Source organism: Myodes glareolus, chromosome 14 (genome assembly GCF_982192425.1).
Source record: "Myodes glareolus chromosome 14, mMyoGla1.1, whole genome shotgun sequence".
Taxonomy (NCBI): Eukaryota; Metazoa; Chordata; class Mammalia; order Rodentia; family Cricetidae; genus Myodes; species Myodes glareolus.
The window spans coordinates 1,868,437-2,012,615 of record NC_142039.1 but is presented as its reverse complement, the minus strand read 5'-3'; the positions used below and the strand labels follow the sequence as shown (position 1 = coordinate 2,012,615).

Genomic DNA, 144,179 nt, shown 5'->3' with positions numbered 1-144,179 from the left:
TATTGGATAACTCTCACATGTTGATTCAACCCATTTCTAATAATCTGTATGTCACCATGAGCCCGTGGCTTACTGGCATGAGTCTAGCCAGTGTCTGTCTTGGGAAGTGGAATCATGGCATCTTCCTGACTCTGATTTCTTTCTCCCAGCATCCTGTTCTGTCTACTCCACCCACCTAAGGGCTGGCCTATCAAAAGGCCAAGGCAGCTTCTTTATTTAATCAATGAAAGTAACACATAGACAGAAGGCCCACCTACTCCAGGGATCCGCAGCATTTTTAATTAATCCATGTCCATGGAAACTCTTATAAAGGAAGACATTTCATTGTGGTGGCTCTCTTATATAGTTCACAGATTCAGTTCATTATCATCATGACAGGAAGCAAGGCAGCATGCAGGCAGACATGTGCTTGAGAGTTCTTACATCTTGATCCAAGCTCACTGGGTGTAGCTTGAGCATAGGAAACCTCAAAGCCCACTCCCACAGTGACACACCTCCTCCAACACAGTCATATTTATTCTCATTAGTGCCACTCCCTGTGGGCCATTTTCTTTCAAGCCACCACATGTATGAGAATTCAGTACATCCACTAAATATATGTGAAGCACACTCAAAAAAGTAAATAAAAATAATTTCCCTGTAAAGAGGGTGCCATTGTTATAATTATTTTATTTTATGGCAAACTTGCATGTAGAACTTCAGTGAGATTGACAGCATTAGAACTGGTTATGCTTTCTATCAACTAGCTGTTTGACTTGAGGTGAGTGTATTTCACATCTTAGCTTCTTCTTTTTTAAAATTTACTTATTTATTTATTTATAAAAATTTCCACTTCCTCCCCTCCTACCAATACCCTCCCACTCCCCCCACTCCCTCTCCTCCTCCCTCTCCAGTCCTAAGAGCAGTCAGAGTTTCCTGCCCTGTGGGAAGTTCAAATTCCTCCCCCCTCCCTCCAGGTCTAGGGAGGTGAGCATCCAAACAGACTACGATCCCAAAAAGCTAGTACACGCAGACGAAACAAGACCCAGTGCCATTGTCAATGGCTTCTCAGACAGCCCCCATGTCAGCCACATTCAGAGAATCCGGTTTGATCACATGCTCGTTCAGTCCCAGTCCAGCTAGCCTTGGTGAGTTCTCATTAGATCAGACCCCTTGTATCGGAGGGTGAACGCACCCCTCGCAGTCCTGACTTCCTTTTTCATGTTCTCCCTCCTTCTGCTCCTCATTTGGACCTTGGGGGCTCAGTCCAGTGCTCCAATGTGGGTCTCTGTCTCTACCTCCATCCATCGTCAGATGAAGGTTCCCTCTGATCCTGACTTCCTTGCTCACGTTCTCCCTCCTTCTGCTTCTCATTTGGACCTAGGGAGTTAAGTCCAGTGTTCCGATGTGGGTCTCTGTCTCTATCTCCATCCATCGCCAGATGAAGGTTCTGGTGGCTGGCTCCATGGCCACATCTCAGCTTCTTTATACTTAATGTGGAGGTAACTGCTTCCCTTTCTGCAGATTCTGTAGGGTGATTTATTGATCTAATGGGGTTTCAACACCTACCACAAGGAATATAATACATGTACTATTTATTATTTAGTTTTGCCACTGAAGGGAAGGTTTATTTTTGGCTCACAGTTCTGGGGACATCAACAGGGATGGTGTGGTGGCAGGAGCAGGCGGCTACGGATCAGGTTGTGTCCATAGTCTGGGAGTAGAGGGCATGAAATGCCCGTGCTCAGCTTTCTGCTTTCTGTTATGTCCAGGGACCCTGCCATGGAACGGTACCCATCCTCGTTAGGACAACTCTTCCCACCTCACTGAATCTAACCTACAGAGGACCTTGAAGGTCTGCCTAGAGATTTGTCTCCATGGTAATTCTGAGTCCCATCAAGTTGACAGTCAAAATCTATTAAGTTGGCAACCAAGAACCATTGAGCAGGCAAGATGGCTCAGTAGGGAAAGATGCTGCTAAGCCCGGTAACCTGACGTCAGTTCTGTTAGATCTCAAACCCAGGACAAATGGCTGATGTGATGATACTTAACATGTCAGAGTTAACATATCAAAGACTGGCCACCAGAGTCCCTTTGTTCCTACCCATTACAGAGTCCTGGCTCCTCAGCCCTTCTCACTCTGACCCCTACCTGCAACCCCTCCGTCCCTGAACTTCCCCGCCCTGACCTCAAGGACTCTTCCCAATATAAGCTCAGCCATTTTGGCTCCCAGCCTCTAGCCCTCTCAGTGCTCTTGGTGTGGAAGGAGAGAACCAGTCCCTTAAGTGGTCTTCTGAGTTCCATACATGTGCATAAATGCACATGTCACACACAAACACATGGTAATAAGAAAGAAACACCACAGTGCATATATATTCTCTGGCTTCTACGGTATTTCTCTTCAGACCATTTATCCTCAATATATAATTAATTACTTGGAGAGTTGACTTACTTATGTCTATTCCCTCCAAATAGAAAATATAGGAGTTGGGCATGTGGCACATGCCTATAATCCCAGTACTCAGGAGGCAGAGGCAGGCGGTTCTCTGTGAGTTCTATTCAGGACAAGGTTTCAGGATAAGCAGAGCTATGTGGAAGGACCCTTTCTCAAAACCAAAAAAAAGCAGGGACAGCAGGCTGCAAATGGAGTCACGTCTGCCAAATTTCACTTCACCAAAGTTGTTCCGTGTAAGCTGTGATTTGCAATGAGAAGGGAGATGCTAGACAAATCTCATTAGCCAAGATTTCAGGAGGAGGAAGCAAACTCGAAATGATGGAGCCACAGTTAATTCCCTGTTCCCGCTTTTCTCCCCCTTTCTGCCTGTGAAACTGTCCACCCTGTTCAGCTCAAGAGAGTTTGGCTGTTATAGACTAGGTGGTCCTATTTGCTTCTTTGTTGACATATTCCAACTAGAACTTCTGGAAGCAATGGTAATCCCCACACAGCACACATTGGCAATGAGGGTGGATGGGAATAAGAGGCAGTAGATGGAGGGAGAGGAAGAGGACAGACGAATGGAATAAATGATAGGGGATGGAGAGTTTCCAAATAGCTCTCATTGGAAAGCGCAGGCCCTGTCAGCTCTGTGTCTGCTTAGAATGGTGGCCAGCGTTCAGAGGGCAAGAACACACTTCCCTGTGACAAACAACAATGCCCCAGAGAGCCCTGAACAGGGCAAGCATCTTCTTTTCGCCTGATGTTTTCAGTTCAACATTTTCTCATCTTCAGAGCAGAAAGATCAAAGAGAGAAGAGACCCTTCAAGTTGCCTACAGGCTTAGGTTCAAGGCTTAGATAGGTACAAAATGTACTTTCATGATTCGTTATCTCTTAGTGTGCTTGACTTGTGATTGGGTCACAGTAAAATGATGTCTGTTTGCCCATCATTGTCCTCTGAGCATGTTCTTCTCTTCCTGCTGTAGGTGAGAGTAGCCTGACAAGGCCATGGTCAAGGTCCTGGCCTCCCGGATGAATGCACTCTTGGCATAATCCCATTGCGGTCCTGGGCCAGCATCTTACAGGCTCCGGCTGTCGACTGGTCTCGTAATCCACTCTGGAGGAAAATGTGCTATCCTGCAAACTTTTAGAGATTTCCACAAAGGCCAGAAATTTTTGTATAGAAAATTCACAGCACTTCTTTATAAAAAGACCTGTAGTTAAGGTAACTTATTTAGAATTACTTAACCCAGTCTGTAAAAATATTCCAACTATGCGAATCTGTTCTGCCTCAATAACCTAATTTGACCTTGGTGGTGTCCTTCCCAGTGTCTGTGGAGTGCCAGGGGAGCTCTGGACTTAGCAGTGCATCCAAGCGCAGGACCCAGTCACTGACGTCAAGGTAATGAGGCAGGTTCAGTCTTCAGTGGGAGAAGGCCCACGACAGGAAGGAGGAATCCCTGCCTGTGTTTTATGTTTTGGTAGATGCATGCATACTCCCGCAGCACCACAAACAACCAAAATAAGTGTTAGTTAATGGCATTTTGAACTTTTCCACACAGTTTTGGGTTTTATGGTCCAGACTCCTGGATCTTGGTCTACGCTGGAAATAAAGGTCAGCTCTCGATGTGGTTGTGTGTGATTATCTTAGTGTTTGCTGCACAGCAGAGATAATTAAAATTGGGATTGCATTCAACGTTTTAGGAATAGTTCACCAAGTGGACTATGCAATCCATTAAGTAGCCTTACATTTGTCACTATCTTATATGTGTATATACAAATTACAAATGCATACACACAAGTCAGAAGCACATATATGTGTCTTTTCTTTTTCTTTTCTTTCTCTTCTTCTTTCTTTCTTTCTTTCTTTTTTTGAGATAAGGTCTTACTGTGCAACCCTGGCTAGCTTGGAACTCCCTATGTAGACCAGACTAGGTTGAATTTACAAAGGTCAGTTTGCCTCTGCCTTCCAAGTTCTGGGATTAAAGGGATGAGTTACCATACTTGTGGAATACTGTCTTTTTTTATTTTTGTAATATTTATTTATTATGTATACAATATTCTGTCTATGTGTATGCCTGCAGGCCATAAGAGGGCACCAAACCTCATTACAGATGGTTGTGAGCCACCATGTGGTTGCTGGGAATTGAACTCAGGACCTTTGGAAGAGCAGGCAATGCTCTTAACCGCTGAGCCATCTCTCCAGCTCCCTTTTTTTTAATCGATTAAGTAATTAATTATATGTTTGTGAGTGTTTGGCAGCATATATGTATGTGTAACACATGCATGCCTCGTGTCCACAGAAGCCAAAAAAGAGGGCATGAGTTTCCCTGGAACTGGAATTATGTACAGTTTTGAACCACTGTGTGGGTGCTAGGACTGAACCTTGGTCCTCTCCAAGAGCAACAAGTACTCTAACTACCCCGCCTTCTCCCCAGGCTCTATTTTGTATTTTATGTGTATGAACGTCTCACCTCCTGGCACCCACGGAGGCCAGAGGAGCATAGCAGGCGCCTTGGCTGAAGTTACAGATGTTTGTGAATGGCCATGACAGTGCTGGAATTGAGCAGCTAGTGCCCTAACCACTGGGCCGTCTCTCCAGCCCTGATATTCCTATTTTCTTATCTCAGCATCTTTCAGGCTTTGCCTTGTGTAGCCATGTTGGCTCTGAATGTCAGGAAAGCTCTGAGACCTTTGCTCTGGCAAAATGTAATTTCCCTGAGTGTGACTTCCTTTCTGTCATGCTTGAAAGGATTTGTGATTAAAAGCTAGTGTCCTACTCAAAATCGGTTCTAGATGTCCCGCAGCCTGAAGAAATTAGGCCGAGCCTTGCAGCACTCTCTCTCTCTCTCTCTCTCTCTCTCTCTCTCTCTCTCTCTCTCTCTCTCTCACACACACACACACACACACACATACAGATGTCACATTTTATTTGCAATTTCTATAACTTTTATTTAAATTCTCTTTCAAGGTTGCTTCTGAGCCTGAAGAAATAACATGCATACTAAATATATATGAAAGCAAGGCAGTGAGATGGTCCACAGGCTAAAGGTGCTGTTACCAAGCCTGGTGACTTGAGTTTGACGCCTGGGACCCACATGGTGCCCTGCAGTTCTGACACACCTCCGACGTTGTGGGATCTTCACTGAAGCTTGGGGTTCATCTTCACAGTTTTAAACATGGCCTCCGAGGGCCTTCTTACAGGAACTCAGCGATGGCAATCTCAATTGTCAGCTTGAGACCTATTAACAGAATTACCTGGAAGACAAGACTCTGGGCATGACGATGAGGGCTTATTCTAATAAGGTTGAAGTGAGAAAAACTGACTCACAGTAAGTAACGCCATTGCCTGGACTGAAATCTTGGTCGTTAGAAAAAGGAGAAAGAGAGCTGAGTGCAAGCATTCTCTCTCTGCTTGCTGACTGCAGGGGCAATGTGACTGCCTCAAGATGCAGTCACCGTGACTCCCTCACCACGGTGTCGGAGCCGGGTGGCGGGAGCGCAGCCTGCTCCTTTTGTACTACAACAGCGGACTGTGTCCTCAAGTTGAGCCAAAGGAAACTCTCTGACCCTGAAGTCATTCTTGTCGCAGAAACAGGAAACATTGCTAAGAGAGGCTGTAACTGAGTTTGTTTGAGAGAATGCCTTCCCAACCCCGTCGGTTCACATATTTGAATGCTTAGTCACCAGTTGGTAGAATTGTTTGAGAAGAATTAGGGGGTGTATCCTTATTGGAATAGGTGTGATCTTGTTGAAGGAGATATGTCACTGGGAGTGGACTTTGAAGTTTCAAAAGCTCACACCAGGACCAGTCTCTCTCTTTTTCTGCCTGCAGATCATGATGTAAAACTCTCAGCTACTGCTTCAGCACAAGCCTATCTGCTTCCAGCCGTAATGATCTTGGGCTAATCCTCTAAAAACGCAAGCAAGTCCCCTATTAAATGATCTCTTTTGTAAGAGTTGCCTTGATTGTGGTGTCTCTTGACAGCAATAGAACAGTAACTAAGACAGCAACCTTGCCAGACTGCCTGGTGTTGGATAATGCTCTTGTACACTGTAAAGATTTGTCATTCATACTGACTTAATGAAATGCTGATTGGCCAGCGGTCAAGCAGGAAGTACAGATGTGGCAACCAGACTAGGAGGATTCTGGGAAGAGGAAACGCTGAGGCACAGTCACCAGTCAGATGCCATGTAGCCACCCAAGAAGCAAGATGTGAGGTAAGAAACCTTATGGTAAAGCATAAAGTAATAGAAATGGGTTAACTTAAGATGTAAGAACTAGTTAGGAATACACATGAGTGTGAGGCTCTGTCCTCCCTGTTCCTTGAGGCCAAAACACAGGATGCAAGTAAAGTTTATGCTAACCAGCTAAGCTTCCTGCTAAGTTCCATCCTTGCTTCTGTTACAGCCTGGTGCAATAGCCTGAGGGATCTATTTTACTTTAAAATGGTAATTTCTCAACCTGCCTGAAAGAAGCTCAGGTGCTAAGGCCCATCTACCCTGTCTGACACTGCCTTGCACCCTCGACCTGGCCAGTTTCCCCAGGCCCCTCTGGGTGGGAGGAGTTTTCCTTTACTGGGGCCAAAAGTATTTAACCCTGGATTAAGTTGAATAAATGGGGCATTCTCTTCTTGAGGATGACTGGAACTCTGTATCTGTGTGTGTGTGCGTCTTGTGTTTTAACCCCTAGGACAATATGGAACTCATGGGAGGTGGGTGGCGTGGAACGGCGACCCCCACACATGAGTCATTGGCCAACTGGTGTTGTAATTAGTACAGTTTTTTGTGTTTCTTTGAGATTGAATAGCTGCGGGACTGGGTGGGATAGAAGCTTCCATTGACAGCCCAGCATTAGTAGCCTGGATCTGTGGTGCAAGACTCCATGCTTGAAAATCAATAACACATGAGTGACGAATTCTGCTATCTCAGGGTGTGGTCCCCTTAGACCACAGCTGCAGCAGCCTCTGTGTGCTGAGACCAGGCAAACACTTTCCTAAGTCATTGCTTTCCAGGGCAGGGAAATGCTCCTTTAGCATTCTCTCTATCAGAATATATTTGGATTTTCATAAGCTGGAGTCTTGGATGGGTGAAACCTTGCCTTCAAAGCCTCTTTCCTATCGTCCCAGCACAAAGCAGGCAGCTTTCTTAATGGTTCAGCTTCTTACCGTCTATGTCTTGGTGGTGATTTTAAACTTCCTTGGACTCTTTTCCTTAGGAAATTGTACACATTTTATATTTTTCTGCCTGTGGTGGTTTGTGTGAGAGACATTTTCCATAAGTTTGTGTGTTTGAATATTTGACCCCTGATGGGTGCAGTGTTTGGGAACTAAAAATTCTTTAGGAAGTGGAGCCTGGCTGGAGGAAGCATGTCATTGGAGGTAGGCTTTAAGAATAAACAAACAAACAAAACAAAAACCAAAAAAGTAAGTTCACTCTTTGTCTCGTGTTAGTGGTTGATGTGACCTCTGGGCTCCCTGCTCCAGCCCCCTGCTGCAGCAGCTTCTCTCCCATTGAGAACCACTCCTCTGAAATTAACTCTTTCTTCTATACTGTGCTTTTGTCATAGTATTTCATTCCAACAACAGAAAAGCAACTAATACATGCCGTCCGTGTTCCTTTTCACTGTAGCGCTAGATGAGGTGATGAGCAATGACCATGCCACAGGCTGAGTGTAGTCCTACCTCAGAATCTTCTTCTGCTGAATATACTAGTCTAGCACTTAAAAACTTATTACATTTTATTTACTCATGTGTGGGGTGTGGGTGGAGTTGTGGATGTTGGTATCAGGGTCATAGTGTGTATCTGTGTATCAGGGGACAACTTGAGTTGTTGGTGACCTCCTTCCACCTTGTGAGTCCCAGAGACTGAACTCAGGCCATCAGGATTGGTGTCAAGCATCCTTAGGCACTGAGCCGTCTTGCAGGCCCAGTCTATCATTCCTAAACTACGCCTCACTGAAGTTCTCAGGACACAGGCAGAATTTATCCAGATTTAGCCAGAAAACAAAGACTTGTAATTGTGTCCATACTGCTGAAAGACCCCCGGAATTGAGAGACTCTCTCTCACTCAAGTCTTGGGATAACATGACCCCCCAAGAACTCACCAGAGACCGTCCTTGCTGTAATTACATGAGGTTTATTGACAGGAACCAGTGTGCTGGGGCCAAGACTCAAATCCCACACAGAGGTACAGGAGTTCGACCCCAGGTAGCTGAGTGAAGAGGTATTTAAGGGAAGAAACCACAACCCAAAGTGGGTAGGGATGGCATCATTGGAAAATTCTGAAAATACCAGTGATAATCACAAGGGGGTAACTCCCCGTTTCTCAAGATTGTTCTCAAGATTATAATCTAACTTTGTGGTCAGCCAGTTCCTGGAACAAAGTCACTGAACCGGCTAACCGAGATTTTTGGCTCTACTCTTCCTGCTAGGGGGTCTGGATTTATCCTGGTCTTTCACTGCCTTTCCTTGCAGCAATTTGCATATTGTTGAATTGTATTGTGTTGGAATATTTGGGGTTTTTATTATAACTTATTTTAATTTTATGTTTATTTGTGCTTTGCCTGCTTGTATGCCTGTGTAAAGGCATCAGATTACGGAACTGGAGTTACAGACTGCTGTGAGCTGCTGTGTGGGTGCTCAGAATTGAACCCGGGTCCTCTGCAAGAGCAGCTGGTGCTCTTACCTCTGAGCTGGGTCTCCAGCCCATCTTTCTTTGTTTTTTAATTGCTGCTTGTGTAGACTTGATTATCATCTTTTAAAAAAGTCATTGAATGAATTTTAGTTTACAATTATGACAGAATTTCCAATGATTTATGAAATTACCTTTTTCATAAATTTGTTCTTTAAAAAAACATGCTTTTGTTCTTTAAAAAAAAAAATGTAAAGCCACTGTTTTATCTTGTGTAGATGAGGTGGGGGTGTTGCCATGACAGTCACATGGAGGTCAGAGGATAACTTCCGGAAATCTGCTCTCCAGGATCGAGCTCAGGTTGCTCTTCCTACCGACCGGGAGCCGACCCCAGCCCCTTCACTCTGTCACTTGCCTTTGTCTTGCTCTGGGTTTTAGACTAAAATCTTCCCTGAAAAATGTGGCATCCTGGTAAAACCCAATGTTTTGGTTAAATCAAACAGAACTTCATGCCACACAGAAATGCAAACATCTCAGCAGCTGCAGTATGGAGCATGAGAATGCAGGCAGCTGTGGGGGCTGCTGGGTGGGTCTGGAAAAGCCACCCCAGCCTGCCCTGCTTCTCCCACACTGCCTACTTCTGATGTCTCTAGCAGGAAAATGTGGGGGACCAGGGTGGAGAGATAAGAGATACAAAGGAAGAATTAGGGTCTGGCAAATTAAACAAAAAGCCTCTGGGAACCCCAAGTTCCACACACGGCTTCTTCAGCCTCTGTGCCTTCAGCCATCCTGAGCTTCTTAAAAGGCAGGGTCCGAATATGAGTCTCAGGGGAGCTCTGGACCCTGCGTTTTTTATATTTTATTTTTATTTATTCATCTGTTTATTTTGAGACAGAGTCTCAGGTAGCCTGTGCTGGCCAAGCTGACCTTGAACTTCTGATCATTTGCCTCCCCAGTGCTGTGATTGTAGACCTGTGCCAAAACAGTATTGGTTTATAGGGCATTGGGAATTCGTGCATGCTAGACAGAGCTAGACGCAGCTCTACCGGCAACGCTCTAGACAGGCGAGCGTACAGTATTTGGCAAGTGCTCTGAATGGTTGGTCCAAGGGCCACAGCTCGGTGCCGGACTGTGAACAGGAAGGATGGCTGCGGTTAGGTTGCCCTCTAGTGGTGAGTGCGTAGAAATCCAAGGGGTTTCAATACAGCAGACACCCCAGTTGAGACCTTCCCAAACTTTAAAATTATTATTATCAAATTAATGAGAAAATTACAGGGGGTTGGCAATATGGCTCAGTGGTTAAGAGCACTGTCTGCTTTTCCAGAGGACCCCAAGTTTGTTTCTCAGCACCAGCCTGGTGACTCATAACCGTTTATAACTTTTGCAACTCAAGTCTCGAGAGTTCTGACACCCTCTTCTGGCCTCAAAGGGCACCAGGCACATACATATATGTAGGCACAACACTCATATACATAAACAGCAATCTATTATTTATATCACTTCCCACTCTTTTATTATGTAAACTTTATTGCTTTACTTTCAGTGCTGGGCTGGAAGCAGAGGCTCTCCTCAGCTGCAGTGTGGGGTTTTACAATCTGACACCCAAGATCTTCCACAGTGCAGCTCTAACCCTTCCTGTTGTGACTGCATACACACATACACACATACGTGATAATCAAGTGTGAAAAGCAGAGTGCATTGCTTTCACGGTTTACTGACGACGAAGTCTGCCATGTGCTTTTAGTCCTGTGGGAGTTGACATTTTCATTATGCCCTTGCCCCCTTTTTGAGACAGGGTCTCACTATGTAGCCTTGGCTATCCGGAAACTTGATATGTCTACATAAGTTGGCCTCCAACTTATAGATCCACCCACCTGCCTCTGCATCCCAAGTGCTGAGCCACAATGCCTAGTTTATGCGCTTCAAACACAGACAAACAAATAAAAACCCACATAGCACTGTTTCCAGCTAGCTGTGGTAGTATAATCCAGTAATCCCTACTATTTGGGAAACTGCGGAAAGTGGATCAAATTTGATGCAAATTGGGCCAATTGGGAGAGATGCTCTCTCTCTCTCTCTCTCTCTCTCTCTCTCTCTCTCTCTCTCTCTCACACACACACACACACACACACACACACACACACACACACACACAAGAGCTGGGAGTATAGCTGCTCTGGATTCAGTTTTCAGTACTACAAAAAAATAATGGAGAAAGCAAGAAAGGGAGAGAGGTAGAGAGGCAGATAGACAGACAGAAACAGAGAGAAACAGAGAGACAGATACCGAGGGCCTGAGAGAAAAAGAAAGAATTCCCAGGTGTTAAGATCCACTATGTAACTCAGTGATTTTTATTACACAGTGAGGTCTACATGCATCCACGGCTGAAGGGAGAGGGGAAGAGTGAGGATAATCCTTCTTCCAGGCTATGTCCTGTGATTACATTGTGCTGGGTTTCATATCTGTTGTTTACTGACAGATTTCTCACTTATAGACTCAAAATATTGCAAGTGTGTTACTTTCTCCACTATGGGACAAAATACCCAGTTAAAGCAACTTCAGGAAGGAAGAGATTATCCCAACTCACAGTTTTGTGATGGGACAAGTCAGTGCAGAGGTTGATGGAGAAGGGTTATCTGTCTATGTGTTACTTTCATTGGTTAATAAAGAAACTGCCTTGGCCTTTTGTTAGGAGAAAATTAGGTAGGTGGAGTAAACAGTACAGAATGCTGGGAGAAAGAAAGCAGAGGCAGGCAGTAGCCATGACTCGACTCTCCTCTCCGAGACAGCTGCAGGTTAAAATCCTCCTGGTAAGCCAGGAGGTGCTACACAGATTATTAGAAATGGGTTAGATCAATATGTAAGTGTTAGCTAATAAGAGGCTACAGATAATGGGCCAAGTAATGTTTAAAAGAATACAGTTTCCGTGTAATTATTTCAGGGGTAAAGCTAGCTGGGAGGCGGGCAGCAGGAAGCAGCCCACTGCTCCTTCTATAAGAGGTTCCTTCTGTTAGGAATTTTCCTAATGTGAGCTCTCTGCTGATGCAAAAATCCCAATCAAGCCAAATCAGAACAAGCCAAATTAAGAAATATCCAGGTTTAATGGGATTCCTGCACTCTGGGGGAGAAGGCTGAGGGGGAACCGGAAGGAAACAAACGTGACCTGGGTAGGAGGAGGAAAGAGACCACAAGGAAACTTTCCAGGGAAGCAGTTTAAATAGACTGAGGGCCAAAGACCAGGGCTTACACCTTCATTTTGTATTCTTGTTCAGGCCGTTTGTAGAATTAGAGTTTAGAGTTAAATTTATTTAACTGAATTTGACCTCCTTGATGGAGACTCAAATGGAAAATTACTCATTTTAGGAATCTAAGGTCAAGATGCCCCAGCTAACTTAGCCTCTGTTAAACATCAGCTTGTGCGGCCTCCCTTCCAACTAATTGCTTATCTTAGTTTCTGTTCAAATGCTTGCTTGCACAAAACTTACCTCCCCACCCCACAATGCAGAGAAAAATACTAGGTTTTGTTTTTTGGGTTAGTTTATTTTGTTTTGCTTTGTTTTTTGTTTTGTTTTTTTTTTGGTTTTTTGTTTGTTTGTTTGCCTTTAAAAGTCCCTTACCCTAAACACTTTGGTTCTGAATATCTGAATGTAGTCCCAGCTGGCTGGAATAAAAACCTTCAATTGTTCTATAAACTGTGTCTGAGTGGTCATCTCTGTTCACAGTTTGAGGGTGCCGTCAATCACGGTAGGGACATCACTGTGGCAGTCTCCTGCAGAGGCTGGCCACTTTACATCCACAGCCAGGAAGCAGACAGAGATGAGTCCAGGATCCCAACCCAAGGAATAGTGCTACCCATAGTTACAGTGGCTCTTCCACCCCAATTACCCTAATCTAGATAGACTCGTCTTCCGGGTGGTTCTAGATCCTATAGAGCTGACAGTCTATATCAACTATCACTCCAGCTTATCCATAACACATTTTTTTGCTAGCTTTTGTGTAGTATTTTTTGCTTTGTTGGGCCTTATAAACTTATAATGCTTTTGCTACTTTGGCATCTGCATTTGTGGGTTACCACCAAGCCATCAGGGCCTTTGTGCAAACAGAAAGCAGCCAGGACAGCCACGCTTAGGTGGTGAAGGAAACCATTGAAAAAAGAAAGCTGGTGAAGACATAATTGAAAAGGGACCAAAATTCCAGCCCAGCAAGCAGCAGAACTTGGCAGCTTCGGCCACTTGGTTCTGGAGTTAAGAATATAAGAAAGAGACTATGGAATCTTCCTCTGCACCCAAGGAAAGCCACTGAGGCTAGGCATGTGTTAGGGGTGTCCCTGAATGGAGGCCTAACAAGGCCATTGTATGAAGTTGTGAAATTGAAGCCTGCATGGTCTTGGAGACCCCAGAGCTGTTGGAGAGGCCAGAGCTATGGGATTCCTGCTGAGGAAGGCAGCTAACAGGGAGTGGAAACAGCCCAAGAGAAAGAAGTACATTTCTTTGTTTGTAGTCAACAGAGCTGAAAGGAGTTGGAGATTTGAAGAGCATTTGACATCATACATGAAGATGCAGAGCTTGGAGTTTTCCCTGCTGATTTTTGGTCTTGCTTTGGTCCAGTATTTCCTCACTATGCTCCCTTCCCTACATTTTGGATGACATTTTGTATTCTGTGCCATTATGTATTGGAAGTATGTGATCTGCTTTTTGATTTTGATTTTGTAAGAAATTACAATTAAGAGATTGCAGGCTGGAGAGATGGCTCAGTGGTTAAGAGCACTGGCTGCTCTTCCAGAGGTCCTGAGTTCAATTCCCAGCAACCACATGGTGGCTCACAGCCATCTATAATGAGATCTGGTGCCCTCTTCTGGCCTGCAGGCGTACATGGAAGGAATGTTGTATACATAATAAATAAATGAATAAATCTTTAAAAAAATAATTAAGAGATTGCATGAATCTCAGAAGAGACTTTGAATTTTGCACATTTAAATTTGAGACTGCTATAGACTACGGAGACTTTTGAAGTTGGACTGAATGCATTTTTGCTTTATGATAAGGGTACGAGTCTATGGGGGTCAAGGAGTGGAATGTTGTGGTTGAAAGAAAATGGCCCCCAACGGGAGTTGCACTATTAGGAGGTGTGACCTTGTTAGAGTGGATGTAACCTTGTTGGAGGAAGTGTATCACTGTAGAGGTGGGCTTTGAGTGTGAAACAGTTCACTTCCTGTTGACTGTAAGATGTAGGACTCTCAGCTACTTCTCCAGCACAATATCTGCCTGCATGCTGCCATGCTCCCCATCATGATGATAATAGACTGAACCTCTGAAACTGTAGGTGAGCCACCCCAATTAGATGTTTTCCTTTATAAGAGTTGCCATAGTCATGGTGTCTCTTCACAGCAATAGAAACCCTAACTGATATACCCCCAAACTCTAATAAGATTGCCTTCAGACTTATTACCAAGGTCATTTCTGAATTCATTTATTAATGGACCCATAAAAGGGGAGCCCTACTTTTCCTTGTAACAATAGTGTCCCTGTGACTGTTCTATTGCTGTGAAGAGACACCATGAGCAAGGCAATTCTTTTTTTGTTTATTTGTTTTGTTTTGTTTTTTGAGACAGGGTTTCTCTGTGAAACAGTTCTGGCTGTCCTGGAATTCACTCTGTAGAACAGGTTGGCCTCAAATTCATAGAGATCGGCCTGCCTCTGCCTTCCAAATGCTGCGATTAGAGGCATGCATCACCACCACCCAGCAGAGCAAGGCAACTCATAAAAGAAAGCCTTTCATTGGCTTGCTTATAGGCAGAGAGCTGGAGCAGTAGCTGAGAGTCACAACCTTGTTGCAGGCAGAGCGAGACTCTTTGAAACCTCAAAGTCCACCCCTAGTGACACACCTCCTCCAACAAGGCCACACCTCCTAATCCTTCTCAAATAGTGCCACTTCTTGGTGACTAAACATCAAATATATGAGCATTCTTATTCAAACCACTACATACAGTAAATATTCAATAAATGACATTATTTAGAATTACCTGTGAGAGCAAAGAAATGGAGAAGGGCTATAGAGGATGGATCAGTTGTGTATCCCTGGGGAACAACTCACACTTATGGTGAATGGGACAGATGATCTGATACTGGCTTCTGGAAATCAGGGAAAATGTTACCTATTGCAATAGGGAAGCATGGGCTGAAGATAGAAGTTTCAAGATTAACATATGAAAGAGACCTGTTGTCTGAGAAAGACACAGACTCCTCTCACCTGGGATTCACACAATAGATCATGTTCAAGAAATGTCTTTGGTATACAAAAGTGGTCATTCATTGTCTGGTCCCAAAGAAACTCAGCACAGACAGCTATCTGTGGTACTTATTATCATACTAAAGCCCATGTTGACCTCCAGGGTCCCTCAGTATAACAAGAACCTGTGGCTCCTCTCAGTCTTTCTCACTTTGCCCTCTACCCTAAACTTCTCGAGCTCATGGACTTCCTTTCCCCTCAGCCCCTCGTTCCCTTGTAACGCTGTGGTTTCAGGCTCTCTTTGTTCTTTCTCACTTGGTCCCTGCCTCTTTCTCTTTTACCACCTCTTCCCTCCTCATGGCCAAGTCCAGCCTACTACATTCTCTTTCTGCTCTGTACTCTCCGTCTCCCTCACATCAAAATAAAAAAATCTTTCCCTTTCCAGGTGGTGGTGGTGCAAGCCTTTAATCCCAGCACTTGGGAGGCAGAGGCAAGTGGATCTCTGTGAGTTTGAGGGCAGCCTGGTCTACAAATCTAGTTCCAGGACAGGTAGGGTTGTTAAACAGAGAATCTTGTCTCGAAAAACCCAAAAAAGAAAAAGAAAAAAAAAAAGAAAAAAAAAGAAGAAAGAAAGAAAGAAAGAAAGAAAGAAAGAAAGAATCTTTTGATGTGGGATTCCCCTTTGTATGTTGTGAATACCATTGATTAATAAAGAAACTGCTTTCAATAGAAAGCAGAACTTAGGTAGATGGGGTAAACTAAACTGAATGCTGGGAGAAAAAAAGGCGGAGTCAGGGAGAAGCCATGGAGCTGCTACCAGAGACAGATGTGCTGAAACTTTGCTGGTAGGCCACAACCTCACGGTGATGCAGAGATTAGTGGAGATGGATTAAATTAAGATGTAAGAGTTAGCAAATAAGAAGCTAGAGCTAATGGGCCAAACAGTGATTTAAATAATATAGTTTCTGTGTGATTATTTCAGGGCTCAGCAGCTGGGAACTAACAAGCAGCCCTTCAAACAACAATCTTGCTCTTAGCCATACTTTGGAATGGTCACGTTGACAGTTTATACAGGTGTGTACTATGTAAATATCCTATAGCTTTCTCTTCCTAATAAACTGTCTCTGTTTCTGTTTCTAATCTTATATCACTGGTTGAATTCTTTGCCCTGGGACATAAGAACCTAGAATCTTTAGTGAGGGCCCTAGAACTCAAATACAGGCTGATTCCACTTGTTCTTAGTCAGCCAACTGACTTGAGCTGACAGCAGTGTAGTTCTTTATATGGTCTGTGTGAGTGAGGGGTAAGGTGTAATAAAGAAACCACTGACTGGGCCGATTCATGGTTGGGGGAAGGTTTTTATTGTAGATAGATAGAGAGAGAAGAGTCAGAGGCATCTGGGGGGGGGGTCTGCCTTGGCTACTACCTCTTGGAGACAGAGAGAAAAGACAGGAAAAGGAACAGGCTGGCAACTGCCAGGCCTATGATAACACAGAAGAGAGCAAAAATGGTAGAAGAGGCTGGGTGGTGGTGGTATATACCGTTAATTCTAGCACTCAGAAGGCAGAGGCAGGTAGATCTCTGTGAGTTCAAGGCCAGTATAGTGAACAGAGCTAGTTGCAGGACAGCCAGGGCTACACAGAAAAACCCTGTTTGAAAAATGAAAAAGAAAGAAAAAGGAAGGAAGGAAGGAAGGAAGGAAGGAAGGAAGGAAGGAAGGAAGAAATGGTAGAAGATTCCTGCCAATTATGAGAGACTATTCTGTGGTGGGAGGAGGGCAGGTTAGCTGGAACAGCCTGGGAACCAGGGTGTGTTTCGGATTTTTGTTATGCCCAAATCTGTGGGTCTCCACAAAAGCCAACTAAGGAGGCCGAGTCCCATATGTAAAAGCAAAGAACCTTTATTTTAATCAAGTTTGCAAACTCAGTCTCTCTGCATGTCCAATGTATTGGAATATCCAGAGAGCCCCGAACTCAATTAGAATTGGGTTTTTATAGTAGTAAAGGTGGGGGTGAGGGGCCTCTGAGGTTCAGGATCCCTGAACATTTGTCTAGGGGTGTCCTGTTGAGGTACTATGGCAGGTGTCTCTATCTACAGCTCTTGGAATGTCAGGCATTTCCTTTGAATGGTCTGCTCTTGGGTGGGGGGGTCAGGCAATCTCAGCCTGTGGTTCCTCTTGCAGCCAGGCATTGTCTCAGGGTAAACTATTGAGACTCCAGACTTCACTTAAATTCATCGATGGCTAGAGTCCCAGGTGATAATGGTTGAAAGTAAAGGACTTCCTTTGGGTGACCTGCCCGACTTAGCTTTCATGGCTGGCCCCCACAATCTTGTTAATAGAGAATCAGATGCCTTTTTGAGGTTGGGGGCTGCAGGAGCTAATAAGACAGTATTGGGTTTTCCTGGCAAACAGAAACCCTGTTTACAAGGTTTCCGAGGAATTCTGAACGTTTCCAGGTCAGAGTCCTGCCTGAGCTGAGCCCAGGCTGCCATCTTGGGGCAGGGGTAGGGGATTGAAGTGTTGTGGGCGTTGGGACCTAACAGTCTTATTGCTACTTTTATAGTCAGAGGGTAGGTCTTTACAGTGTACATTTGGGGAAAGTTGATTTAATCTGTGAATTATCTTGTGTAAGAAGACGAAAATAGGGGACTATATCTGCCACTTGTCCCTGCTTCTGTCCTCCGTGGGCAGAGCCACTGTCGTACTCACTAGTTAGACCAGAGTTTAATGAAATGGTGTCTTATTCCAGGTGTTTCATGTTTTGGTAGCTATAGGAGGAGGATGAGGGCAAACGGTTCAAACAGTGTCAGTGAAGAGGACAGGTGTATATGGCAGAAGCCTGTAATGGGAAGTTCCAACCTCTAACCAGAGTATCCTTGCTGCTCAGAGCAATCTGTCCATGTCTGCTCCAGTGACGTCATTAGCAGCATTTGCAGGGTTGTGAATGGAATACTGATTTCCAAAGACAAGGCAATCACAGTTGCTTGACTGGGAAACCGAATGGCTTCTGTCAATTTGATGACAGTGTTAAAAGTGTGTGGTGGCCAAGAATGCTGCTCTGGATGAAGGGAAAGAAAGCGGAACCTGAAGGAGCCTCTAGAGTTCTGGGGGTAGTAATGGCAAGGGCCTTCTATCATGCATGTGATGTCCTACAGCCTGCCACACAGCCATTGCCTTACCTTCTGACAGCTCTGCCCCAGCTGTGACATGACTGTGCCCCAGCTGCCTGCTGCTCTCCCTGTCTCTGGCCTGGGTCACGGCTTCCATCTGCATGACTGTTGTAATGTGTTTTACTTCCCAGATCAAAATTTTACATGATTCCCAGGTAACCACGGGATAAAACCCAAACATTCTTCCTTCACCACTATCTCCTTCCTTATTTATGCTCTCTTCCTCCCCCTCCCCGTGTGTGTGTGTGTGTGTGTGTGTGTGTGTGTGTGTGTGTGTGTGTATGTGTACGTGCACGCATGCTCAGAGTTCATGGGAAAAGTTGTAGGAGTTGTTGATTCTCTACTTCCATCATTTGCAAACTTAAATCATCCGTTTTCTCAGCAAAGCCTTTCCCTGTTGAGCCTTCTTGCAGGTCCCCATTGTTATTTCCATCCCATCTGGAGTCCCATGGCCACCAGCATTCAGGCAAACCACCAGTCACCCTAGTGCCTTACACCCTATGTAATCTATGTGTGACATGGCTGCATAAGCCCTTATGCGCATGCTGTAGATGGCCTTTAAAAAGTGGACACACCTGTTTGACACTCTCCCACCATGATGCTTTCAAACAGGCCTATGCACTCTCCCCATCCCCTTCTCTCTGTTAATAAAGTTCTTAAAGTGGGTTTCATTGTGTATCTTGTGGTCCATTCTCATGCCTGGTAATATCATTGGTCCCAAGACTCCACAGACTCTCCCATTCCCCGCCCAGGGGCCAGGACCCTTGACCAGTTTCATGCATACCTGCCCATATTCCACCTGCCAGGCTGATGGATCGCTGTGTACAATACTGGCTACTTCAACGGGTGAGTTTTCCCCTTCCGGTTGGCGTCAATATTTCCCTGAACCCGTGAACAGTTGAGCGTCTGGCACTGCTCTGGTGTGCACCCAACCACAGCCCTCAAGGCCAAGGCTGACCTCTTCACCTGCAATCATCTCCTGCAGTTCCCCACGGCTGAAGACCGAGGAGGCCTCGTTTTTTATCTCGGATTTGTCTCTCATTTATGGTCACTCAGACGTTTGTCCCTCGGCCCCCACTCTCTGTCTGACAGAACTTGGAGTGGTTTGTGCCAGTTCGCTCGATCCTCGCTTGATCTCAGGGATCCTGCAATTAAAAAAGCCGTTGGATCTCATTTATTTTTTTCCCTAACTCAACCATGGGAAATAAGCCCTCCAATAATATAAGTCTGACTTCTCCTCTGGGATGTCTTTTGAAACCCTCAAACCTCTGAGCTTAGAGACTCCTTAGTCTTAAGGACTAAGTCCTACTTAAGTAGGACTTAAACCTACTTAGAGACTCCTAAGTTTATCTGCCTTTGCACTAAGAAATGGCCTAGTTGCCCCTTCCATAACAACCTAGATTTGTCGGCAGCAGCTTCTCTCCTCCTCCTCCTCCTTCTAGTCTCCACCCCTACCAATCCCAATGTGTCACTTCCTTTGCCAGCCTTTCAGGTGGACCCCCAAGTCTGGGATACCCAAAGCCCTTCTCTTGCTAGATACCATTCCCCACTATCATCCAATTACAGGATCCTACCAGGTAAATTACTCAAACTCAGTACCCCTGTCACCCCAGAGCCTATCGTCTCTGACGTTCTAAGAAAAAAAGCTACTTTGCCCCACGTCTTCTCCTTTCAATACTCCTACACTTGCAGTTAAGAAATCTAACAAAACCTACTGTCTGGTTCAAGACCTCTGGCTCATTAATTCTGCAGTGGTCTCTCTCTGTCCTGTGATTCCTAACCCTCACACACTTCTTTCCAATATCCCTTCAGGAACCTCCCATTTCTCAGTTCTGGATCTCAAGATGACTTTTTCTCTATCCCTCTCAGCTCTCAGCCTCAAAATATCTTTGCTTTCACCTGGACCGACCCTCTCTGACACAGCTCACCTGGACAGTCCTACCCCAGATTGGTGCCCACGTAGCCAACTAAAATCCGCTTAAAAATCTGAAAGGACTTGCAAAGGAATTCTAGACACTAAACAACAAAGTTTAGCCACATTTTTTCCCTGAATGGGCTTGCTTGCTGGTGGCATACTACAGTTCCTTTAAGAGAGGTTTTTCTGACTCAGCGGGAGCAGAAAGAAAGCTGCGGTTTTCAAATGTCGGCTTTCTGGACCATGCTGCAAGTGCAAACTCTTTCTCAGGAGGTCCAACTATGGAGCATTTAAACGGGGTTTGTGGGGGATGGAGAGATGGCTCAGAGATTAAGAGCACTGGGTGCTCTTCCAGAGGTCCTGAGTTCAATTTCCAGCAACCACATAGTAGCTCACAACCATCTATGATGAAATCTAGTGTCCTCTTCTGGCCTGCAGGCATACATGCAGGCAGAATGCCGTATTCATAATAAATAAATAAATTTAAAAAAACAAATGGGGTTTGTGAGCAGACCGCTACAACTTGCTAAATGAAGACATAGACTGGCTGTGTGCCTAGAAATGAGGCTGTGAGCATGGCTCTCAGAGGCAGCAAACAGCTCCACCATGCTAGACTGGGCAGGGCAAGCAGGCAGTGCCATAGTTCCCCTAGTGATGGTGCCACTTCAATTCATAAGACGTGCTTAGCATTTTAAGAAGCAGTTCTGGCCAGAAAATAATTATAAATACACAATAAAGACAAATTCAGATGGAAAAGACCTCTAAATGGATCACAGTGTTGGATACATAACATAGGCTTGGAAGAGAGAAGAAAAAGAATATAGACAGTTATAAAAAGAAGTAAAAACTAATAAATTTAAAACAAATAAACCACAAAAAGATGGAAAATACACAGAGAGTCTGGATTATGTATATATATATATATATATATATATATATGTGTGTGTGTGTGTGTGTGTGTGTGTGTATGTGTGTGTGTATGTGTGTGTGTATGTGTGTGTGTGTGTATGTGTGTGTGTGTGTGTATGTGTGTGTGTGTGTATTTACTGTGAATGAGCTAAGTACAGAGAGACATTTCATTGTACAGGCTGCTAAGCTAAACCAACCTATATATCTTAAAGGTGTCTTGACTTCAAAATATGGGTCTAAGGATATGTTGCTTTGGAAAAGACATTGTTCTTTTGTTTTCACAGAAGATGAGAACCTGTGAATTCATTCCAGACTAAAGTGGTTTGATGGGTCAAGATCCCCTGAAAGGTCACCATGAACATGCTAAAAATTACTTCACCTAACTGCTGACTGAGATAGCACACATGATATACCAAGAAAGACCTGATTAATAGCACCCCCAGTCAGCAGGAAGTAGTCTAAAAAACTATGCCCATATTTAAAGGGGGATATGTTATAAAGGGGTATGGATGGATCTTGCTTTATTGATACAAATTTAAGGTCAATTTAGTTATATGCATATTTCTGCTCTCAATTAAGGTATTGTGTTTGTACAGCTCATTTAAAAATGTAACATATAATTAAGAAATATAGCTTAATAGATAATCATCTATAATAGTCAAGCTTGTAGTCATGTTAGTTAGATTTTCTAGACGTACAGAGATGTATTTCAGATGGATAGGCATTCTTCAAACCTTTCAAAGGCTACAGAATATGGCATTTAAAATGTTTTAAGAACTTAGGGCTTTTTATGACAATGAGACACATCTGCTCCTGGCAGCACCAATCTACTTACAGAGGAAGATGGGGATTGAAGAGGCTCCTTATGGAGTTTTTTTAGCCATTTGGGCAAGAAGCTGCTCTTGCCTGGACTGCTTGACATGCAGAATCTACAGAAAAATGACTGCTGAACTTGAGTTTTGGAAGTTTCTTACAATGAACTTCCTGTTTACTTAGGTAATATTATATCCTTCTGGAGTCTTTGATGGAGTTAGAGAATTGATAGTTATAGTTTTCCTTAGTTACGATAAAACATAAAATAGATATAAATAAATAGTGTAATTATAATTCTTGCTTGATACCTGTTTTGTTATATGTAATTTTACTATGTTAAAGATAAAGCCTTCCTTTTTATTTAAACAGAAAAGGGGAGGTGATATGGGCTTTCACTCTGTATGCTGTGAATATTTTTGGTTAATCAATAAGGAAAACTGCCTTGGCCTGTTGATAGGGCAGAACTTAGGTAGGCAGGGAAAACTAAACTGAATGCTGGGAGAAAGAAGGGCGGAGTGAGAGAGAAGCCATGTAGCCCTGCTGGAGCCAGATGGAATTTTACCCAGTAAGCCACAGCCATGTGGTGATATACAGATTACTAGAAATGGGTTAAATTAATATGTAAGAGTTATTCGATAAAAAGCTAGAGCTAATGAGCCAAGCAGCGTTTTAAATAATATAGTTTCTGTGTGATTATTTGGGGGCTGAGCAGCTGGGAACCAACAAGCAGCCTCCTTCAACACCTACATCAGTTTGGTCAGGCTCTAGCTTCTGATCTACTAAATCTAAACTCATACAGTATATAGATAATATTTTACTTTGCAGTCTGTCCCTAGAAATTAGCCAAATGAATACCTCCACTCTTCTAAATTTCTTGTCCATCAGGGGCTATAGAGTCTCAGCTTCCAAGGCCAACTGTCTACTCCCCAGGCCACCTACTTGGGACTAACCATCATCTCAACTCACAAGGCTATTACGTTAGACAGAAAGAACCTAATTCAGACTCTTACAGTCCCTTCTACTAAGGAGGAGATTTTTATTATTCCTAGGAATAGCTGACTTCCTGTATATACAGTCTACCTGTACCTTACCGCCTGTCTACCGTGTGACAGTTTGCAAGTCGGGCAAGGGGCTGGAGATTGAAACACACCACACACACACAAGAGAGGGGGGTCACTCTTGAAACAAGAATACCTCTTTGCCTCTTCTGCTGTGTTCCAGGGCACTTTCTATAGGGGTCTCTTTGACTAATGGCTATGTCCTAGCTCTCAGGATTTTTCAACTGCAAGTCCACCAGAAACCATTCCCCTGCCAGCAGGAACTCATGAAGGTCTTGTGCCCAGAGCAGCTGCAAGCACAGGAAAACAAGTTGTTTACTCCAGCAGGCAGGGGTCACAGGAAATTCAGGGTCTGAAGGTCTGCAGTCCCTAACACCTGTGTTTCCGGATCCCCTCTTTTTCTCTACTTGCTTGCCCCTTATATGAGGCAGTGCTCAGCTCTCTGCCTGAGCCCCTCCTCCACCCCTTTACTAAGCCCTTCCAGAGGCTCCAACAGGCCTCCAGGTTCCAGCTTCATCTCTCAGACCTAACTCGTCCTTTTTCTCTCTATGTAACAGCAAAAGAGGGTTATGCCCTTGGGGCCCTAGGTCATCAGCTGGGACCTTCTTTTGCACCTGTAGCATACCTGTCAAAGAAACTAGATCTGTTCACTCAGGGTTGGGCACCCTGCATACATGCTCTAACAGCTGCTGAATTCCTTATTCATGAATTGAAGAAACTGAGCTTTGAGTCACCAACCACTGTCTTCTCCCACCACCACCTGTCCCACCTCTTAACTTAAAAAAGGCTCACAAATTCTCCCTCCTTTCTGAGTTCTTTCTCTCCAAGTGACGCTAGTAGAAGATGTCACACTTACTTTGCAATCTTGCCAACCCCTCAGTATCTCAAATCTTCTCCCCCAACCTAGTGTTGACTCTTCCCCATCTTATTCCTGCATTGAAATCCTAGAAGAACTACTTCCCCACCCCCTCACACACAGAAAGGCACATTGCCTCAGGTCACCTATACCTGGCACACAGATGGCAGCTCCTTTTTATATAAGGGGACCCATATGTTGTATTGTTAGATACTGGGGTGACAGAGGCACAAGTACTCCCTGTCCACACTACTAACCAGCAGGCTAAACTAATAGCTCTCACCCGTGCCTTCCAGTTGGCACAGGGACGATACCTAAATGTTTCCACAGACTCCAACTGTGCCTTTCATATCTTCCCGTCCCACCTGCTCTCTGAAGAAAGCGTGAACTTACATCAAAAGGAGGATCCATAACCAACTCAGGTCACATTACAGCCATGTTAAAAGCCTTCCATCTCCCCAATGCCAGAATTATTCACTGCCAGTCTCATCAGACCAACAGCTCCATCATATCTAAGGGAAAAAACCAAGCTGACCAGACAGCCAGAGCAACAGCACTCCAGGACTCCAGACTCACCTCACCCACCTCAGGGAGTCTGTATACTATAACCCACATCCTCACAGTTACCCCCGACACTTGGCAAATTCTGTCCTACCTACACCAGCTCTTTCATCTTAATATCCAGGCTCTGTCTCACTTTGTCATGGCTCACCTCCAGCTCACTCCTGAGGACTTAACGTTCTTAAAAACTACCTCTTGTAAAATCTATCAAAAGTCAGATCCCAATTCCAAATATTGCAGCTTCCCTTTTCCTACCCACCAAGGCCAGGGGCTTCCTTCTAGGGACTTACTGGCAACTTGATCTTACTCAAATGCCCACAGTCAGATGGGTTAAATATCTTCTGGTCTTAGTAGATACCCTATCTGGGTGGGTAGAAGCTTTTCCAGCCTCTAACAAGAGGGGCCAGACAGTTTCTGACATCCCTCTCTGGAAAATTATTCCCCAGTTTGGAATTCCAACCTCTCTTCAGACAGACAATGGTCCTGAGTTCACCTCTCAGATCTCTCAAACTTTATCTAAATCTCTCAACATCCCTTGGCGTTTTCATATCTCATACCACCCACAGTCCTCAGGGAAGGTAGAAAGAACTAACCACTCCTTAAAAAAAATATTCTTGTTAAAAAGGTCACAGAAACTTCACCTTGACTGGGTAAAGCTCTTGCTTTTGGCTCTTTCCAGGCTCAGGGTTCTCCTCAAATGACCCCTTTCCATCTCACCATTTGAATTCATGTATGGGTGGCCAGTTCTGACTCCTAGTGTCTCATCTAAACCCTCACCCCTCACTGATCACCCACTTACCCCATTATTGTACCACCTCTCTTCCCTCCTATGGAACTTCACTGACTACTCTCTACCTCAACCATGGCCAACCCCTGCCATCTCCAATCAACCTCTGGGACCAGGTCCTTGCTGTGGGACAATGGTCTTGTACTCTGTAAAGGTTTGTCAGTTGTAATGGTTCAATAAAATGCTTATTGGCCAGTAGCCAGGCAGGAAGTATAGGCATGGTGATCAGGTAGGAAGTATAGGTGAGGTGACCAGAACAGGAGAATTCTGGGAAGAGAAAAGACTCAATCTACAGTCACCACCCAGACACAGAGGAAGCAAGATGAGACTGCATCACTGATAAAAGGTACCAAGCCACGTGGCTAACACAGACAAGAATTATGGGTTAATTTATGATGTAAGAGTTAAGAAGCCTAAGCTATTAGACCAACCAGTTTATAATTAATGTAGAGTTCCATGTGTGTCTTTGGGACTGCAAGACAGGATGGGACAGAAATCTCTGTCAGTAGGGTCATTCTCTCTCTTCCAGACCAATATCTTCTACCCCTTCCACTTAAATGGCAGGGCCCCTTTAAGGTAATTCTTGTAACTCCTACAGTTGCTAAGTTGGAGAGCCTACCTCATTGGATTCACCTATCTCTCCTCATACACAGCAACTCAAACAGGGCCCTGTTCCCTTAAGTTCCAGAGGACACTGAGATCAACTGTTTCATCTTCAATTCCAGAAGGATGAAGTCTCACCCCACAACTTCCTGGATTGTGAACCCTAGATGTTTTCCTTCTTGATCATCTCTCCTTTTTCTCCTGTCTCTACTGAACACACCCCGCTTCACCAATTTCCCTGAGCCTCCAATGACATATTCAAATATCGGGGTAACTACTCAGCTGTTGTTACAGGCACCACCGTCAGCCAGAGCCAGAGCCGCAAAGACTCTCAGAGATGCCCAGGTGGTAAGGAACAGTAACACTCCAGAGACATTCACACCCCCAAACTCAAAAGAGAGACTCACAAAACAGATTTTAATATAAAAGACTTATTATTGACTGTCCTCAGCTAGTAGCCATTTGTGTCTCCTGGATGTACAATGGTGTTGAGAAAAACAGGTGCCATAAGGTTTGTTTCAGGTAAAAATTTAAAAGTTTAATTGATAATTTCCCCCTCTCTCTGTGACTGTCCACAGAGACCTCAACATTAACCAATAAAATTCTGATAGCACAACTGTTATTACTCATGGTGGGGCAAGCCTGGCAGGTCCCCTGGCAGGAGACAGACAGACGCCATGTGGAGAGAGCTTGAGCATAAGGTTTATTGAGTGGGCATTGAGAACAGAATAAGAGTAAGGGGTTATGGAGGGGAGGAAGAAAGGGAGAGAGAGAAGGGAGAGAGGCAGTAGTTACCCCTTCAGAAGAGGGATGGGGCAGGGAAAGAGAGAGAGAGAGAGAGAGAGAGAGAGAGAGAGAGAGAGAGAGAGAGAGAGAAGCCTGGAGAGGAGTGGGAGATCTGCTTACCTTGCAGGGGGGTCATTGGGTGTGGGTGGGGCTTTTCTCTTAAAGGGACAGAGTATCCAAGTGACAGGTCAGCAGATTACAACAACCACTCTAGCAGAATACTAAACATTAACCACAAGCTCAGAATTTTAAATTTCCATTGGTTGATTTTTAATGTGTCTAAAATTTATCTTTTTCATAAACTTAAAAATTCGTATAAGCTCCAGGAAGCCAAATTGGACCCACCTGAACAGATCAGATTCACACAAGATAAGTATCATTCAACTTTTCCCAGGTCTTGGTGTTATGATCTGTTGGTCTGGTTTGTCACCTGGATATCCTGTCCCTTTAAGAGAAAAGCCCTGCTCACTCCCAACCCTCCCCTTTTGCTGAGGCAGTTGGATCTCCCACCTCCTCAGCCTGTGCTCTCTCTGTTATGAAAAATCTTTTAATAATTAAACATTTAAATGCCATATTCCCCAGATCTCCAAGGAGTTGAGGGCTGTTTACTGGGTACAGATGAGTTATAACTACAGCATAGAATCTGCCTGAAGAGCTGGGTCCAAGCTTGACTGTACTGGCTCTCAACTTAACAGGTAAAATATTTATACTTGGGAAAGACAAAGAAGGAACAAAACTGCTTACAATAAAAGCTTAACAGTGGAACTGACAATAGTGGAGAATGGCTTAATATATTTTAAAGCAGGGTTGGATTACATATACGTATTTTTTGTAGGAGACTTAAAGGTACATACCAATTTAAAATATGAGATTTATTGTTTTTGTAGTCTGGAATGAGATATAATTAACAGACAATTATCTAACATTTAACAGTAAATATATGTGCATTTACACCCAGTTGAATTTAAGTTTTATACACTTATTGAAATGAATTTGCTGCAAGCTGCCAGGGTCCCGAAAGCAGCCAGTCCCAAGCAGGGACAGTATATGAGACCACGTGGGCAGCCAGCTGGTCTCCGACAAGCCATGCTGCAGATCCCCAAGTAGCTTGCTGTAGGATCCCTGGCAGGCAGGGGACAGTGAGTCCTGAGAGCAGCTAGTCCCAGGCAGGGCTGGGGCATGAGACCATGAGGCATGTCTCCAAAGGTGGCTGGTCGCTGGTAGCTAGTCATGTGGGCATGTGGGCGGCAGGCAGGAGAGACGGATAGGCACACCATGCAGAGTGAAGTTGGGTATTTATTCAGGGGGTTATGGAGGTGGAAGGGAGAAGGGGTGAAGAGCAGAGAGGGAGAGAGAGAGAGAGAGGAGAGAGACAGAAGCGGGGGAAGGGGAGAAGTGGGGAGAGAGGCAGAAGCTGCCTCTCCGAGAAGAAGACAGAAAGAGAGAGAGCTCAGGCCGGAAGCTGAAGATCAGCCTGCCTCAGCGGATCAGGGAAGGAGTAGGTGTGGCTTGTCTCTTAAAGAAACAGAACAATCATTACATTCCACTCTCTCCCCCATTCGCTGAGGCAGGCTGATCTTCAGCTTCTGGCCTGAGCTCTCTCTCTTTCCATCTTCCTCTTGGAGAGGCAGCTTCTGCCTCTCTCCCCACTTCTCCCCTTCTTCTGCTTCTGTCTCTCTCTTCTCTCTCCCTCTTCTCTCTCCCCCCTCTCTCTACTCTTCTCCCCTTCTCCCTTCCCTCTCCACAACCCCCGAATAAATATCCAACCTCACTCTGCATGGCGTGTCTATCCATGTCTCTGTCTCTTGCCCACCTGCCATGTGTCTCCCTGCCTGGGACCAGCTACTGCTCGGGGACCAGCAGCCTTCTCTGCCTGGGACTGGCTGCTCCCAGAGCCCACTGCCTGCCACCCATGGCCCGCTACCACTGCTTGGAGATCTGCAGTATTTCTGCTGCCTACTGTCACCGGGGATCCTGCAACATTTTTAATTTTTTAATTACACATATAGTTAAATGAAAAGTGAGTGAAAGGAAGCTGGCTGGGGCAGGACCCCATGTGGAGAGCCTACTGCTGGAGGTGCTCTTGGCTGGGGCGGAACCTCAAAGAAAATGGCGGCAGCCATGGTTGTCCACGTGGTGTGACTACTTAAATTTAGCCATCTGCTGGTAGAGTTAGCAATGTGGTTGGTTTTCCATAGCTGAAAGTGTGAGAACAGTGAAAACTGCGCAAACCCCAGGGCAACTAGCCGGACGTCTCCAGGCTAGCACAGGGGTTGCTAACAAAGCCAAGCTGATTCCTGGCCCATAGGCTCAGGAACCAGGGGCCAGGACTGCTCTGAGCAGTCCTTACAGCAACAAGGACCACTTATGAGAGGTCCGAAAAGGAAAACCAAAACCAAAACAAAACAAAAAGCAAAAAGTCAGAACAGCACGAGGAGCACTCCAAGTGGGAAGCAATGGGGAAGAATAACGTCTGAGGGGCCTGGGCCCCAAAAACGAATGCACTCGGTGAGTGCAGTGCTGGGGAGGACCAGGGTTTGATTCCCAGCACTTACACAATGAATGAGTGAGTCTCAACCTTCTCTAACTCTAGTTGGAGGGGATTTGGTGCCCTCTTCTGGCTTCTGAGGGCACTGCATGTATATGGGACAATACATGCAGATAAAACATCCCCACACATAAAATTTTAAAAAATGTAAAAACCCAGTATTTTAAAGTAAAAATGTAGCTCACTGATGTGTGGGGGATACTAATGGCACCTGCTAAAAACAAATAAAATAAAGTATGTGATGTAAGTGACTGAGTAGTTCGTCAATTTACTTGACTGTTCTCCAACAGGAATGAGTCAGGAAATAAAGCTTCCAGCTTAATCTCTGCAGGCAGAAAAGGTTGCAAGGATGTGCTCACAGTGGGAGGGACTGCTTTCTGTAAACTTGTACCAGTAGTTCTGATTCACACACATTCACAGTTTCGGTGGTAATTATATGTAATGTACTCTTGACATTTATAACCAAAATGCTTGGAGAGACTTTGTTCAGCAAGTTTCAGTTAAAAGAGATGTCTGAATTGATTGCTAGAGTTTGTGCTTCTGTCAAATTATTTAATAACAGTAAAGTGATGGAGAAATATTCTTGACTTATGCGAGTCTGCCAACAGGTTTGAAAAACATGAATTTTTTTAAAACCACATTTGGCTATGTAGCTCTGACTAGCCTTGAATGCATTCACTATGTAAGTGAAGCTGGCCTCCATGGGCAGTGGTGGTGCATGCCTGTAATACCAGCACTCTGTAAGTTCAAGGCCAGCCTGGTCCACAGAGTGAGTTCCAGGACAGGCTCCAAAGCTACAGAGAAACCCTGTCTCAAAACAAACAAAAACAAAAACAAAAACAAGAAACAACAAGACAAAACAAAACAAAACAATGAAGCTGGCCTCAAACTCATGGAGATCGCCATATCTACTCTTGAGTGCTAAGATTTAAACAATGCTTATATAGTTTATTTTTTAAAAGAAATTCTTTGAGTTAGTTTTTGGTTTTGTTTTGTTTTAGTTTCTCCAGACTAGATAGGGTTCCCTGGCTGTCCTAGAACTCACTCTGTAAATCAGACTGACCTCAAACTCACAGTTTCCCAAAAAGGTTCTGCTGAGACTTTACAATCAATTTGTTCACCTAACTAAAGGAACCAAAGGGCCCAAACCCTCACCCAGCCTCCTGCTTTGGCAGCCATGACAAGCTGTAGAAAAGACCCAGCAAGATGTCAGCCCCTGACTCAGCAGGACATGCTGAGACCCTGACCTTGCCCTAATTACTGGGAAGAAACTGCCAGGCATCCTTCATGTGGTAAGGAGCCAATCAAAAGTTAGCTGGCAGATTCTGGCTGTGCTTTATTGGCAGTAATGGACTGCAGTCTGTAGCAATGGCTCTCAGATGGCCTCCAGGTTCCCCCAGCCCGGAGGTGCACCAATCCTGAGACCCCCAAATCTCCCCTTGCTCTATCCCCAATGTCCGTCCTTCCCTACAGCAGCTCCGGATCTTTTCTCCTCCACCCGCTGTGTCAGATGGATGGAGGACACAAGTAAACTTGTAATTAAAAAGACTCTTTGCTTTTGCATCTGGTCTCTTGGTGGTCTTGCGGGACCCGGACTCTGGGCACAACACATTCCGCAGATAAGAAGTGGGTGTCCCTTGTCTGTGTTGTGAATGGTGCTGGGGAAACGCTGCAGTGTGGGAATGGAGTCAGGCTGCTAGTGAGCACATGTGCATGCAGGGATGGTAATTTGCAAAGTCCTGCAGCTGTGACAGAATTAAGGCGGAAGGACTTTCTCCTGATTTGGATGAGCATCTGGGAAACCAACTGGCCTCAGTGCCTGAAGATGAGAACAGATTTGATCATTAACACCATTTTACTAAATACCTACACACCCTTCTGGGTCTTTAGGCATTTGGGGGTTTCTGAACCATTGATACGGGCTGCACTTGGGATGAAACATGGACAGAGCATGTCCTTGTGGTTCTTGCCCCAAATGTGCTCAGCATGTGACCACTGACCGATCATATCAGTTCACGCATGTGCTGGGTGCCCTGTGCCACACTCTCATACTGGTAAAGAATTGCAGGGCAGGTCTGTTATGGAAGGTTTAAAACATATAACCACTCTTTTTTGTTTTGTTTTTGAGACAGGTTTTTAATAGATTTTCTGTATCATAATAACAGGTTTCTTTGCCAATGCAGTAAGATCAAGCCAAATTGAAAAAGTAAAAGAACGGGTTTATTTTAGCAAAGCAACTCCCGAGTGAGCTCTCCATCCATGGAGATGGAGACAGGAGAAGTCACATTCCCAAACTAAAGCAGGGAGCTTCTACAGCTTGTAGCGAGGGATGATGGCCTGTCTGTCACAAGCTACCACAGCCACCAAGGACGCGAAACTGAGCTTTTTGGTGCCTTTCCTTTGTTAAGAGATTCTGAGAGACACAGAGAGAGAGAGAGAGAGAGAGAGAGAGATGGGACTTTCCAGATCAAGCAGGAATGAGTTGGAGGTTCCAACCAAACAGTTTTCTCTTTGTAACCACACTGACTGTCCTGGAACTCACTCAGGAGACCAGGTTAGACTCAAACTCATAGAGATCCATCTGCCTCTGCCTCTGTCTCCTGAATGCTGGTATTAAAAGTGTGTGATGTAGGATTTCCCTCTGTATGCTGTGAATATTTTTTTTAATCATTGATTGATAAAGAAGCTCTTTTGGCCTATAACAGGGCAGAATAGAACTAGGTGGGAAAACTAAAATGAATGCAGGGAGAAAGAAGGCGGAGTCAGGGAGACTCTGAAGCCGCTGAAGAAAGAACCTTCTCCATTCAAACATGAGAGCAGTCCAGGTATATTAACATAGACATAAATATTTAGAAGGCAATTTGGCAACATAACCATTTCACAAAGTAACAATAGCAGGCTCTGTTCTAGGACCTAGGACCTTCCCAGTTATCATCTTTTGGCCAGGATTATAGCACTAAACCCTTCTGAGAGGCAGGCTTCAAATGAAATCAGAAAGCAGCACAGCCTCTACTGCAGCAGTGGACACATCTTGCTGGGAAGAGTCCAGTATCGGATAGGACAACAGATGTGTTTCACTCCAGCAGATTCTGTAGTTCTATACAATACTATTAAAGCTAGCTAGAGGGGAAGAAATTCCCGAAACAAGGTGAGGTTGATTTTTCCAAGTTCTACAGCCCAAATATATGGTGTCTTAAGCAGCTTACTGTCAATTCTAGAAGTTTGGAAGTTGCTTACAATGCACTTCCTGCTTACATAGGAAATATTATATCCTTCAGGATTTTTTTTTAAATATTTATTTATTTATCTATTTATTATGCATACAATATTCTGTCTGTGTGTATGTCTGCAGGCCAGAAGAGGGCACCAGACCTCATTACAGATGGTTGTGAGCCACCATGTGGTTGCCGGGAATTGAACTCAGGACCTTTGGAAGAGCAGGCAATGCTCTTAACCACTGAGCCATCTCTCCAGCCCCCCTTCAGGATTTTTTTGATGAAGTTGAAGACAATTATAGTTTTCCTTAATTATGATAAAAGATAAATTAGATATGAAACTTTAGACTCACAAAGAAATATTGTAACTGTAATTCTTGTTTGATACCTGTTTTGTTATATGTAATTTTACTATGTTAAAGTTAAAACCTGGGGGCTGGCGAGATGGCTCAGCGGTTAAGAGCATTGCCTGCTCTTCCAAAGGTCCTGAGTTCAATTCCCAACAACCACATGATGGCTCACAACCATCTCTAATGAGGTCTGGTGCCCTCTTCTGGCCTTCAGGCACACTCAGACAGAATATTGTATACATAATAAATAAATAAATAAATATTAAAAATAAAGTTAAAACCTTCCTTTTTATTTAGACAGTAAAGGGGAGAGGATGTGGGATTCCCCTCTGTATGCTGTGAAGATATTTTTATTACCATTGGTTAATGAAGAAACTGCTTTGGCCTATGGCAGGGCAGAATAGAACTAGGTGAGAAAGCTAAACTGAATACAAAGTGAAAGAAGGCAGAGTCAGGGAGATTCCATGTAGCTGCTGAAGGAGAAAGACGCTGGAACCGTAGTGGTAGACCACAGCCTTGTGGTGATACACAGATTAATAGAAATGGGTTAAGTTAAGATGTAAGAGATAGCTAGGAATATGCCTAAGCTATTGGCCAAACAGTGTTGTAATTAATATAGTAATTAATATTTGGGTCTGAGCAGTTTGGAAATGAGCGAGCATTCTCTGTTTACAAGTGTGCACCACCACGTGGCTGCATAACTGATCTTAAGGGAGGAATAGGGCGGAAGGTAGCTGTGGTGTAGCCACAGTCATTGCCTTAGGAGGTGGAGACATAACTTCCTGCTGGGAAGACTCCAAACCCCTGTGGGTGAGCACAGTGTAAAGAGGACAGAACCAAGAATGCTTAAGGAAAGCACTGGTTGACAAAATGCCTGGCAGAAACAGCCTAAGGGAGGAGAGAGGCTTGTTTTGGCTCACAGTGACAGTCTATCATGGTGAGGGAGGCGAGGGGGAGCGGGTGTGTTTGTCCGCTGGTGCGGCAACACCTGCTCACCTGGTGCAGCCCAGGAGACAAGACAGAAGAGTCTAGAGGCAGATGACCTACTTCTATTAGCCAGGTCCTATCTCATAAAGATGAAAATATTACAAATATTTAGTACAACCTAAAAATTAAAATAAAATCAAAAAGAAGAACATGCAAAGAAAGGTCTTTCTGAAACCCTGGTCCTGTGTGACCACTTAGGCCAACATATCACTTTGTCCATCTCCTGGCCTCATGATGGTGATGTCCCTCTAGGCCAAAGCCTGTTGTCTGCGCACAGTTTAGCAGATAACAATTTGGAGGACATTTTAGTTCATATTAGATGAGATCTTCATCTCTGCTGTTGATGCGTTTAAAACTCTTTCCCAAAAGGGGAAAAATGAGAAGAAGAAAAACGCCTGCAGCTGGAGCCTGAATTTGCAGTTTTGTCTCAAGAGACGGGAAAACACCTGGTCCCAGCAGACTTTCTATTGAATTTTATACGGCTTTCAAAAATAGACAAAATCTTAGCTGACTGCAAGGCTGGGGTACGTGTGCTTGTCCTTCCCCCACCCCCAGCTTACCCAGGCTCAGTCACATGAGATTTTACTCTTGTCTTTACCAGCAGGGAGAGAGATACACAGAGTTAGGTCCCATCAGGAGGTGAGAGAGGTGACTTCAGAGGAGGGAGGGCTAGAGGCACTCCCCAGCAACCCCAGCACTGGGTAAGTGGAGGCAGGAGGATCAGGAGGCTTAAGGATAGCACCAGAATTTTCACATTCCCCTAAGGCTTGTGAGCTGCCGGTTTGGTCTCCAGCTGGCTATGCCAGGGAGTCATTGCATCCTGAGAGGTGACTTAGCCTCGGACAAATGGCTGATGAGCCTATTTAACAAAATGGTGCCTATTGATCAAAGTGAACCTGACTGCTAGGTTCTCCCAGCATCCCTATCTGTTACAGAGTATGGCTGACATACCCATTCCCGTCCCCAAACCTGCCCCAAGGGCTGAGCTGCCCTTCCCCTACAGGCTCTTCCCGATATCATATAGCCATTTTGGATACACACCTCTTTTTTGTACCTTTGCCATCCTGGCTGCTGCACCTGGTTCCCCTTCCTTCTCTCCTCACATGGTTCAGGGTCATGTCCACTCTGACTCTGGCTATGTTCTTTTATCCACAGTAACTTTCTCCTCCACCATTCTTAGGAGCAGTTCCGTCCTTTTCTTTTTATTTCTTTTCCATCCAGTTACTTCCTCAATGGATTTCACTCATTGACGAGTTCTTGCTGAGCTGCGGTGGCCTTAGAGAAAGTAGACACCGGGGACGTGCCTTGGAAGGTGGGTCTTTTTGTTGTTCTTATTTTTTTTTCCAAGACAAGGTTTCTTTGTGTCACCCTGACTGTCCTGGAGCTCACTCTGTAGACCAGGCTGGTCTTTAACTCAGAGATCCACCTGCGTCTGCCTCCCAAATGCTGGGATTAAAGGTGTGCGCCACCACACCCAGCTGGAAGGAACCATTGGGTGACATCGTCTTGTGCAGGGACAGGTTGCTTTGATTTCTTCCTCTTTTGTTTTTACAAGGCAGAATCTTGTCACGTATCCCACCTACCTGTTCTTGACCCTCCTGAATCAGTCCCAAAGTGCTGGGATTCCAGATGCGTGCGGCTACGCCTATCTTCTAGTCTGTAAAAACACGTTTTAAAGTATCAGGTTCACAGGGTAATGATCTACGGCTATTCCACGTAGGCCCCGCCCACTTCGTTACACACAAGACGCCTCTGCTTTTGCTTTTTTTCCCACTTTTCTCGGCAGCCCCGTGGTTTCGCTCTATCCCCAAGATTGCCACCAGGGGACACCCGTGTCTACCTACCGCTGACGGAGGGCTGGAGAGGCTGAACCTGACAGCAGAAGGCTGCTGACTTAGAGCAATAGCGGAGAGTGTCTCATCAACCAGCTCTTGCCAGCGGCTCCAGAGATCTTGTTGCTTCTGATTGGAATGGATTCCAGAAATTTCACCTTTGGGTTATCTCTGTATTGCTAGTAAGTAAAGAGGCATGTTTGCCTTTGATGTGCGGTATGCAAGAACAAGACCAGACATCTGCCTGAGGGCTCACAAAGGTGCCCAGGTGCAAAGCATCCATTTTAAGGGCTTTATGTTACTTCATTTTAAATTTTAAGATTTATTTATTTTACTTTGTGTGTATGAATGTTTTGCCTGAGCACTTGTCTGCTGTCTGAGCACCACATAAATGCCTGTTGGATCCCTGGATCTGGAGTGACGGATAGTGATAAGCCACTCTGTGGACACTAGGAACTAGATCTGAGTTTTCTGCAAGGTAACAAGTGCTCTTCACCACTGAACCATCCCTCTAACCCTTCTATTTTATTTATTTATTTATTTATTTTTTCGAGACAGGGTTTCTCTGTGTAACAGCCCTGGTTGTCTTGGACTCCCTCTGTAGACCAGGCTGACCTTGAACTCACAGAGATCTGCCTACCTTTGCCTCCCAAGTTCTGGGACTAAGGTGTGTGCCACTACCACCCAGCTCTCCTATTTTTAGAGATTTATTTTTGCTTATTTTAAAGTGTGTGTGTGTGTTTGAGTATGTGCATATGAGTGCATGCACTGAGGAGGCGGAGACATCAGGTCCCTTGAAGCTCTATTTCCAGTTGACAGAACTCAGGTCCTCTGCGGGAACAGTGTGTCCTCTTAGCTCTTCAGCACCGAGACATCTCTCCAGTATCTCTCTAGCCCTGCACAGGTAGAAAGTACAGCCGTGAGTGATGCAGCAGCTAAGCTGAGGTCAGGGACAGAAATAACCTTACCTATACCAATCTCCCCAATCCCCAGAGCCATTGAAAGTGCCTGTGAAGGAGACACCTCCTACATCCCTGCTTAGTTTATTGTACCCCAGAGGGGTCCCGACTTTAGTCTGTGTGGTATGTTGATAAATGTTTTACGACCAGCTCTGTCTTTGCTGTTTCTGATTCTGTGGGATGAGTCACACTGCCAGAGCTGATCCCACGGAACCCTGAGCTGGGAATGGCTGTCAGCAGCCGGTGTGGACAAAGTAGGATCAAAACATGGGTGTGGCCTCAGAAACCCTGCTCATAATAAATGCAATGAGATGACTAGAAAATGATGAGTTTTGATTGCTCAGGGTCACTGCTTTTAAATTTTTTAACTGTGATAAAATAATATGACAAAGTTTACCATCTTAACTATTTTTAATTGCTTAATTTAGTTTATTAACATTGTCATAGGACTACTGACCAGAACTCTGGTTTTTCCCTCCACCCACGCTGTGGTGACGCCCCTCCCCCCAAGTGAGACGAATGCTGTAGATAGTGTATATCTACACATTGTTTCACTCAGTATAATGTGCTCAGAGCTGCTCTAGGTTACAGTCTCAGAACTGCCTTCAGTCTCTCGGCTGAGTAATATTCCCGGGTGTGTATGCAAATTCCACCTTTGCTTTGTGGAGGGGCATCTGCCTGCTCACACCTCTTGACCGTTATGAATAATGCTGCTATAAAGACATGCATATAAACATTTTTTTGAAATCATGCCTCCAGTTCTTTTAGACAATGATGATACTCTGTTGCATTGGGTGACAAAATATAGGCATCTATATTTCTGGACTGTATGGATGTCCATAAAGACTGTTTTCTGTAGTCACAGAACTGTTCTGCTTGGTCCGGTCCTCTCAGAAACAGCCCTGAGGGCTCCACTGGCTCCTAGTACGTGGACAGCTGCAGGACACTGTCTATATCAATATTTAGTACTTGCCACCTCCATTTCATTATCTTGATGGGGGAAAAGACTTTTTATTATTGCAATAACTCCATGTGGCCTAGTTGTATGCTGTGGGGTTTTGGCATTTTTATAGGTGAGTATTTTTAATGGTTTTATGACTTCCAAAGGTCTTTCCGATCTGTAGTACATGCACGTGAGTGTGTGGGAACATGGACCAGTGCTTACAGAGGTCAGAGCAGGGCAGTGAGTTTCCTCTTGTATCTTGAAACAAAGCCTCTCCCCCTGAACTAGAAGCTGGCCATTTCAGCTGAACTGGCAGATCAATAACCTCTTGAGGGCTCCCTCTTTTCCCTCCATTAAACAAAGCCGTTTGCATGGTGCTGGGAATTTAAACTCAGGCCCTCATGCTGCAAACAAGACTTCTTATCAAGTCACCTTCCAGCTATGAGGTTTTCCTAGTAAAAGAAAGAAGCAGCAATAGCTTGCAAAAGTCTGACCAGAGGCTCGGTAAGACACTCAGCCTGGGTGAGCCAGGTGCTCAAAGAGATTGTAAAAAGTCCTCACTCTGAGAGGAGTAAAAAGCAGTAACCATGGAAACATAGCATCAGGGATGCTTTTGCTCCTTCTTGTAGCATACCACTGAGGATATTGTTTACTATGTAGCCATTCTACATCAGGAAGAAATAATGAGCTTCTTTTGTCTCCGTTTGGTTGTTTACCTTTTAGCCCTCCTGCTTTAAGAAGGCCACCACCAGTTGGGAAACACCTTGACCACCTATAAGTCCCCCTTGATCATCAGCTCTTTCTAACCCCTCGCAAGGGCTTTAGATAATTTCCATTTCTGCTTTTTTCTGCCTCAACATTCTCAGCTTGGATTGGTTTACTGTGGGGCAAGCAGCCAGACCTGGATTCATAGGACACACTCTGTATTCTTTAATTAGCACAAGACAAGCAGAAACAGATGCAAGATAGTGCACGGTTGCTTTTGCTTTTGTTTTTAAAGTCAAGTGCCAATATGCCAGGCAATGTATTGAGATGTTAGGAGGCTAGAAACATGCCAATGGGGGCCCTTATTCCAGAAGAAATGGATTGACATGGCCACTGATGGAGAGTCTCTGTCTGGAGAGTAATCAGACAAATTTCATTCCCTGCAGAGGGAACCGACACCAGAACCTACAGATCTAAGTCTACTGGTGTGTGGTTTTTGGAAGGATGGAGCAATGCAGATCCCACCATCACATGTGAAATGGCTGTGCCAGGCTGTCCAATGCACTCTCGGATGCTGGAGCCTTGCCTGAGTGTAGACACCGTCAGTGTGTGGGTGGCTTCTTTGGAAGGGAGAGGACAGCCTGGCACGAACTCTTTCTGCCCATTCCTTCTCCATCCGTTCTCCACTTTAAAGGAGTAGCTTGCTGCGGCTCTCGACATGGTTCCACCCACCACCCTTTGCCTTATGCACTTCCTTTGGTTCCTGTTTCTGTTTAAAGAAGTAGCTTGCTGCGGCTCTCTCTGCTACCCACCACCCTTTGCCTCATGCACTTCCTTTGGTTAGCTGTTTCTGTGTCCCATTTTTCATGAGAAACTGGCAAATAGTTAGTAAACTAATTTGTTATATATGCATCATATGTAACTCATGTATCTATCTAGTTAGCTGTTTACATAAATGGTTTTCATGTAACTTTTACTAACAATTCTTACATTCACTGACCTAGAGCCCCATTGCGTGGTGGATTTTATGGAGGTTTACTAAGTAGATACAAACAATTAAGTCATTGGCCATTGGTGACTGAGATGATCTCCAGGATCAATTTCCTCCCTTAAGGTCTGGGAGCTGGGCCGGAAGTTCCAAATGCTTAGACACATGGTTAGTAATTAGCCTTTTTTTGTGCATACTGTTACAATTGTTAAAGCTTTTGGTATTTGTGTGTGTGTGCCCATGTGCACATGGATGCTATGATACTTATGGACACATTTTCTGTAATTTGTTTTGTTGGCTTTTGAGACATCTATCATGAAGCCCTGGCTGTCCTGGAACTCACTCTGTAGTCCAGGCTGGCCTCGACCTCAGAGGCCCGCTGGCCTCTGCCTCCGAGTGCTGGGATTAAGGGCATGCGCTGCCCCATTCAGTTTTTTTTCTTGTAATCATTTTGTTTTATTTTGTTTAGTACAGCATCTTGCTATGTAGTCCAGGTTGCCTTTGAACTCAGGGTCCTCTGGCCTCCTGTTCCCAAGTGCTGGGATCACTCTCACACACACACACACACACACACACACACACACACACACACACACACACAGAGCACAGGCTGGCTGACCTTTCTTTCCTTTGTGGTTTGTATGTATGCAGCTGCACACATGTGGACAACCTCGGTGTCTGTTTGCGCTTTCCACCTTGCTAAAGGCGAGTGTCGTGTCTGGCTGCTGCACACACCAAGATGGATGGTCCACAAGTTTCCTGGGATTCTCCTGACTGTAGAGGAACAGTAGGATGCTGGGTTACCACATCTGTCTTTATGCAGGGACTGAGGAGTTGAACTCAGGCTCTCATACTTATGCGCCAACAACTTTACCTGCTGAGTCATCTCACTAGCTTGCACACAGCATTTAAAAGAAAATTCTGGTTACTAAAAACAACAACAACAACAAAAAACTGGAAAGAGTTGTATCAATTTGTGTCTTTGAAGGAAATCCTGTTTGTTTAAGCTGTGAGATTTATTGGGATATATTTTTAGTATTTTTTTCTCATTTCATTTCAGTTGCATTTGTAATACTGTGTCCTCCAATCCTCCAGAAGGCCTGTGTTTTCTTTTATTCCGATCAGTCTGGTTATAGCTTTCTCTACCTTACAGACCTACTTAAAGACTTAGCTTTGGGCCTCTGTTTCTCATGCCTTCTGTGTTATTCCTGGCTTCCAGGCTCCTGCCCTGCCATGATGAACTGTCAGCTGGAAGATGAATTAACCCTTTCCTCCCCAAGTTGTTTTTGTCAGGGTTTCCTCACGGCGAAGGAAAGCAAACTGGCAGTCCTCATGGTGGAAGCCATCTTTGCTGTTATAAACTGACCTAGCTCCCAAGGCATGTTTTTTACTTTGTAATCTTTGTCTGATATTAATGCATCCTGTACTCTAGACTTCTTGGCTTTAGCTTGGGTCAAGTTGACATAAAACTAGCCAGCATGCTGGTGATGGTGGCGCACACCTTTAATCCCGGCACTCGAGAGACAGCGGCGGGTGGAGCTCTGTGAGTTTGATGCCAGTCTGGCCAACAAGGCAAGTTCCAGGACAGGCTCCAAAGCTACTCAGAGAAACCCTGTCTCAAAAAACGAAAACAAAACAAACAAAAACAAACAAACACAACTAGCCAGCTGATTGACCCCTCGTCAACTTGACACTCCAACATGGAGATGGCTGTTTTAGCCACGTCAGTGCCGCTATAACAAAATACCTGAGACCTTTACAGCTCAGTCTTCCCTTTTATAAAAAATATTTTTATGTGCAATGGTGTTTTGTCTGCATGTATGTCTGTGTGATGGTGTCAGGTCCCCCAGAAGAGCAGCAGCTGGTGGTCTTAACTATTTAACTATGTGTGTGTGTGGGATGTGGGTATGTGCGCAGGTGCCTTTGAAGTCAGTAAGAGGGTGCCAACCAGAGCCTCTGGAACTGGATGTGACTGGGTGGAGAGAGGAGAAGCAGTCTGTCCTTAGCTACTTCAGAGGTGTGGGACTGCAGTTACCTTGATTTCAAACACAGTGAAATAAATGTATTTGCACTTAGAGCTTCTTCCAGAACTGAGAGAAAACACATTTTTGCAAGGCATGTCCAACCTTTGAGGTCCTGACACAATGCTGCCACTCATAAAACTCATGGTGTAATCAAGTTACCAAAAAATTGTTTTGTGTTGTGTTGTCTTCAGTTTTCCTTGGCTGGGGAATCCTGGAAGCTATCAAATGTGTAGCCATGTTACTACAGGTGGAGATAAAGGTGTCAGCATGCTGGACGGCTGTCGGGAGTGTCTTCTGGGCAGGCATGAGGGGCAGAGACAAGAACCTGGAGCTCACCAGCCTTGCCAACCCATGAGTTTTTGGCTCAATGAGAGACCCAGTCCTCAAGTTGTTCTCTGACCTTTACACATATGCTACGGCACGTGCACCCCTCCCCCCCCCAATGAAGTAATATTAGATACTGGAGAGGACACAGAACTCTGGCTTCCATGTGCATATGTACATTGCCACTCCACACATATGCACACCATGCCCACCCCCTACACCTGTAGCATGAATTCTAATTATTTACCCCCCACACCTGTAGCATGAATTCTAATTATTTTTAATAAAAACCCGGAGTCAGATATTGGGGGTGAAAGCTGAGAGATTAGAGAAGCAGAGCCGCCAGCCACTAGAGCCCCTTTACCTCTACCTATGCTCAGACCAAAGGGGCGATCTGCCCCCAGGCTGCATCTCCTCTCTCCACCCAGTCACATCACTCCTGTCTCCATGTCCCTAGTGCTGGGTAATCCTAAGTATTAGGATTAAAGGTGTGTGCTACCACTGCCTGGACTCTAGTGGCTTAGTTCTGCACTCTGATCTTCAGGTAAGCTTTATTTGTTAAAACACAAACAAAATACCGCTACACATGCCCACATATACACACCCATACACATGTAGCCACACTCATACATAACCCCACCACATGTACACCTGCCCACACACAGAAAAGCAAGACAGCCTTCTGTAACATCAGAGTTCTGCGATATTAGAGGTCCTACCTACTCTTTTATAGAATTACAGATGTAGACCATCCACCACTTTCAGTTTTTGTACTTATTCAGAATATTCTGGAATTATCACCTGTTTTATTCAGCCATGTAGTCCATAATTACAGAGAGGCTGGGCATTGCATTTACCTGGAAAATTTTAAGAAAGTGATAGTGTTCAAATATTCTGATTAAGTTAGTAATGTTAATATAATGGCGCTTTACTTGACCTTGCCTAATCCGTCATAGAGCCTACCAGGATGTAGGCAGCGTGGGAGCTGGGGCTGACTCCTGTCTCAGCATCTGCAGGAGCACCTGACACAGTTACTATGCAATTGCTGGGCTGATGTGATGTTTGTCTTGTTCTCTGTTGCTGTTATTTTTGAATTAACCCTCCTCATAAAAAAAACAAAACAAACCCTCACAAACAACAAAACCTCAAACCCTTATAATTTGGAGTTTAAAAAAGAACAAAATTACTTTACTTGGGTAAAAGCCAATGTCTGTGAGGTATCTGGGAATCTTGTTCATGAATTGGACCAAAGCTTAGTGATAGTGTCCTCTGTGGTTACCTTGGTAACCATGGTAAGGATGGTCACCAGGGAAACTGCATCTGTCTAACCACAGAACAGCTGTAGACAAACACTGCCACCTTTGGGGTCTGGCGGGAGTGAGTTCCAGCCTGGGACCATGGGTCACTGTGACCTTTCCTGGCTCTCCCCAGGGCCTCCTGCTTAAGCTGCTCTTTTATCACCTTATCATTTATTTCATGCTCTTACAACATGGTGGCAGAAGTGCTGGAAAGTGTAGCGTCTTCCAAACTTGTTTTGAAGGTATCTCCTTTTAAAAAAAATGTGCATATTAGTTTGTATGTTCCCTGAATCTCAGTTGTGATGCACAAAACAGATGCTGTGTGGACCACAACCACTACCTGTCAAGCGGCAGCCCAACCCAGCTGCACTTCAACCTCTCCAAGAGCCAGGATTCATTTCCTCGTTCCCCAGACCACTTACAAATTTGCCTGTGGACATAGCAGGCAGGCTTCTGAGGACCTTGGCTTCATCATATCTGCAGGGTGCACTTGAGAAATACTGATCCTGACCTCCATTATTCTGCATCACATTTATGCCGGCAGTTTATAGATGGTTTTCAGTCGTACTGACTAGACACTGGAATAGAAAGGCAAGCCTTTGCTTTCTCCTTCTACATTAGTGGTCTTCTCTTTTGAGGTAAAATCAACTCCAAACTGCCTTGCCATTATGGCTGCAGTCCTCTCATGCCCCCTACTTTCTGTAACCTTATGCCTCCAACTGCAACCACAAAGAGTCTCCAGCTCAACCCCACTTATTTCGACATCACGCTTTCATCTTGACTTGGATGTTTAGTATTTCGAACTTTCCTAATTCCCCAGACCTACTTTCTCTTAAATTACTTTAAACCATGGTCATCTGCTCAGGTGAAATATCTTGAACTTAAGTTTTGTCTATATGTCCATGTGGAGGCCAGAGGGCTCCCTCAGATGGGGCCCATGTTCTCAGTCCTCCATGGCCTAGTTTCCAGAGTAGGCTGGTCTAGCTGGGCAGTGAGCCCTGGGATGACAAGCACATGTCACTACCTGGTTTGTACATGAATTCTGGGAACCAAACTCCTGTCCTGACTGCACCTTTGAAGTCATTCTTCTTAAGGTCCTTCCTGAACAGATTCATTAAGCAAGTATTTTCTATTTTGAGATAATATCTCTTTCTATAGACCAGGTTAGACTCAAACTCACAGAAAGTCTCCTGCCTCTGCCTCTAAAGGCATGTGCCACACGTGGCCAGTAAGCAACTTTTAACAAGTCCCTCTAAAATCAGAAACAGACCCAACCACTTCAGGTTACCCCTGAACCACTGTGGTCATCACCAGGAGTTCCCCCAGAAGTCTCGTCTGGACAGTGAGGCAGTGGAACTCCTCCGCTCTGAGTTCTTTTCTGTACAGAAGAAAGGCAGACTTCACCTGCATGCAGAGCTCCATCACCAGCCCCCTTCTGTGCCACACACTGCTCCTGTTCCTGCCCTCTGACCCAGCCTGATAGGGTGAGAACCCATGGTTTTCTGGTCTCACTCACTGGCCCTGCCTTTCCCTCTTTGCTCATTTCCTATTAGGTATTTTAGATCTCAGTTACTCTCACCTCCATGAGATTATAAATTGAGAGCGGGGATTTCTTTCACTGATGTAGGCAAACATGTCAAAGTAACCACTGAAAACATCAACTTCAAGTCCCCTCCCCCCTTTTCTAAGCAAGCCCATTTACTGAGATAACGGAAAGTCACACAGAGTTCTGGGGTTGGAAATAAAAGTCAAAGACCACTGCACATTAGTTTGTCAACATGTAATGCCCTGGGTTTATTTTGTGAGAATTCTATCACAATTTTCCAGGTGGGATTAAAAACCTTAAGGATAACGTATGCCATTGGACTGGGCACTCAGACTCCGGTACTGACAAAGCACTAGCAGTAGTCTGGTAAGTACCGTTCTCTTCACAGAAGAGAGGTCAAATATTTCCAAAGGAAGGCACCCGATATTTGTGGCTCTGGCCTCGCAGCCTTCTGGAGAATCTTAAAAGGAAAAAAGCTGGCTGGCTGTTTTACAAACTGGAATGACGATACACGGACAGCAATTACTGCATTCTTCTCCCCTATACCCTTTCTGTAAGAACAAGTAAAGAATGAAGTCTTCAAACGATTCCACAATAAAAAAAGTACATCTTTTTGTGCTAAAAAAAGGGCAAGACAACATAAACTCCAGTTGTAAGGACTCCATTTGCGTACTTGATTTAACACTTTTTGGTGTGGAAGGAAATGGGACGACTGGGCTGTTTGCAGAGCAGCAACACAACATTAGTGCTTAAGTACCAGGGGCCGGCTGCACGTGCAGGCGGGTGGAGACGGGAGGGTTCAAGAGACTTCATTTTTAGCTTGTTGCGTGTCCTAATGGTAGTAGACCGGAAGATCCCCATTGAACAGTACATTCCCCGTTTAAAAAACTGATGCTTTTTTTTTTGTAAAATTCTGTATGTATGTCACCATTTTTTTTTTCACATGATACACAAAAAACTCAAGGACCCAGAGGGAACCAAGTTATGTTATACCATTACAAAATACCAAGGAGTCCACAGCTACCTAACACATTTACTACAGCACAGGAACCAATGAGGGTACAGTGTACAAAACCTGTAAACACGGCACAATAAATAGACAGCAGGTTCCGCACCATGCACATGATGTGATGACACCAGCTACACAGCTCACAGCTCACACTCTTGATGCAGTTTGTTCCCCACCCCCCCACCCCCAAGTGCAAAGCATCACAAATGAACATTTCTGTATTCAAGTAACATATATACAAGGGTATTACAAATATGCAGTACTATACAGATAATTGCTGCATTCTTAATTTACAGATGTTGATTTTTTCCTATTAACAGTAAGAAAAGAAAAGTTGAAGCATGAGAGATGCGCAGTGCTGCCGAGTCCCCACAGCTGCCATGGAAACGCATGTGCATTCCATCCTCCCCTGCGTTCCAACGCCTCTGATGCATAGCACCTGATCATGTCCCCAGGCTGCAGTCCTGTTCCCAGGAAGCTACGTCACCTCCATGGCGACTGTGTTGTCTGCTATGTTGTTCAGTGCTGGCTTTTCCGACTCGTGATTTTCCCTGTTGGAATAAGAATCCAGTTACTTAAATCTCATGGACAAACTGAAAATACAAAGAAAAAGCATTATTTATCTTTAACGATGGGAACAAACTTTATCTATGGGACAGTGGGGCAAAGACAAGTATGACTTTTTATAACTATGAAAAACAGGCAAGCAGAAACCACGTGTCAGCAGTCAGTTCCATGGCCAACTGTACAAGAGTCCAAGTGACCCCGCACACTAAATGTTCAAACTTCTCAAGCTCTGAAGTTCCAGCTGCAGCTGCCTTCCACACTCAACTTCTCTTCTTATGTTTATTTACTTATTTAGTGTATGTGTGCATACACAGGTGTGCTCATGAGTATGTAGATTCTGGGGATCAAACAGCTCGTGAGGCTTGGTGGCAAGTCCCTTTCCCACAGAGCCACGCTGGCAGCCCTAAGCCTTCATTCACTCTTCTTTGGTGTGTGTATGAGTGCAGGTGGAGACCCGGGGTAGACAGAGGACGGGCACCTTTTCTATCACTCTTCACTTTATTTTCTGAGATCCGGTTTCTCACCTAACCTGCAGATCACAGAGTTGGCTAGGCTGCCAAGGAGCTTTAGGATCTCCCAGCCCCATCCTTCCCACACCCCCTACAATATAAGGGTGATAGGCACTCGACACTACAGGTAGTTTTGTTTTTTTTAAATGTGTGCTCTGGGGGCTCGAGAGATGGCTCAGTAGTTAAGAGCACTGGCAGCTCTTCCAGCAGGCCAGGGTTCAATTCCAAGCACTCACATGGCAGCTCACAACTGTTTGTAACTCCAGTTCCAGTGGAACTGATGCCCTCAAACACCAATTTATATGAAAAAAAAATGTGGGATCTGAACTCAGTTGCTCATGCTTGTACTGGCAAGCAACTTACCAACTGAATCATCTTTAAATCTTTATATAACTGTGTGTCTGTGTGCGCACACACACGTGGCAGTGTGGAGGTCAGAGGAGAACTTGCAGGTTTGGTTCTCTATTTCACCATGTGGATACGGTGGATCACACTCAGGCTGTCAGGCTTGATGGCAAGCACCTTTACCCATAGTGCCATCTTCCCCTTCCAACCCCAAAGCTTTTCTTAGTAATTTAACACAGAACAAACAAATACAACTAAACTTCATGTCAGGACTTTACATCTGGGTCCTAATGAGCCTCACTAAGGGAGACAGACACAGGATTATTAATCAGAACACTAGGCTCTAAAGGTATCCCTGGAAAGTACACTGACCTCTAGGAATTCGTTTCCTATTTTTAAATAGAGACATGGCTCTGTGAGGTCCCACAGACTGTAAATGTTCCCGTATTTGTACGATTCTACAGCAATGAAAGTCACGATGGCTGGAGATGGGGAAGAGGGGGGACTGTACTATACTCGACTGATCAGTCATGATTAGACCAGTGAGACACACTGGTGCCGGGTGGACAGAGACCTGTGGGCATGCAGAGAAAAGGCTGTCAACAACCTGCTGCAAAACTGCCCTCACTCACTCTCGGCTGAAATCTCAATGTTGGCCTAACACAGCCGCTGTGTGGCCTGCCCGCCTCCTGTCGCCCCTTTTATACTAAGCTTCCTGAGTCCCTAGGAAAACCAAATACTCATTAACCGCTTGTATTTCCCCAGTATTCTATTTCCGTTAGCCCACTCTAGCTTCTGGAGAGGCCCCTTCTCTTCATCTAATCAGCCATTACTGCAGGTGGAAGCTGATACTTTGCAGAGCATACTTAGGGCTCCCTTGTTGTGAAACGATAGTGACTGTTTACCGTTTACAAACTGCACGGCACACAGGCTTTCACATCTATAACGGCCTTCACTATTACCTGCACTGTTCTTCATATTAGCTTTCACTGTAGGCTTATTTCTTCTAATCTGAAAAATGCAGGTCTTTGCTTCTTTTTCTCCTAGTACCTTGCAGCAGCAGGATTTTAATTATAGTATTATAGTTGATACTGAAAGTGTAATAGAGCCTCAACAAAACGCTCAAGTATCTACTGAAATTTAAGAAGGCAAGTGAGCAGAGAAAACAATGGTTTGATTAAATGTTACTAGGCACTGACATCATTTCAACTATTAAGAGTAGGGAAGGAACCAATCCTAATCACACAGTAAGCTACAGATAAAATCAACAACACCTTCCACCCAATTCCTGGAGAGGAGCGAGAACATTCTAAATTACTGTTGTATTAAGAGAGAGGGCCCAGGGGCTTGAGAGATGGCTCAGTAGTTAAGAGCACTGACTGCTCTTTCAGAGGGCCTGGGTTCAGTTCTGAGCACCCACATGGCAGCTAACGACTGTCCATGACTCCAAGATCTGACACCCTGATACAGACATACATAAAGGCAAAACACCAATGCAAACAAAATAAAAGTAAATTATTGAGGTCTTAGCTAGAGCAATAAGACACACAATGGAGATCAAGGGGATACAAATTAGAAAAGAAGAAGTCAAACTCTCACTGTTTGTTGATGATATGATAGTTTACATAAATGACCCCAAAAATTCTACCAAGGAACTTCTACAACTCATAAACACTTTCAGCAATGTAGCAGGATACAAGGTTAACTCAAAAAAGTCAGTAGCCCTCCTATACACAGATGATAAAAGGGCTGGGGAAGAAATCAGATAATCAACACCCTTCACAATAGCCACAAATAGCATAAAATATCTTGGAGTAACTCTAACCAAACAAGTGGAAGACTTGCATGACAGGAACTTTAAATCTTTGAAGAAAGAAACTGAAGAAGACACCAGAAAGTGGAAAGATCTCCCATGCTCCTGGGTAGGCAGAATTAACATAGTAAAAATGGCAGTCTTACCAAAAGCAATCTACAGATTCAATGCAATGCTCATCAAAATTCCAGCAAAATTCTTCAAAGACCTCGAAAGAACAGTACTTAACTTCATATTGAAAAGCAAAAAACCCAGGATAGTCAAAACAATCCTGAACAATAAAAGAACCTCTGGAGGCATCACCATCCCTGACTTCAAACTCTACTACAGATCTACAGTACTGAAAACAGCCTGGTATTGGCATAAGAACAGACAGGAGGATCAATGGAACCGAATAGAAGACCCGGAATTCAATCCACACATCTTCCAACACCTGATTTTTGACAAAGAATCAAAAAATATCAAATGGAAAAAAAGAAAGCATATTTAACAAGTGGTGCTGGCAATTAATAAATGGGACCTCCTGAAACTGAAAAGCTTTCTTTAAAAAAACATTTATTTATTTATTTATTAATTATGTATGCAATATTCCGTGTGTGCCTGAAGGCCAGAAGAGGACACCAGACCTCATTACAGATGGTTGTGAGCCACCATGTGGTTGCTGGGAATTGAACTCAGGACCTTTGGAAGAGCAGGCAATGCTCTTAACCGCTGAGCCATCTCTCCAGCCCCTGAAAAGCTTTTGTAAAGCAAAGGACACAGTCATTAAGACAAAACAACAGCCTACAGAATGGGAAAAGATCTTCACTAACCCCACATCAGACAGAGGTCTGATCTCCAAAATATACAAAGAACTCAAGAAATTGGACACCAAAAGATCACATAATCCTATAAAAAAAATGGAGTACAGACCTAAACAGATAACTCTCAACAGAGGAATCTAAAATGGCTGAAAGACACTTAAGAAAATGTTCAACATCCTTAGTCATCACAGAAATGCAAATCAAAACAACTCTGAGATTCCATCTTATACCTGCAAGAATGGCCAAGATCAAAAACACTGATGACAACTTATACTGGAGAGGTTGTGGGAAAAAGGGAACACTCCTGCATTGCTGGTGAGAATGCAAGCTGGTACAACCCCTCTGGATATCAGTGTGGCGATTTCTCAGAAAATTAGGTAACAACCTTCCTCAAGACCCAGTAATACCACTTTTGAGTATATATCTAAAGGATGCTCAATCATACCACAAGGACATGTGCTCAACTATGTTCATAGCAGCATTGTTTGTCATAGCCAGAACCTGGAAACAACCTTAAAAAAAAAAAATGCCCCTCAACCAAAGAATGGATAAGGAAAATGTGGTACATTTACACAATGGAGTACTACACAGCAGAAAAAAAAATAACGGCATCTTGAATTTTGCAGGAAAATGGATGAAACCAGAAAACATTATTTTGAGTGAGGTAACCCAGACCCAGAAAGACAATTATCGCCTGTACTCACTCATAAGTGGTTTTTAAACATAAAGCAAAGAAAACCAGCCTACAAACCACAATCTCAGAGAACTTAGACAACAATGAGGACACTAAGAGAAACTCACATAGATCTAATCTACATGGGAAGTAGAAAGTAGAAAAAGACAAGATCTCCTGAGTAAACTGGGTGTATGGGGGCCTTGGGCGAGGGGAACAGAGAAAAATGTAGAGCTCAATATCAATAAAAAAATTGTAGTGACAAAAAAAGAAGTTATTCCAAAGATATTGAGTATTTTTACAGCAAAGTTATCTGTGTCTAGCACCCCAAACTATAAAAGAGTCAATAAATGGTTAAACGAAGGGGGGGGGGGCAAGTCACACAAGCAACATTTACTATCTCACTGAGTGGACTGGCTCATTCTCAACTAGAGCTGAAGTCAACTAACACAGAATCACAATATCTACTTGCTTAAGTCTTAAACAAACAAGGAATACTTAAAAGCATACATTTTCCATACACAGAAGGGAAAGAAGAAAAAAGTCAGCCATTCCAGAAGGCTAACGTGAGGGGCCTTACTGTTCAAACATTTTAAACTTAGAATAACTACTCACCTTGAAACTGAATCTACAGAGGACGACGAAGGAACCTTGGAAACTTGACAGTTTGCGGCGGCAGCCAGCTTTAAGGCAGATGATGGAACAGCACTTAAAGTCCTAGGTATATGTCGTGCGTTTATTGGGGCGATAGAGTTTACAGTGGGGACTGATGAAGGTACAGTTAATCGAATGTTGTTCCCAAACAGAACCTGAGTTGTTGCAGAATTGGCAGCAGTTACTTGATGACTCAGTGCACTGTGGGAACCTGAAGTCTGTGTGATATTTGAAGGCTGTAACAAAGTTGAACCTGCTGTAGACGGACTTGTATGTACAAGCGCTGTTGGTGTAGTGCTGCTGAGGTGTAAGCCCTTGTATACTCCTGGGGAGAGAAACAAAGTACATCAACACTGCATTCTGTGGCTGCATCCTATGTGTACAAGCATGTATGCATGTCAATCCCACGGGGCCATGCAAAGCTTTTGTCCTCACCTGAGGCTGGAAGGACGCCATTCACCCCGATCCCAAGCACCACATCATCCTTCATCTTGAATCCCATCAGCTGTTCTGACGTCATCAAAGCAGAAGCAGCAAATTGTGCACTAGCAGAATCCAATGTCTTAGAAACAAAACCCTGGAAGGAAAACACCAAAGAAAGGCCATCAGTGTATTGGTCTCAAAATCAGCTTCCACAGCACTAAGAACTGGATGGTCACTGAAACCTTAGCCTCTTCTAGTACACAGGAAAGCTCATTGTCTAAAGGTTTGTACGTCCGAGCATCCTATAAGACAATATGGAATACATAAGGCAATTATCAAAATAAACCCTTTAGTACAGAAAGCGGTAACACCAAAAAGTCCAACTGAGAGATTAGAAATATATTACTCAAATAGTTCAGTGCTAGACAAATGTATAAGGCAAATATGTAAGCTTCTATGTAACCTTTATATACCTATTCTCTATCTCCCTCCCCCCTCTTACCCATCCTCCCTGCTCATATACAACCTATACATAAACCATAACCAAAGACCTTTTTTTTTTTTTTTTTTTTTTGGTTTTCTGAGACAGGGTTTCTCTGTAGCTTTGGGGCCTGTCCTGGAACTAGCTCTTGTAGACCAGGATGGCCTCGAACTCACAGAGATCCGCTTGCCCCTGCTTCCCAAGTGCTGGGATGAAAGGCACACACCACCACTGCCCAGCCAAGACATCTTTGAAATAGTAAGACAATCATCCCTTAGTAAAAATCAAGATATGATATAATTTAACTTAAAAATTAAAAAGCCTCTTGGGAAATTCTCTTTAAGATGCTTAGAAAACTCAATTCTCAGCCTTTTAGTCCCAAATCTATCTATGCAGCAAATCTTTTTCCATGTTTTAAGTTTAAAAGTGGTTTTAAAGAGTAGAAGAGGTTTGGGTTGAATTCTGAAACTGTAGAGTGAGCTGCTCGGGGCTCTAGGCTGCGGACAGTGCCAGCACAGACTCCAGGCAGGCCGCAGCAGCTGTCCTGTTAGGGGAACTATGCTCTCATGTTACTTTCTACAATGGGCAGCAGAAGGAACAGCTTCACACTCACCTGGAATGTTCTTTCTAAACCCTGCATATTCAGGCCAAAGCCACTTTTCTGCTGGTTAGATGCAAGGTTCTAGGACAACACTCAGTGAAGACAATCATAGGACACACAAGCCCTTACCTGTGGCGCGGCGGTGGCGGAGTTGCTGTTTGCTTGCTGCTGCTGAGTTTGCGCAAGCTGCTGCTGCTGCATCAGTGCCAGTTGCTGCTGGTGCTGCTGGTATTGTTCGGCTGTGAATGCTGAACATAAAACAAGGAGACGATTCACAGAAATGTAGGCACCACAGACACCTTACGACACTAAAAAATCCAGCATTAGAAAAGGACGGTTTTGTGCAAAATTGAAGCATCTGAATAGACATGATCCTGCTAGAGATCACTTCTAGATGAAAACCCCAGCTTCTTCCATCACATTTAATAAAAGTGGCTTCAATTTAAAGAAAAAAAGAAAGAAAACGAAGCTTCCCGAGTCGCACACAGGAAACTAGCTTTTCTAGAGCTGCGACACTCGTGCCAGACAGTGCAGAAAGTGCTCTTGCGTTGTCAGTCCACAGGCTTGGAGATGCACTCTACTGAGTATGACGTGAAACCTGGTGACCACCATTCCACTTCTGGCTTATCCAGACCGCCACGCCAAGGCGCCCAGGCCGTCCCAAGAGTGCTGGCTACACAGCTTCTTATCTTAGTCATTACAAAGGTTTCCTTTAATAAAAGGTAAATTGGACAGCTTATGACTTAGAGAGAGAGAGAGAGAGAGAGAAAGAGAGAAAGAGAGAAAGAGAGAGAGAACGAATCTTTTAACAGGAAGAAAAGAAGTTCCAATGTTACGTTAATGAATTTTCCCCACCCAGTTAACCCACCTGGACAAAATCCAGTCAATAAGAACGGAGTTATGCTGATTATTGTACAGAGTGGTGGCTGAGGAAAGACACTGTGTTATGCTACTTATGTGTGTCTATGGAGAGCTCAGTTCTAAAAAAGACAAACAAAAAAATGTTCATTTATTACCCCCCAAAGTGTGTGCAGTTTTAAAAAGGAAACCTGTTTCTTTATTCTTTTCCTTTTGCCAGTTTAAAAAAAAAGGGGGGGGGGAGAAAAAAAAAGAAAAGCACACAATCCCAGAACCACCTGACTGCAAGGGCTTCCTTAATGACCTTTCCTGTCTGAGGAGGAGCTATTTTAAGGAAAAACAAAAAACAAAAACCAGTTTATCCCCAGGTATCAGGGCACCTACTGCCTATCCAAAGTTCCAGAGCTCGACTCTGTAGACACTAACCCAGTTTGCTATGACGTCAGCCTCCCAGCCCATCCAGTTTTCTAGTTTTCACCTGTAATGTCGGCGGGATCTCTACTACCTCCAGGACCGCGTTTCTGCCTGCTACCAGGAGACGACAGCTAACACTCCCACCACACTTCGAAAGGACCCGGAAGCCAAGGGCTTAAGAAAGCCCTGTACAACTATTAGACAACTATTAGACAACTATTAGACAACTATTAGCACCTACACATTCTTGAACTGAACTGAGTTTGTGGGTCACATGGGTAAGAAAGTGTCTTCTCACTGGAGAAACGCTTCTGCTGGTTCTCCTCTGTGTGCTACAGCTCCACTTAATTGGTGTCTGACTGGTGGTAAGTTTCCCACCTTGTGTAAGCTACAGATCAAGCCAATATTCTATGGGAAGCCTTACTTATGTTAGGATGTTCCCTAAATGCTGACATAAGCCATGAACACATCAACATGTAAAAGAAGTGAGCTGGGTCAAAGCCATGAAAAACCTACAAAAATGAATGCTGCCTAAAATCAAGGTTCATAGTTAACATGATTATTTTCTATAAAACAACTGCTTAAACGTTAAGATATCTAATTTATTAGATTTCTTTTTAACCAATGGGTTTGAAAGTTATACTTTAACTTCCTTTACTTTTCTAATAGGGAATATTTAGTAATTAAAAAAATACTTCTGGAAGGATCAGGTCATTACATACTTAGAAAAATCATAATTCAGCATTCACTAAGGACCTCTGATGAGTGAATGCAAACAGAAATGTTCATATTACAACACCCTTTTTCTGTAAAATTCTTTTGTGTATCTTTGATATTTGTGTTTTAGTTGAGCATTTAGTGGTAATTAACAAATGCTTTTGCCCTAGTTAAATCAAGTTCACCTAGTTTCTGCAGGTAGGCATGCCAATCTCATTTGGTGCAGATGCAGAGATAAAGGTTTAGCCAGTCAACCCCACATCTGAGATGGCAGTTTCTTGAGGAAGCTATTCTGTCTGGAGTCTAGTTGTAAAATCTGGCCTGGATGTTTCTGGTAAATGATCTGTAATTAATAGAGCAACAAACAGGCTGGCAGTGGAGCGATAAAAGCCCATCACAAACAGAAATCTTCAAAGAGCCAGCCACCTTTTGTGGGTCTGCGTCTTCATTTAAATGTGACAAGTATTAAGCGAGAGGACTGCCAAAGTCATCTTAGTTCCCTCTCAGAAATAAAATTAAAGGGCGTGAATTTGTACAAAGGTAAGGTAGCAAATGTGGATAATTAAAACGTGAGCTGGATTTTATATCCTTATTTATCACTGAGATTGTAGAAGCATTCATGGTCCATTCTAACTCCAAGGTCTAAACAAGTGCTCCACGGAGTGAAGCCAAAGTGCCATACTTTCTGAAGTTCTACTAATGAACAGGGCACCAAGGCAGAAAGTTTCCAGTTATATAACTTCCCCAGATAAAGTGTAGCAATCAAATTTAACTCACTTACAAATGGTGGGCAAACTCAATCAAGCAAATCTAGACTCACAACTGCTCTGCAGAAACAAAAGGGCTGCAACCAGGAGAGGCCCTTGGTACCTGACTCCTTCTATAGCCTCACACTGGAGATCACAAAGCATATGGACACAACCACCACCACTACAAGTTAGCGAGACTTCAAATTTAAAACAGAGAAAAATAACTTTAGATTTGGAATCTACAAGATAAAATAAAAACCTTAACAATTCACCTGTACGAGCAACATGTTTTTTTTTTTAAAAAAAAAATCCTCCCATGTAGGGTACCTGACCAGCAAGAATGTAATGTGGAATAAAAGCAGACCTGGGCCAGAGGAGGATGTAGGATGTGACTTCAGATTTTTGGAAGACAGTGTGACAGTGGAGACAGTGTGACACTTAGCATGCTCCCATAAGAAAACACGAGTTTGAACTTGTTTGAGGCTGCTTTTGGCACAATGTATGGATAAGCTTTCTACGCAAGATTCTTCAATGTAGAATAACCTGATCTGTTCTATTTTCCCTCATTAGAAATACTCAAGCAGATGTCAGAAACCATCACATGGAAATGTGACCCAGTGCTTGGAATGGTCCAAGGCCACAGGCACAACACCCCCTGTAGCTGCGGCAATCTAACTGAGGTGCTCAAAGGGGTGAAGGGATACCAGCAAGAAATGAACCATTTCAAAATGGAGTATGGATTATTTAAAGGCATTTATACGTCATTAAAAACAAACAAAGCCACAAATCTGTTTAAAACATACTTTCGAATCAGAAACTTCTGATTCTAACAGGCCTAACAAAAAAGGTGATTAAAACAGAAAGCTGGGGGCGGGGGCTGGAGAGATGGCTCAGCGGTTAAGAGCACTGGCTGCTCTTCCAAAGGTCCTGAGTTCAATTCCCAGCAACCACATGGTGGCTCACAACCATCTGTAATGAGGTCTGGTGCCCTCTTCTGGCCTTCAGGCATACATGTAGACAGAATAATGTATACATAATAAGTTAAAAAAAAACCCAAAAACCAAAAACCAAACAAACAAAAAACAAAACCAAACAAACAAAAAACAAAACCAAACAAAAAAACCCAGAAGCTGAGGATATGGCTTAGTGGTAGAGCACATGCCTGGCATGCAGGAGACAGATTTGACCCCCAGCCCTACAAAAACAAATAAGCACAAAACAACAACAACAAAACCCAAGCAAAATGAAATGATTCTAGTTAGTAGAACCCTTGCACTAAGGAAATGAAATCAAAGGGTCCCTAAGCTCTTAGCTACCGAAAAACCCAACTGGAAAACCAAGGTGTATTGTAATTCAATTGATAGCAAGCCGTGTTAGACCTGAGCACACCTGGCTATGGATGACTTCAATGTGACATTTCTTTAGCCCAGTGCTGCTCTGCCGTGACTGCCCTTGCACCATCTACATACACCCACTGAACTCACAGTGCACCTTCCACAACAGATTCTGGATTAGCAAGTCTTTGAATAAAGCTTAGAGTCCTAGAGACTCACAAATGTAATAACAATCAGTACACAAGACTACAGTCCCTTCCATACACAGATTAAGCCAAACATAATAATTCTATGCACAGAAAGTCTGTTACAGAAATAAAGCAGATTTTTACAGATGGTGTGAATTTAGATTAAACCACTTACAATGATGCTGAATTCCACTGGGAGCTAGGATCTTAAGGCACATCACTGTAGTGGGAGTTTGAGTCTTGCTGAAACATCTACACACATATCCACTTCCTTCCCTCTTGTCTGTCTGTGTGTGTTTGTGTCTCTCTTGCTCTCTATGAGAGAGACAGAGTCTGCAAGTGCACCAGGAGGACAAAGGACAACTTGTGAGTTGATTCTCTTCTTCCACCATGTGGGTACTGGGGATAGCACTCAGGATGGAAGGCTTGGCAGTAAGCAGCCTTTCCTACTGAGCCATGTTGATAGCTCCTGTAACAGAGTCCCATCTAATTATGGTAATTTGATACTCTTTCAATTTCAAATGCACAAAATGAATGTGTACTGAATTTGAAAAGGTGCTAGTATAGATGAAAAAGCCTAGAAAGCTATTTGGAAACAATCCAAATCACATATTAACTAATGATTATTAAGAAGAAATAACTGATCTCTAAGTAGAGCTAGTCCTAGAAATTCTAAATTCCAACCAGTAAGTCTTTCCACAATGCTTCTTCTGTTACATGAACAAAGAGAACACAGGATTCCCTGACACCGCCACAGAGGCTACCCAACATCACACATGTCCTACTCAGGCTATTCTCTGTGGTTACACAGCCTGTGAAACGGCCAAACAAGACTGGCATCCCAAGCAGTTGGAACAAGCTATACAACTGTGCACTCAAGGAAATGAGTGGACTCCTGGCACCTCCATTCAGAGCTTCCGGTTCAAAAATAACTACTTAGAAAAGGAGCCTGGTGGGTGCTGTCTGTAAGTATCAATTTCAATTACTTGGATAAGTAATTGAATAATCAAAAAGTGGTTACATTTTAAACCATTATTTAGTCTAAGTAGCAGGAAAGTATGTTAACCGACTCCCATCTGACAGGATGGCTACAGACTCAGTCTCTCAGTATAGCCAGTGTTTGCTCTGGCATCGACTGAATCAGGCTTCTTTGGTACCAAACGTGGTTTACATCTGGAGATTATGGTGCAAAGGAAAATTATTTTTAAAACTGCAAGTATAATGGAGTGAGACGATTGGCCTAGGAGGTCACATCTGAACTCTTCAGGCCAATATCAAATGAGAATCCCGTCTGGAGATTGCTTTCTTTAAGGAGAAACATGCTCCGATTCCCAGGGATCACGTCAATAGCTAGGTTTTCTTTTCCGTTTTGGGGGCTGTTAGCTGAACTCACTATGTCGAATGTACACCTGACATAATTTACGGAGCCACAGATAGAGTGCCAAGATCTCATGGATATTCACAAGCATGAAAGTGGAGTGTAGTTTGTTGGCATTTATTCTCTAAATATATGCGAAAATACAGCATTTTAAGAAGTCCCATTGACAAAAAACAGTGATTAAGATGCAAAACTACGTGATTAATTAGTTTTTTTTGGGGGGGTGAATTTTTGCTAAAGCTGATTTTCATCTTTTAATGATACTTGAGAATTAAACCAGGAAACTTTGTGACTGACACCATGTCCACATAAGCACCATGCAGTAAATTACCTCCATAAAACAGTCAGAATGGGATCTGGAGTCTGCTACATGCTTCAGTGTCTGCACTTTAGGAGGGACAGGATATGGATTGATGGAACATGGCTACTTTCTCTATAAAGTTCCAAAAAATTTATACATCTTCTAAACTATTTTTCTGGCAATTAGTACAAGCTTACACTTTTAAACTCTCATATTATTAATTAAGCCTCCATGTCAAATAGCCTTTCAGCCTGATGTTAAGGACGGTACAGGACAGAGAAACAATCACTAAAATTAGTGGAACTACAATCAGTTAAACCCCAGAAACAGATTTTCCAACTGATTCTCAAGTTTGGTCAGTTTACAGAATTATTTTTTTTAAAAAATAACTAAAAAGCAAATTAGTTTATGAAGCATTTTCTGAAGACTTCTGAAAGTGACAGCAAATTAGAAAGCACTTTAACTGTAACCTAAATAGGTGGTTAGGGAAGCAATTCTTTTTTAAAAAAAATCTGTATCAAAATTAGCCTAGAAGAGCTTTAACAACATAATTTAAAAGGCCAGGCAGATCTCTTGTGAGTTTGAGGCCAGCCTGGTCTACAAAGTAGATTCCAGGATAGCCAGAGCTACATTATGAGACCCTGTCTTACAATCACAAATAAACAATTAATATTTACTCATTTATTGTATTTATTTTTAAAATAATTTATTTATCTTTACTTCATATACATTGGCTTGCTTGTGTGAGGGTGTTGGATCCTTACGAACAGGAATTATAGATAATTACGAGATGCCATGTGGGTGCCAGGAATTGAACCCTGGTCTTCTGGAAGAATAAGTCAGTGCTTGTAACCACTGAGCCATTTCTCCAGCCCCCTTTTATTGTATTTATGTACTTGTGTGTGTACATGCATACATGTATGCAGGTCAAAAGACAACCTGAACAAATGGGTTCTTTCCTTCTACTGTGTGGGTCTTGAGAACTGAACTCAGATGCTGAGGACCTGTACAGGCTGAGCCACCTTGACAGTGAACTCACATAATTTAGATAGTGAGGACTCAAATGATTTAAAAAAGAAAGCCAAGGACATTGTAGTATTTTCAGTATTTTAGTCAAATCGTACCAAAATATTATCTAAAAGTCATTCCAAAGGATTAAAATTCAGTATCTCTCGCATGTATTCTGAATGACTGATTATGTCAGCAAGTTATGTGTGACTATTGACTACTGGCCCCTAAATTTAGAGCAGATTAGGTGTTTAAATACACACCACCAACAACTTGGGGTCCCTTTTACTTTCTTATTACTTGAAAATTAAATTTATGAGTCTTGTGGTTTATTTATAATTGGTTGCCTCGAGGTAACCAATTAAACATTAACTATAATACACCATCTCTTTGTGACTGTGGTTAAGGAAGGGCACACACAGAAACTCACACAGCAACAACGCCATTGAGCAGAATTCAAAGCGCTACTTAAGGCATAATGGACCACATCCAACAAGATGGAATACCTGGCCCTGACATAGCAATGGATGCCACAAAGGAACGTACCGCAGTGTGTGGAGCCACTGCTGCCTTTACTCTGCGTGGAGGTACCAGTGTGGGTCCCAGGCTGTGCTGTTCCTGCTCGATTTATACTCCTGTGTAATTTTCTACTGGAGAGTTCATCAGTGTCACTGTCATGTAGGGATGGTGTCCGAGGCCTAAAGTGCCGCCATCTACATGATTTGATATCGACTAGTATCTGACTGAGGTCTTTAGAAGACGATCTGTCCGAGGTATTGGTTTTTGAGGTATTGGCAAATTGATTGACTGGAGAAGGTTGTGGTGAGGAAAGCATGTCCAAATCCAGGTGGTGAAACATACTGTCATAGTCTGAATGCGCTCTGTCCAGCAGGACCCTGCACAAGGAGCAGACGTCAGAGATTATATCAAAGAGGTTTTTTCCTTTCCCGAAAGCCCCAAAAGCTGAATAAAAGTATACTGAATATTTAAAAGCCATACTGTTCATCACTGAAGTATTTAGGTCTTTTACAGAGCGTGCATGGCACAGAGCACGTGGCACAGGGCACATGCAGAGGTCAGAGGATAATTCTCAAGAGTCGGTTCTCTCCTTCCACCATGTAGGTACTGCCATACAACTCAGCTGTCATCTTGGTGGCAAATGCCTCTTTCCACTGAGCCATCTTGTTGGCTCTGGTTCTTTTAGCCTCAAATCTCAGTGTTGGATTAAAATTTCTTTTTTGTCTTTCAACCAAAATTTTCCTGTGCTTTGCGGTTCCTTCTTTCCTCCTCTATATGCATGAAGGTATTCTACTTCAGACCCAAGAACCGTATCCTGACAAACCGAGGCCATGGACAGAAGAGTTAATCACTGAAGTAGTTAAATGCCAACTTTTCCCCAGAATTCAACGACTTTTTTTTTTTTTTGGTAGTTTCCTGAACCAAATCCTCAGTGTGTAAACACAATTTACACTTGTCCTTTCTTAGGGTTTAGCCTGTGATAACTTAGTTTAGATGTTAAGAAGTTGGGGGAGAAGAGAACCTACATGGGGTCCATCAGAACTGCGCAGTGGGTGAGGATGGCGGGAGAACTGAGGGGTCCATCAGAACTGCGCAGTGGGTGAGGATGGCGGGAGGACTGAGGGGAGCATGCACAGCAAGCTGGAGCGGCTAGAGCCTGCTCAACAAGGAGGCCTCAGTTCAAACTCTGATTTCAACGTCTAAAGCATGTGACGCAAGGGAAGCAGAAGCAAGTTACCTTCCACCACGCCCAACCCGTCTTCGTGCGAATCCGAGGCACCTCTGGGGGACGGTCAGAGTTGTTAAGCAGTATCTATAGCGGACGTCCCCCAGCCCTCCGTCCTTAGGGCTAGTCCAGGGCCAATTGCCAGTTTGGTCTAAATGAGGCTTAAAAAAAAAATCCAAATTATTGTATTTTGTCAGTTTATCTGCTGTTTGTTCTTTACAAAGAAAGCCTGACACTTACAGCATAGTACTGACAGCCTGCTTTCCTGCGGAAGGCAAAAGGGCCATCAGGGTCATTGTCTTCCTCGGCTTCTGAAGAGCCAGACAAAACCTTGAAATAAAGCAATGAGAGGTCAAACACGTGGGCTTCTACACTCCTCTTCTGTATGCAGGGAGCTGCTCTTCTGTTTACCTGGGACAGAGGCTCTTCGTCTGAGCTGGGGAAGTCATACTGGTTTAAGTCTTTAGCGCTGAAGACGGGCAGTGCAGCGGGGCTTGCCTGCTGAGGAGCGGTGGCAGACGGTGGTAAGACTTTGGGCTTCTTTTCATATTTGCGCTTCGGCCGATTAAGATCGGCCTTATCTTGCTGCAACACAGACACGAATCGGTTACACACCAGAAGCCACATTCTACAACCTGCAGCCTCAGTTAATAATTTAGTTAATTATTAGCTGGGGAGCCAACTGCTTAAACTACTAAAAAAGGCTCAGGTTTTCCTTCCTGGCAGTCTCTCCCACTCTCAGAGGTTCATTCTCAGTTTTCTTTAATAACCTACATTTTCTCTGTTCAAAACAAAGATATGCTTACAATATTTTTAAAATGTATGTGTATGTGTGTGTACAGGTGCCTTCAAAGGCCATAGAAAGTTAGGTTCACTGGAACTGAATTACAGAGTTGTAAGTCATCCAATGTAGGTGTTGGGAACTGAACCCAGGTCCACTGCAAGAGCACTGTGTGCTTGTCTCCATCCAACATCAAAAAATTTAGATTAAAAAAAAAAAAGCTCAAGATAAAAGGACTAGTCCATTACTTTCTACCCCTGCCCCAAGACAGGGTTTCTTTGTGTAGGCCTGGGCTCAAACTCACACAGACCTGCCTGCCTCTGTGCCCCTTGCCACCCCTATATTGGGATTAAAGGGAAAGTGTGCTAAGGTACATTTTCAAAAAGGCACAGCGACAGCCATCTTTTATTTCTCTGGTTTCCCCTTATTAATTTTATTTCCCCCTCACCAATTTTATTCTTCACAAACTGTGAACTATCTGGGTAACAAACTAACTAGCTTGTCAAAAGACTTCCACTTCTACACCACTACCCATGTTAAGATTCCTTGATCGACTCTTTCCCTCTCACACACAGATGTGTCACAGACATTACGACAACAGGAGGCTTCGTGCTCTCTCCAAGCCTCCGCACTGTGAATCACACTGACATTTCATATCCCCTATCAGCAAACCCCCTCTTTGTCAGACCTATAACAAGGCCTTCCCTCGTCCTGTGAAGAGTAAGAGAAGGAGGAATGAAACTGTCATGAGAAGCTAGTTTTCCTCCCAGTGTACAGCACTTACTGTGGAACTGACTTATTTCTCCTGTTACCAAGTCCTAATCACCTTATGAACTTTGAACTCCTTCCCGTCCGTGACTTCCTGGTGTTTGAACTGACTGCTGTTAGCAACAGGAATGAGGGGGATGGCATACGTAGGCTTCACCGGCTGTCTCTGTGCCATGACCTCAGACATGATCTCTCCACTGTAGTCACCTAAATTATACCTGAAACGACAGAGAAGAAACTTAGCTGTACATATAATGGATCGTTTCCATAGACACTATGAAATGATCTATAAACCAAGACATCCCTCCTCTCCCCGTTACCTTGTGTACCTGCTACAGGTGGGTTAAACTACTCTTCTTCTGAGACGTATATCCTAGGCTGGTTATGTATGCACTGGTGACCTTGGATGCATATGGGTGGTTTGCCTACATACATGTCTGTGCACTACATGTGTACCTTCCCCATGGAGGCCAGAGAGGATACTGGGTTCCTGGGAACTAAATTTATAGAAGGTTGTGAGATGTCATCTAGGTGCTGGCAATCAAAGCCAGGTTCTCTGCAAGCCTTTAAAACCCTGACTCTGAACTTTTGATTCTCCTGTCTCTACCACCTCCTACAGGCCATGACAGCCATACATGGACCATCTGGTGCTGGGGCTCACACTGAGAGCCAGGCGAGCACTTTAGTGATGGAGCTAAATCCAGAGCCCTGTAGCCTTATAGTGGTGTACAAAGTGACTGAGGGGAAGAATCCTAAGGCCTAGATGCCTCAAGTACTGCCGAGGAACTCCTGCTAATTAGGGCAGTCTGTGCTACAAAGTATTTTTTTTCTAAATTAATCACAAGAAACTTAAGTGATTTTTTCCCCCCTTGGGGGAAGAGGAACTGAGACCTGGAGCTTTTGACTCTCTACCTCACCAAGTGGTCATCTGAGTGTTAAAATTTTGCCTGCAGTACACAATGTCCACCCACGGGTTTCACCTCTAGTACTTAAAAATCACCCACAAAGCCACAACCCCCACAAATGAACAACCAGTATTCAATACACACACTCCACTCTGCCTCACACAGCCACAGAAATGTCTCAAAAGGAGAAACGAATTTCTCAATAGAAACACCTGTGAACCAAATTATTTTGAGAAAATTAAGACAGAATTGTGAATAAAATTTCACCAAGTGTAATCACGTCACCTCTTTTCCATGATCTCCAATGTCAGGTGCAGCAGCTCCCGCTTGCTCTTCTCCCTTCTCTTGATCATCTCGAGGATGGTCACAGCCCGGCTGAGGTCCCGACGCAGTTTAAGCATTTTTTCATACGAGGCTTCATCATTTTTGCGGTTCTGAAAATATAGTTGTTTGCTTAACTTCAAGAAGCACTTCTAACTAGCTGCACATAGAATGTATGCATTTGCAGGGTTACAGTTTAAAGACACAGGAAGGGAACACAGACCAAGTTATCAATTCTATACATGATTTTTTTAGTAAGCCAGTATTAAGGCCCCCATAAAAATTAAAGGTCAACTTATTTAATATTTTCCAGTGGAATTAACTGGACTTTGTGTGTGTGTGTGTGTGTGTGTGTAAAAGTGCCCACAGGTCAGAAGTGGGTCACTGGACCCCTCGGGGCAGGAGTCACAGGTGAGTGTGAGCTGCCTGATAAGGGCGCAGGAATGACAACACTGTCCTCTGATAGAAAAACAGTTCTCTGAACCACTGGGAACCTTCTAGTCTATTTTTTAGATTACTATATGAAAGCACAGATTAAGTCACAAAAGATACCAATAACTACAGTTTTTCTTAAAAAATTAAAAATTCACTTACTTTTCGAGTTTGCATTTTTTCAGTTCGTCTTCTAAAAGCCACATAGGGATCATTTGTGCTAGAACCATCCCGCTTTTCCTGTTTTACCGATGGGATAAGTGATGGCCCTCGACAGCTCTTCCTCTTTTTTATCCAGTATTCATAAACTTCTCTAATTAACTCATCATCTTCTTTTAGCAGTAGTTTGGCTTCCTGCAGACTGACTGGCTAAATGTAAAATCATTACGTCACTTTCATAAAACATATATGCAAGGGCTCAAAACCTCTCATTACTGCTTCATTTAAATGATAACAATCAAGCCAATAATAGTAATGACAGTATGTTTTCTGAAACAGGGTCTCACATATCCCAGGTTAGCCTTGAATTTGTTGAGGATGACCCTAAACACAATTATGATCCTCCTACCACCTTCCAAGTGCTGGAATCAAGACAGGTGCACACCACCACCACCACCACACTTGATTTACATGGTGCTGGAGAGCAAGCCCAATGTGCATGCTACACAGGTATTGTACTAGTTGACCCCTTGTGTGTTCAATCTTTACAACGAGCTCTTATCAAATTTTACAGATCACACAGCTCGCTGGGTTTCATGACTTTAGGATTTGATATTAGTCACATTCTACTTGATCACCAAAAACACAAATGGCAGTTGAAGACTTTTTGCTTTGGAGATAGGGTCTTATGATGTAGCCGTGGCTGACCTGGAACTTAAAATGTAGAGCAGGCTGGCTTTTAACTCACTGAGATCCAACTGCCTGCCTCTGCCTTCCAAGTGCTGGGATTAAAAGTGTGTGTCACCACGCTCCCTCCAGTTTATTTTTTTCTCTACATACAGTTGGGGTACCTGAGGCACAAAAAACTGAAAATATATTGCTCAAAATTATACAGATTAATACTAGGCAGATGTAAATTTATCCTTTTAGTATCAGAGTCTGCTGGCTCAGCTTGTCCTCCATACTGCATAGTTTCACATAATATAGGCATTTATATTAACACACAAACACACAGAAATGAAGTTGTACCTGTTGACCACTGCCCTTTTCTAGGCGGTCAATCATCTCCTCAAATTGCAATGGGCAGATGTCCATTTTCTTCTTGAGTTTATTTACGAACACTTCATCCTCAGAGTCCAGGTCGTAGTCAGGCTGCTCAGCGTCCAAACTAAAAGCTGACAGAGGAACCATAAGCGATCATTTACCGAGTGACTTCACCAGCAGACGCCACACAGATGGCTGCAAAAAGCAAGGCCTGGGCTTCCTAAAGAACAAAGGCTTCTAGAGTCTGTCTTCAGAGTCTCAAACATGCTAGCTAGGCTTACTGCTATGTCTTCTACACTGGAAGCCAACACACAGGACTCGTCATCCACACTTTACATAGGATTTTTCTTGTTTTCCAATTGCCTGTCGCTGCTCTATAAACAGGTTTCTGGAGACCTTTATATGGAGGGACAGAGGTAGAAAGTGTTTGATTCTTTCTGCTTCTAACTAAATGATGTTTATCCCCTAATCATTCTAACTAAATTTATACTAGTCAAGTAAAATCTAATTTTTTCTATATTATTTAAGTCTGATTTTTACAAATCATTTAGTTATTATTCCAAAAGACTAAGAAAGTCAATAGCAGCAATGGTACCAGCTCCCATGGTACAAGTTTAGAGAATCACCATCACGGTGCCAAAGATGAGTATTTGCCCTTGTATATGCTGTCAAGAACTGCCACTCTACAGCATCAAAAAGCATTCAATGTCTTCAAAAACTGAGGGAGGGTGATATTAAGGAAAACTAAATATCCTGGTAACAAAACTCATCTACTTTTCCCCTTTGGGTTATTAATTTCTAACTGTAATCCAATGCCTAGAATGGTGAGGCCTTTATTTATTTATTTTATTAAACAGTCTCACTAATGTCAGTATTTGATGACCCAGTAGTATATCAAGTTTCACATCATATAGCATGCTATTGTTTATGACTTCAGACCTATGTATTAGCCATATTTTAGCCACTAAGCAGGTAAATGCCAACTTGATCTTTTAACAATCCAACTTGACATCTCTTCTTCAAAGGCCATTGCCTATTATTCACCCAGGAAGGGGCTCCTAATCTCTTCTGAGAAACTAAACTCTTAACAGAAAAATGGGCTGTGAAGTTATATAATATTCTGCATAAACTGGAGACATCAAACAATCCTAAGAGCTTTTGTTTCTTCTCCCAGAGACAGAGTTTCTCTGGTGTAGCTCTGGCTGACCTTGAACTCAGAGATCTGCCTGCCTCTGCCTCCTGAGTGTGGGACTGAAGGCATGAGCCACCACCACCAGGCTCAATCCTAAAATCTTACAGATAGCTTTTTAAAAATCCTGCCCCAACCATTCCCTCTCTCTGCACCATATTTTATACTATTTTACACGTTAGTTGTTAAGTATACTTGCTTCCTAGTAAGAAAAGACTGATCTTGAAGAGATGCCTACACCTCATCTTTGTATCTCACATGTTCTGAGTGACGTCCCTTCTCCTGTGCCACCTGTTTGTAGACTCAGCTGAGAAGTATGTTAGCGTTATGTAAATCTACTTAAATGGGAGGAAAACCACCACTTCAGTAAACAGCCATTTGTGAACTAAGAAGACACTCACTGGATGCCCAGAGGACTCCATTAAGTATCTGTAGAATTACATGTATTATTTTACTGTCTTTTTCATTGACTTATTTTAATTGAGAATGTGGTGGGAGTGATCAAGTGGATGTCTGGATTTACAGAAGTCTCTGGGTGCGAGCACTTGTGTACTCCAGACTTTGCTGCAATTGCTCCAGTTGTATTCTAACTGCCTGTCACTGCTCCATAAACAGGCTTCTGGAGTCCTTTGTATGGAGGGACAGAGGTAGAAAGCATTTGATTCTTTCTGCTTCTAGCCAAATGATGTTTAACCCCTAATCATTCTAACTAAATTTATACTAATCAAGTAAAATCTAAAATTCGGTCCCTGACACATTAGCTGCATTCCAAGTGTTAAACACCCACATGTACCTGATAAGGGGCTGTTCTAGAAAGTACAAATTAGAAAACATATCCGTCACTCTAGAAAGTTTTATTAAAGAAGGCTGACCCAGACATCCTGAAAACCAAATAAATAATCAGGGGCCACTACTGAGTTCTGCCTTCTTAGGCTTTTAATGCACTTCTAGACTCTTATCTATACAGCCCTCATTGAGAAGCTCCCTGTGGAATATGGTATTTCTTTAGGGCAAACCACACGAGCAATCAGCATCACAATCAGCACATACTCAGCACACTGGTACACACAAAAATCATCCCTGCAGTCAGGGAACTGCAGTGGAACGGGACAGGAAGATTCCCATCATGTCACCAGAGAGCACAGTGCCATTCCCCTGAAGGCCTCTGACTTTCCTGCTGACAGTGACAACACATGAAAACACCGTGTGTGCAGGAGCCTAACACAGGTCCTACTGTCTAGCTCAGCTGACTTGGAAACTATGGCCCCTCCTTTACCTCCAGACTGTTGGTTGGGATTACAGGTACATCCTATCTTTAATGGAATTCCATCAACCACACACACAAGCTTGGTGGCCCATACCTATGATCCCAGTAATCAGGAGGTTGAGTCAGTTTGCTCCAAGTTTGAGGCAAGCTTGGGCTATATAGTGAGCTCCTAGTTAATCAATTGCTGCTAGATAACTATCACACTGTGTATCTCGACTATATTAAAAGGCGAGCCCAGAAACACGCACAACTAAAACAAAACACGGCTGGAGATAGTTTAGCATATAAGATATAAGAGCACTTGCAGCTCTTACAAAGACCTGAGAGTTTGGTTTCTACCTACAAGAGACTTATAGCCATCCAAAACTAATTCTAGGAGATTCAGAACCCTTTCTGTGGGAACTAGCCATGCACGCTGTGCACATACATACAAACATACATGCAGATAAAACACTCATTCACATAAAATAAAAATAAGCAAATCTTAAAAAACAACAATAAAAACCACCATGCTGTAGGTGCAATTCAGAGTCCAACACTTGCCTCACATGGATAAAGACCTGGGTTTGATCTTCAAAACCATAAAAACTAAAACACAGAAAAACCAACCCTTAGTATTATATGTTACATACAAGAACATGATACAAGATGAATCGAAGTGCAAAGAGCACAATCGCACATAAAATCTGATCAACTTATTTTAAAAGGGAATATAAACAGACAGGAATATAAACTGATGTGGTCTCCAGTGGATAACATAATGCTGTCTCCATTCCACTTCTTACAGCACACTTCAGAAACTTAAAGCTGGGTTCTAAAATGTCCATTTAATTCTCTAATTACTGCTGAGAGAACAGACAAGAATTTCTGTATCTATTATCTCAGAAAACACTCAAAGTAGCTGGCTACCAGCATGTTTGCCCACATCCAAACAGTTCTACATGAAGCAGGAACCAAGTATAATCCTTGGAGAAAAGTACACTTTTCAGGGCTGAGGAGAAATTTCTCAGTCTGGTTTTGACATAAGTACCATCTAATTTACTCACTATGCAGCCTAGGCTGACACTCCCCCCTGCCTTAGCCTCCCAAGCGCTAGGGTAACAGGTATGAGCCATCACATCCAGGAAGAAAACCAAACCCTCCCCAACCCCCCTGCCCCAACCCTCTTTTTCTTGTGAAAGTCTAAATTTCTACACATTGCAAAATAAAAACACTTTTGGAATACCTGAGTGTCTTTATCTATATTTGTAAAAGCATAGGTTTTATTATCTCATTTCCATGTGTACCTGAAGCTATGCAAGCTACATGTATACACATTTGTTTTTTCATTTCCAAAGTCACTAGAGAGTAAGCAACAATAACGGCTCTGACCAAGACAATAATTTCACCTGCAGCCTGTATTTCAGTTCTGTTAACTCATCAATGACTGTCCCAGCTACTACAGGAGAAGTTGGGATTTTAGTTGTTGTGTTTCTCTCCTTTTGTAAAGTGGAGTATTTTAAGTATGTTAAGACTCCGATAGCTTTTAAAACTGTTAGCCCTCCTGAGTTTCTTATCATTACCACCACCACATCTTGTAGCACACTCCTTGTTGAATGGGGATATAGCTCAGTGAACAAGATCCTGGGTTCAATCCCTAGCTGTAATAAAACAAAACACATTCTTCACTTTAAAAAAAAAAAGTGAAGTTTTTGATTTGTTCCTCTATCTTGACTACAATAGGATACACCTGTTTCAGTCCTTAGAATATTACACCCAGGGGCACATAATATTTACCTGTTTCTCATAACTGATAATTAAAAGTTTTACATTTTGCTAGATGTGTGCATGTACGTGCACACATACCACCTCCCCACCCCCCGCCCAGCATACACATGAAGGTCAGAGGACAACTTTCAGGAGTTAGTTCTCTCCTTGCATAACTTGGGCCCAGGGAATGAATCATCTCACCATGGTGGCAGACACCTTTATCAACTGAGACCCTTCTTGGGCTCTATGTGCCAATTTTGATTTATCAAGTCAAGATGTTGCCCAATGACTCCACTATAATGCTGATTTGTGTAATAAGCAATGTAGGGGAAGAGCTTATCCTACTCTTCAAACTTCCTTTAGTTCAGTAGACACTAGGGAGTCCTATGACACCATCTCGACCACGGCACTCTCCGCTGTGCCACAAGCACTGGCACTCAGCGGGAAGCACGAGATACTCACCAAGACACTCATCACCACCTTGAGTTTATGGCCCCTTGTTCCCAATAACTGCATTTAGATGTTCCAGGGTCATCTTGTCCCTGGGATCACTTTCCTAACGACACAGGTACTCGGAGTGCTTATTGCTGTGGAATATTGTTGCTTTTTGATGATTGGATCAGGAGAAAATGAGCAACTAAGTGAAATAGCTTAGAAGCACTAGAGAATGGGGTTGAAGACAGCAATGGCTTTAATGTTTCTTCTTGCAGAATTCTGACTAGAGTTAAAGAGAAAATAATGTCTTTGTTCCTGAGTCAAGTCAGCATAAAAATAGAAGTAGTTTCCTAAGCTAATGCTTGATGAAATGTTGATAAATAACATTCAGTGACAGATTTACAAACTAACACCACAAGGCTACCATAGCCCACACTATGCAATAGTAATATGCACTATTATTCTGGGAGCAGAGAGACAGACATTCCCAAACACATTTGATCATGATCTTCTTAAGGCATATTCATTTCATCCTAAAAACATCAAAAAATAATAAAACAAAAAACAAAAAAGCAGTTAAGACAATTTCACCCGAACCCGATTTCAAGCTGCACTACAGAACCATGGCAGTACAAACATTGAAGTGCTGGCACAGAAACAGACCTGCAGATCAGTGCAACAGAAATAAAGTCATGCTCCTATAAACATGATGTTAAAACAAAGACTCATGAAAGTAGGTCAAACAAAAGTTGACAAATGGGACCTCACGAAAACAACATTGGCACCACCCTTCTGTACAGCAAAGGGAATAGATAACTAAAGCAAAGAGACAGTATAGAGAACGAAATAAAATCTTGGTAAGCTGAATATCTGACAGAACTAATACCTAGAATATACAACTAAAGAAATTAAAGAATAGGAAATCAAACCACACAATGAATAAATGGGTCAATGGAATGACCAGTTTTCAAAGGTGAAAATCAAATAGGGACTAAACATGAGAAAATGCTCAACATTACTAGCTGTGGAAGCAATGAAAACAAAAATTACATCAAGATACGGTCTCATCCTAGTCAGAAGGGTGACAACAAGTATTGGAGAGAAACTAAAGGAGTCCTCACCCAGGGTGGGCAGTGGACTGACCCCCTACTACCTGTTGACAGCCAGTGAACTAACACATCACGGTTCGCTGACGGCCTGCAAACCGACTCATCTAGCCACAATGGAAACGGGCACAGAGATCTCCCCCCCCAAAAATGCATCCGATACATGGCCCACTCCCTATGCTCCCCAAAGACTCCACACCAGCATGTCACAGACACATCGAACACAAGTGTTAACTCACAACAGCTGAGTAATAAGCCAACTCAGGCATCCAACAGCAGAGGGATGAATAAGAAAACATGGCCTGTACACAATGGAACCTTTCAGCCACAAAGAACAACAAAGTCAGGTTCTTTGTGGTACAATGTGTGTGACTGGAGATGATCATGTTAACAGACTCAGACAGTGTGAAAGGTAAATGTTGCATGTTTTCTCTTATCTGTGGGTCTTAGGCTTTATAGAGACATAATAGAGACATAATAGAATCATGTATTTACAAATGACATGAAAGCAAAACAAAAAAATAAATAAAAGAGACTTTCTAGGGAACAAAGAAGGGTAAGAAAGGGGAGAGAAATAGGATGGGGTGTAATGCTTAAAACATTTTATCTACATGCAAATGGCCTCATGTAACCCTGTATTATAAAACAAAAACACAAATTCCAAAGGAAAATTATTGTGCTTTTTGTTTTTCTTTTTTGGTTTTTCAAGACAGGGTTTCTTTGTGTGGCCTTGGCTGTCCATGAACTAGCTCTTTGAGCTAGCCTCAAACTCACAGAGATTCGCCTGCCTCTGCTCCCCCCAACCCGAGTGCTAGGATTAAAGGCACGTGCCATGACTGCCCAGCTAAATTAGTGTAGCTTTAGGAGCTTCCCCCACTAAAATTATTTTATTTTATTGTGTATCTGTATGATGTGTGTGAGTGTAGGCACAGGTCTATTTTTTGGAAGCAGGTTCTCTCTTTCACTGAGGGATTCCAGTGACCAGGTATGTGTGGCAAGCAAAACCGAGCATTTTTACCCAGTGAGACATATTGTCCTAGTTTAGAAAGAAACTAAAATGTGCGTGTGCACGCACCCCCCAACAAAGTTCCTAAAGAATTATATACATATTATATATAAATGTATATAAACTATTGAGAGAGTTCTTAAGAATTCAAAGCAATGTACTCTTTTGTTTTTTAACTTTTTATTGATTCTTTGTGAATTTCACATAATGCACCCCATCCCACTCATCTCCCTGCCCTTCCATATCTGCTCTCCTCCTTTGCAACCTCCCCCAGGAAAGAAAACAAAATAACAATAAAGATTTAAAAAAATCTGCTTGTGAGAGCTGTGGTGTACACAATGTGTCACTATATCCTTTGGCCCAAACAGCTTTACTAGCAAATGCTCATTGCAATGAGTGACTGGACTGGTCTGAAGGGCAGGGCCAACTCTACTGTGCTGCTCAGGCAAGGTGCCCCTCTCTCCCAGAGTGCTACAGCCAGCAAGGGGCAGGGACGGTTCTTCTGTTCTCATGCCCTTGGAGTCAGCTCTCCTACTCTGTCCAGGCGAGGAATGGACCAATGTACTCTCCCAAACTAGTAACTACTAAGTCATTTACCAGAGTCGAGAGTTAATTTTCCATTTGAAAGAAATTATACTATATATGTCAGCTATTCTTGATTATCAATTTGATTATATGTGGAATTAACTAAAACTCAAGTAGCTGAGTATACCTGTGAGAGATCTTCCTTCCTTCCTTCCTTCCTTCCTTCCTTCCTTCCTTCCTTCCTTCCTCCCTCCCTCCCTCCCTCCCTCCCTCACGGTTTTTCAAGATGGGGTTTCTCTGTGTAACAGCTCTGGCTACCCTAGAACTCACTTTGTAGACCAGGCTGGCCTTGAACTCACAGAGATCTGATAGCCTCTGCATTCCAAGTGCTGGGCCACCACACCCAATTGAGGGATAGTCTTAATGAAATCATTCCAAATAGAAAGATTCACTTTAATATAGATCTTTGAGGCGGGACGATCCACTTTTAATCTGGACCACACCTTCTGCTGGAAGCCAATATGAAGGATGTGGAAGAAGGGAACTCTTGTTTTGTCTGCTTGCTCTTACTCTTGCTTCTATTCCTTCACTGGTATTAGAGTCTACTTTTCTCGATTCCAGCATATACTGAAGACCAGCTGAGACACCCAGCCTCATGGACTGAACAACTACTGGATTCTTGGACTTTCTGTCAGTAGACAGTCAATGCTGCACAGCCTGTAAGTCACTCTAATATATTCTACCAGTTCTGTTCCTTCAGAGAACCAACTAATATACTATACAATTAATTTTTCTTCACGTATCACAGCATGATAAAAACTACTAATAATTCTGTTTTTTTTTTTTTTGTTCCCCTCTTGTGATAGGACTTCTTTATATAACAGCTTTGCTGTCCTGTAGCTCAATTTGTAGACGAGGCTGGCCTGGAATTTACAGAGATCTGCCTGCCTCTCCCTCCTGAATGCTGGGGCTAAAGGCACGTGCCACCACTGCCAGGCTCCATTAATAATTCTTTAAGAATTAATACCAATGTTTCTTCAATCTCTTCAACAAAACACAAAAAGAGGGATCATTCCCCAACATGTTTTATCACATCAATACTGATGGCACCTAAGTCAGGTACCTAAGTCACAGATGTCACTAATGCCCCTCACGAACACAGATGCCAACTAAAGTCCTCAATAAACTCCTGGAGACAACATCTCTCCCAACAATGTACTGAAAGATACAACACGCCACAGCCATGTGAGCTATATTAAGGGTAGAAGACCAGACCAGCATTTGAAAATCAAGCAGTATAATCTACCAGATTAGCAGGCTATGCTGGTTAGAATTTTGTTCATGTAATGAAAGTTAAGAGTTATCTGGGAAGAAGAACCTCAATTGAGAAAAATATCTTCATCATATTGGCCAGTAGGCAGTTTTATGGGGTATATTCTTGATCAACTGATTCAAGTGGGAGGGCTCAGAGCACTGTGGGTGGTATGATCCTGAACAGGTAGGACTGGGTGCTGTAAGAAAGCAAGCTGTTACTGGCATGATCCCTAGGATTTGCTCAGCCTGTCCTCTGACCACCCAAAACTTATTCCCAGATGTTAAGGGTTATACTTAGCTGTAATAATCAAGATAGCGGTGTTGTACTGAGATAAATACAAACACCAATGGGACAGAATTGAGAATGCAAAAATAGACCCAGCAGGGAAGGTGGTATATGCCTATACTCCCAGCACCCATACGGCCAAAGTGGGAGGGTACCAAGATTGAATCTCTATGTGATACAAAGTGGGAGGGTACCAAGTTTGAATCTCTATGAGATACAAAGTGGGAGGGTACCAAGTTTGAATCTCTATGAGATACAAAGTGGGAGGGTACCAAGTTTGAATCTCTATGAGATACAAAGTGGGAGGATACCAAGTTTGAATCTCTATGAGATACAAAGCGACACTCCGCCACAAACAAACTAGCACCCCAAAAATATGCTCAATTTATTTTTGATCATGGAGCAAAACATAACTCAATGGGAGATAGCTTCTTTGATAATGGCACCAGAGTGACTGACTGGTTATACAAATTAAAGACTTAAACTTCATGCTTTATATAAAAATTAACTGAAAAATGGACCACAGACCTATAATATAAAACTGCCAGGTTTCCAGAACAGAATAAAGAATGCTCTAAAAGTCAGGAGTGGCAATTCAGGCCACTCAAGGCTATAAAATAAGGCCCTGTCTCAGAACAGTAGTATAAAGGGGATATCAATAACTTGGATCTCACTGAAATTAATTAACTTCTCCTGTGGGAAGTCAAGAGTTAACCCATTAGAAAATGGGTAAAGATATGTGAGCAGTCCTGAAAACGGCTCAAACAGATGGCAAATAAAGCCATGAAATGATGCTTTCTATTCGTCTCTTCAGGAAGTGAAAAGTAAAAGTAAGATGAGATAATATTATATACAGTTCTTTCAATAACTACAATGCAAAACTACTGACCAAGATGCTGGAGAGAATATGAAACTAGATTTCACACAGGACTCTGTTCAACATGAAAGTTGAACAGATTAAAATAATTATATACAACAATGACTAGTTGATGGGGAACCAATGGGATAATAGGTAGATTAGTGTGAGCAAGCTCACACTAATAATAATAATCGTGAGTAATAGAGTGAATACTTGTGAACTATTATTTATAGACAATTTACATTGGTATAGATTCTTAAATATTGATAAAATTATATTTGCTATATTAAATATGCCCCTATTTCTGTTTACAATATTTTTACACCTATGCAAAGTTATCTTGTCAGATTGTATGTATGCATGTTTCTACATATGCTTAAGACATTTTGTATATTGATATAATTTTAGGACATATTTATCATATTGCATTATACATTTCTACCCCTGATTAAGATATTTAAACATCGTTTACATTTTGAGGTCATTGTTCTCATTTGCTGCAGTTGTTAAAAGATTGTTTAATATTCTAATATAAAGTCACACAGGCATTAAACATTATAGGTCAATAGTCATCCGTGTTTGCCATATTTATAGTCAGACATACTTAGAGAACCTGAATAAAGGTTCTTTAGATACATAGAGATTGTACTCTGCATAGATAAGTAATCTTTAACCACTTCAAAAAACTGCAAAATATGGCATTTAAATAACTTAGGGCTCAGTTGATATGAGACATGATTGCTCCTGGCAGTACAGATCTATTCCAGAGAAAATGTTGAGCACTGAAGACATTTCATTTGAAGCTTATTTTCTTCTTGGTAAAACTGGCCTTTGGGCAAGGAACTGACAATGCCTCAACCACTGACAAGTTACATGGTATCCAGACTGGACAAGCAAGATTAAAAAAAACCACACACACACACACACACACACACACAAAAGACTGTCAAACCTTGCCAAGACAGGGTTAGACAATGCAATAAGGATAGATTCAGACATAAAAGACCTAAAAATGGGTCACAATACTGAATAAATATACATAGGCTTGAGAGAGAGAAAGAGTATAAAGTCATAAAATAAAGTTAATGCTTTTAAAAAAAGGGTAAAGCCTTTAAAGAGACAGAGTAAAGTAATAGAGTAAAAGCAAGACACGTAAGGATGGAAAATTCAGGGAGTCTGAATCATGCATACTATTGTGATTTCTTTAAAATTTTTGACTGTAAAGGAGCTAAGTACAGAGAGACATTTCATTGAACAGGCTGCTAAGCTAAATCAGCATGTATATTATACAGGTATTTTGACTTCAAGATTTGGGTCTAAGAATATGGTACTTTGGAAAAGAGGTTCTTCTGTTATTTTCACAGAAGATAAAAACCTGTGAATTGTTTCTAGACAAATATGGTTTGATAGACCATGCCCCCCTAAAAGGTCGCTATAAACGCCCTCAAAAATTACTTTACCCAACTGGTGACTAAGATGAACCTAGCACACAAAATACATCATAAAAGACCTAATTAACAGTGCTCCCAATCAGCAAAAAGCAATATGGACAGTACTACGCTCATATTCCCAATTATTGTTTATAACTGTTTGTTTAGATTTAAAGGGTGATATGATATAGATATGAATAATAGATATGGATCTTGGTTTATTAATATAAATTTAAGGTCAATTTTGTTATATGTATATGCATTTCTGATCTTGATTAAGGTATTGTGATTGTGTAGTTCATTTAAAATGTAATGTATAATTAAAAAATATAGGTTAATAGATAATCATCTATAATAGTCAAGTTTGTTGCCATGTTAGTTAGATTTTCTAGATGTGCACAGATATATTTCAAATGGATAGGCATTCTTCATATCTTTCAAAGACTACAGAATATGGTATTTAAAAAGTTTTAATAACTTAGTATTTTTCTTGACAGTGAGATATATCTGCTCCTGGCAGCTCCAAGCTACTACGAGAGGAAGATGGGCATGGAAGAGGCTGCTTATGGAGTTGGTTAGCCATTTGGGAAAGAAACTGCTCTTGCCTGGACTGTTACATAAACTGGATATAAAGAACCTGCAAAGAGAGGACTGTTAAACTAGACTTTGGGGTTCCTGTTTCCTGAGAGTCTGCGAAACATTCTGCAGGATACAGAAGAAAGTGACTGAATTGTCTTTGAAATTTCCTGCTTCATGGAAAAGTCTGCTGGATACTATGGGCCTGGAGGCTAAAGACTGGATGCCCCAATGGTACAAAAGAACTTTGGTGACTGTCCAGGCAGTGAGATGTCTTTGTCATTTCTAGAGTTTTGAAAATTGCTTACAATGTACTTCTTGTTTACTTAGGTAATACTATATCCTTCTGGAGTCTTTGATGGAATTATAGAATTTATAGTTATAGTTTTCCTTAGTTATGATAAAGGTAAAATAGATATAAATATTGTAACGGCAATTCTTGCTTGATAACTGTTTTGTTATATGCAATTTGACTATATTAAAGTTAAAGGCTTCCTTTTTGTTTAAACAGAAAAGGGGAAATGGTGTAGGAATTCCTTCTGTTTGTGTGTTGCTTTCATTGGTTAATGAATAAAGAAACTGCTTTGGGCCTGATAAAGCAGAACTTAGGTAGGCGAAGACAGAACTGAATTCTGGGAGGAAGAAGGACAGAGTCAGAGAAGCCATGAATCCTCTGCTTCAGACGGACGCCGGTTAGAATCTCCGGTAAGCAACAACTGTGTGGCGATACACAGATTAATGGGGATGGGTTAAACTAAGAAGTAAGACTTAGCCAATAAGAAGTTAGAGCTAATGGCCAAGCAGTGTTTTAATTAATACAGTTTCTTTGTGGTTATTTCTGGTGTAAGCAAGTCAGGTGGGCGGGACAAACAAGCAGGGCCTCTCCCTGTAATAAAGGGAGAAATTAAAGACTTTCTAAAATTCAATGACCACACAACATACCCAAATTTATGGGACACAACGAACGCAGTTTTAGGAGGAAAGTCCAAAATACTAAATGTCTACATAGAGAAGCTAGAAAAATCCCACACTAGTAAATAAATGGAACAATTGAAAACTTTAAAACAAAAAGAAGCAAACTCACACAAGAGAACTAGATGGCAGGGAATAATCAAGCTGAGAGCTGAAATCAATAAAAAAGAAACAAAGAAAACAATACAAAGAATCAATGAGACAAAGAGTTGGTTCTTTGAGAAAATGAACAAAATAGACGAACCTTTATCCAAACTAACCAAAAAGCAGAGAGAGAATATCCAAATGAACAGAACCAGAAATGAAAAAGAGGACATAGCAACAGACATGTAAGAAATACAGAGAATCATCAGGTCATATTTCGAAAACCTGTACTCCACAAAATTGGAAAACTTAAAGGAAAAACGAACAACTTTCTGGATAAATATTCACTTAGCAAAATTAAATCAAGACCAGATATCCAAATTAAACAGATTTATAACTGCTGAAGAAATATAAACAGTCATCAAAAGTCTCCCAACCAAAAAAAAAAAAAAAGCCCAGGACCAGATGGTTTCAGCTCAGAACTCTAAAAGATTTTCAAAGAAGAACTAATACCAATACTTCTCAAATTGTTCCACACAATAGAAACAGAAAGAACATTGCCAAACTCTTTTTATGAGGCTATAAGTACCCTGATACCAAAATCACATAAAGATAGTACTAAGAAAGAGAATTACAGACCAATCTCACTCATGAACACTGATGCAAAAAACTAAATAAAATACTGGCAAATTGAATCAGAATCATCATCCATCATGATCAAGTTGATTTCATCCCAGAAATGCAGGGATGGTTCAACATACAAAAATCTGCCAATGAAATCCACCATATAGACAAACTGAAAAATAAAAACCACATGATCATCTCATTAGATACTGAAAAAGCCTTTGACAATATACAACATCCCTTCATGATAAAGGTCTTGGAGAGAGCAGGGATACAAGGAACATACCTAAACATAATAAAGGCAATATACAGCAAGCCAACAGCCAATATCAAATTAAATGGAGAGAAACTCCCAGTGATCACACTGAAATCAGGAACAAGACAAGATTGTCCACTCTCTCCATTTCTATTCAATATAATTCTTGAGGTTCTAGCTAGAGCAATAAGACAATAAAAGGAGATTAAGGGGATACAAATTGGAAAAGAAGGAGTCAAACTATCACTATTTGCTGATATGATAGTTTACATAAGTGACCCCAAAAAATTCTACCAAGGAACTTCTACAACTCATAAACACTTTCAGTAATGTAGCAGGAAACAAGATAAAAAAAAAAAAAAGGAAGAAAAAAATCAGTGGCCCTCCTTTATACAGAAAGAAATCAGAGAAACATCACCCTTCACAACAGTCACAAATAGCATAAAATATCTTGGAATCACTCTAACCAAACAAGTGGAAGACTTGTATGACAGGAACTTTGCAATCTACAGACTCAATGCAATGCCTATTAAAATCCCAGTAAAATTCTTCCCAGACCCCGAAAGAACAGTACTCAACTTCATATGGAAAAGCAAAAAACACAGGATAGCCAATAAAAGAACCTCTGGAGGCATCACAATCCCTGACTTCAAATTCTACTACAGAGCTACAGTACTGAAAACAGCTTGGTATTGATGTAAAATCAGACAGGAGGATCAATGGAACTGAATTGAAGACCTGGATATTAAACCACACACCTTCGAACACCTGATTTTTGACAAAGAGGCAAAACATATCAAGTGGAAAAAAGAAAGCATATTTAACAAATGGTGCTGACATAATTGGATATCAACATGTAGAAAAATAAAAATAGATCCATATCTATCACCATGCACAAAACTGAAGTCCAAATGGATCAAAGACCTCAAGGTAAAGCCAGCCACACTGAATCTCATAGAAGAGAAAGTGGGAAGTACACTGGAATGCATTGGCACAGGAGATTACTTCCTAAATATAATCCCAGCAGGACAGACACTGAGAGAAATAATTAATAAATGGGACCTCCTGAAACCGAAAAGCTTCTGGAAAGCAAAGGACATGGTCAAATAGACAAAGACAAAACAGTCTACAAAATCGGAAAAGATCTTCACCAAACTGACATCAGAGGTCTGATCTCCAAAATATACAAAGAACTCAAGAAATTGGCAATCAAAAGAACAAATAATCCAATAAAAAAAATGGAGTACAGACCTAAACACAGAGCTCAACAGAGGAATCTAAAATGGCTGAAAGACACTTAAGGAAATGTTCAACATCCTTAGTCAACAGAGAAATGCAAATTAAAACAACTCTGAGAATTCTACCTTACATCTGTAAGAATGGCCAAAATCAAAAATACTGGTGACAACTTATGCTGGAGAGGTTGTGGGAAAAAGGGAACACTTCTGCATTGCTGGTGGGAATGCAAGCTGATACAACCCCTTTGGATATCAGTGTGGCGATTTCTCAGAAAATTAGGAAACAACTTTCCTCAAGACCCTGTAATACCACTTTTGGGTATATATTCAAAGGATGCTCAATCGTACCACTAGGACATGTGCTCAGCTATGTTCATAGCAGCATTGTTTGTCATAGTCAGAACATGGAAACAACCTAAATGCCCCTCAGCTGAAGAATGGATAAGAAAAATGTGGTACATTTATACAATGGAGTACTACACAGCAGAAAAAACTATGGTATCTTGAATTTTGCAGGCAAATGGAACTAGAAAACATTATTTTGAGTGAGGTAACCCAGACCCAAAAAGGCAATTATCATATATACTCACTCATAAGTGTTTTTAAACATAAAGCAAAGATAGCCAGCCTACAAACCACAATCCCAGAGAACTTAGACTCAGTGCGGGCACTAAGAGAGACTTACATAGATCTAATAATCTACATGGGAAGTAGAAAGTAGAAAAAGACAAGATCTCCTGAGTAAATTGGGAGCATGGGGACCTTGGGAAAGGGTAGAAGGGGAGGGGAGAGGCAGGGAGGGGAGCAGAGAAAAATGTAGAACTCAATAAAAATAGATAAGTATAAAACAATAATTATTAAAACATTTAACATGTGTTTCTTAATATTGTTTATGCTGGTTATAATTCTAATTTTATACTTTCTATTTGTTCTTATTGTATATAATTTTGTATTGGGTTTGAACTCTTATTCAGAGAACAGGGGGAGGTGATGGGGAACATCCTTCAGCCTGAGAGGCTGGACCAGGTTGAATGTGACTTTGGGTACTGAAAGGTGTGCACTGGCTGCGCTCTCTCTCTCTCTCTCTCTCTCTCTCTCTCTCTCTCTCTCTCTCTCTCTCTCTCTGTCTCTCTCTTTCTGTCTTTCTCTCTCTCACCTGGATGCTGGGTTAGGTTTTTGTTCCTGATTTGTACAGAGGCCTGTAATCTGTGAGTTTCCCTTAAATAAAAACCCCTTTATTAAACTCAGTTCTGAGCTAGTGTGGAATTATTTTATTCACATTTGCCTTTAACTAGTATACCTCAATAATGAATATATATAGATTATAAAATAGTTTATACAACATGAATGTTTACAGTGGGCCTATTTGTACTTGTCTTAATCTAGAAACAACCCCAATGGGTTAACCAACAAAGCGTGTGGGACATATATATCATGGGTTTCTATTCAGCAAAATTAATGAACGGTTGACTTTTGATCCATTCATTTCTTCAATTGTTGGCCTATTGCCCCTTTGCTATCAAAGGGTTTTCTAAGGAACTATCTACAGAGTTTTGCTAGCGCATTATACAACTAACTGTCTTACTCTTCAGTGACCTTGTAGGAAATACTGACAAAGTAGCTTTAACTAATTCCTAACTCACTAATAGCTTCTGGCTTACTTTACCCTTCCAACTACTCGAGGTTAGGCAAGTGAAGCTGCAGTAATAATGCAATACACACCATCTTCAATCCACAAGCTCTCAGTTCACTGCCACCAAATGTGAGTCATTTGAGCAATCATTTCTAGTTCCCATCAAGTGGAATAACTATCAAATCAAAATGCCAACATTTAAAACATTAGCATCTTATCCTATTAGTGTAGTACAGGTCAGAGGTTGGCAAACTAAACCCCATGAAACAACTCTGGCTTGTTAACTGTTAGTATCAATAAAATACAGCTGCCTTTATACTACAAAATATTCAAGATGAGTATTTGTGACAGAGAATGAAAACTTCTGACTCCTGACTTACAGCAGGTTCTTTGAGGCTAGTAACATTACTAATTCCTAACAAAATGATAACTGATTTTATTCTGAGGTATATTAAGATCCTACTTGGCTAAAACAGCATATGATGAAAATTATCTAAGGACAAATGCCATCTTTTTATTAGGCAGGTATCTCAAACAGCATTTTTTTTTTTTTTTTTTTTTTGGAGACAGGATTCATGATGACTTCAAGCTCACAATATAGCAAAGGCTGACTTGACCTTCATGTCCCACATATCAGAACAATAGGTGGCACTGTGACTTGTCTACGAAGTGCAGGGCTCTGTGACTACTGCATAGACAAGTCACAGTGCCATCAGATGAAACACATCCCAGACCCTCACACATCGTGTTAAATGTGGAAAACAGACTCTACTAACTTAGGCCATAGTGGTCAAGGAAACAGATTTTCCAAGTCAAATAAGAGATACATACAGAAGCAAAATCAACCATTAAAAGAATACTCACGCTGTATGTGAATGAGCTGCTTTGGCATCTTGAACTCCCCAGGGTAGATGGACTCATAGTAAGCGATGTTACTTTCTGCCTCAGGAACTGGAATAACCATATTATCCCGCTTCTCGCCATACACCTGCTGTGCAGAGATAGCCCGCTGAAGATGGTGCTCCTAAAAACAGGGAAAACACACAGTGTAAGCTCTAAAATGTAGCCATCATAAAGATGAAGGAGTTTGGGAAGTCCTAACAGCACAGCTAGTATAAGGCTCTTTTTGCCACAGGGGCTCATTATGTAGACCAGGCTGGCCTCAAACTCACAAAGATCCATCTGACTCCGGCTCCGAGTGCAGGCCAAAGGCGTGCATAGTATTTTAAGATGATTTTAAGTAGAGGCACTACTTCCTCAAAAGGTAGTATTTGCCAGAGATGAGAATCTGACTAACAGCATAAAAGCTTACACCTGAAGACAAGAATTATTTCTTGAAATACAACTTTATTTGTTCACGTTTAGGATTAATACAAGATAGGTATCAACTAGGAAGAAAATCAGCATTAAAATGTCAATGCCATTTTGTTTACAGGGAGGAATCAGAAAATGGATCAAATTCAAATGAGCAGAGACATTCTCAGGCCATTCCACAGTAGCCAGGTTATGCAGGGTTAGCATTCAAATGTCTAATTAAGTATCTTCAAGAGGAAAGAGAACCCATGAAGGGTGATTTGTTTTTCATGGCAACTTTAGAATTTTCCTTTATGCAGTGAATAAAACTCTCCAATGGAACTAACCAACTACGCTTTACCATTAAGCCATTCTGGGCTAGTGGACACAGTTTAACATGGAACTGACATTTGGGGTTTGGGAATGGCAGTGATAACTATATTTTGGCTCTTATTCTAGTTAAGGCAACAGTTGAGGCATATGAAGTGAAGGTAGTTACACTTTATGCCTACATGAATGAGGCCATGTTGGTTGAGGCACTTTACACAGGCACAGAAGTGACCAGCACAGGCAGTCATCCTGGATGTACCATGCTGGTGTATTAAACCACAGCATACTGGAGCTAATGAGCACAACCAGCGTGCTTCTTCCAGGAGAAAGGTGACTGACTGGCCCTCACACATAGCTAGGTTCTCCCCTCTAGTTGTCCTAATCATGTGCCACAAGCATTGGGTTTCCAAGAGAGAAGTGATTCTAGGAAAGTCAGTCAATCTTTTGAAAATGTCCCATTTGCAAAACCAGGATAAGGTGACATCTATATTGAAAGCTGAAGACAAGAGAGCATAGGAGTCCCAGTTCTGAAGAAGGAGAGGTCCCTAGGCATCATCATATGTACCTAAGTGGCTGAAGAAACCTGGAGGTTCCGCTACACTGTGTTGGGAATGCAATCTAAACCTCAGGTTGGAAGTGACCCATCTGGTCTTTCATAATGATCAGCACTATCCATTTAATTGCATGTTCAAAGGTAAACATAGGCAGGACTGCAATGCTAACTATAGTCCCAGGTGTTGATCAGCCGGCCATGTGAGGGTCCTTCAGGCAAACAGGGCTCTGTCCAATGATTTCACAGGTGTTATGCTCAGAGAAGGCCATCTCTGGCAGCAGAACCAGGGTGGAACTATATCAGAGCTCCAGGTTCAAGGTTTCACTTCATTTGGAGCTCTTGTTCCCATATCTCAGTCTAATCAAGAAGGCCGGAGAAGAAGCCTGGACTAGTTCCACAAATACTGTTATCTACTGATTTAAGCCTGAGTCTAATCCTTACACAAAAAGATTTCATGAAGCCTGGCGGTGTTGGTGTACCCAGGAGACAGAAGCAGACAGATCTTTGAGGTCAAGGCTAGCCTGGTCTATAGAGTGAGTTCTATCTAGGACAGTTGGGACTACACAGAGAAACCCTGTCTCAAAATAACAACAGAATCCAACCAAACCAAAAGACTTCATGAATCCATTGCTTATTTACTGATGTATGAACATCATGACCTGACAGACACCACCACACAGTTGACACTGGAAAGTCTTGCTACTAACCCCTGAGCTGGGGCTCCAGAGACCATAACCATACTTGCACTCATTTCTCCATTTAAACTCAGTTCCACATATTGAGAGAGAACTCCAGACACAGTTTAGGACAGAGATTTCCATTCTGAGTAACCAGGGCAAAAGCTTCTGTCAAAACTGTTTGGCTGACAGGAAAGACAGTATGAGCCTGAATTGCTCTGTCTATATTCAAATCTTCAGATGATGGATAAAGAGGCATCACTGTAGGTATCTTCTGAACTACAGAACTGTGCACCTCTGCCAATTGCTGCTGGTACTACTTTCAGAGACCCAGGATGGAAAGCAGAGCTCAACTTACCATATATGAAGACAGCAGACTATGTATAAGAACTATTTTATGATTCAAATATCCTGTTCATATAGTTTTATAAATTTAAAAGGTTCTTTCATGGGAATCAACTAGAAGAATCCTTTCACAGAAAGGAACGGTTATCATCTTCATAATGAATATATACTCAAAAGGTCAATCTCTGTCTCAAGTAATAATTTTTCTTCTGAATTTCCAACATACCCTCTGGACATACAGTAAGACTAGGGCTGGAAACATGTACTCTGGGCTCAGGCTGTTTAGATTAGAGACAACTCCAACATCTAACAGTTTGTGATTCCTGGCAAGTGTTCCAGTCTGTCAGTGAGGGTAGAAGGAAGAGCACCCAAGAGTGTCTTCACAAAATTGGCTAACATTTAAGTAAGACAAATGCGAGGCTGAAGGGTTTGGTATAACCTCTGAGCAAAATAAGTTTTGATTTAGTTATTACTCAGAAAGCTCTTATTAGTTAAGAGAACACCAGCTGCTATAAGTCTTGTCCGCATCCAGCCCTACAAATGTCTAATTTAGCATAAACATAGACACACAGCATTCCAGCTGTATGAAAGTCATTAAGAATGTATGTATTCTCCCAAATACTTTCTCTGTACATATAAATGTAATCTGCAATATATTATAAGGTGATTGATATACAGAGAGCTTTACTGTCTTACTACACGCTTGTTTCACTTGACATCTTGAAGAGCTTTCCATACCGAGACTTTACTCTCTTCAGTAGATAGTCTAGGTTTCACTGTGTAAGTCAAGTGCATGATAATTTCATAATACAAAGAGACAGTGGAGAAAAAATAACCTGGGAACAAACCTAAATGTGTAAATTTTTTCCTTAAAAGCTACAAAAGCAAACTATCACTGTTGTACCACGTAAAAAGTATTTTTTGGACATGGGAAACAATTTACAGATAGCCATAATGTGTTTAAACAGACCTCCAACATCTATTCCAACAGTCTCTGGTGTAATATTACTCAGCAACCCTGCTCATTTTAATTTTTTTAGGCAGGGTCTCCTTATGGAGCCCAAGTTGACCTGGAGCTCACTATGCAACCCAGGATGACCTTAAACTCAATGGCACTGTTCCTGCCCCAGCCTTTTAAGTACTGGGTTCCAAGTAGATGCCATCACCTGGCTCAGTATTTCGTTAAAACAAACAAAAAACCCTGCCAACCTTTATTCATCTCATTTTCATATTACACACACACACACATTTTGGTGTTAACAGGTGTGCATTTTCCTTACAAGTTATTGCTAAGTTCCCTTAGTTATTGCTGCTTTCTGTGATGAACTCTGAAAGGGCTGCCTTCATTTAATGTTTAAGAAGTGAGTCTCATAGAATAACAGTACAAATTTCTGCTATAGTTCTAGCTTCTCGATTTTTTATGTGTAGAAAGTTTTGTAAGTCAAACTTATAGGTCGCTTTATAGTTTGCCACACTTGATCTCAGAAAAGTAGCATAGTTAAAAACTATAGTGTATAAACAAATGCTTTGTCTATAAATTTGTTTTATGTTTGTGTTGAAACTTTCAGCTTACTACTGGCTCCTGGGAGACAGCAGAAACTAAGTGTGACATGTGCTATGGTGCGTCCTAGCTGGGAAGGCAGACACCTGCACACACTTCTGCTCTTAGATGCCCTCCAGTCAGGAGGAGGGAGGCAGGGCACTCTATCCTCAGTTTGTACGGTTGTTTCCAGCTCAGAACCCTTCAGCCATCCTTCAGTGCTTAGATAGTTTATATTTTGGGCCCTCCTGCAAATCTAACCTGCACTCTGAGGACACATTTTAGACACTGGGACTGTTGCAGCACATCTGTAATTCCAGTGTTCTTACAGTGAGATTCGGAGTGGATATAGGAGTCCCCAGAAGCCTGAGGGCCAGCTAGCTTGTACACACAGCAGTAAATGATGAGAGAGCCTGTTTCAGATAAGGTGCAAGGTGAGGGAGGACTGACAACCAAGATTGTTCATTGACTTCCCACTCTGCTGTGTCAATAGATTGATGTCTGATTATTAAGAGCTGGCTGAAGGTACCTACCGCCAAAGAGTGTATGGCTCTAAACAGGGCAAACCCTTAATTTCTGTAAAGTCAGAAAATACCTTAAAAAAAAGTCCAAGAGTTCTATTAGTTCCCAGGAGATGAACCTGTCTGAAAGGTGGGCTTGTCAGTGTCACGAGCATCTGCCCTTACTCATATGTACTTTCTCTGTTCCAGCTACTCGACACGCTCACTCCACTATGGGAAGCCCCCACTTGTTCTTCACAGTCTTAAAACAATCTTCTCCACTTCATGTACATGTACACAAAACTGTTCCCTCATGGGTGTGCCAAAAGAAGCATGTTTTATACTTAGGATAGCAGGCTGTCATCATGTTTACCCAAAATGTGAGCTCCTTCAGAAGAGGGGGGTCTAATTTACTTTTTTATCTTTTTCTTCAAAAGGTGTATTTTCTCATGGTGTTTGGGGATTATAATTTTTTGGAGACAGGGTTTCCCTGTGTACCAGTCCTAGCTGTCCTGGAACTAGTTCTGTAGACCAGGCTGGGAATTATAAATTTTTAACCTTGAGGACTAGACAAGAATATCTTTGCAAATTACTGAGATTCTAGTTGAGTAATCTGGCTTATTTGATAGGATTTTATAAATTATCACTGAGGAAAGCTGAGAAGCATTCTCAATGAAGCACAAGGAAACACATTTCCCTCTGCTCTATAACTGAATGGGATAAATGCCACAAGCCACTAAATTTCTATTTAAGCAAGTAATGACCTCACAACAGCGGTAACAATTATTTAGACTATTCTAACTGAACTGGAGACAGTTTGTTCTAAGTAGCAACAATATATAAAATTCCTTCTGGGTAAATAAGTAATGGTTAATTTTGTTAAAAAATCTACTAAAGGGTAATAATCCAGCTACAGTCACACTAGAGTCTTTGCTGTTGGTCAAACTTCCAACAATGCTTCCATCCGCATCGCCTTCAAATTTTGTACACAAGTCTCCTCCTACACAGATCAATGCTTTTATCAAGTCTTTTTCCACTATACTCTCACTAGAATGGCTAAAATTGAAAAGGCCAACATTGAAAGTTGCCAAGGATTTGGAAGGACAGCATTTATAGCCTGTCATTGAGAAGAAGTCACCGTAGTTTATAAAACCCAACATGTACAGTTGATAAAGCTTGGCAAATCTAAGAGACCTAGAAAATGCTCAGATCATCTTACTAACAGCATCCAGTGTCCACAGGTGGACATGCTGCAGTAACAATTCAGGGGTAAAGCATGTGTACAGCACACGGGAAACCTGGCACCAACACCACTATCAAATGACAGTCTCCCATAAGATAAATTATGGTATAGTCAAAATGTGGAATATGAGTAATAAAAAGGAAGTAGTTATTTTTACATACAATATCACAAGCAACTTTCAAAATCAGCTTCATCCACAAGAGCACACCCTGGAGACCACCTACGTGGAGTTCTTAAACACATGAAGTTAACCTATGATAGAAAAGATCCTGGCAACAGCTCCCTTGGAGGAAAGGCATCTCAAGGAGAATGATGGTGTGGATTTGATGTGGTGATGTGAATATATACATGCTAAAATTCAATTAGGATATACTATTTGTAAATTCCTTTGTATGCAAAATTCTGAAATTCTATTTCAAGAATTTAAAATTATAAAGGAAGTTTTTTGTTATTTCAAAGTATGAATTATTTGCTGATTAATTACTAAAGTTGAGCACTGGGCATGTCTGGGTGGCCTGAAAGTCTGTGGCAAGGAAGATGTTTTACAGCCATTGCCAGGAGAAGTTCTCACTCTACCAGAAGCTTGACAATCACGGGCAGCTCAGCAAAAGCACCTCTCAGCAACTAACTACCTCATCACCGTTACCAGGGCTGTGTAATATTGGGCCAGTAGCTCACCAAAGGACACATGACCTTTGTTCTGAGACTCACAGAAACCGAAAAGACTAAGTCATCAGCATAAAGGGTACATCTTCTCTCCTGTGGCAGGAAGAGGCCTGTCAGTCTGGGAACCCCCATGCCCACCTACCCTGAGCCCCTTTTAACTGTCTCGTTGGACAGATGGGCAGAGAATGCACTGCTCACCAAGCTAGCTTTTGTCATCTTTCTTTCCAAAATATCCAGGGCTCAAAGGCAAATAAGTTACTACTATGCTCAAAGGCAAAATAAGTTTAATTTTGATCCTTGCCTTTAAGTCCTTCTTTGTAGTCCCAATGGGCTGTTGGTGCTGTACTTTTCAAGCTCCTGCGAGGCTCGATGTGATGCTCAATAGGGAGAGGGCAAGAGTAAAATGATAGTTCCCTACTTATAGGAGTCACAATCTAATCAGAATAAGTCCCAAAGCCCCTTCCTTTCTCTCCCTTTCTGTTTCTAGAAACTCCACAGTGATAATGTCTACACCTCAGTGATAATGTCTACACCTCACATCAACAGCTTCTTTCTACTTGCTTCTGGTTTCTTCTAAGTCAGTCAAAGAAAGTGCAAGGCTATTCTTTGTTCAGCCAGTGTAGCAGTACCTTGACTGAAGGCAAACGTGTCCAATGGCCACGAACAGCTACCTAAGGTCTCATGGTCTGCTGCCTGTGCAAACTCGCCTCCCCACTGTCCTCAACTGTGTCTGTGCTGCTGGTGGGTTTACATGTTCATTTCTGCTCAGATTTCACAAGAGCTGCAGACCAATCTCTTGCCATGAACACTCCCCCTCCATAGTTTCTCATGATTTTATTCAGCTGTCCCACCTCACTGACCCAGGCCTGAAGCCAAGTCCCCCCCCGCAGTGCCTTCCTTTCATTTACCATCCCCAAATTAGGCTCAATTCTTAGAGATTTGTTTTCTTTTTGTAGAAGTTATTCAGATTTTCCCCCTTAAAGTTACAGCCTATCAGCCAGCAGAACACACTGTTCCACCTTCTCTTCTGGAGCTACTCCAGCGGTCTTTCTCAAGAGGTTGCACTCATTTGTTTTTAATATTGTTTTTATTTATTCTTTGTGTCTTTCACATTCCATTCCATTCATTTTCCAGTCCCTTACTATCTGCCCTCTGCAATTGCAATCTCCCCCTGACAATAAAATAAACAACAACAACAACAACAAAAAATTTTTAAAAAATCAGTCTTGTCATGGAAGCTGCAGTGTGACACAACGAGTCTCACAGTAAACCCTTTTACCCTTATATCTTTACTTGCAAGTGCTCATTGCAGAGAGTCATTGGTCTGGTTCAAGGTCTCTGGTTTCTGCTGCAACATCTATGCTGGACCCTCACTGGACTTCTCTTGGATATCTTGTTGTTGCCCTGTGTTGTGGAGATCCTGCAGCTTTGGGTCTGCAGGACCAGTCCTTTTACGTGCTCCAGCAGATCAAATGGGGTGGATGTGGGGATAGATCAACTCATAATCCTGGTTCTGGGCCTGGGTAGTTGCAGGGTTAGTCAGAGGCTGAACTCTTAATCTAAGGCTCTCTACTATCTTCTTACTCTAAGCTGTTTGTGATGTGTATCTAACTAGTTCTTCCAAGCCAACACCCCACCACTTCCTACCCAGGGTCAGTGTCTTAAAGAACTTTCTAGTAATAACAGAAAGCAGGAGTTCCCTGTCTTTAACCTATTTATATCCCTCTTCATTTTACGTGACTGTACTGAGATGTCAACTTTTCCTTTGGAGCTTGCCCACCATTTTTACATAACACAGTTATTATAGCTCCTTAGAAAGCACCAAGTGGAGGATGGCTGGCATCATTAGTTAGAGGCCAACCTAGGCAATACAGTCAGATGACCTTTGAAAACTAGGCTGTCATCACCACACTCAGCTGAAATCTTTATGAAGCAGAATACTGAACAAGGCAGAATCAGGAGAAAACTTCCTTGACCATCAATGAATTGATGTCCCCAAACTACATGCATCACACATGTCAAAAGGGGTGAGACAAAACAGGCAAGAAGCACAAGTAGATATGGGGTGCAGGTGATGTTAGCACTTGGGACGTGGAACAGGAAGAACAAGAGTTCAAGGATAGCCCCTGGCCACACAAGACCCTGCAAGGGGCCATGATGTAAGAAATGATTTGTGAAGATAAAGGGGAAGGCCCAAGGAAGAGAGAAAACAAGAAAGCAAATGAACCAATGTAAAACAGTTATATCTGGGTCCAAGGTGTACAGAGATCAATGCACTATTCCTCTGTGTGGTACACACATGTATATGCAAATGTGTGCACCCAAGTGAACTCCTGTGGAGGACTGAGCATGGCTAGTTTCCTTTTCTCTACGTTGTTCTTTAGAGACAAGGTTTCTCACTGAACATGGACCTCGTAAGCCTGGTTAGGACTGGCTAGTCAGCAAGCTCTGGGGGATCCTCCTGCTTCTGCACCTCAGTGCTGTTAGAATGTGGGGTGCTACACTTGGCTTTTTACATGGATATTAGGAATTTGCTATCAATAAGCCTGAGGCTACTATTTCCACCTCCTCAGTGCTGGGATTACAAGCACAAGCCAGCACTACTGGATTTTTCCTTTTTTATGTGGGTTCTGGAAACTAAACTCAGTTTCTCACAATCATACTTTATGGACCGAGTTATCTCCTCAGCCTCTGTCCTATTCCTTTTCTCATAACTTTTCTAAAACTGAAATGATCTCCAAATAATCATTCTTTAGAGAGAAAAAAAAAACCCAAATAAACTTGTAGTAGACATGGATATTTGTGTCTTCCCCTCTGCCTTGGACAGTTTGTGAACCCTGTTTTCTTGCCACCAGACTTTGCGGACAGCCACGCAGCTTACATGGTAGATAACATGGTAGGTAACAGAATGATGGGATACAGTTTTGAATGGACTAAGAAAAGTCCAGGTTGGCAGAATTAGTCACCTAGTCATTGTATACACTAGTGCTGACCCATCTGGAAAAAGTGATCTAAAAAGGCGCTCTTTGAGGGGGTGGTTCTAAAACCAGAACACTGTCTTTGAAAAGTAGTTCTAGAGGTATCATTCAGCCACACAGGACTCCTGTGCATCAACAATCTCAGCAAGAAGTCAGGGAAGAAGGATTTGGAGTCCTCACAGGTGCAACGCCCTGCCCAACAGACCATGCCTGTCCTATAAGCACTTAATATGTCTTATTTAGGTCAGCATGACATACTGAAAATTTGACAAGTCCCAATTCACAATGTATAATAAGTTTCAAAATCAAGTTATAATGCTAAGCTGTGCTATGCTAAAATCATTCTCTTCTACAGCAGAATCACCTATTTTGAAAAACTCCTGTAGTTCCTCCCACTGATGAATTTTGTTTTTTCGAGACAGAGTTTCTCTGTAGCTTTGGAGCCTGTCCTGGAACTAGCTTTGTAGATCAGGCTGGCCTCGAACTCACAGAGATCTGCCTGCCTTTGCCTCCTGAGTGCTGGGATTAAAAGGCATGTGCCACCACTGCCTGGCACTGATGAACTTAAAATGAGCTATTTCCCATGAAGTTTACATTTCAAACGCAGGCTCTATTTCCCACAGAGACTCTAAATGCTGAAGCAAATTGTATGGAAAAGGATTAGGGATTAGAGAACTAGAGCTGAGAGTGTGCGTGGTCACTTCAGCCTGTCGGAGTCTGGACAAGCCACACAGTAGAGTTGAGGAGTTCTCAAGACTGGATGGCCTGTAAAGTCAGCACCTACTATCTGATGGTTTACAACCCAGTAGAGCACTCCTGTTACACGGTAAAAAATGACCGAAGAGCAGGACACCGTTTATCAAGTAGCAGTGCCAAACCATACAACACACACTTCATCCTTACTTCGAGGTCTGTTATTATGACTTTAGAATTAAGTATCATAAAATAAATTTTACTGTTTAAAAGAAAAAAAAAACTTATTCAGAGAGAAGACTTGTATGATGAACAAATTTGGTTACAGAAAAGTGTCAAGTGTGATTAAATTTGACCTATAAAAAATAAGTTTTATCTATTTTGTTTCTCAGCTGGTTAATGTTACAAACAGCATTCAGCTAGTGTTCCATTTACCTTATTACACATTTTGTGTAAGCCACCTGAGAATCAAACTTTCAGAATGTGCGTGAACGCTGAGACCTGGGCAATTAAGGAAACCAGGGCAGTGTAACAACGGCCTGGATGAAAAAAGTGACAGTTCTGTGGAGTTACTATTTTTTTTCCAAACTAAAACTAAAAATAACTGTACATAATTTTCTTCCTTTAGTGGCACTTAGTCCCTTTGCTTCAGCAAAAGTAGAGCCTCTCAGAGTCCCCTCTCATGTGTGTAAACAGCAGTGTCTTCCCATGGCAGTTAGAAAAGGCTTGGCAGTCTCAAAAACCCTCTTTTTTCATTTGTTAATTAAATGCAGAAGGAAATAAATATCTGATAACTTCACATTACTGATAAGCTTAATAACAAGGTATTTTTGTTTTTAATGGCATATGAAAATCTGCCGGGCTGTGGTGGCGCACACCTTTAATCCCAGCACTTGGGAGGCAGAGGCAGGCAGATCTCTGTGAATTTGAGGCCAGCCTGGTCTACAAGAGCTAGTTCTAGGACAGGCTCCAAAAAGCTAGAGAAACCCTGTCTCAAAAAAACCAAAAAAGAAAATAATTCTGACTCCAGTAAATTTTTCAACAATAGAGTAGAAAGGCACGTAAAAAGGAAACATCAGAAACATGGGCTGCTGTTTATGGGTTTTGAGCAGCCGTCTTTAGTCCTTAGTTTCTCATGTGTATGTGGGGCACATGAAGGCCAGAACAGGGTCTCCAGGGTCTTGCCCTATAGCTTTCTGCCTTAGTTCTTGAAACAGGGTGTCTAGCAAGCTCCCAGCCTATCTGTCCATCGCACCCTACAACACTGACTGGGGTTACAGGGATGTGTAGTCATCTTGGGACTTGAACTTAGATCCTCATGCTTACACAACAAACACTCATACCCACTGAGCGATCAATCAACCCTCTACTCCTTTAATTACCTTTTAAAAACATAATCAGGTATTTGCCATTATAAGGGCAAAAGTGAAACAAAAGATATAAACCTCTTAAGTACAGTGCCTAGCACTTCAAAATCAATTTAATGTCTGTTTTCTTACTAGTAAAGGACTGAAAATAATACCTAACTTACAGGGTTTCATTGAGAATTCTAAGAAGTTGGATCAATGAAGCCTTACTAAAGCTGTATATTATTCTAGTGGTCATTACGATATACAATGGACTAAAATAGTCATAGAAATCCTTACTGTACCCATACATGAAACACACAAGGCCTTAGATTCACTCCTCAGTGCTACAGCAATAAAAATATACAAAACCCTCCCAAACAATAAAACAAAACTCAGCAACTACTTTTTTCTTTCCTATTTTGATTTTTGTTTTTTGAGACAGGGTTTTCTCTATGTGGCTTTAGAGCCTGTCCTGGAACTCATTTTGTAGACCAGGCTGACCTCAAATTCAGAGATCTGCCTGTCTCTGACTCCCAAGTGCTGGGATTAAATGTGTGCCACACCCCGCCCAGTTTCTTTCCTTTTTTGGAGGAAAGGTTTATTCTAGCTTATGTTTCCGCTTAATTTTTATTGGCTGACTGTCACTGTCAACAGCTAATTTCTGAAGATCATCACACCCACTGACAAGGGCTTTCTCTGGAAACTTCAGGTCTGTATAGCAGACTCCACTCTGTCACTTCAGCTTCTCCAGGGCAGTGGGATCTCTACACACTTTGGAACACAGCTGCCAATCGAAACCACAACTGCCGTTCATTTCAAACCTACTTATGCCCCACACAGTGTGTGAAAACTCACAGGAGTATTTTCCAACTCTGAATGCTACCTGAAATAAATTTAGTCACCTCCTTTCATGAAAACAGACAAAATGCATTAACCACCTTAATATGGGGGAAGAATGAAAAAAGAGCTGCAAACTTTAACATAACCACAGTGGCTCCAGGCCTGATCTAACTCATTAAACCATCATCTCTTTAGTACAGTGACAGTTGACACATTTCTTCTTGTAAAAATCTCTGAGTTAGCTGGGTGGTGGCATACCCCTTTAATCCCAGCACTCAGGAGACAGGCTCTGTGAGTTCGAGGCCAGCCTATTCTGCAAAGCCAGTTCCAGGACAGGCTCTAAAGCTACTCAGAGAAACCCTGTCTCAAAAAACAAAAAAGTCTCTGATTCACATAAAGAGTAAATACAGCTCAGGTAGCATTTAAGAGAGACTTCTTACAAACATTAAGTAAACTATGTTATATTTGGAATTTAGGAATGCCATTTGGTGAGAATGACAGGCCAATTTTATTACCAAAAAAAAAAAAACCCAAAAAACTAAAAGTAGCCATGATCTCATTCCAAACACGTAAGTTGTAACAGACAGTGCTAGTCAATCTTTAGAAGTCTAAAATGGCAAGTCAACATTGCTCAATAATACATGTTGGCATAGGAGTAGTGTTATACATCTGTTCAAAATCAGGGACTTTGTTCAGCCCATAAATTTTGATCACAAAACAGCTTCCAGTAAGTAAATGGTATTTTAAAAACCCAATCAAACCATGACCAGAATGCAAACTTTTTTTTTAAACAAAGGGGACGCTAGATTAATAACTAAAGAGATATAAAATCTGAAGATACACCTCTAATCTTTGCAGAAAGGTTCACTGAGCTGGGCATGATGGTCCACACTATTAATCTCTGTGAGCGGGAGGTCACATAGGACTTTCAGGATAGTCAAGGCTACATACATAGAGACCCTGCCTCCTCAAGATAAAACAAACAAAAGGTTCTCTGAAAACAGGACAGTTAGCAGACTGCTCCACATACAAGGCACTGTTGGGTACATTGGATCTTCACCAGCCAATAAAACAGGGACACTCAAAAGTGCTTTTCCTCTGATGCTTCTGGGAGGACTGAACTTTCTGGCAGAAAATTCTCAATCCAAGTGACTTCCATCTGGACTACAGCATTTAATTGCTAGGCTAAGAGTCAGAGACTTTCAAAGCACTTTCTAGCATCACCATGTTTGAAATAATGATTACTGTGGAAGCCTGAATCCCGGCTGACCCATGGTGACCTAAAATGTGACAAGAGCAAGAAATAGTCCCCATCCTCTTTCTGGGGAAGCTAGAGACAGGGTTTCTCTGTGTAACCCTGGCTGTCTTGGAACTCGCTCTGTGGACAAGGCTGGCCTTGAAGTGCTGGAATTAAAAGCGTGTGCCACCACTGCCAGCCTAAGAAATAAACTTCTGACATTATTATATCCTGAGATCTTTGAAGCGGTTACTACAGACATACATAGCCTGATCTATGCTTATCCTAACATATAAATAGGTGGAGGGGGCACAAACAAAACCTGAAATATTAAAGAAATAGACGCCACAGATTCAAAAGTCAGGAAGAACAAAAACAATATATAGGGTGCATGGTGGAAATCACTTATAACAACTTGAAAAGGCCGATAACAAACTTTAACTAAATCTGGGGGAAGCTTTAAAAAAGAGGAAGAAAAAACAGTGCATTGGTTGTTCTGTTTGGTATTACACAAAAGGACAGACAGAAAGACACACACACTCTGTGGGGAGAGACAATGGGCAGACAGACACAGACAAAGTCAGCAGGGAGGCCGTTTTTAGAAGAGCCACATCTGGACAAGAACACTAGCTGGCACACTGAGCAGAATGGAAAATACAGTGGAAGCCAACAAAGAGGCAACACAGCACAAAGCTTAACTATCAATGAGACATCAAGAGCCTGCACGAATTAGAGGCGTGCTTCTGTGTCTGCCTTGCCATAGGCAGAGAGGAGGCTGTGAACTGTTCCAGCTCCCAATGCCCGAGCACACATCAGACGAAGCTGAGAAAGCAAAAGAAGTCTCTCAGATGTCAACACAGAAGTCACAAGAGTTATGGAACAGGGAGCTTCCTCACAATGGCAGGCATGCCAAGAACAAGACTATCCTGTGGATTTCACTTATATCCAGGGCAAGAGGCAGCCCATTCAGACCTACAGACAGAATTATGTGTATCATCTGGAAGTAAAGACTTCATGTTTGGCGCTGTGGTTACCTGGGACTTTCAGGTAGGCTGCACGGAGCAGATGAGCTCATGATGCCCTAAGGGAAGATCTACTAGTATTATCTCCAAATATTTACATTTCTTTCAGCCATATGCTAATAAGACTGTAATTACCGATTCCTCTAAGGTTAGGTTTGTTACATGATTTTTGCTAGCCGAATTCTGACTAGAGCATTTAACGGCTGACTTGACATAGATCTTCCTAAGCTTTTACTTCCACTACAGTCACATTTGGGATTGAGACCACTCTGCCAGTCTGCATTCCAGAGTGAGGTTATGAAGAATGGAAGCCCCAAGTCAACCAAAGGGCATTGCAGTGATATAAGTCTTTGTGGCAAAGCCACCAGGATGGGGAAAGGCTTTATGCTTACAGTCTAGCCTTTCCTATCCTATCTGATAACTGAAAGGGATGTCAAGTCAGAGGCATACTTATGGATCTCTACTGTCAGTGACAAGTGCGTGGCATGAAACTCAGTGGTTAAAAAACTTGTCTCGGCATAGCAATCACATGGGAAAACCAGTGTCTTGATAAAACTCTAAGTTCAACAGGGCAAACAGAACCTTGGGATAGACTTCGTAGAAATGTATGAGTAAACTAACCAACCTAGCCACAAATAATGGAGGCATTAAAATTCAACACTAATAGTACTTGGAGCTCAGAATCTTATAGTAAAGACTGTATCAACCAACTTACATAAAACAAGTGCCAGCAGCAATCACTATGACAGTCTGTGAAAGTCTCATAATGGACAACTAAGGAAGTGACCTAGCTGGGACTTAAGGATCATGCAAGATTAGTAAACTTAGTAGGGGAATTTTTTAATAATGAGAATAAAGAGCTGGTCTTGCTGCTGAAGGGAACCTGAAGCCTTCAGAATTCAAAAGCAACAGGCCAGATGATACAAAGCCCAGAGCATCTGTCCCAGCTAGTGTTTCTACTGCTGGTATAAAATGCCATGACTAAAAGCAAGTTGGGGAAGAAGGGGTTTACTTGGCTTACACTCCATAGTCTATCATTAAAAGAAGTTAGGACAAGAACTCAAACAGAACAGGAATCTATAAGCAGGAGCTGTGTAGAGGCCATGGAGAAGTGCTGCTTCTTAGCTTGCTCCGCCTGTTTTCTTCCAGAACCCAGGACCACCAGTCTAGGCCCTGCCCCCATTTCGGAAATACCTTAGTCAGGTCTTATAGAGGCATTTTCTCAATCGAAGTTCCCTCCTTGCAGCTATAGCTAGCTTGTGTCAGGTTGACATAAAACTCGTCAGCACAGCATCACACACCACTTCAAAACCAGCAGCAACAGGTTTTCCTGTCCTCAAAGAACAACTGATTTATGAGTAGTGAGAAGGCAGCAACTGGAATCTGCGATTGCTCAGTGAGACACTACTGTATCTGTGAGAAACACTGTCCCCTAAACTAGGAGAGTAGCACAGCGACGAGACATTGAAATTGTTTAAAAACTGTGTTAGTATTCTTTGTGTGATATGTGTGCATACGGATGCCATAGAGCAACACTGTGAAGTCAGATTCTCTGCTTTCATTTTTACATAGCCTCTGGAGACTGAATCCAGGTCATTAGCGTTCATGGCAAGCACTTTTACTTTCTATAACATTAGAAATATTTAGGAAATTACCTAGACACTAGCATTTTATTCAGGGTAATTTTTAAAAGTCTTTATTTATTTATTTATTTATTTATTTATTTATTTATTTATTATGTATACAATATTCTGTCTGTGTATATGCCTGCAGGCCAGAAGAGGGCACCAGACCCCATTACAGATGGCTGTGAGCCACCATGTTGTTGCTGGGAATTGAACTCAGGACCTCTGGAATAGGAGGCAATGCTCTTAACCACTGAGCCATCTCTTCAGCCCTATTTAGGGTAATTTTAACGTCTGCTAGTCTGCCTGAACTTGTCCAACAAAATTCTCAACCTCTTGCCAGCCTAACCTGGGCATGAACTGGATGCAAGGGCAGCATAATAACAAGCTGTTTAGCTGGGTAAGAAAGAGACAGAATTCAAGTCAAGACATCACTAATAAGGGCATGTCAACTGTCTTTTAATAAATAAAGTTTGCCTGAAGATCTTAGAGTAAAACAGTCCCACTGGTCAGTCTTACAGACAAGGCAGTGGTAACTATACACCTTTAATCCCATAGCTACACTAGTTTGCTATAGAAACTGGGTGGTGCAAGCCTTTAATCCCAGCCCTAGAGAGGATTATAAAACAGGAGGAGACAGCTCTCAGACACAGTCTGATTCTGAGATTCCTGGAGGCAGGATCGCCATTTTCGGACTGAGGTCAAGGTAAGAGCCAGTGGCTGGTTGCTTTATTTTTTGGATCTTCAGGTTGAACTTGATTTCTCTGAGCTTCTATTATTGTGCTTCAAAGGGCTAGCAATTCTTTTATAAAAACTGGGAGTGGTGTCATGTGCCTATAATTCCAGCACTTAGAGGAGGCTGAGGCTAGGAAGACCAGAGTTCATGGCCAGCTTGGGCTATATAGCCAGACCCTGTTTACAAAAAAACACCTGCAAAAGCTACAGGACATCAAGAAACATGTAATTATGGAGTAGACTCTTTAATAGTTTCTGGTATACAGAAGAAAAAAAAACCCCACTGTTTTATCTTAGTGCAAATGCACAACAGGGGAAAATCCACAAAAGAAAAAATGTTATACAGAATTCTCAGGTATGGTGCTCCACTGCCAGACAGTAGATGGGAACTTTACTGCAGGTAGTAAGAAAGCATTTGCCATCAATTTTTATCTTCAGATCAGAAAAACGAAAATTAGGGGCTGGAGAGATGGCTCAGTAGGTAAGAGCACTGACTGCTCTTCCAGAGGACCCAGGTTCAATTCCCAGCACCCACATTACAGCTCACAACCTTCAGTTTCAGGGGATCTGACGCTTCTCATATAGACATAATATGGAGGAAAACCACCAATGTACGTGAAGTAAAAATCCATAATATTTTTTTTTAAAAAAAAAAGAAAAATGGAAATTAAAGCAAAAAAGTTTTAATTCAAGTAAAAGATCAACCTCGAGAATATGTGATTTATTCTCCTCGTCGTTGGCGTTTCAGGGAACTGCTGCACACACTGAGCGGCACCAGAAGTGCTGCACATGGAAGTCACCTCCCATCTTAAACAGAGCCCTCGTGCTGTCCAGTTCATCACAGGAATTTTACGGCCCATGAGAGAAGACAAATTTGCAGACAGCACGGCATGAGCATCACACTTTGAGAATGTAGTTTTTCGTGTGCAAGCTGGCACATTCAGCATAGAACTTCACAGATATGCTTCAGGAAAGCTCACGACATTCTCCCAGGCTTACAGTTTTGATTTATTATATTTCTCCTGTCCTTCATGTAACCCAATCTTAAAATTCTACTTCACCAGTCTCACTCCCAACATACAAATGCTAAGTATCACTTAGAATATGACGTTGTTGAGTGCCTAAGTTTTCCCAGATATATATATGCACACACACACACACACACACACACACACACACACACACACACACATATTGACACAGGATTTCTTTTTCTATGAAGCCCTGCCTGTCCTAGAACTCACTCTGCAGACCACACTGGCCTTGAACTCACAGAGATTCACTTGCCTCTGCCTCCCACGTGCTGGATTATATACACATTAACTTGTTCTCTAGTGTTCAGGAGCTGTGACACTTGGAAACTGTAAGATAGTTGTCATCTGACAGTAAAAAGGGTTTACTGACATGTCTGGGAAGGAGAACAGCACCGCCCAATGGGCAGAGGTTTGTAGTGCTAGCCTTCAAGACTAACCGGAAACACATCTGCTTCTTTATTCAAAATCTGGCTGATGTGTGAACAGCAGGGCAACAGGGACCCTATGCCATTTATAGGACAAGGTAACCCAAGACCAGCCATTGGGTGCGCTCTAAGTGTCTCTTGGGGAAGTGACGCTGTGCCAGGTCATGCAGGTAGTCAAAGGAGAGGCCTGGGTGATGAGGGACACAAGTCATGGGCTTAGAATGTGAGTCTGGAAGCAGTCTGCGAGCAAGCAGTGTTGGCAGTCCTGCAAAACTCTTCTGAACCTGAGTCAGAACTGCCAGAAAACCTCTGAAACCATGAGATTATAGACGTCTGATGTTTCAAGCTGCTAACTTCAGGGTACTTGCACAGTAACAGTAACACACATGTTGATAATGATTTCTTGCTTCTTTAACAAAAACCCTAAAATATCAGAATACCTTTGGAACTGGTCCATGGACCAAAGTGAGTGCATTAGTGAAGAGGACACTGATTAAAGCCTGGCAGTGTGTCACATGGCTGTGCAGGTGAGAACACAAAAGCAAGGGATAGGATACTGGACACTGGAAGGCACACAGCCTTAAGTGCAGGCAGAACGTTTACACTTTGCCTTTGTGTGGTTAGTGAACTGGGTGCTGGAACTTGGGAGATTTTCTGAACCAAAGTTAGAAGTGCTTTTATTTTTCTGTAATAAATAGTAACAACACAGTAATAAATAATAATTATTAAAATAAGGGTTCTTAAAACAAGAGTCAAGCTGACGGTTTAAAAAAAAATCGCAGTATCTTCTTATAAATAAAGCAAACATTTGGAAATGGATGCTGAGAGTAAGTACCATCTTTCTTGTGACAGGGTCTCCTATGTAGCCCAAGCTGGCCTCAGCTAGCATCTTCCTTCTCTAGGCCCCCACTCATACACTGGGATCCCAGGGGATTGCTGAGACAACAGGTTCAGGCCTTGCCTCATGCTGCAAATCTCTGAGACCTCAGAAGGATCAGAAAAGGTGCCAAGAGTACTTGTTTCACAGATTAACTCATAGAGCCTTTCAGAAATTTAAGAGTGCTGTCTCTCCGTAGGACTAGTAAAGGGATGAGCGCAAAGAAATTTATCCACACAAGCCAGGTGACACCAACACTAGGCTGATGGAAGCAGGATTAGGAATCCAAGGTCATCCTTGACTGCGTGCTAATTCAAGGCCAACATGGGCTACAAGATACTTTCTCAAGAAAAACCAAATAATTCTTTCGGGACTTGGCTCCAAGATGACCAAAAAAAGGAGAAACAACGGTCGTGCCAAAAAGGGCTGCGGCCATGTGCAGCCAATTCGCTGCACTAACTGCGCCCGCTGCGTGCCTAAGGACAAGGCCATTAAGAAGTTCGTCATTCGGAACATCGTAGAGGCTTCGGACATATCCGAAGCAAGTGTCTTTGACGCTTACGTGCTCCCCAAACTCTATGTCAAGCTGCGTTACTGCGTGAGCTGTGCTATCCATAGCAAGGTAGTCGGGAATCGATCTCGGGAAGCTCGGAAGGACCGAACACCCCCACCACGATTTAGACCTGCTGGTGCTGCACCACGACCTCCACCAAAGCCCATGTAAAGTGACTTCATAAAGATAGAAGAGAACACCTTGGAAAAATAAAATGGAACTTATACATTAAAAAAAAGAAAAACCAAATAAATAATTTAATTATAAAAATAGTTTCAATTAATAGAACAATACAATTTGAAGAAGACTCAAAAGCTTTTAAAAGAATTATATATGTAGAGCACTGGTCTCGAGCTGAAAGACTCAAGAGACGGTAGAAAATAGACACCGTTGGAAGCCCAAATGTTGGTAGAAAGCAAACAAATGACTCGGTATTACACGTTGGAAAGGGGCAGGTAATAATAACCTATATTTTTAGCTTTCTAGATCAAGAATAATGCTCATGAAGCTGAACACCAGGAACTATACCCAGCAACTCTCAATTGTACTGAATTTGACTTAGGTAAAGTACCAGCCTTTCAGCTGATACTGTAGCAGGATGAACCTTTGGGGGCTTTGGGCCCAGGTAAGTAAGAATCAGCTTTATATGGAAGGGATGTGAATCCTATGGTGATGTCTCTCAGTCCTGGCCATGTGTAAAGCCCATTTTGCCCAGGTAGATCTAATTTCCAATAGCAATATTAACGGTATATAAACTCTGGAATCAGATCATAAAAGACTATAGCCCTCCCCTAACACTTTTATTCCGGAGGAAGTGAAGTGCTATGTTGGAAAGACAGCTCCAGACCAGTAGCATGAAGGTAAGCTACTTCCAGATCTTCCGTCCTCGGTATCAAGAAGTATTGTGGGATATTTGTGTGCTGTGTGAAAATGTGTTGCTGTGACTGGTGTAATAAAAGGCTGGCCAGCTAATAGTTAGACAGGAGGTATAGGCAGGACTTCGGGGTAGAAAGAACTTTAGAAAAAGGCGGTGAGGGGGCCAGCCAGATGTGGAGGAAGCAGCATAAGTAGTATGGAGAAATGAGGTAACAAGCCAGAAGAAAGTAAACAGGTTAATTTTAAGTATAAAAACTAATGGGACAAGTTGAAGCTAAGGCTGAGCTTTCATAATTAACAAGTCTCTGTGTCATTATCTGGGAGCTGATGGTCCAAAGAAAAATCCAAAGACTACAAAGAAGTATTGGTTCAAGCTGCTAAATTTGGGAATAATTTGTCATGGAGCAAAGACCTACTAGTACAGGCTTCCCGTGGAACCCCCGACATTCTTGTGAGTTCTTTCTCACCTTCCCTAAATAAATCTAGTTCTGCTCTTCAGTAACAAAATGAAATAAAGAGGGAAAAAGGGGGGCAGGAAGAGCAAAGGAGCAAAGTGAAAGACTACAAGTGGAGACATTACACCACGCCAGGCCCCTAGACATCTTCATCTCGAGACAAAGAACAATGATAATCCTTCCCAAGAAAGTGCTTTAACCTTCGTACAGAGATTCTTAAATATATCAGTGGAATAGCTTATATATAAATATATCAGTGGAAGAGCTTAGTTACTAAAATAGCTGGTCATGGTAGCACATGCCTGAGGCAGAGACAGGTAGATCTCCATGGTAGATCACATGTAGATCTTCACAGGTCTACATAGTGAATTCCACACCAGTCAGTGCTACACAGAGAGATCCTGTCTCAAAAGAAAACAAGAAACTATGAAAATACACAGAACATGTTAGAAGGCACAGAACGGCCCTTCTCTCCTTGAATTAGACAGCTAATAACTTTTTCACAATGTATTTACACCCGAGACATGGGAAACTAAGTACATAGTTAAGAAAATGATTTATCTGAATTGACTTTCTTGTCCAGTAAGCAATTCTTCTGAATTATGCCACGTTAAATCATAAATAAACTAGACTGTATAAAAACCAAATGCACTGTCTATTAAGGCATCCCCAGCCTTCATGTCTTCATGTGATGGAAAGCTGTTGACATTTTACAACATTCTAAACAGCTCCGGCCTTCAGGGACTAAAATCAAAAGCAGTTAAAATGCTTTTGAGACCTTACACTGAAGTATTACAGTGAGGTAATAATGCCCACAACAGAAGTTCTAAGAAAAATCTAATAACTATATGTGTGTGTGTGTATGCCTAGATGCAGGTAATTCACATATGAATCTTATCTATTAGAATGTTCTGTAGGGGGCTGGAGAGATGGCTCAGCTCTTAGGAGCACTTCCTACTCCTTCAGTGGTCCTGAGTTCAATTCCCAGCAAACACATGCTGGCTCACAACCATCTATAATGGGATCTGATGCCCTCTTCTGTCATGCTGGCATACATGCAGAAAGAGCATTCATATGTATAAATAAATAAATAAATAAATAAATATTTTAAAATGCTCTGTAGGACTACTTTTTATTGTGAGATGTATACAGGTTACTTTTTAATAACTCAATGATATCCCAGTAATTGTGACAGTTGAAAGTAGCCTCTAAAGCTCCCAGAAAGTCTCCAGGTAGGAAAACAGTTAAGTCTCTGTCAAGAACCGATGTAGAGAAAGGAGAGGTCTCAAAAAATCCATAACAACCAATAAAGGTCTACTTACTGGGCATTAGAACAGCTATGCTACATAAAAATTCTTCAGCAAGTATTTATGAAGTATGGTGACGCACATGTGTAATCACAACACTCGGGAGGCAGCAGCAAGAGGACTGCTGCACACCTCAAAAGGATATAACTGACCACGAGGAGTGATAAATATCACTCCAAGTTCAGGGAGCTTGGAACTTTTACCCATGAGCAGCCCTTCATCAGACTCACATCATGGTCACCTTACAGCTCAGTCTCCAGTGGGGGTGGGGAGAGCGGCACATCAACTATTACTGCAGAGTATCAGAACAACGGGATGACTCTGGCTCTTCCCAGCATTCTGACCTCACAGTGGCTAATGTGACTCAATCTCTCCACTCTTCATGACTTCTCCAGTTCTTCTATTTCCAGTTCCCTCACCTTCCTGCTCTAAGTGGTTCTTCAGTGTCCTCTTAGCAGCATTTGTGTAGCTGTCCTTTTCCTTAACATACAAACAAACCTACAAGTGTGGTACTGTCTTCCTTCATTCCCACAGCTAGCTGACACCATGCTTCTTCGTTGTCCTTGAATACAACCATATTCTTCTGAGAGTCGCCGTATGCTTTGGTAAGCCAGAGCTCCACATCCCCACTACCACACCCTGTTATCATTCTTAAGAGTATCAGCACCTATTATCTATCACCCAATACCAAAACTCTCACAGACAATTCTACCACCACTCCTGAGGTTCTACCCGAGAGCTTGGTTTCACCACTAACTGTACCTCTAAAACCTACACTCAAGCACCATGCTCTTTCCTTATCTGACTGTTCCCTTCACATATCCGCACACTCCTATTTTCACAATCAGTTCAATGGAACCTTCCATTCCAGTAAGTCCTCTATCAATTCTCTGCTATTCTTAGCTCCCCCGTGTCTTCTTCCTCTGCTTACCTAGTTTAGATTCCCATGGCTCAGCATCATAATTTGCTTCGCAAATACTTATGATTTCATCATTCCTCTCATCCTCTTCTAAACTTGCTGAAAAACTTCAACCTTAGATAAACCCCACTGTTTACACTTTGTGCCAAAAATCAAGTCCAGGCTGATCTCAAACTCAAACCAAGCCTCCTGCCTCAGCTTCAGTGTGTTAAAATTACAGGTGTGCTTCATCCTTCCCGGTGCCATCTTGGTAGTTTTAGTTGGATGCCAAATGCTGAGTTTTGTGCTGCAGGATATTTGTGTATTTATTACCTCCCAAGAGTTGTGGTCTCTGTTCTGGAACTCAAGTTGCTTTAACCTCAGATGTGTTTGAGCCCTAATGTTCAATACTTGCAAGCCCAGAGCAGTCTTCAGCCTAGAATAAAACTGGTGATAATTCACGAGTGCTTTTCTAGATCAATGTCCCTTGTGGCTAGGCAGGTTAACATTCCTGGCCCAGAACATTCCCCCTCCTTCTCTCACACACTTGGAAGTTCCTCATCAGCTCAGATCAACTTCAGGAAAGCCCAGCAGGATCCCTGGTGCTCTTATTGTGCAGCCCTTCTATGCACTCAAACTCTGAATTCTTTTTCTTCACCACAGTGTGCTGCCAGGCTGTACTTGGGATTTCTCCCCTGTGCTGGGACTCAAACACTCTCAAAGCGGTCTGTGCTTCATCTTTCTCCACTTCCCTTGTCTGGGTTAGGACTTTGCAACTAACTTTTAGAGATTATCTGCAGACCTCAGTCCCTTTCATTTTCTGCCCTGTTTTTTCTTTCCCTTTCATAGCAAAGATATTTCAAAGCATCCCCTGTACCTGCCATGTTCCCCCTTAGCCTTTAACTATTTCTCTAGCAATGAACATTCCTTTACACCACTTTACCGGAGTAAAGCACAAAGCCAACCACATTAGACTTTCCCATCATCTTGGCTGGTAACTCTAACAGTCCTGCCTGAGTTGTAGGTCACAGCTTTAAAAACACCAGGCAAAGGCAATGTAAGAGTGGAAAGGTTCATTTTGCCTCAGGGTTTAAGGGGGATACAACACTAGGATGAGGGGAAAAGCGGGGTAACTGGAGGATGTTGCCATAGCTGCTTGTTACAAGGTGTTGACCAAGGAAGACAGGTCCACTGGAAGTAAGATAGGGAGGGCTATTTCAAGACTGCCCCAGTGACTCACTTCCTCCAGCTAGGTCCCACCTTCTAAAGGTTCCACACACTCCCAAACAGCTTCATCCACTGGAGTTCCAGAGTCCAAATACATAGGCCCACCCAGTCTACAAGGCTTTCAAACCCTTCTCGTTCTCAGGTGCTCACTGCACTACATTTTTATATGTTTAATTAAATTTGGATTAAGAGGCTTTTCAAACTCTCTCCCTTCTCTATACCCTCCTTCCTAATTTCCCCCATCTCGTTAAGTGTACCCATCAAATATCCAGCTGCTCAAACTAAAACTCAGGGCATCTTCCTGACATCCTTTCTCTGCATCCAGTGCATTCAAATGCACATTCCAGAACTGCTGGTTTTACCTCAAAATGTGTCTCAAATTCATTGAGTTCTCTTCATTTCCATTATCATACCACCTTAAAAAAACAAACAAAATCCTCCCACTCTTTTCCGAAAGGACTACATTCTCCACATGGTATTTCAGAATGATTTTGGTGGTGGTGGTGGTTGTGGGGGGACGACTGGCAGAGTATGTTGCTTCTTTATATGAAACCTTATTTCAAAGCACTTCTAATTCCTTACCCTGAGGACCCACCCACAGCCCTCTTGGTGCTCTAAAGCTTCACCATGGTGTTCTGGTCACACAGGTCTTCTGGTTCCACCCTTGGGCTTTCTGCCTGGAAAGTTCTCTACCCTAGGCTCTTACCACCAAAGTGTAAAGTAAGGGTACTTTTACCACTACTGAAAAGAAAACTGTCTTTCTTCTACCTGGAGTTCTGTGTTTTTATCTTACAACCACTTAAGAATCATGTTAAAAGTTTACTTTTATACACTCCAGTCTCATCCAATCATTTAATTAAATATTGACATTTACTACATGCCAGACACTATTTCAGACTCTCAAAACCATTTGTAACCGAAGCAGATAGTTTCCCCACCTTCATAAAGTCAACAGGCTGGACGTAAGGTCACAGGACACCCTTCTGTGGTCACTGCTCATCCACACAACTCTTGAGACTCCCAGAGAATGCAGCATTTGCTCCTTAAAGGAACAAAATGGAATTGCAAAATTTTTCTTTACACTTCAAAACTACTATATTTATATATTTAAACTTCCGACCTCCTGTACTGAAAAACATTAATTGAAACCGTGATTACAGAATTCCGGTCCTAACCTCAAATTCTCACAACCAAAGTACCTGACCATTTCAACCATTTATTTCCTGTATAACCTTCAGAACTTGGCAATATAGTCTACCGAGTCTATCGAGACTAAACTTGAGTCTACCGAGACTAAACCAGAAGCAATTACTCAAGAACCCTGACTGCCTTCTTTGTAAATGACAAGCAAATGGTGCCATTAATTCATCCAAGATTTAAAGCACAATGCCACTTTAACAGGAAACCATTATAGGTCAGGACCCCTGTCTTTCACAGCTTAGAAAACAGGGTCTTTTGTATACCCAAGTGACATCAGAGGCTGGACGAGACTTAGTTCTAACTAACTCCCTAATTAAATTTAAAGACAGTTTTTATAACTGTATTGTGGAACTCTTTAGAGAGGAGAACACATTTTATACCAGATAAAGATTTCAGATTACATAAAAGTTAAATTAATTTTGAGCATCAATAAAAAGGTCATTCTAAAAACTGACTAGTACTTGGCAATATAGCATTTGTGTGTTCATCATTCTTACACAGGCCTTCCTTACTCCTCACTGTTACCCTATGAGGTGGGTCAGAAGACTGCTGAAACACCAACAGACTGGTCCACCCAGGAAGGTTAAGTGACTTGGGAAAGGACTCACGGTCTAGGTGCACTTTCTTAGTGTACGGGGCTCTAAATTATTAAACTAATTCATTCCAATACATAAGAATACTGGAACTGAAAAAAATATCACCCACAGGACATTTTAAGTTGTTATGTGTGTACCTGCTAATACCCAGAGGTTACATACTCCAAATGACTTGTTTCAGTGACCTGTTGCACAATTCAGTCAGCTATGTTATGTCACAATGCACACCAAAGCTGAAGGAAGCTTTTTAAAGCTAACATCATATTGATCAAGAATGCATGTCTGCACTCATTAAGGCTGCAACCCAGACAGACCGCCACAAACTTCAAGGCCAGCAAGTCTGTTCCCTATTTAAAACAGAAACAATGACTGTTGGATGGACTTTACTCACTGTAGTTAAAGTTGCAAAGTTGACTTCCACTAAATTAAAAATACTTTACCAGTCCAGTCACTCATCACCGTAAGTTTTAAGAAAGTTAGCAAAGACTTCAATCTATGAACATGCTGAAGATAACACCATTGAATAATCCATTAAAAGTAATCCTATGAAGGTAGTTAAATCAGTGATTTCCTTATAATCTGACTTACTCTCACCAGAAAGTCACTGTTACTTTTCCCTTTTGTGACAGGGTCTTACTCTTCAGCCCAAGGTAGCTTCTGACCACACCCACCCTTTCTCTGTAGAACTACATGAGCCACCAGGTCTGGCTTTTAGAAGTAATGTTTTAATGGTCCAACGCTTACTTCAGAAGCTACATACACTCTCTTGCCTCTAAGTTATATTATACTTTCCTGTCACTTGTGTGCCCAGAAACAACTACCTAACTGTAATATAAAGCTTCATTTCTTTGTGTGTTATCTAATTCTAAGAAGTAGAGTCAGGGTTTTCATATGTGTAAGCAGAACACTTAACAAGTGCTTAAAGACACTACAAATATTGCTAATTTGTGTACTGATATGCTTTCCATAGCTGTTTCACTACCATTACTATTCTTAAATACTGAGCCATGGAACACAGACTATAAAGTCCATTCTGTTTTTAATAGAACACTTGTATTAAATTCAATTCTTCCTGAGACTTACAAACTTTTAGAAACAGACTTTTATTTCTTGCTTGTTCTATATTTAAACAGTGCTTTTGATTAAATTCTAGTAATGAAAAAATATAATTTGGTAAAAATTTTATTGCTGATTAAAAGTAACCCACAAAGATTCCTTTAGATATATAAGCCATCCATTTTTATCATAATTTCTTAAGAAAATAAAATTGAGAATAAACTAACTCCAAATATCAAACTGCAAAACAAAATGGATGTTAAAGTCATGCCTCTGTGCTGGGCTGAACAGCTTCCTGTCTCTGGAAAAGATGACATGTGACTGATGAGTGCATTCCTTTATAGAACTCGGTTTCCAAATAAATATATTAAAAGTTTTAGAAGAAAAAGTTAACACTTAAGGTAACCAGGCATGGTAATTTTTCATGGGTCCCTTTGGTAGCTTTTTCTTCAGTTTCTTTCTGGGTTGCCTAGTTATGTTTTTCAATTGCTACCCCTTTATTTGATTTATTTTAAAAACAACTGCCATATTGAGATAAAATGAAGACGTCTCCATTTGAAATTTCAAGAACAGCACGTAGTAACCTTGAAGAAAAGTATGAGCCTTCTCCTTCAAAGAAAGACTTCACAAAATGTTGAGTGCTTACTGAGGGAATTCACTAACTTCCAGAAGCTGTGTAATCTCTAACCCAGGTGTGACTCAAGGATCCTATGACCTCAGCACCCAGGAGGTAGATTCAAGTATCAGGAGTTTCATGGCAAGACTCAGCTACCTGACAGGCTGTCTCAGATAACCAAAGATCATCTCAAAAAGTACCCTAGACAGACTGAAAGTGGAAACTGAACTTTATTTTCTCAAATTATCTTTTGCTATCTAATGCAAAATGTCCAACTCTCCCCAATTCCTTCCTACTCCATACTATCCGTAGTTTCTTAATTCTGCTTCTGCTACAATGGATCTTTCACTTTACTTGCAAGACCATTGACAGGATGGAAAAATGGGCTGAATTTTACAGCTTTCGACCCAAGAGATAAAATTAAACTTGGCTTAGCATATTAAGGGCAAAAAACCCTTTTCTTCAGAGCTCAAGATTACCACTTATTTTTATGAAACTGAAAACCAGATCTTTGTAAAAAAAAATTAAATGCAGAGCTTTTTATATTAGGAATATGTGCATACTTCCAATTTTCTCCTATGTTAAAGAAGTTTTAGAAGAAAAAAAACAGGGCTGGAGAGATGGCTCAGTGGTTGAGAGCATTGCCTGCTCTTCCAAAGGTCCTGAATTCAATTCCCAGCAACCACATGGTGGCTCACAACCATCTGTAATGAGGTCTGGTGCCCTCTTTCAGCCTGCAGGCATACATGCAGAAAGAATATTGTATACACTAAATAAATAAATATTTTTTTTTAAAAAAAGAAGAAAAAAAACTGTCTATGAATTCGTTACGTGGGTGTGGCAACACACCTATATATCAGGCCAGAACGAAAGCGAGACAAGGCAGGACTATCAGATTGTTGTGCCTCGTTAGAATCCTATAAATCTAGAGTTGGATTATGATCGATTTCTACTAGTCTTAAGAGACCACGTGGCTAATATCAACGTGGTATCATTTGCATTCCAATTTCTTCAACTATCCCAGTCAACCCAGGACACAGGCTAAGTCTCCACTGCTCATAAATAATGGCCTGTTCCCTATGCCCCTCAGGAAAAGGAAAAGTAGCTCCAATTTGTCAAACACCATTTTAAAAACAACCAGGTAAGGCCTACAAATATGTTTCCATATAAGAAAACTGTGAAGTCCCCATTGTAATCATGTAAGCCACCTATAACAAACCCATCTAATAGTGCTAATCTTTTTGGAATGGAACCCTTCAATTATAAGTAAAACTGGAGCTGTTTAAGTCTTATAATGAAATTACACATTTAAGGGATGCTAAATGATTAACAGGACATCCACCTCTCAAAATCCACCTATCAAAAGTTTGATAAACTTTTGTCTTTTTTTAGTCCCCACCTGCTTCAGTGCTCACTTTTCTCATGAAGTTACTATTGTTTCCCTGGACTTTAAAATTTATGGTGACTAAATACAAAATTTCCATTAACTGTTACCTCTCCCCCTCCCTCACAAGGCTTCACTGTAGCTTTAGAGCCTGTTCTGGAATTAGATCTTGTAGACCAGGCTAGTCTCAAACTCACAGAGATCTGCCTGCCTCTGCCTACTGAGTGCTGGGAATAAAGGTGTGTGTTACCACTGCCCAACTTAGCTATTAATTTTTGACTTAGCAAGTTGCTACTTACTACACTGAACCAGTTGAAACATTTAATCCCCAACATTTACAATTTAGTCAAATATTTCAAGCACTACATCATTATTTTTCAGTTCTACATTAAAAAAGGTTTTATATGGAGTAACGATGTTTTGCCACCCCCCCCCCAAAAGGACGGGGTGTCATCATTTACTTTATTTTGTTCCTTAAAAAATTAAGCATACCTAATTAGGCCAATACATTCATCTTTTTTAATAAGGTACTGGAGATGGACCTAGGGCCTTAATACAAGGTAACATTCTATCACTAAAGCAGGACCCTAGTCCTTTGCTTTTTTTGTATCCATTTGGGGATAAGGTTTTGATAAATTCCCTGGGCTGGTCTCAGCCTCCTGATTACAGATTTGAGCTACCAGGTTTACAGCTTTATTCAATTTTTATTGCTAAAACTGGCAGAATAAGAGTACACTAAGAAGTTATCCTCTCAGTGCTAGATTTCTAAACTGATACGGTAGCTACCACTTAACTTAATCCCAGCATCCAGAAGGCTGAGGATGGAGGATAGTGTATTTGAGGCAAGCCTGGGCTACATAGTCAGATCAAGACCTACATTTCTTTAATCACAAAAAAAATATTATAAAGGCAACAATTATATCCTATACATGCCATACTACCATTCTGCGGATGTATTTTTTTAAATCATGAAATGTTTTCAGTGAGAAATCACTCTCATCTAAACCTGTTCTGTCTAATTAGAATCCTATTAGTTCATGAAGTTGGATTTGATAACTAAATCCTATTTCTAATAGTCTCAAGACTGACACTAAATTAAGATGCCATACCCTTTTCTAAACTCTACAGTCAATACAGGTTCTAGGCTATAGGAGCTGGTAGGAGGCATGGGCCATATGCCCCATGGCTGAACTTTGCTTTAGCTCTTCTTTTTGCAAGTGCAAAAGATTAACTCCAAATTACATCATGTTTGGTACTTTTCAGTACTGCACAACATACTATTTCCAACACCGTGACAGAGCCAGTCACTAGCGCTGGACACAACACTGTGGAGTAGTCTGTTTACCAAGGATTTCATCTTCTTCTATCAAGAGACCTAGGCTTACTCATACACAGTTTTGGTTGGCTGCGACTTGAAAAATTCTAAACAGATGATGGAAAAAGAAATCCCCATATCTAACAAAAGTTGAACCTTCACTTGTTAAAGCCCAGTGACAGTCACTGCATAACACCAATACTGTCTCAGGGAACAAACTATCTGTAAATGCTAACATGCACGGACAGGCCCTTCGGTTGAACTCAGCTCTTTTTAGGCTGTAGCTCCCAGGACTGCCCAAAAGACTCAGAGAAGCAAGACCTAACTCAGTTTCTAAAGTGTACTGTTGTGGGTCTTGCTCTTGCCTAATTAATGATTTCCACCTTAGATGCACAAGAGCTACAAATTAATTCCTCAAGCAGGGTAACACCAGCACCCCAAGAGTATCTGTAAAACTTACATAGAGAAACAAAAATAAAACAGAAAGACAAGATTCTGCAGTCACAAGTACTTTAATTTTTTTGAAAGAAAAAAAAAACAAATAGCTTATTTTAAAAATAAACAAATGGCACCATCTACTCTAAGTTGATACAAGTCAAAATAAGAGCACTGCTCTCACAGACAGTAAGCTGCTGAGAAGTCAGAACACTACCCCCGCACATCTCATCTACTTCGTACACTTAACACTCGCTGAGACGTCAGATGCAAGACCCTCCTCCCCAAAGTCACATTTGACTATCAAAACTATTTTACTTTAAAAGGTTAAACAACCCAAGCAGTTTAAAGAGTTTTATTTTGAAAAACATTACAGAGAATAGAAAATTCTTACAGTGCCAACAGAAGTATTACAGTACAATTTCCACAACAAAATTGGAACATACAAGTTCATGGGAATCCTCGACTTCCTTGAACTGTCAACACACTGCACCCTGTATAAGTGGCTGGACCTGGAAACCAGCGTATGCAATTCCTTAGAATTAGAGGGCACCACGTTATGTTAAAAAAAGATCTGGGGGAAATGAGAGGAAGATTCTCTTGTCTCGGTGTCCGGACCCAATTTCTACAGCAAACGAGAGGCCACGGCTATAGTAAATCATCTATTATTAGCTGTATAAACAATGAAACTACCGCAGCCCACCCGTTAGGATGTCCGTGAAGAATTCATTCAACTTTAGCTCTTTCAAAATTTCAGAGTTTTAACATTTATTGAACCAGGTTTTCTCCAACCTAAATTTAACTTACAAACAAGTAAAAAGTTGCAGGCTTTAGAAGAGAGCAATGCATTGTAAACAAATCTGCAACACTGTCTCAAAGTAGGTGATGGTGGTGGTGGTGGGACAGTATTGTTTTCTTTTCCCCTGCGTATTGTAAACAAATCTGCAACACTGTCTCAAAGTAAGTGGGGGCGTTGTTTAGTTTTCTAGTCGCCCGGATAAGCAGGATAACCAGCCCTGCGTGGGGAAGCAAGAGTGTACTGCGAGTTCTTTCTCTAAAAGTAAAGGCGTCTGGGCAAACAAGGCGCACCCTCGGCACGTCCTTGCAGGATGGGGAGAAACTCAGTCAACATGACAGACCCCTCGCAGGCTCCACGTGCCGACGCGCCCGGAGCCTGCGCCGGCAGCCGCGCCACCCCGCGCCAGCTCCGGAGCGCCACCCAGCGGCCCAACGAGGGCCTGCAGGCGCGGCCCACTCCCGGCGCGCTGCACCCCCACCGCCGCCCAGCCCGCTTCCCTCTCCGGATGCACAAGGCCCAACCCAAGAACTGAGACCACAAAATGGCTGCCGGCGGCTTCGTCACGTGACCCCTTTGTGCCTTTCGGGCCCCCGAACTCCGCGGGACCCCGGTACCGGCGGCCGGGGGCGGCGGCAGGCCTTCGAGGGGGCCCCGCCGGGCCGCAGCGGCCCGGGACCGAGCACCGGGGAGGCGGGGGACTGGCCCGGCCGGCGACCGAGAGTCGGCGGCGGAGAGAAGATGGCGGCCATTTTGTGTGGGTCTGCTGCTCCGCCGCCGCCGCGGGCAGCGGAGGGCGCGGGCCTGGCGGCGGGTCGGACAGGGGAGTTAACACGTACCGACTCCTCTTCCTTCTCCATTCCGGTGGGCATCTGCGGCACGGCCCGGTTTATCGAGGCGTATTCGTGCAGGTCGGGCAGATCCTCACAGCGGAAGACCGGCAGCGGCTTCGAGGCGTCCAGCGCCCGCGCCCGAAACGACAGTTTACTCATCTCAGGCGCAGCAGATACCTCTCCGCTCTGGGGAAACGGCCCCGGCCAGCGGGATCATGGAGAACCGGGGTGTCGGTCTCCACTCGCCTGCCGCTGCCGGGGACTTGGGGGCGGAGCGCAAGCCCGCCGTCCGGGCCCTGACACCAGCCGGGAGGGTGGGAGGCTGTGCCGCTCCGCGCCTCGCTCGCTCGCTCTCTTCAATACGCCATGGCCAACATGGCGGACATTAAAACTCCACTGTGCGCTCTTCAGCCAACCCCAGCCATTCCCCACACTGCATCGCGCAGCGGCGCGGGCACGCGCGGGGGGAGCGCGGGCTCGAGCGGGCGCCGGCGCGGCACGGAGCGCGCGTCCCGCCAACCCCCGGCCCGCCGGCCGCCGGCCTCGCCGGCTCCGCCCGGCCGCCTCGCGCCGCCCAGCGCGCTCCTCGGACGGGCGAAGGTGCGCCAGGCTCTCGGCGCCCCGCGGGCCCTGGAAAGGCCGCCGCCAAGAGTGGCCGGGATGCTCGGGCCTGTGTCCCGGGCGCGGGCACCTGTCACCGCGGAGCTGGCCGCGCGGGGCGAGCGCAGCGCAGTGCGGGAGGTCCAGGAACTTAGAAATAAAAATGCACGCGAAATCACAAGCTTACACTTAAGTCAAACAAACTTTGAGTTATAATTCTGAACAGGTTCTGCATCAAATCACTGGTCAATCTCCCACCCAGTGGTCTTTATAAATACATCCTACTCATATATTCAGCTGCAAAGTAGTTTTTTCCAATCCTACATTTTATTTATCCCCTTTAGTTTAATTGAAATAAACAGAATAATTACCGCAAATTGTAACAATCTTTGATGAAACAGTTTCCAAATCCCAGAGCCAATCCAGTATTGCTACCTCGCTCGAGCATTTCTGCTATATTTGAAAAACGTTACTTCAGTGTAGCCGTAGTTTCTCACACTTGCCATCTGTTCTCTGGGAAACTTTGTAAAATCGAATCAAAGACCTGTGGCGATTCGGTGGCCACACCAGGAACGGGAGATTAAAAATATCACTATTCTTAAATACAGGTTTGATATGAACTATTAATTAGTTTAGTGTGCACAGGTAAACTCTCTTTAGGTTTGTTTCTATGTAACATTAATTACGACCTTTGTCCTAAAAGAACATGCTTTGCTACACTAGACCAGGGGCAAGGGGACAAGCAGAATACAGACTGCAGTTCTCCAAGATTATCCTAAAACTCCAATACAGACAGCTCATTTCTGGGAGGCAGTGGGACTTTCACCTGCCTTTCCTCCAGCATCTAGGTTGGCTAACTGCCTCTCCCGATGAATTAGGAATAAAACCAATGCTTATTATTGGAACTGGCAGAAGTAGCCTGCAACCTAGGGTGAGGCTCGACGTATCCACAAAAGGTTTGGGAGATGATATCCCAGTGAGATCATGTAGCTAAGCATGCGTTATGGAAGAGGAGAAGAGAGGGAGGAATAGACAGATCTCAGAGCCAAGGAGACCACATCACATTCTGAGAACCCAAAGAACTGCTGAATTCACCATGAAACACAACTCCTGTATTTAGCTAGGTTCAACAGTTAGGGAAACATTGGCTAAACATTATGATAGCTGTCCTCCGGGCTATATTATATATTAGGCTACTAAAAATCCTAGTCAGAGAATTTATAGTTGGGAAACTGAAGATTTTAGAAGATAAAATAGTGTCTACTGACTGAGCCAAGGAAATAAATTATTTAATCTTCACTGGAATGACAGTCTAAGGGCTCCCATGTAGGGCCTTGGTAGCATGCACGAGGGCCCGGGTTCCAATCCCAACAACACAAAACAGACTGCCAAGCAGCTTGTGGATATATGCTGTCCACATCCTACATCATAAGTAATGGGCATGGCTGAGATAATCTCTTTGTTTTCTAGAAATTCTCAAATCATCCACGACCAACTTAGATCTACATGCAAATCAGCATGCCCTTTACATGCAACATGCCTGCAAAGGAGCACTTGTTTTCGATCCAGTGCTCCATCCATCTCCTCGTACCCTGTAATCCAAGTCCAGGTCCTTCTCGGTGTCCCAGCACCCAGGAGTTCCACTCCTCTGCCACATTCACTCCATACATCCTTGTCCTGAGAAGCAGGACAGTGAGGAAGCCTCAGATCTAATCTTAGCTCTCCTACTCAAAGATTCCTTAGGAAGAACCATGGGCCCTGCACTATCTTTAACATTTTATTCCATTTTCACTTAAACCTCCCTCTTTTTCTAAGTATCCTCAACAAAAGCAATATGAAAGTCTCAATGCTGCAAAAATGTATACTAGTGCTATATGCTGAATACACTTAATTTTCCTCAAATGGAAACATCTTTGAAAAGAGATTTGACGTCAAAAGAGCTATAATCCATATCACAAATAAACACTAAAGAGGTGATAATGGGCTATCTCTGTAGGGAACACAAACATAGAAGCACAGGGAAATGCAGAAGAAAGCAGTCAGGGCAGGTGTGGTGGTACACCTGGGATTCCAGAACTCAGAAGGCAGAAGCAGTAGCTATCTCCAGTGTTGCAACCAGCGTGGACTATGTAGGGGACCCTGTCCAAAACAAAAACAAAACAAGCAAGCCAGCAACTCTCTTTTTCTCTGTAGGTGTGGCAGCAGACAAGCTGAGCAAATATCATAGATGGCAGCATGGGACTTGATTTTGAGAGATGCCAAGGGGAATGACACAGTAGAAGAAAGAAAGGTATTAGTGGAGGAGCTGAGCTGCATGAACAGGACACCCGGGAGTGATTGCCAGGTACTCAGGAAAAGGGAAGAGTTACTCAGCTAGCGGATAGCAGGAGGCGCCCGCAACAATCCTGTTACAAAAGTAACAAGTAGAAGTGGTGGGCATTTGAATGAGAGTGTCAAAGTAGAAAGTAAAGAGATGCTCTTGCTCTTTGTTCTCAGATAGGGTCTTGATATGAATTTTAGGCTGGCCTGGAACTCACAATCCTCCTCCCTCTGCTTCATCAGTGCTAAGGTGCAAGTGTTAGGTCTATCCATCGCCCCCCACATCCCACCATGAGATGCAAGGTTTAATCAATGGAAACAATAATTACTTATAATATTGTCACCCTGATATTATGAACATAGTTCAAGCTGTGCCTTTAGCAGGGCTTCATAGTACACACCATAGGTCAAGTTGCCTGAAACCCAACTTCTACTTCATGTCCTCTTTACCCAAGTCATGTGTTTGTAATTGCTCCCTATTTTGCCCATAAGGAAAGCTTAAGTTTGTTTTAGGATGCAAGACAAGACCTCCTGTAATGCTGCTCACATTACTCCTCATTATTACCCAAGTCAAGCTCTTCCCTGTTGAGCCTCATCAACTCCAGCAATCAGCATAGCTCTCCTACCTCCAGGTTTTACTCATGCTTTTATACCTTCTTGACCAGCGCTAGACTACCTTCAGAAATTCTATCTTACAACAGTGTCTTGAAGATTGAACAAAACAATCCACGAAAGCATTTAGAATGGTCCCTGGCCACAGAGCACAGTCTGTAGATACAAGTTATTGCATTTGATGGCACTGGGAATGGAAGTAATGACCTTGCACACCCAGTGTTCTGTACTCAGCTTCATACATCAGCCTTAGCCCTTGTTTCTCTTTTGTTTTGTTTCTTTGCTTTTTTTTTTTTTGAGATGTTTTCCCTACATATTCAGGCTGGTGTGAACTACTCTCCATCCTTCTGTCTCTGCTTTCAAGTGCTACTAAGAAAAATGTTATTATCCTTCAAAATGCAACTCAATATCACCTCCTCCATTAAACTGACAACTTAATTCATCTAAACTCTACTTTTCTAATCTGAAAACCAAACAAGCAATTAGATGAACTCAAAGATCCTTAAGCCTACATGAACCTTTCATTTTCTGAAGTCAACTCCACTTTGATCAGCAAGAATAATGCCCACCACTTACTGCACACTTACTACACTCTTGGCAATGTAAGAGTTTGGCAGTAATACTTCACTACTTCCAAGCAATCCCTACTTGATGTGTCTGCTGGCTTAGAGATGGCATGTGAGTTGCCTACTGTCCCAAAGCTGGTGAGAGACGATTTAGAGGTTAGAACAGAATCTCTACTATCTTGATTTTAGAGGGGGAGTCTCAGAAATAAGATTTAAGCAGGGAGGGAGAACATAAAATGGGGAAGGAGGGATATAGTAGGGTGCAAAGAAGATGCTGGGTATTGTTCTTTAGGAAGGTGGAAGACATATGGACACATCTGCTCTAAAAGCAAAGAATGGTACAGATGGACCAACTTTAGGACAATCTTCCCAATTATAAGAAGGAAGACGTGAAAGCAGAAATGAAGAGTAATAAGCAGTTAAATTCTTTGATAAGACAACAAGATTAAATATCACAATAGCAGGTTAGTTAGCAGGAGTCCAGCTTCCTCGTTCCTGTAAGCACTTAATATTTATTTGCCAAATATTTGATTTAGAGTTAGGGCAAAGCAGTCTGTGTTAGAAAAATGAGAAAATACAGTATGTATAACCTCTCAAAGGGGAATGCTACTGTTGCATTTAATTGGGGAAATGGGAAAATAACGTCTTTAAATACGAATGGGTTAAACGGGAATGAACAATGTGCAAAAGCAGCAATATTGAAAGAACATGTTTTTATTTAAGGCAATAATTTCCCTTAACTTGTTGTTTTTACTTTTTCACAATAAGCCACAAAGAAATGACAGTAAATAATTCTTCCAACTAACACTTAGCAAAATTTAGACTGAGTACCCTTTATGATACGTTGGGTTTTTTTTTTTAACCTAGAAAATGTTAGAAAGGAAATGCTACAGTTTATATTGCAATATATTTACTAAAGTATCCCAGAAATCATATCTGCATGCTGAGTTAGTTATCTACATTGTGATTTATGCCTACAATTTAAAAACTTTATGAAGTGATCTTACCAATATAGACATTAAAAAAATTTCATCCAGCCCATCTTATTATGTAAACTACATTCTAAAGTCATAGAAAACCCATTTAACACCACTGCAGACTTTGTCAAAATTCAGAACTTCTACCCCTCTAAGGGTGAGTGAGTTTAACAATCTTCAGTCCTTATAAGCAGGCAATTGAGACCCCTGGATTGCATTCTAATGAGGTGTTTACCTATTACAGCTGGAGAAGTGTGGAAAGCCCAAGGTGGAAACCACTGAAACTTGAGCTTGAACGGCAGCAGTTTAGTATTTAGCTGAGAAACCAGAATTCTTTTCTAAGTCATGGATCTGAACAACTAGGTGGCCCAGAAGAATACAATTCCATCTAGAAAAATATTTAAAAATGTAAGAATTAAACTGTGTTCAAAATATTTGGCAGAGTGTATCTCACATGAGTTGTGTTAATTACTGTTTACTCACTTAGCCCACTAGGGTGCTCATAAGAGGCTTGGTGTCCAGGAAGGACCATGAGTCAGAGCAGGAGGAAGACTGGGCTTCAGAGAACAAGCTTCAGGTTCCGTTTCCCGAGGAACACATATGTGAGTCAGTAAGGCACAGTTGACACAGGAGGGGTGACGGAGTGAAATTTGAAGGAACAAAACAGCCACCAGTAAAGTAATGCCCTATGCGAGTGATCAGACCAGGGTCTGGGTTGGTTGGTGGGTTGAGGGTAATGGAGAAAGCGAGGTCGCACTGAACTGCTACTGCTTCTGCAACAGGATGCAATACTTTCTAGTTTCTTTTTAACCTTGGGTACAGGATTATCTTTCTTGTCATCAAATAAGTTAACTTTAGCAAAATGGAATGTTGTTTTCCACTGTGTCTGTTTTGACTGACACTCTGAGTAACGTCGCCTGCAGATGCTCTCTGCATCCAGTTCCTTGTCCTTTCCACAGGAGGGAAGAGAGCGGTAAGATTGCAGGTGTCAGGAGTGAGTCATGAGGATGAAGCCCCAGGGAACACCAAGGGTTCAGAGAGCAGAGGAAGAAGAGGGAGAGTTGGGAGAAGCCTGGGGACAAGTTGAGCTCATCAGGAGAACAAAGGAAGGACACTGTCACCAGAGCAGAGAGCAAAATTTCAACCCATTTCCAAGTGCCGTTCTATAATGATTTTCTTCAATTTTTATGTATTTCTCTAGTGTTGGAGGAAGTGTCATGTACAGATCAGAGGAGAACTTGTCAGACTCTTTCCACCTTATGGGTTCTGGGCACCGAACTGGGTTGTCAGGTTGGGAAACAGGCACTTGACCCACTGAGCCGTCTCCTGCCCTCCATTTAGACTTTTGTAGTTTGTTACCATTTGAATTTAAAATGTCCCTCACAGGCTCATGCATTTGAACACTTGGGCTCAGCTAGTGACACTGTTTTGGGAAATCACAGAAGTTTTGGTCTAGCTGGCAGGCATAATTCGGGACTGTTTGAAGATTCTAGAGTGGCTCTCTGCTTCTGGATAGTGTTTGGATAACAAACTCCTTCTACCATGAATTCAGCCATGCCTTTGCCACAGGACTGACCTTTCCCGCTCAACTGTTCTTCCCCTAAGTGCTTCTGTCTGCCATTTTGTCATAGCAACAAGAAAAATAACTGATTCATCCATCTGCCAAAGAACTTGAAGGGAAATATCAGTTCAGGTTGAGGCCTTAGCCCAAGGTTCTCATGGCATTTACCCTCATGACATTTCTTGCATTAAAAGGGTGCATTCCATACATGCATGCATTGTTTATCCTCCTTCTGGGTCCAAAAATGCAGCAGCAAGTACATCAAACACCCATCTGCCTCCGGGAATTGCAGATGGAGATAGAATCCACATCCAGATCTGACTTCCTGATAATTGAGTTTCCCAAACATGGGACACATAGGCCCAAAGCCTAGACAAGTAGGACTGTGTTGACACCTTGAGATGTGGTAATATATTTGTTTAATCGATTTATTCACAAGGTTAACATTTTGGTGTTTTCATTTCTGCCAATCTTTTTGGGCTTGCTTTGTTAGTTTTTGGTTTTACTTTTTCTTTGCTTGTTTTACATTGTCAGAATAATGCTACATATTCCTGATAACACTACTGTTATCTGCTTCATGGCCTTTGTACCATCATACAATTTGAGGATGTTCCATTATTACTAAATATTCTTTTAAAAGTATTTGATTATTTTTCAGATAGAGTCTCACTGCGTACCCAAGCTGGCCTCAAACTTGCTACCTCTTGCCACAGTATCCCACTCTGGCTAACTGTGTTTGGTCTAGTTGTATGTACCATAGTTTTCTTAAGCATTATCCTCTTAAGAGACCCTTCATGTACACTGACTCTTGTTTACTATAAAGAACACATATAAGACCAGGCAGTGGTGGCACATGCATTTAATCCCAGTAAGCAGGAGGCAGAGATAGGAGGAGCTCTGAGAGTTCAAGGCCAGTCTGGGCTATACAGTGAGTTTCAGGACAGCCAGGACTGTAGAGAGAAATCCTGTCTCAACAGACAGACAGACACATATAATCTTAACAGAACACTTATAAAAATGACTTAAAATTTTCATGGTTTAAGACAGAAAAGACTGAATGTGTGATTCTTTGAATAAAGATGATTCTGTATCTATAAAAATTATGGTTGACAAAAGCTCTTCTTGAATAGCTGGGCAAAAAAACCTTGGTCTTAAATACTAACGTGTCTTTCCACATATTAATTTGACATTCTCCAAAAGTATGTTTTTATAATACACCAGTCCAGATACTCTGAGGTAAAAGCTACATATAGTTATATAAAAAACCAGCAGGGACTGGATGTGTAGCTCCATGACAACACTTGACTAGCATGCTAAAGACCCTGATTCCACCCTTGGCGCTAAAGAAATAAAAGAACACATGAAAATTAGTATGGATCACACCTTGCCCTTTTAAAAAGCTGTGGGTTCATGACATATAGGCTCAGAGGCAGCCTGCAGAAAGAAATGGTATGCTTAATACAACATATCTCAAATGTCTCTGAACACACTATAGCACACTTTGGCAAATTCTAGTCAAGAGAACTCAAGGAAACAAAATTTCTAACCACATTATGCATCTAATTATCTAAGATGCCTGATACACAAACCTGAAAAAACCTTGAAGACCTATATAAAGTATTATATTTATTACCACTAATTAAGATATTTTTAAAAAATATTTTATTTTTATGTTTAGTTATGTGGGTTATGTATGTGTACTCAGGTGCACAGGTGCCCATGGAAGCCACAGATGGCCTGAAGTTAGAGTTAGAGGTGTTGTGAGCCACCCCACAAGGGAAGTGGGAACTGAACTGGGGTCCTCTGCAAGAGCAGCAGGTGTTTGTAACTGCTGAGCGCCAAGACACTTAAACAAAGGACCAGACAGAATTCCTACAGAAACTGGAGCAGATGCTACACTCCACACCCTGTATCTAACGGAGTTCAACTGTATTTAAGCCTCAGCAGTTCTCAAAGGGAACTTGGATGGGAAATTGCTTTACTCTAAGCCCTTGGAGCTGTTCTTTCTCGTTCCAAAAGCCAAGAATCATAAACCTATCAGTAAGGCTGCTCCAAGGATTTGATGACATACTTTATGCATAAGAGTGACCCGAGCAAGCTTTATTTATTTATTTATTTTTCTGAGACAAGGTCTCACTGTGTAGACCAGGTTAGCCTAGAACTTTATTATACAGCCCAAGTTGGCTTCAAACTAGTGATCTTCCTGCTTCAGCCTTCCCAACGCTGAGATTACAGGTGTGTGTCCCAGTGCCCACCTTCACAGGACTCCTTTTTTTTTCTGGGGGGAGGGGTTGAGACAGGGTTTCCCAGCAGTTATGAAGCCTGTCCTGGAACTTGCTCCGTAGAGACCAGGCTGGACTCGAACTCACAGAGATCCTCCTGCCTCTGTCTTCCAAAGGCATGCGCCACCACCACCTATCACAGCACGTATTTTTAAAGGACATCTGTATTGTACCCATTTTACTGTCTCAGCTTTACTTTCATTCCTTGTTGCTGCTGTTTTCCTAGGCAGACATTCATTACAAACGAGTCACTATAGTAACCACCTCTTCTCCTAGACAGACATCCATTACAAACGAGTTCCCACTATAGTAACCATCTTTCCAAATTTCAAAGTCCATACCAACGTAAGGAAGAGCAGATGAGTCAATTCAATGTCAACATGGTAACTGGGAAGTAAGGGCACACAGCCCTCAGAATAACACAGCAGAGTATAAAATCCATGCCCCGCTCAGTGCCTGCAATTAATCACAGAGGACTTAGTTGCTGCTAGAGAAGGTACCCTCACCCATTTCCCTTTCATATGAAAGCTTTAAAACAATTCTAGAGAATGTCTAAATCAGGCTCATTATTACATAAATGCTGGGCTGGATTTATACTAACCTTCTCAGCTCTTCAGTCCTTTCTCTTGAAGAAAACTGTAAATTCTAGACCTTAAACACAACTGCAAATTTTAAGCCTCTCTCTCCTCTCTCTTGCACCCTTCATGCTTGTCTCCCTCTCCATCAGTCTCTGCCCCTCTGCCTCCCTCACTGAGGATGAAACCCATGGCGTTCTGTATCTCCAGCAAGAGTTAGTTCCTGGATGCAACCTCTTATTTGAGGCACTGTTAATGCACACATACTTTCCTACACCAGATTTTGGGAAATACCACCCTTGCACTGTGCCTTTCTAGTGCTCCTCTGTCATAACACAACTCTGTCTTTGTTTTCTTGAGTTATTCCAGTGCTTTTCCCAGATCACTGAAAGCTCACCATCTATGGGAAGAGCCATGTTCTGAAGTTAATGAACTGGGAACAGACACTGCAAAATTGTCTTGCTTCAAATTCTTAATTCTCAGTGGGAATAAAAAAATAATGTTATTAAGTATAAAAGAAGAGCACGGCGCTGGAGAGATGGTTCACTGGTTACGAACACGGGCTGGTCTTTCAGAGGACCAATGGTTCACACATTAACAGGTTTGTGAGGGAGGGCTTTGTTGTAAGAGAATGCTCTTCCTCTCTCTCCCTGTGCTGCCTGACAGCCATGAGGTAAGTAGCTTAGTTACATCACACACTCTCTGCCATAATGTCATGCCTTAACACTGGCCTAGTGACCACTGAGTCAAGCTCCACCCCCAGCATCCACATGATGATTCAAAACCACCCAAAACACCACTCAAGTGACCTGACGCCCTCTTCTGACCTTTTCAGGCACTGCATGCATTTAGTGCACAGATATATGAGCAGACAAAATACTCACACAAATAAAAACAGAGAAAAACATGTTTAAAAGAGCACGATTTCGTGAAATCACCTCCTCCTGCTGTGTTTCAAAGACTTGTCTTAAGAAGGAGGGGGCATTTCCAGCCACATGACTTTTTTTTTTAGAACTGCTTCATGAATAAGCTAAAACTTAATCTTTAAAGTCCTACCTTTCTTGTCTCATGGTTATCCATGAGCATCTTCTTTTAAAGGAGTGAGGCTCCCATGCTCTGCTGCCAGCCAGCTGTGTGATCCCTCCCTCTCCCCATGTTGCTGGGCACCAAACCCACAGCCTTGCTCATACCACCCGCACGAGCTACAAATACCCACAGCCTCATTCTCTCCTCAGTCTCCTGGGTCTCCCCGAAAAGGTTGAAGTCTTGGGGGTGATGCTATTTTATGACTACCTCTATTCTCCTGCAGTTCACAGAAAAAAATGACATATAAAAAAATTAAATACAGGGTGCTGGAGAGATGACTCAGCGGTTAAGATGCCTGCTCTTCCAAAGGTCCTGAGTTCAATTCCCAGCAACCACATGGTGGCTCAGAACCATCTGTAATGAGGTCTGGTGCCCTCTTCTGGCCTGCAGGCATACACACAGATAGAATATTGTACACATAATAAATAAATAAATATTAAAAAATTAAATACAGAGAAAGCTAAGCAAAGAGAATCCTTTGAGAAGTCATGCCCATGTTCTCAAACACACCTTCCTTTCTTCAAGTACCTCTTCCTTCTAACCCTGCGTTCACACCTTAAAACAGAAGAAAGGCTAACCAAAGACGTTCAGGTGCCAGTGAGGTAGCCCTGTGGGTGGAGGCCATGGCTATGGGAGCATGATGACCTGAGCTCCACCCAGGGAACCCACAGAAAGGCAAAGGCAAGAACCAGCTTCCCAAGGTTGTCCTCTGACCTCTGCACAAAGGTCAGGACACAACCCCCACCACACACATACATACACAATAAGAATGAGTAAAACATTTAAAAAGCTTTTGAGATACTATGTGAGTTGCAATGAAACGATGCCTTCAGTATTTGCTATTAGTATGTATATCTACACGGTGGGCAAAGTCTAGTTTAGAGTTTTAAAAGTACATTGACTACAATCCTGAGAGATGCTCCAGCAGCAGGGATTTCAGTGACCGAGTCAAGGGAGAGGGTACCTCAGGAGCCCCAACACTTGACAACAGACAAAAGGGTTTTTCCTTATGTTGTTTTTGTTTTTGTTTTTGCCTTCATCACTAGGGATCAAAATCAGGGCTTCTTGCATGCTAAGTCCTCAGGTTCCTATAGCACAGCTGGATGCGTGAGCAAATGTGATGTGAGGGTCCAGCAGCTTACAGACACATCTTTAACACCAGAGCAGAAGGGCACGGGGTTAACATGAAGAGAAAGACAAAGACCTCATAGTGACAGCTGACACAGGAAGGATCCAAACACTTGTCTAGGGAGGGAAAAGACTGACACAATAGTGCAGGTTAGGAGCCAAACAACAACGATAAACACACTTCACCCAGCTTAAGTGTTACATGTATAAAGAATCAATTTAAATCTTCACAAAATAGCTTGATTATGTCTCATATAACTAAGATGTTGTGGTCTCTTTTTGTTTGTTTGTTTACCAAGCCCTACCCCATGTCAACCAGGGGGGAAAACAAAGGAAAAGATGTTTTTTACCTTGGTCAATTTATTTCCTGTTCACATAAACAGGCTACACTATTTTATACCTTATTTTGAAAGGTATAGTTTGTTACTTTATGTTTCAAGATTACAAAATTATTTATTGAAATAAAACATGAGCAAAAGTTATTTATTTATATCTAGCTTAGGCAAAAAGTATATTTATTGTTTCTGGTTCTCTTTAATAAATTTAGAAATCAATATTCAATAATCACAGAGTAGTAAGGCACTAATTAATTTGGTCTTTAAAAGAGTTAAATATGAAGCATTTCAATCCACATAGAAAGGTGTACCACAGAAACATGGCGCAGAATGCAAAGGCAAGCATGCAGAGATTACAGCCTCCAAACCTAGGTAGGTGCCGAGAATCATGGGGAATGGAGAAGGAAGAAATGGGCGGTAGCTGAGAGGGGAGGGCGGAAGGACATGGAGAGGGGTAAGGGCACTGGCTGGGCAAGCCTGACAAACCACCTGAGTGAACTCCTGGACCTGATGTGGTGCACACCACTGCATGCAAATATGCATGTGTGTGTACTCCTACTCCTGCATGTACGTACACACACAAATAGGTTTATAAAATAGCTTTTAAAGGTATATAAGGAAACTTTCATTCTTTTACAACTGACGTCACTAATTAGTCAAACATTTAAAACAATTAGCACAGGTGAATTTCAGTGGTAGTATTTAAATAAATTTATTGCAGACAATTTTAAATGTAGATATTATGAGAAGTTTCATTCAAAGTCCAACAAATGGCAACCGTGGTGGCACATGATTATCATCAGTACACTCTAGGAAGCTGAGGGCTAAAGAAAATGAGTTTGAGGCCATTCTGGGCTACAAAGTGAGATGCTGTATAAAACAGTCAAGAATAACTTCAAAAACTTGCACGGTTACATGTTTGAAAATTTAGAATTCTATGTATTTATTATGTAAAATAATATGTGCATTCAAATTTAAAAGTGAATGATTCGTTTGGGTTTAAGGCAGATTCTCATGCAATTCAAGTTCGCTTGAGCCTCTGGTGGTCACACCTCTACTGTGATTTAAGTTACATGATCACCACATCTGGTTCAATTCATTATTAATAAAACCTGCAGTTTAATTTTCAGAGTTACTGTGCCCATTCAGTTTTTTGTTTTTTTAACAGTGTAGTTGAATAACGGGAAAATGAAAGATCTGGAGAGATGGCTCAGCTGTTCAGAGAGCTCTACCCTTCCAGTAGATTACAGTTCCCAGCACCCACATCAGATAGTTTACAAGCACAGGTAACTCCATTTTTACGGACTGCTCGCCCTCTTCTGGCCAATAAGAGAAATTGCATTCACATGTGCACCCCCCCCACATACATGTATACATAAAAAGAAAATAAAACTCATTTTAACAGACAAAAATCTTAGAATCATACAAATGTGTGTTTTGAGTTGGAACACACCTGTGTGAAGCTTTTGGTTCCCATGCACAGAACGTTTTCTGGTCTCTAATGTAAACATATATGCTGCTCTGCCATTAGTCTAGCGCAATTAAGCTAATATTTTACTACCTGTGAATTTTTATTCATTCTAGGGAAAAGGCCGATAGTATTAATATGAGTTGCATTAGAAATATAAACTTGGGGCTGGAGAGATGGTTAAGAACACTGGCTCTTCCAGATGTCCTGAGTTCAATTCCTAGCAACCACATGGTGGTTCTGAGCCATCTATAATAGTATCTGGTGCCCTCTTTTGGCATGTAGGCATACATGCCAGCAGACCACTATGGATTATAAAAAATAAATCTTAAAAAAGACATTTTTTTTAAAAAAAGAAATATAAACCCACAGTTGACAAGAAATGCTAGGGAAACAACCTACAAATTCTATCAACCTTTTGGTGCCCTCACGCTGCTCCCTGCTGCCCTGTGCTTATGTTTACTGAAACCTTTGAGTCTTCCCACTTCCTTACTCCATCAAAACTGGCCAGAGACGGAGACTCGGAAGCTTCCCATGCAGGCAGCTTCTTCCTTTGTGTCTCTACCATTTTGTGGGTTCACATTTGGACTGTTCTGGGGGCACTGAGTTCTCTCCATTGCCCAGCTTGAGGTTCCAAGTACCACCCCACTGCTTCCTAGTTCTTTCCAGAGGCGCTGTGTCTCTGTCTTACCTATGTCCGTGTTGCTTTCTTTGCTTGGCATGTTCTCTTGTCAATATCTGCAGGTGCAAAGTCTACACAGCCCACAGGGCTCCAGTCAAAGCTGCCTTTTCGAGAGCTTACCCCATGCCCAAATCCTGCCCTTTCTGTTTTCTCTTTAAACCTCAGGTTTTTTTTTTTAATGTGGTAGAAGTTCAATAAAGATTTACTTAATAGGAGATAATACAGAAATTCTTGAAAAGTCTGTTTCATTTACTGATAGTGAGTGTGTGTGTGTGGAGGGGTGCTTGCATATGAGTCTGTGCACATGAGCATCTAAGAGTGCAAATGCAGAGGCCACAGCAATACGTTGGTTCCTTGATCACTCTCCATCTTCCTGTCTTGAGACAGGGTCTCTGACTGAACAAGAACTCGCCTTTCAGGCTAGGCTGGCTGGCTCAGCCTGTCTACTGAGGTTAGAGGCACGCACAGCCTTTTCATCTGAGTGGTAGGGATCTGAACCTGTCCTCACGCTTACAGCACAAGTGCTCTTACCCACTGAACCACCTTCCCAGTCCCTCAGTGACTTGTAATAAAGCACCTGGAGAAGACAGTGCTCCATCCCAGGAGCCGTTCTAATACTGAAAACTCACGCATTTAAAAGAGGCAGTGGGGGTGAGGGTGGGACCTGGGCTTGACCCAGGGTCCTGCATACAAAGGCAGGAAAGTGCTCTACCAATGTGGGCTGATCTTCTAATGCCCATCTTATCTCCTAGAGTTGGGATCTCAAGTTTCCTACCGTTATTAAAGGTTTGGTCCCACGGTGCTGCTCTGGGGAGATGGGAGAGCTTTTATTTAGGAGATTGGGCCAAGTGGGAGGACTTTAGATCACTGGGGAGGATCCCTACCATTACAACATGGCACCCCACACAGTGATGGGACCAGACCCTCTAAAACTGAGCCAGTAACTCTTTGACTTTAGACAATTTGTTATGTGATTAAGGAAAAGCATCGAAAAGAGTTTTGACATCTGCAATCAGAAAGTGAGTTCATAGAATGTATTGAGAGCTTACTGCAGGCCAGTAACAGGCTTAGGTCCTCCAAATGCTTTAACTCACTGTTCTCACATTGCTAACACGAGGTAGCAACACCACCTGTCACAGGAAGTCGAGGGTCTGGGTGACATCTAACTGGCCTGACACAATCCAGGTGTACAGGGTGCAGTCCAGAACACAGGTGAGCACACTCAGGAGCGACCCAACTAGAAGTCATTCCTCAACTAGAAGGGAAAGGGAAGCCAGCTAGAGTTGGCTTTTCTGTATTACCCTGTTAGCTGGGCTCTCTAGAAATGTGGTCATACAGTCAGACAAAGTCCCATGCGATATTCAAAGCCCACCAGGTATGTGTTGCACCTGCAAGTTGACTATTCTACAAGACAGACGGTGAAGCCATGTTTAAAAGTCTCTGAGGCATTGGGCAGTGGTGGTGCATGCCTTTAATCCCAGCACTTGGAAGGCAGAGGCAGTTGGATCTCAGTGAGTTCAAGTCCAGCCTGGTCTACAGAGTGAATTCCAGAACAGGCTCCAAAGCTATAGAGAGAAACCCTGTCTTGAAAACAAAAAATAATAAATAAACAAATAAATAAAAAGTAAAAAAGTCTCTGAGGCTTAGATATAAAACACTATTTTGTATACTCTAAAGGATTAAGAAAGGCAAAATCCAAATATTTGTCAATGTGTGAAGACTGTAAAATTCTAATTCAAATTGAGTATGGTGGCATTGGGACTGAGGCAGAAGGTTCACAGGTTTGAGGTTATCCTGGGCTACATAATGAGAACATGCCTCAGAATATTCAAAATAAAATAAAATTTTAGAAAGATTTTAATCTTCTTTAAAAATAGGTAAAAAGCAGGTCAATATCTAACTGAAATATGCTCCTGGAATATCTTTTGAATTAAAAACCACAGTGAACACAAGGGAGACTCAGCATGCCTCAGAAAGTCCTGGACAAGTTTGTAGCTGTCTTGTAACTAAAATCTCTGCTTATCAAATTCCAGCAAGCTTGCAACTCCCAGGGACTGTACCTGAAGGTATAAATGTTTCCTCAGGAGCCGAGCACACCGCAAGCCAGGATGACTTTGAATGCACTGTAGAAAGTGCATTCTACCCTTTTTGAAACAGGGTCTCTTGTGGCTAGCCTTGAATTCGCTATGTAGCTGAGGTAGTCCTTGAACATCCAAGCCTTCTCGTCTGTCTCCACCTTCCAAGTGCCCCCAGGCCCAGCTCCTAGGTGATTTCACTGAAAGGCTCTGTACTGGTTAAGAATGATGAACTGGATGGAGCAGAGGCCAGTCCACTACACTTCAGGCGGCATACCTACTAAGTTTATGGGTCTCTCCCCTAGCTGAAGTCTGTGTGGCGTGGGCCTTCTGTTTACTGTTTCCTTTCACACAACAGGCTGGACTATGCATTTTTCTCTACTTACTTTCCATGTCTTCCACCTCCTGTGGGATGGATATCTAGTTACTAGATAAGAGTGGCAGCTCTGGTCCACTCACAGCTGCTCCGCAGTTCCGGCTTTGCGGCTAGCTTCAATAGTCATTAACTTACTGATCTGGATCCTCGGCCTCTAGCTGCCTAGACCTGTGGAAACACCATGCCCGGCTCCTGGACAGATCAATAAACTCAGGATCTCCTGAGGTGAGACCTAGGCATTCAATCTGCAAGTTTCTGGGTGACGCACACGTAGACAGTAGGCTGAGAGGGCAGCCTGCTTTAGCAAGCACGAGGCTCTGGCTCCCGTCCTCAGCACCACACAGTACACTGATGAATAAACACACAGACATATATGAGCAGCATTGAGAAGCACCAGGATAACAGTGTGAACCTGCCACAGTGTGGAGGATGCAGACACATTCTGGACCAGGGCTACCCAAGAGAGCCTTCTAGAGACACAGGAATGTTTCACAGTTGTGCTGCCCAATACAGAAGTCACTGCTAAGGAACCACTTGAAATGCAGGCAGTATGGTTGAAAAACTGGAACTTCAACATTTAAATTAATTCAAATTTAGGCATATATAGATGCATATAGCAAGCAGACTAGTGCATTGGAGGACCACAGTCCTTGAGTTTTATGCCATTTTAAATGAGTTGAGTCTATTACTAAATGGGTACTGAATGATGAATTTGTATTTGTGTGTGTCTGCGCACACATGTACACGTATCAGTAAGCACCCTGTTCTGCATGAGGAGGTCAGAAGACAATTTTGGGGAAGAGGTTCTCTCTCCTTCTGCCATGTAGGTCCCAGGAATTGGTCTCAGGTCACGAGACTTAGCGGCAAGCACCTCTATCCTCTAAGCCATCTCACTGTCCTCAGACTCTTCTAGACTCTGGGACACACCACTCACACCTCTTTGAAGGTCACAACATTTTCCTGGCAAGAACTCCAGCTGAATGGAAGGACAGACTGAAGGTTCTACTGGCTTCTGAGGAAAAGTACGGACCGCGAGTTAGCTGCTCCTTCCCCCCACTCAGGCAGAAATAAAAAAGTGAAGGTCTTCAGAGTTAACCGCTCTTTAAGTCTTGGAGCTTCCTAATGGAGAAGAAAGGTGATTAAAGTTCTCTTTAATCCTTGGCACAATACAGTGCTTTCCAACTTGGGGTTGTGACCTTTGCCTTGGAAGAGGTAGAGTTTCCAGTGATCTGTGGAGTCAGCCTGACATCCAGGGCTAAATATAGGTCGTCGGCAATGACAGCTCCCCTTTCTCAGGCACCTGGAAACCGAGTCCTATCAATGAATGGGGTCATTAATGGCTGGTGGGACACAAGGCCGAGGACGGCCAGGAAGACGGCAGAGAGAGGACTCTTCCCACTGCAGCTTCCTACTGAACAAAACCATAGCTGCTTTACCTGGTTTCCAAAACGACTTGTAAATCCTGGGTTGCTTTTTTGAAATTCAAAAAATGTCATGCCTTTTAATTTAACAAAGTTTGAGGGAGCAAGAATGAACTTATAAATCTTAGCAGCAATCCAGACTGGGACACTCCCCCATTGCTGTAACACAAGTGAGAGAATTGCGCAGCCAAACAAATTTCAATTGGGACATCAACACCCAGCAAGTTTTTGTCAGCAATCGTGATTCTTAAGGCTGTACTGCCCACCCTATTTAATACAGCAACATATATATATTCATTCATTATGTCTGCCACTTAAAATAACAGTTTGTGATTTTTTTTGAGGCCTAATTAAATATCACGGTTTATAGCCTGAATGTACTGGGCAGTGTTCTCTGAGGGTGTACCCCAAAGTAGTGCATACAGGCAGGCAGTGTTCTCTGAGGGTGCACCCCAAAGTAGTGCATATAGGCAGGCAGTGTTCTCTGAGGGTGTACCCCAAAGGGGTGCATACAGGTCATTTGCAACTGGCTTAAAGAGCAGATTCTCAAAGAACACCCCCTACATCCTGAATACAGAACCAGAGGGGTGCAACCTAGCACTCTGTATTTTCATAAACCACCCAGGTACTAAAATTTAACACCCACTGACCTAAAGTATTGCAAATCCTCCCAAAAGTGTCCCCCAGGAAAAGGCTTTCTTATAACCTGAAGATGCAAATGACTGAAACATTTTATTATTTTTCTTAAGTTATTATTATTACTATTACACATGTTAGGGCATGTGTACATGTTAGGGCATGTGTACATGTAGAGGGCAGAGAGCAGCTGTCAGGAGCTAGTTTTCTTCATCCACCGTGTGTCTTCCAGGACTCGAACCCAAGACATTAGGTTTGTACATCAAGGACCTTTATCCAATGAGTTATTTTAGAACCTAAATCTGGCCTTATATGTTATAAAATAGAAGCCATCATTCTATCTGGACTTAATTGGAAGAGTAGTGAATTTCCCTATTTCAACAAAGTTTCTTTGTTTTTTGAATGTAATTTATTTTCATAAGTTTAAAATTTGTAAAAATCAGCTTCTGAAAGAATCTCATTAGACATGCTTAATGATGTCATACAAGGGTACTTTAAACTAACTCAACATAGAAAACATCAGAAGTGAGGCTGGGGTGATCACTCTGAGGTAAGAGTCCTTGCACCACAAGCCTGATGACTGAGTTTGATTCCAAAAACCCCAGATGGAAAGAGAGAACCAGATCCCACAAGCTGTTATCTGACCTCCATACGTACATACCAGAAATCACACATGCACACAAGAGTAATAAATAAAATTTAAAAAATTTTAAAGAAAATTTCAGATGTATATCACCGCTAAATGAGGATCACTCATCCCATGAAATGATTATTGATTAAAAATAACAAATAAATTCACTAGAAAATTATGTAGTTATAGCATATTATGCATTTAAAATATGTCAACTCACAAAATGCAAATTTACAGATACCTAACGAGGCAGTGGGGAAGAGGTGAGATGTCTAAGTTCCAGCTCTAGTTTTTCATTCACTAGGTAATGTGGGTGAAGCCTGAGGTGTGCCACTTTCTCTGCCTGTTTCCTCCATAAAAGTGAGGTTAACTGTCCTATCCTACTTCGTGCGAAGGTTCAGAGCGAGCTCTAGCTGCAGAACACAGGCTCCAGTTGAGTGCTGCTGCTGTTTGTACGGGGCGGGGCCTGTGGAGGCCAGAAGAAGGCGTCAGGGTGCCTGGAATGGGAGTTACAGGTGGTTGTGAGCTGCCATGTAGGGGCTGGGAATTGAAGGTGGGTCCTCTGAAGAGTCACAGTGCTCTTAACTGCTGAGCCATCTCTCCAGCCCTGGCTGTTCCTTTTCAAATTAGCTCACCTGTGACTAGTCTGGTCACCAGGAACACAGATGATACTAAGCCTTTATCACTCCAGAGTATACACATAGTTCAGTCTACACAAAGCAAATACAAGCTAACGACACTGAATTCTGGACGCCCATCAAGCACCCAGCCCAAGCCACTGTGCTCACTTCCATCTCCTTGAGTGACGAGGTAAAGAGTGTCCAGTGACCTCTGTGCTTCTGGGAAAGGGCATCTCTCTTTGCAAAACCAGAAAGTCTCCTGATTATGAAAACTGTGATCCTAGACTGATGCAGCATCTCAGCAGCCATCTTGATATCACTGATGTCAAAGAAGAAAACCCCCAGGAAGGTACATAAAATAATGAGCTAGTCAGTCAGACCTAGAGCTGGTTTTCCCCCCGATTACTTAGTTAAATAATAAATACACCTAATTTTAACATCATTATCAAATGTTAAAATGTTAGTACCAAAACAAATTAGGTGATTAACATAGCTTATAGTAATGAGCTACCTGATTCTGTAACTAAGTTTGCTGTTTTAAATCACTACAACTCCTTAACTGTCCTTTCTTCAGTTTGTCTGTGCAGAAATAACATTCATTTGACTTTTCCTGCTCCACACTTGCTCAGCAAATTAAACATCAGCTAGATGTCTAATGGATTAACTTCATAAAATAATTGTTTTCTCTCTCTTTAAAATTCCTGTCATATGTCAGAGATTGCTACAGAAGATTTAAAAATAGGAGTGCATATTAAAAGGAGTGCTGAGGCGACTTGGGCAGTAAAGCGCTTGCTGTGTAAGCATGGGGACCGCAGATCAAATGACCAGCACACATATGAGAAGCTAGGCAGGGTGTCATGTGCCTGGAATCTCAGCAAGAGGAGGGCAGCAAAGGCAGGTGGATCCCTGGGGCTTTCTTGCCAGCCAGCATAGCATAATTGGTGAACACTGGGTTGCAGGAAGAAACTTTGCCTCAAAAATCTGAAATTACTTCTAATGTGGTGTCTGGTTACTCTTTTTATTTGTATATAACACTGTAAAGGTTGATAATCAACACAGTGATGTTTAAGTCATGGCTATGTGAGTAAAATGTACAAAATACATTTAATAAAAATCATGAGCCAGGACTGGTGCCACACACCTTTAATACCAGTACTTGGAAGAAAGAGGCAGGAGGATCTCTATGAGTTCGAGGCCAGACTGGTCTACAGAACAAGCTCCAGAACAGCCAGGGCTGTTACACAGATAAAGTCTGTCTTGAAAATAAATAAATAATTTAAATAAATAAATAAATAAATCGAAATAAAGAATCATTATATAATATCTTTTTGTTGCTGTTGTCTTTGGTTTTGGGTTCTTTCTTTTTTTTCTTTTTGAGACAGAATTTCCTAAAGCTCAGGCTGGCTTTGAAACCCTGAATCTTGTGTCACCGTAACCCAGCTTAACAGTTTTTTATGTTGTTGTTTTGTTTGTTTTATGTGCATTTTAGTGTCTTGCCTGCATGTATGTCTGTGTGAGAATGTAGGATGGAGTTACAGCTGTGAGCTGCCATGTGGGTGCTGGGAATTGAACCCGGGTCCTCTGGAACAGCAGTCAGTGCTCTTAACCACTGAGCCATCTCTCTAGTTGGGTTTTTTTTTTTTTTTCAAGTTAACACGTAGGATCGTGGGCTGAATCGTGACCATCAATAAAAACAAACAAAGAAATGGAGCTCAGAGACACACCCCAAACTCCTCCTACCAGGGAACCCTCTCAAGAGCTTTCTCACACAAATAAGCCAATGCTGGACTTAGTGCTTTGTAATGGGAACGAACACGAGGCTGTTATCTTGTTATGCTATCTGTCTGTGTTACGGCTAAGACATGAAGGTCAACCACCAGCTCCCTAAGCTGGCTGTGAACACTTGGTGCCCAAAGATGTTCCTTTAGTGGAAGGGCATTTTTCAGATCCATACAAACAGGTCGAAATTTAACATTTTCCTCCTCTAGAAATTATACCTGGCTCCAAGTGGGAACCCACACCTAAGGCCTCAGATTTAAGCCATCATTAGAACAGGGAGCCATTTTGGGCTTTCAGGTGCATAAGAGAAGGACTCTTTCCCTTCTCTCTCTCACTACTGTGACCCAGCATCTTATCCTATAGATCGAGAGAGTCTGATCTCGAGCATCCAAAGCCCCTGGTGAGATCAGTGTTACAGCAAGCATAAACCATGTTTATCTTCAAGAATGAAATCCTTATCTCTGCATTATGTTCTGCCTGGCGTCTTCATTTGAGGGCCATTGTGGAAAGATCACAACCAAGTCAGAACACAACACGCCCATTTTGCATATTATTTTCCTTTCCTTGGCAATACCATGCCAGGAACAGTCGATTGCCTTTGTAGAATATCTGCAGTGTGTTCAAGAAATAACAGAGAAGAGGCGAATATGTGCAAGAAGGACAAAACAGCAGCACTTAAAACATGCAGTTTCAGATCTGGATTGCCAAGGCATTCAGAGAGTAGACAGTCTTCCTTTAAGAAGTTCACCCCCAGTTAAGGGAGCCTAGCCCTGAGTGTGGTCAGCACCACATCTTACCTCTGCGTCTCTAATTGCTTTTTCCCTTTGCTGCCTCATCCTACCATTACCTATTACCTAGGGGTTTGGCTAGCCTGGGATGAACACCAACGACTACATAGTAAGGAATTAGTAAACTATATTGGTTCAGTACATTAAATTTGAATATAATCTTCAGTTTATTCCTGTTGTTGAAGATTCAAAGTTCATTTTTCTGAGCTATATTGTTTAGAATTCAACTTAAAGACTGTCCCTGTCTTCCGTAGCCTTCCTTCTGCAACCTGTTTCCTGACTATTTCACTGTTCATTAATCTCTCCCTCCACAAGAGGGATGGGCAGCGTACACACACACACACACACACACACACACACACACACACGTATTTTAATAGAATCAATTTTGCTACCCGCTACTACTGTCTCTGATAAAAATATGTGCAAAAAAGTATCAATTTGACTGAGATGACATAGCAAAATTTTGAAAAAAAAATACTTTTGATTGCCCATGATCTAGCAATTACTGTCATGAAAAATTTAATTAGTTCTCTATATGTTAAATTTTATAAAGAATTTTTAATGATCAAAAGAAAAATTTGGTTTTATAATTCAAAGCATAACCACACCAAACTCATGAACTAAATGTCTATAAAATGTCATCAATTAAGAATATTTAATTCCCAAAGAATCCAGAGCTAAAATGAAGCACCAGGTACATTTTAAAATGGAGAATAATATAAAACAGGGAATTGTTTTTACTTCATAGATTTAAACCTCTTTACTTCCACAATGATGGAAGGCCACATCTAGAAGAGTATGTGTGACAGAAATGACTATGGGTATTTTCAAAAGTAACGACTGAACTCTAATGGTTACTTCATAATCAATGATGTAATAGTCAGGAGAACAAAGAGGATTGCATAGCTCCGATGGACTTCCCAGTTCAGTTTGCTCTTAAAAGAGGTGACATTAGGCAAACATTGTAGTTTCAGAAACTGAACAAAATGAAAAATTACTGCATTATGGAGAACAGAATATTTTAGCAATAAATATGCTGGAAGGTATATTTTATTCAGCTGATCAACTTCGGAGAACTGAAGTCTTGAGAACAACCAGGTTAAATAATACATTTACACCTGCAATATTTCATTCCATATACAACCTATTCTGTCAGAAGCCACGCTTGCATCTAGACTCTACAAAAGAGAGGAAACGAAATGGGTCGGCAGACAAACCCTCTGAGCATGGCAGAAACAAAATACGGCCACTGGGCATAATCATTCTGAAGTTCAAGGGAAGAGATAAACAGATTCTAGGAAATACAGTTTCTACTCATTTCACACATTCTTTCTCTCCAGACGGCTAAAGGGTTAGTGAGAAAGGCACTTATGTATTTCAGAGTAAATAAAGACATTTAACAACCCCTGACATTGTCACTCTCTCAAGACAGAACCTATTAATCAGAAAACCCTGATGCTTTTTAGTTGTTTTTATTTTATTTGGCAAATAATACGTTTCTAAGTATAATTCCTCCCACTTCCTTTCTGAACTGAGGGCATCCCTATTATCTTCACAAACAAGTAAAATGTTTACAGAGACCAGTTAAACCAATGTCATATTGTGACATATTTTTGTTCCTAGCAGGCTTGGGGCCTAAATCCCATATACTCTAATCAGATAACTCTCAAGAACAAAGATGTAACCCATCCTTACATGTGTGCACATCGATATTTTTAAGTTAAAAGTAGGTGTGTAATATTCTTTAAAAAAAAATCTTAGTTCCAAAAATATTTGCTTAAAAAAACAAACAACAACGCTATCTATAAATTCAATTCAAGGAGCAGCTCAAAACAAAACAGACAAGACAAGGTACTAGAACATCTTCAAGACAGACTCAGAATAGGTATTTGAGAATTCCCTTGATTCAAAATGAAATTCAACTTTTACAATGTCCAAGGAACTAATACTCAAATGTTTTAAGGTAAAGGGCACTAATGGGCATGGTTTTGTAATATAAGAAAAATATAAATATCAAATGCTAGTGAGGATAGAGAGTGTAAACGCCAGCTTTTTATTAAAGAATCTGGTGGAGATAATAAATCAGCTCAGATCAAACACAACTGCCAACTGCATGCTTGCCCATAATGTCCTCCGAATTAGATGTGACGACATGTCTGCTCTCACCATGGTGCACGGTGCACAGAAAACGCTTAAATAATAAAGCGGACCAAATTGAACTTTCTTTATGAAAATTAAAGGATAATAGATAAAATCTTGCCCCACCTTTTTTCTTCCTTTTTTCTTTTAGTAAAACTGACAAATTGTTGAGGGGCACTACAGCGCCACCAACACAGATCAATGCAGAACAAAAAAAAAAAAAAAAAAAAAAAGAATCTCCCACCGTGTGCAAAAAGAAGAAAACTAGAAAAATACCAAAAATTACAAAATGTCTCCCAAATGTACCTTTCCGGAGAAAACACAAGATAGATCTACAGAGATGAATCGACAAAGAGCTTTAGAGAAATCACATCTTAGACCACAAGTTAGATCCGCTCAGCAATAAAAGAGCCACTATTTAGCAACAGCCATAACTTAAACCCGGTTATGTCAATCTCCACCTTCATTATACCAGAGCTGCTTTCTGTAGTTTGTATTCAAGTACTCCATCAAGGGGATCACAATAGGTCTATTAAAAAAAATAAAAACTACAACGGTAGTTTGCTTGTTGATAATTTACTCTGTACAAATTAGGCAATAGATAATTTTTATAAAGAGGATATGTACATATTTGGTACTACCAACATTGCTGGCACACAAAAAAGTCCATCTTGAAACATCTGAGTTCCCCTGTAGTTCACAGCAATTAAAGTATAATTTTCATTATATTATGTTTATCTCTAACAATGGAGAAAAAAAAACTGTTTTTTTTCCTTTTGGTAAAATTAACCAGACAAAATTACGTGGATCGTGCACAGATCGAAGCTAAAGAAAAATACAAAGGTTGGTTTTGTGAGAAGAAACACAATAAAAATTTCTTATCTGGTTCTCCTTTCAAAGAAGTAACACCAAGAATGTTTAAAATTATAAACTTACCATCACTGTAGGCAAAGCAGCAACCAGCCCTCAAAAAAAAATTGTAACAATATAGGCTGGGGACTGGGTTGTCCAGAAAAAACAGCCTCCGGGTAGCGTACGGATCTTCAAACATCCTGAAAATATTTGGTAAATCAAAAGTGAGACTTTCCTCCATGGAGGGCGGCGGAGCGGGGCGGGCAGCCGCAGGATCCGAGGGCGTTCGAGGGACTGGAGCGAGCAGGAGGATGCGGAGCGGGCGGCGGCGGGAGGCTCGGGGTTAACAACTTTGCGCTGGCGGGCGGTCGGGCGCGCTGATTGGCTGGCGGCCGCCCAGCTCGCTGCTCGCTCCCGCCTCCCGCAGCTCGGAAAGAATGCACGACTGTGCCATTTTACCGGGCTCGGGAGAGCGCCGCCGCCCGGGCCCGAGTCGGGGCTCGGGATTAAGTGACAAGCACAACAATGGCAGCGGCCGCGTCCTCGGAGCATCTGGGCACGCCCTTACGCGCCGCGCGTGCGGAGGCTCCACGCGAGACGGCGTCCGTGGGGGATGTGGATGCGGACGCGGCCATTTGGAAGAGAAGCCCGTCTAAGTGTGCTTGGTGTGACTTCCCCTAGGGCCTCCTGCAGCCACGAGCACCACGGTCCCTGCATTAAGTAGCCGAATCCTGACCTAAGTTGAAACCATATTCAGCTTCCCTCGTCCCCCACCCCATTTCAACACTGCTTCCAGACCCCTTCCCTGCCGGCCCAGTTCTACTGCTCCGCCTTACAAACAAAATGGCTGAGGTGCCCAGTTTTTTTTTGGATCCTTCCACCCGGTCTCCAGGAAGTGGTAAAAATTCAAAATAAATACAGCACTAAAGTACACCCTTAAATCTGAACTCCGGACCACCCTTTGGTGTGGGTGCTAGCGGGGTGTCTAGGAAATGCGCTGCTTTCTTGTTCTTTTTTTAAAAATTCTTTTAATTGTTTTGAAAAGAACATCAATCATTAGGGATTTACTTGACTGTAATTTGAACTTCCTGCTTTACATATTTATAAGGTCTTTCACCTATCTTGGCAGGCTTTCAAATTAAGTGGGCTGGGAAACTTGATTCTCTTCAGTTGTAAGTCGAGTAGGGTTGCTGCAAACAGTCTTTTCTAATAAAGACAGTCTGAAAAACTAAACATAAAAATGTTAGAGAAATCCAACACTTGTAATTGCAAATGTAAAGTCCCAAAGTCAGATAATACTTATATGTGTGAACTGAACGTGTTCACTGTACAATTCCTTGTCAGCTAAATTTCTGAGTCAAGAGATGAAAGAAAAAAAAAAAAACACTAAAGCATGAAAAAACGACGAAGAATTGCCTACATTCTTCAAGACCACTCCCACCCCCGCAAAGGTCTGTATGCTTGGCTAGTATTAAGAGGTAACCACCTTTAAAAATATATATATATAGTTACTATTTCACTTATTGTCTAGAAGAAGACTCTGAGAATAAGAGAACAAATGTTATTAATTACAGGACTATTAGAATAAGCAGGGCCTACCTTTAGTAAACCAGAAGGCTGACAACACTAGAATTTTGTCAGACAGGTAGTGACCACAGGCATGGGGCTCATTTAATAAGAGTATGAGCCTTCTCTGGCTTCTAGATTTTGCCCCTGTTCTACAGTGAACTGAAGTAAATAACTGGGGTAGGCCTGGATTCACATATATTTAATGAGCAGTCATGGTAAGAAAACATCTAAAGAGGATAAATGCTTATGTAAGTATACAGGTGGGTCCTTTTTACTACCTGTAGGCTAGACTACTCTGGGCACTTTCTTAGGTATGCATATATTAAATTATAAACTTTCTGATGAAATAGCAAAATGAAAGATAAAGTATAGACAAGTTCTCAGAGAAAAATAAAAGAAAAACAATCTTGAGGTTTGTTATAGTTCTGGAGAGCTTAGCATTTGCTGGACACAGCAGCTGCTGTTCATAGATATTAATGAATAAGCATGTGGTTTATCTCCAATTTCATGGAATTTATAATCCAGAGGCAAACAAACAAGTTGCAAGTTAACAAATACATAATGAAAAATGTCGGTGAGTGCCATCTACAAAACACTGCAGAAACACAGAGAATGCAGCCTCTTAGCGGATGACATTGATGGTAGATGTGAAGGATGGGAAGCTAAGCAGCACGAGGCAGACACCAAGGGCACATTCTACAAGAGACGTGGAGGCCAGAATTGCCAGAGTATACCTAAAGAAAGGGAAATGGCTATATTTGGTCAGAGGTTCTTATAGGATTGAAGTTAAGAGTGAATGATAAAAATAAAAATAAAAATAAAAACGGACATGTCTGCTCCGAGGTATGGTGGAGGAGAAAGTTTACTGTAGATAAGAGAACAAAGCCAGAGACAGGGACATCTGGGAGAGTCCAGAGTGGAACTGACCCTGAGTCATGCAAGGAGAGGCAGGAGAGGAAGGGAGAGTCGGGAACCAGGTGCAGCAGCCAGGAGGCCCAAAGGGACTAAAAGGGTGGGTAACTATGACTGGATTATATAGCGAAGAGTCTCTGGGGGAAGAGCAACCCAGTTCCTGGACTGGAGAAGTTTAGGGTTGGGGACTGGTATGTCAGCCATACCCTGTAACAGGTAAGGACTGAGGGATGCTGGAAAAACTTGGGAGCCAGGTTCGCTTTGATCTGTTAAATAGGCACCTCAGCCAATTGTCCAGGCTTTGAGACTTACTAGAGGACCAGATGTGTAAGTGGGATTGAAGTTGAGAGGACTCAGACCCACATGGAGCTCAGTCTTTGAGCAATGAGTTACAGACAGTGATGAGACAAGCACTTGGAGATTTTGATGGTGGTAAACCCCAGGACAACCAATGAAGGGGAAAGCACATACCTGCCTGCATCATGGAGTTTTGCTTTTCATCCACGTGGTTATAGCCAGTGATGATGGTTTAATTCATTAATAAATATGAAAAAGAGCCAGACTGTGGTGGCACACATCTTTAATATCAGCACTCAGAAGGAAGAGGTAGGTAGATCTCTGAATCTGAGCCATCCTGGTCTACAGAGTGAGTTCCAGAACAGCCAGAGCTGCACAGGAAACACTGTCTCAAAAAACA

At 42.3% G+C, this 144,179-nt stretch overlaps 1 protein-coding gene and 1 pseudogene across 2 annotated transcripts; one reads left to right on the top strand and one right to left on the bottom strand.

Annotated features, from left to right (window-relative positions):
- Positions 1–44,672: 44,672 nt before the first annotated feature.
- Positions 44,673–141,300, bottom strand: Epc1 (enhancer of polycomb 1). Of its 2 annotated transcripts, none has more exons than XM_048461231.3 (14): positions 141,086–141,300; positions 82,846–83,005; positions 65,418–65,563; positions 64,392–64,598; positions 63,762–63,910; positions 62,630–62,789; positions 61,434–61,607; positions 61,263–61,352; positions 61,035–61,183; positions 59,825–60,174; positions 52,461–52,579; positions 51,262–51,403; positions 50,788–51,151; positions 44,673–46,013 (listed from the first exon to the last, which is right to left on the bottom strand). In XM_048461231.3, exons 1-14 carry the CDS (start codon positions 141,086–141,088, stop codon positions 45,941–45,943), a joined length of 2,286 nt encoding a protein of 761 aa, XP_048317188.1. In that variant the 5' UTR covers positions 141,089–141,300; the 3' UTR covers positions 44,673–45,940. The 2 variants fall into 2 exon arrangements, with proteins under 2 accessions (XP_048317188.1, XP_085555038.1); XM_085698912.2 differs by lacking the exon at positions 141,086–141,300 and adding an exon at positions 115,497–115,928.
- Positions 102,323–102,727, top strand: LOC125417677 (small ribosomal subunit protein eS26 pseudogene; annotated as a pseudogene).
- Positions 141,301–144,179: the final 2,879 nt, after the last annotated feature.

Bases quoted from the DNA above. Each gene is read 5' to 3' on its own strand.
- Epc1 (XM_085698912.2), bottom strand. From the start codon at position 115,649: ATGAGTAAACTGTCGTTTCGGGCGCGGGCGCTGGACGCCTCGAAGCCG. The intron at 51,152-51,261 runs GTGAGGACAAAA...TTCTCTCCCCAG, and splicing joins TGGCGTCCTTCCAGCCTCAG to GAGTATACAAGGGCTTACAC. The intron at 46,014-50,787 runs GTGAGTAGTTAT...TTATTCCAACAG, and splicing joins TCTGTAGATTCAGTTTCAAG to GGAAAATCACGAGTCGGAAA.